The 125521-nt window shown below is 38.0% G+C and overlaps 13 protein-coding genes, 1 long non-coding RNA gene and 2 pseudogenes across 21 annotated transcripts; 9 read left to right on the top strand and 7 right to left on the bottom strand.

Moving 5' to 3' along the window:
- Nucleotides 1-1414: 1414 nt before the first annotated feature.
- LOC131309764 (uncharacterized) lies at nt 1415-5020 on the bottom strand. Of its 2 annotated transcripts, none has more exons than XM_058336365.1 (6): nt 4625-5020; nt 3871-3991; nt 2757-2842; nt 2529-2589; nt 2150-2236; nt 1415-1822 (listed from the first exon to the last, which is right to left on the bottom strand). In XM_058336365.1, exons 2-6 carry the CDS (start codon nt 3949-3951, stop codon nt 1730-1732), a joined length of 408 nt encoding a protein of 135 aa, XP_058192348.1. In that variant the 5' UTR covers nt 3952-3991; nt 4625-5020; the 3' UTR covers nt 1415-1729. The 2 variants fall into 2 exon arrangements, with proteins under 2 accessions (XP_058192348.1, XP_058192350.1); XM_058336367.1 differs by lacking the exon at nt 4625-5020 and adding an exon at nt 4420-4555.
- Nucleotides 5021-6666: 1646 nt separating this feature from the next.
- LOC131309763 (ubiquitin carboxyl-terminal hydrolase 6-like) lies at nt 6667-14267 on the top strand (annotated as a pseudogene).
- A 10519-nt stretch (nt 14268-24786) lies between these two features.
- Nucleotides 24787-25937, top strand: LOC131309683 (putative F-box protein At3g16210). Its single transcript, XM_058336282.1, has 2 exons — nt 24787-25590; nt 25734-25937. Exons 1-2 carry the CDS (start codon nt 24787-24789, stop codon nt 25935-25937), a joined length of 1008 nt encoding a protein of 335 aa, XP_058192265.1.
- Nucleotides 25938-32577: 6640 nt separating this feature from the next.
- On the bottom strand, nt 32578-35595 carry LOC131311325 (glyoxylase I 4-like). The gene is made up of 3 exons (XM_058338729.1): nt 34593-35595; nt 34287-34392; nt 32578-33032 (listed from the first exon to the last, which is right to left on the bottom strand). The coding sequence occupies exons 1-3, from the start codon at nt 34745-34747 to the stop codon at nt 32778-32780; spliced, it is 516 nt and encodes a 171-aa protein (XP_058194712.1). The 5' UTR covers nt 34748-35595; the 3' UTR covers nt 32578-32777.
- Nucleotides 35596-43018: 7423 nt separating this feature from the next.
- LOC131311222 (uncharacterized protein At2g34160-like) lies at nt 43019-46447 on the top strand. Its single transcript, XM_058338576.1, has 5 exons — nt 43019-43861; nt 44304-44352; nt 45444-45506; nt 45617-45681; nt 46150-46447. The coding sequence occupies exons 1-5, from the start codon at nt 43742-43744 to the stop codon at nt 46243-46245; spliced, it is 393 nt and encodes a 130-aa protein (XP_058194559.1). The 5' UTR covers nt 43019-43741; the 3' UTR covers nt 46246-46447.
- Nucleotides 46448-47961: 1514 nt separating this feature from the next.
- On the top strand, nt 47962-52780 carry LOC131310020 (O-fucosyltransferase 13-like). 2 transcript variants are annotated; one of them, XM_058336798.1, is made up of 6 exons: nt 47962-48420; nt 48859-48941; nt 49893-49963; nt 50068-50156; nt 51199-51420; nt 51794-52780. In XM_058336798.1, the coding sequence occupies exons 1-6, from the start codon at nt 48290-48292 to the stop codon at nt 52524-52526; spliced, it is 1329 nt and encodes a 442-aa protein (XP_058192781.1). In that variant the 5' UTR covers nt 47962-48289; the 3' UTR covers nt 52527-52780. The 2 variants fall into 2 exon arrangements, with proteins under 2 accessions (XP_058192781.1, XP_058192782.1); XM_058336799.1 differs by lacking the exon at nt 47962-48420 and having other exon boundaries at nt 48856-48941; nt 49856-49963.
- Nucleotides 52781-53422: 642 nt separating this feature from the next.
- Nucleotides 53423-59837, bottom strand: LOC131310021 (DEAD-box ATP-dependent RNA helicase 15-like). 2 transcript variants are annotated; one of them, XM_058336801.1, is made up of 12 exons: nt 59718-59837; nt 59484-59611; nt 58577-58677; nt 57205-57377; nt 56813-57044; nt 56556-56674; nt 55367-55423; nt 55102-55286; nt 54200-54344; nt 54029-54112; nt 53884-53947; nt 53423-53761 (listed from the first exon to the last, which is right to left on the bottom strand). In XM_058336801.1, exons 2-12 carry the CDS (start codon nt 59603-59605, stop codon nt 53751-53753), a joined length of 1293 nt encoding a protein of 430 aa, XP_058192784.1. In that variant the 5' UTR covers nt 59606-59611; nt 59718-59837; the 3' UTR covers nt 53423-53750. The 2 variants fall into 2 exon arrangements, with proteins under 2 accessions (XP_058192784.1, XP_058192785.1); XM_058336802.1 differs by having other exon boundaries at nt 59484-59609; nt 59714-59789.
- A 1073-nt stretch (nt 59838-60910) lies between these two features.
- LOC131312140 (uncharacterized) lies at nt 60911-63557 on the bottom strand. Its single transcript, XR_009195716.1, has 2 exons — nt 63472-63557; nt 60911-61646 (listed from the first exon to the last, which is right to left on the bottom strand). It is a non-coding gene; the product is annotated as an uncharacterized LOC131312140 (long non-coding RNA).
- A 13326-nt stretch (nt 63558-76883) lies between these two features.
- On the bottom strand, nt 76884-77913 carry LOC131312139 (ethylene-responsive transcription factor WIN1-like). 2 transcript variants are annotated; one of them, XM_058339899.1, is made up of 3 exons: nt 77759-77913; nt 76989-77492; nt 76884-76929 (listed from the first exon to the last, which is right to left on the bottom strand). In XM_058339899.1, exons 1-2 carry the CDS (start codon nt 77836-77838, stop codon nt 77030-77032), a joined length of 543 nt encoding a protein of 180 aa, XP_058195882.1. In that variant the 5' UTR covers nt 77839-77913; the 3' UTR covers nt 76884-76929; nt 76989-77029. The 2 variants fall into 2 exon arrangements, with proteins under 2 accessions (XP_058195882.1, XP_058195881.1); XM_058339898.1 differs by lacking the exon at nt 76884-76929 and having other exon boundaries at nt 76976-77492.
- An 11971-nt stretch (nt 77914-89884) lies between these two features.
- Nucleotides 89885-94265, top strand: LOC131312138 (uncharacterized). 2 transcript variants are annotated; one of them, XM_058339896.1, is made up of 6 exons: nt 89885-90092; nt 90192-90295; nt 91406-91656; nt 92214-92304; nt 93792-93858; nt 93952-94265. In XM_058339896.1, the coding sequence occupies exons 2-6, from the start codon at nt 90222-90224 to the stop codon at nt 94003-94005; spliced, it is 537 nt and encodes a 178-aa protein (XP_058195879.1). In that variant the 5' UTR covers nt 89885-90092; nt 90192-90221; the 3' UTR covers nt 94006-94265. The 2 variants fall into 2 exon arrangements, with proteins under 2 accessions (XP_058195879.1, XP_058195880.1); XM_058339897.1 differs by having other exon boundaries at nt 89906-90092; nt 91401-91656.
- Nucleotides 94266-94580: 315 nt separating this feature from the next.
- On the top strand, nt 94581-96211 carry LOC131312137 (26.5 kDa heat shock protein, mitochondrial-like). Its single transcript, XM_058339894.1, has 2 exons — nt 94581-95142; nt 95643-96211. The coding sequence occupies exons 1-2, from the start codon at nt 94839-94841 to the stop codon at nt 96032-96034; spliced, it is 696 nt and encodes a 231-aa protein (XP_058195877.1). The 5' UTR covers nt 94581-94838; the 3' UTR covers nt 96035-96211.
- Nucleotides 96212-102405: 6194 nt separating this feature from the next.
- LOC131312136 (EPIDERMAL PATTERNING FACTOR-like protein 8) lies at nt 102406-103974 on the top strand. Its single transcript, XM_058339893.1, has 2 exons — nt 102406-102672; nt 103624-103974. Exons 1-2 carry the CDS (start codon nt 102594-102596, stop codon nt 103869-103871), a joined length of 327 nt encoding a protein of 108 aa, XP_058195876.1. The 5' UTR covers nt 102406-102593; the 3' UTR covers nt 103872-103974.
- Nucleotides 103975-106689: 2715 nt separating this feature from the next.
- LOC131312135 (uncharacterized) lies at nt 106690-108742 on the top strand. 2 transcript variants are annotated; one of them, XM_058339891.1, is made up of 2 exons: nt 106690-106989; nt 108410-108742. In XM_058339891.1, the coding sequence occupies exons 1-2, from the start codon at nt 106737-106739 to the stop codon at nt 108604-108606; spliced, it is 450 nt and encodes a 149-aa protein (XP_058195874.1). In that variant the 5' UTR covers nt 106690-106736; the 3' UTR covers nt 108607-108742. The 2 variants fall into 2 exon arrangements, with proteins under 2 accessions (XP_058195874.1, XP_058195875.1); XM_058339892.1 differs by having other exon boundaries at nt 106691-106989; nt 108388-108742.
- Nucleotides 108743-109355: 613 nt separating this feature from the next.
- On the bottom strand, nt 109356-110472 carry LOC131309682 (xyloglucan O-acetyltransferase 1-like; annotated as a pseudogene).
- Nucleotides 110473-114549: 4077 nt separating this feature from the next.
- On the top strand, nt 114550-118435 carry LOC131312133 (uncharacterized). Of its 2 annotated transcripts, XM_058339889.1 has the most exons (4): nt 114703-115385; nt 117186-117358; nt 117781-117989; nt 118176-118435. In XM_058339889.1, exons 1-3 carry the CDS (start codon nt 115281-115283, stop codon nt 117938-117940), a joined length of 438 nt encoding a protein of 145 aa, XP_058195872.1. In that variant the 5' UTR covers nt 114703-115280; the 3' UTR covers nt 117941-117989; nt 118176-118435. The 2 variants fall into 2 exon arrangements, with proteins under 2 accessions (XP_058195873.1, XP_058195872.1); XM_058339890.1 differs by having other exon boundaries at nt 114550-115385; nt 117781-118435.
- A 2357-nt stretch (nt 118436-120792) lies between these two features.
- Nucleotides 120793-124283, bottom strand: LOC131312132 (G-type lectin S-receptor-like serine/threonine-protein kinase SD2-5). The gene is made up of 2 exons (XM_058339888.1): nt 124035-124283; nt 120793-123490 (listed from the first exon to the last, which is right to left on the bottom strand). The coding sequence occupies exon 2, from the start codon at nt 123442-123444 to the stop codon at nt 121006-121008; it is 2439 nt and encodes an 812-aa protein (XP_058195871.1). The 5' UTR covers nt 123445-123490; nt 124035-124283; the 3' UTR covers nt 120793-121005.
- Between the last annotated feature and the right edge of the window lie 1238 nt (nt 124284-125521).

Genomic DNA, 125521 nt, shown 5'->3' with positions numbered 1-125521 from the left:
AACACCAACCAATCCCAACCCAACTCACGAGAAACTGGTACTATCAATAAATTAAACTATTTATGTTGATTTCCTACAAATAGGTCTTATAACTTGTTCATAAGAACAAGTTTGTTCTAAAGCTGAAGGTACCCTCGTCCTATTTGGAAATCCTATGGTGCACAGCTGCACTACAGGGTTGTAATGCGGTTGATCCGGCCGTTCATTTCGCGTGGCACAGAAAGCTCAGATTACAATTGATATCTAGACTGTCCATTGCTTGGATTAAAATCCAAGTTGTCCATTGCCGAAATGGATGGCCGGATCGGCCACACTACAACTTTGTAGGGGCGTTGGAAAAGCTTCGGAATATTGTGTTGGACCTCTAAGACACAAATCACGACTATAACTGTTGGGGCGGATGGGAAAAAACACCGTTTTAGTCAAAAAAGCAGATGGAGACGGAAAGACAATGTTACTGAAAGTCTTAACGGATCCCCGGATCCTCGTGAACTTAAATTCTGACTCATACTTCTCTCATGCATATGAAAACAGCATTTTATTTTTCAAATGATGCTGAGGAAGAAATTGGTGATAATTGAACGAATAATGTTTCAAATGAGGTTCATAGCGTATGCAATCACATCAAGTCAAGGGTGTGGTTTGGGTTGAATTGGGTGGATTAGGATAGAAAGGAGGTCCCCGTTGGACAATGGCGTGCAACCACTTGTCTTTTTTCAATAATAAAGCAAACCCAATAATTCGGATAGTTTTAGTGTTTCACAACAAAGCATGGTCCCCATTTTGCATTTTTTTTTTTTATAAAAGCAATAAGGATAGGAGATTGGACTCAATTCAATTTAATTCAGAAAGTCCGAAACACAACATGGACACGCTTGTGTTCGAAATTATTTTTAGATACACAAAGTAATTTTCTTTTGGCCTCAGAAATCAACTTTTTATTAGCGAAAGTTAGTATTGTTAGAATATTTAAATTAATACCTTTTAGAGGTGTTAAACACCTCTTGACTTCCTTTCTCTTAGCACTTACGTGCACCTCTATATGCTGTTGGGCCATAAGCCTCTTGCCGCCTCGAAAATCGATAGGTGAGTTACTTAAGAAATCGATAGGTGAGTTACTTAGGAATCAACGGTAGTAGGGGAAGGGTTATGGGGAAGGTGGGACTCAAACCACACCCAACGCATGATAGTACAAGGCCGCCACACCTAATTCACTTGTAGGAAAATTAAGCTCATTAACATTGGATTCTGCGAAGGATGAGAAATGCTTGTCTTTCAAACTGTCATTTTCATATTCGAAAAACTGAAAATGAAGATGAATAACAAAATGATATCAAACAAGCCTAAAACATTTCTTTCTATATGGCAGAAGGAACTAGGATGTACTTGCGTGAACAATCATTTTCCAAATGGAAACAGTGGAAATCGTATGTTTATGCAGATCAATTTAAGGATGTAAAGAGTATTGTATGACAAAGTACATTACACTTGTCTGAACACCAAATCGGAAAGGACGCTATAATGGCTAAATCGAGTTCTTTTATGCTACAATGTTCAACGTGATAAAAGGAAATCATCTAAGGCAAAATAAGATTGATGCTGGTTCAAAAGCAAGTGAAACAAATGAAAGATCAAGTGACATACATATTGAGTGGAGAATTTGGAGAACTCCATCCAAATTAGCAGTCCTAATTCCAAGCTCCAGTGTCTGGTGGATAAAAGGATAGCCTCATAGGTATTTTCTTGCAAGGGCTCGAACTTTTGTATCAAAATGAGATGATGTGATCCGAGAGCCAGGTAGATACAGTGGATTTAGAAGAACCTGCAAATTTGCAATGGTTCATTACGTGAACACTGAACATATCATCACAAACTTCTCAGACAAACACATCATGCACACAAACTTATACTTGGTATTCATGATTTATCGGCCACTGAGATGAGCAGGTAAGAAGGAAAATAAACACAAAATGCTAAAGATTGCTTTCGAAAGTAATCTACTTTTAACCATACCCGAGCATGTATGTTTTGATATCAATATGAGCACATAAATCAGAATGAGCTGCAATACTTAGAAAAAAGAAAAATCTAAACTAATATCAATAGCGACTGAGAAATTGTTATATAAGAATGAACAAATACAACCAACCTTTATATACAGCTCATGGACCTCTTGAAAGAAGCTTTTGATTCCATCATCATTACGGGAGTCATGAAGTAGCATAAGTCGCGTATGTAAGACTTAATTGTTAAAGAAAATAGGGGAAAACAAAAACATGTCCCATATGTTAATACCGCACGGTATAATACCAATCAAATTGCTAAGATCTAAAAGAGGGGGAGATGCTTAATACAAGCATGAAACTGACTTGTGCTATCCAAAAAACCAAAGTTTACTGCACAAACTGCTGCAGCTTTCAAAAAAATGTGGCAATTTACCGCAAAACTTGATTTTGCATGGTTGGTGTTTTTCATGCATGTAGTGCCAATGGAAAATAACAGATCAATCAGGCAATATCTAGGATATGACCAGCAGTAACATATACTGACACCGCCAATTCGTTAAATCTGTCAATTGCCTTCAAGAACCTGGATAAGAATGCAGGAGGGAAACATAAAAGAAAGTAAGACAGTGAAAATAAGATACGTTGTACACATTAGAATTTTAGGGAAAAAAATACACACACAGAAACGCGCGCACGCCCGCGCACACACACAGAGAGAGAGAGACAGAGTCATTGGTGATGATATCTCACATAGCACTTGTTGTCCAAGCAAGGTCCTGGACAATATCCAACGCAGCATGTAATATGAACTGGTGCTGATGAGCGGCATCTTCTTTCTAACAAATGTTAATGATGTCAGTGTGTGTCATTGCAATAAACAACTTTAAGGAAAGTTCATCCAGACGGACACAGCACGAACCACTTCAAGAAATTGCACGCAAAATGATTTTGGAGAAAAGAGTCAAACATCAATAATCAACCCCCATCTTTTCATAGGCTCGGAAATTTTTTTTCCTTCACAAGGCTTGGGAATACTGTTTTTCTACAAAGTAATTTGAATGAACTTATGCATGACATGACAAACATAACTAGTTGGGGAAGATTGGAAATTGAAATTTCAAGGGTTACTTAACAGTACATGTTGGATAAGTAACCACAAATTACTGATATTCATGTAGTGCAAGAAGCCAATGGTAAGACTTAAGACAATGGGGAAAAACTAGGTATCATGTGAAAGCCCCTCCAGCCCCAATAATAACTCCCAATTTTATTTTTACTGATGGACGTCAAATATGGGTCTGTATGCTGTTTCTGTCTTTCGGTAAAAGCATTTCGTTAAAACTCATGCCAGTGCCCGAAGCTAAAACTGAGCAGCCTGAGGATGAGAAATCAATCTCTAAAAATATGAAGAGGCCCAACTGCCCAAGCATAAAAAAGATCTTCAGAAATGGAGTTTGAATGGAACCCACCCCTAGACTGGTTAGCAACCCATCCACAATGGTTTCTATTAAAATCTTCATTCTCACTCCTGTGACTCCTGTCCTAATAAAATGTCAAATCAACTAGACCAGTCACCAGATTACATAAAAATGATATAGAGTCAGGATTCCTGTGACTCCTATCCTATAGGGAAGTACTAGTTCTCCAGCAAAGAGGAGCTTTCTCTTGATGAGGCAATACATACTTGTTAAGTAAAGAATCTGAAACACTAACACGCGCACATGCATATATACGATGACGAAGATTGTTCCATGAAAGGAAGTCGACAAGGGTAATTATTAACTTAGAAATATATGAAACACTCAGAAAAGTTTAAACTCACAATCACAAGACAGAGAAAGTAGAACCAATGAAGAAATCATACCTTGACAGCAGTGCCAACTTCAGCTTCATATATAGGAATGTCATTCCTGCTAACTATCATGAAACAAGCTGTACTGGCCATACTAGTTTTCTAAAGCTACTCGAAAATTGATAGTTTCCACCTGCAACCATACGAGGAAAAATTCTAAGATAGAAAATCAGCAACCTTGAAAACATACAGCAACATGAAATCAACCAAGACCCATGCTGAATAACTATTAAGGGCGCAGAATCTTTTTATACGTTAGTGGTTGCCACGAATCTTATATATGTTGCGGTTTCATTCTTCTGAAGCCTCTATACCAAAGACCAATCTTTAACTCATATCCCTGTTCTTTTTCTTGGGTATCTTCTCTTCTCTCATTTTAGGCTTTTAGCTTAACTAATGAGGAGTTAAACGAGATTTTGCCCATGGGCAAAAGTTTAAAATCACAGCTCATGAAAAGGGTCTAAAAACTATGCCAACGTAATCAATTCAAAACCCTAGAAAACACTTTTATCCACATTCTCCAATTCCAAGACGAATTCAGTGAGAAACCAATCACATTACATGTTTGCATTAATCAGATCAACTCCGACAAGGATAATTTGAAAAGGGTTTTCTGGTATGATGAGTTAGAATCAGCATTTCCTATATCTCAGTGCGGAATACGAGAGATACACAGACATCCTAATACGTAAATGATTGTATGTAGTTATAAATTATGTTACAAGACTTTATGCATTGAAAACGAGATAGGGAGAGAGATCCGAACCTGGGCTCCGATCCGACTGGAGAGTGGAGATCCTGGCACAGAGAGAGAGAGAGAGAGAGAGAAATAGCTACGCTAATCCACCTTAAAACGACATCGTAGAGAATGCTCGGTTTGGTAGCCCCAAAAGGGACGACAGCAGTAGAATTTCCGCACAAACGAGTCCTAGGATGGCGATTGGTTCCGCCCCGACGCAATCCAATCCGGGTGAATTTCCGTCAAATTTTCTGGTGGCGGGGGCCGGGGCGGGGTCGGGAGAAAATTAAGGCTCTGTTTGGAACATAAAGTGAATGAAAAGAAAGAAAAATAAAAAAAAATTCTTAGGAGTTGTTTGGTTCTTATCTGAGGAAAAAGAAAAAGAAAATAGGAAGAAAAACAAAGGAAAGCTTGGAGTAGACTGTGAAGAAAACGGAGAAAACAAGATTGTCTGAATTTGAACTTAAATTTGAACCAAAATTTTCCCTTTCTTTCCATTTTCCTCTTGAAACCAAACAAGAGAAAATTATTTTCTTCATAGTTTCTTTTTCTTTTCTTTCTACAACCAAACAAGAGAAAAGAATTCACTTTCTTTCCATTTTCCCTCTCTTTTATCTTCCTTTTCTTTCCTTTCCACAAGTTCCAAACAGAACCTAACAAGACTCTGAATTGGGACCGAGTAGAGTTCGGGTTGTTTACATTGCCCCGAAATATTTTTACTATAGTAATTGCTATGCCTCAATGCTTTCTATACATAATCTAAATAAAGTATCAAATCTCATTTTTTAAAGGTTTTTTTTTATGTAGATATAATGGTTCTTTTTAACCTCATCTCTCAAGAGATAAGTTCTAGATATGCATATGGTCACATCTCATACGAGAGAAGCATTACAAATAACCATGAATTAGAAAAAAATTCCTTCTCCCAACAAAATCTAATTCTCGGAAATTTTCATTTTAAGAATAGAAAGTTTGTTCACACACACTATTAGTGCACAGATTGTGCATAGATTGTAGTGTGGGGTCCACCATAGGTTCCACACAAATGATCCGAGTCGTTAATTAAATGTAAAATATTTTTTAAGAGTCCCCGCGAAAAATCAGCTCAATCCGACATTTATAAATGCTCGATCCAATTATCCAACTTTTCATTCATATTTCAGGATAATGAAAAGTTAGACGACTGGATCGAGTATTTATAGGTATCGAATTGAGCTGCTTTCTAGCGAAAACCCTCGAAAAAATGTTTACATTTAATGAACACTTCGGATTATTTGTGTGGGACCCGTGATAGGGCCCATAATAAAATTTGTGCATATATTATCTGGACATACAAGTGTACAATGGGGGGAATAAGTTTCAAATATGGTTCATCTAATCAAATTTATAAAATAGTCTAACACAACAAATGTTACAAAATATGTTTAATTCCTTTAGTTAGTTACATTCAGGGATAACATCAGAGATATTAATAATGTATAATCATACGGGATTCCAACTTGAATTTAATTTTTTGAATGTCCTCTCACTCAAAAGTGACACTCCTATCGCACTTGTTTCCTTAACTGACCTAGAAAAATAGAAAAGCAAAATAGTTTCAAGATTACATATAAACAAGTAAGGAGTAGAGTTTGAAACTATGTCTATCCAAAAGGTTCCAACAAAAAATCTACAATCTTCAAACATATCATGAAAGTTCTTTTTGCCTATATTTATTTTGGCTTTTCTTTTGGGGTTAAAAAATTCGACAGACGTGTATATCTCTTTGTTCTGCTATTTCTTTTGCTGAAATGTTTTACATTTCAACAAATGGCACAATCATGCTGCACCTGTTTGGAGTTCTCCAGTAAGTTCTCTAGTAAAACTAACTTAATGCTTGTTGCGTAGTCTATGCCTCCTGCATATGAACAATTCTTTGAAGGCTATGGTAAAAGCATTTTGACCCTGGGATCTGCTTAGAATTTCGTACTGTTCTATTTTACCTAAGCATTTTCTTCTACACTGGCCGCTGTTCATGGATTGTGCATAGCAGGGTCTCCCTACTGCATGCGATTTCTTCCATTTTCATAAAAAAGAAGAAGCTTGGGTTTCGTTTATTTTTTTGTTCTGTTGAATTTTGCATCTCTGCAGATAAAATAATACTATCTTGGTCTTATCTCCATGCAGAACTTTGTCCATTAATTTTAAGATTGATGCTTCAACATGTGCTCCATTAATGCATCTAAATATGCCTAGGAGGAGTCATTGTAATAGTTGGATGGTTGGATTATGATGTATTTCTTGATTCTTTGTTACACATGATAAATAGGTTTCTAACAATATTTTCTTTATCCTAATTGAATTTAGACCAACGAACATGACCGAATGTGCATAGCACGCTATTAAAATCCTAGTGTACCCATAAAGGTAAAATCATGACAATAGATCCTAAAAAGAAATGTATATATATATTTTATTTTAATTTTGACTATAAATTCTGAAGTGTAATGGAGTCAAATATTGTAATGCTTAGATTTAGTTCATTGTTCATTTGTTAAACGAACTTAAAATTAAAGCTCATGTTATGCTCATTGATTCATCGAATGAACTCTTAAATTGAATTGAGTCTCAAACAGTTTGCAACGTTCCGCTTCATTTGCAACCCAAGTCCTTGTTAGAATATAGTATTAATAATATCCCACATTGCAGTTTACTTATTCAATATGTAAGTCATCTATATAAATAAAATTGTTATGTGTTAAGGTTATTAACAACGTACGCACTTTTCCTCACCCTTTATTAGGCCACTAAAACAATATTATCAAAACACAAGGCTGTTCTTACAAACGAAAGGAAAAGAAAAAGGGCAAAAAGAAGAGGGAATTTTTCTTCTCCCCCTGCGGCAACTACCAAGTACTCTCTCTCTTTCTCGCTCGCTCGCTCCTTGGTCGCAAGTGTCTTTCGCCTACCCCGCATAACCAAGTTACAAATCCACCCGGTGGGTGGATTACGAATCCGAAGTCGTCAAATCTGGGGCCAAAATGGGATAGTTATCTGGGGCCAAAACGGGAAGAGGAGGGGGGACCGGAGAAGAGGAGGGGTGGGAGATGTAGTCTGGCCGCATAGAAAATCAGGGGCCAAATTTGGCATCCAAACAGGCCGTGGAGAGGCCGTGGAGGAGTGAAAGAGGTGGATTTGATTGTCAGTTCTGTATTGCACTTGGTTTTATTCTACTTGTGGAGTCAAATTTTAATTTTTGCGTAGGGTCAGAAGTTGATGATGATGGGAACAACAGATGAGATTGTGAAGGCCCCAGAAAAGGGGCCTGTTTTCATGGAAGATCTACCAGAAGAAGAACAAGTTGTTGCCGTGGTAAGGCTTGAGTTGCCTAGTTCAGTTTAATTGTCCTTTATCTCCTTTGGCTTTTGTGGTGCTTTTGGGTTGTTAGGGCGACTGCATTTCTTTTACTGAGATTAACTGGGGTTAGGTAGGGAACTTTAGAGGTTTTTGCGCTTTTGTGTTATCTTCCACAATAGACAAATGGGTGTATTGAAATTTGCGATGAATGTACGTGTATTGAATTGGTCGTAGTAGTTTGTCATGGGTCTAGATATTCAGGTTATAAGTTTGGCAGATATTTGCAATTACTTTGTGTGTTATATCTTTAACCAATATGTCATTTTCTTCCGGGGCATACTAATCTTGGGAATACCTGTCACATGAACTCTACGTTACAATGCTTGCATTCGGTTCCAGAGCTGAAGTCAGCATTGATAGCATTGATTGAGTGAGTTCTGTTCTCTGCAGAAGGACTTCTAATGTCTAGATAAATATTGTGAGTTGTTTTCCGTGCATGTGATCTGATAGAGGTTTTGCCCGTTTTGCCCTCAGAATGCTTTGCTGATTAGGTATCCACATTCTAGAAGAGAAGAAGCAATGATTTGGATCGGTCTTCTCATCTTTTGACTGTGGCAACACGAGATTTGTTTAATGAGTTTGACGAGCTCTGTTTGATGAGCTTGATAGAAATGTCAAGGCCGTGGAGCCGATACAATTTTGGATGGTATTTCCTTTTAATTGATTCTATTTTTTATTTTATTATATTTGCATATCACTTGATAAATCCACAAAGATAAATCCACATAATTGGCACTACCTCATTCAGCCCTTACCATGCATTTCTTAATACTTTAATAGCAATTAGAAAGACAGTTGCTAATTTAATGTTTCTGACATTTTGCATTGCCAAATGTTCTTTCCTGCCTGATGAGTGGTCCTCCTTTATGGAAGTTTATCTTGGTTCAATATTAAGAGTTCTTAAAATTCCATATGAGCCATGGTGGTTCAGTGGAAAATATCGTTGATGTTAGCCACTAATGAATGATTGGCAATAGAATTAGCCTTTATGCTTTTGCTTCATTTATATTCACAGGCTTTGCAGGAAAAGTACCGTCAATTTGGCCATGACCAGCTGCATGATGGAATTTTAATGCAACAGGTTTCCCCTTTTCTTCCTCTAATAGTTTCTTCGCCATGTCATAGCTTTACACTGGCTGTAATTTTCTTTGGTGGTGAGACATAGCTTGAATTGTACACAGGATGCTGAAGAATGTTGGACACAGCTTTTGTACACTCTTTCACTGTCTCTAAGATCACCAAGTTCCAGGTAATTTTACTGGCAGTATTAAAATTCTTTGACTTCCGATGGGTAGTAATGTTCCTTCGTGCCACAAGGGAAAAATAACACTATGCGATACTGCCAGTGAACTAAGTAAATAAAATTCACTCTCTCTCCCTCTATTAAAATTCTTTGACTTCTGATGGGTGTTTTGCTTTCTAGCCATAAACTAAGTAAATAACACTATGCAATACTTGGGGTACATTGCACAATTTGTGCATCAATTTAGTAATCCCCAATACAAACTCTCTCTCTCTCTCTCTCCCCCCCCCCCCCCCCTCTCTCTCCCTCTATTAAAATACTTGGGATACATTGCACAATTTGTGCACCAATTTAGTAATCCCCAATACTCTCTCTCTCTCTCTCTCTCTCTCTCTCTCTCTCTCTCTATTAGTTTCTCTTGTCTTGCCTAATAATATGGGCATTAGATGACATCTTATTGGTCCTTGTTTTCTTTTTCATATTCCTTACCTTGTTTATTCCATGCTTTCAGCTCACATGATTTGTTATCCTGCTGTTCTATTGATTACCTTTTTCATATTGATTATGCACGTTTGGGCTCGCACACATGGTTACTTGTTGGCTCCTTTTCTCTCTCCATTTTCTTTACATTTTGGATAAGTATCATTTCTCTTTCATTCTGATGAAATCATCTCCCATGATGTCATTTTGCAGCGAAATTCGGATACCATAAAATCCCTTTTTGGTATCGAACTTGTTTGCAGGTATTGTTTACTTTGTCTTCCTTTTGTTGAAAACATGTACTTAGATGATGCAATCTGTTATTGTTGAATTGCACTTTTCGAATTTTCATATGTATCTCGTGATCTTGTTCTTCTCTGATGCTTAGCAAATGATGCTTGTGTAGGATTTATCATTTATGGCTTATTGTGTGTTTGTTTTGATTAGTCTGTTGATCTTACCTTCATAACTTGGCGAGGGCTCATATGCATTGGCTTTTCGGTCGATGCAGTTGCCAGTGGAAATGATGTGCTAGATTTTTCGGCGTTCCGTGCTCATATGTATTTTTGCGGTATTCTGTCTCTGTATTTTGGGGATGAGTTATGGAAAGAAACATTTGAGATTCACAAGTCTCAACAAGGTCTTGAAGTTTGTAGAATAACTTGACTTGTGGGAGGAAACATTTGAGAGTCGCAAGTCTCATCAAGATCTTGAAATTCTGATAGACTAACTTAGTTCAACACCCAAAGAGGAAGAGCTTCAGTAAAATCATTTTTGTATAGATTGTATTGAACTGCTCTCTGTTTCCATTTTGCTGTGAGGAGTTAGACCCTGTTCCTACACTTTTACTTTTCATCTCCTGATTGAGTTACGGGCCTTACGGCCGTGGAATGACATTCTAGTGCCTTACCTTCTGTAAATTTGCTTAGTTAGGGTAAAAAAAAAACCCTTTCATATTATCTCAGTGGCACATGGGTTGATAGTCCTACGACTCCTACCCTACCTTTATTTTGCAGAAGGGTTATCTGCTTAACAATTCAAAAGTAGCTTTCTATTTCTTACAATCTGTTGAACATGGCTTCTGCTAGTAGAGCGAGCTTAAATAAATTTTCTGTTGCTTATTATGGTTGGGGAGCAAATGTGGTGGTTTTGTTTGTTTGTATTACAATCTAGATTTTTGCTTGCCGAGTCTTCAGCAATGGTGTTGGTGCATTATGGTTTGCTATATTAGATGGACTAGTTACCGGTTTAGTGTGTGGGTTTGCATTTTAGTGCCAAATTCAGCTAATTTCCATGTCTGGAAAAACTTCTGTATTGGTTTAACATATTTTGTTTCATTGGAATTGTTTGATATACTTTATATGATTAGTGTCCCCGACTAAACCTATCTGACATGAGTACTTCATCCATTTAGAAGAGTCCAAGCAGAATTACTTGATTGTATCGTTATGGTACAACAACAGCTCTTTAGATCAATCTGTTTTATTTTTCATGTTTGCAATTTCTGGGTTGTGTGGTGAGTTTAGGATGCATTGCCAAGAAAGTGGTGAAGAAAGCTCGGAGATGGAATCTGTCTATGCACTGAAGTGTCACATATCACATGAGGTGAACCATTTGCACGAGGGGCTAAAGCATGTAAGTGTTCTTTCGACCTAATACTATTTATGCTTCTGTAAACCCTTGGTGCTTCTAATAGTATTAGCTCTTCTTACATGCATTCCCAAGTCTGGCAACAAGATTTTGCCTAGATTTATTTGGAAAAAATAACTCGATGATCAACCCTAGCATGACATGAAAAGCAACTTTTGGAAAAAGAAATGCCATCACTGTTTGAGCTACAAACAAACAAAGGAACTTTATTTGGATTAGACCTATAGTCGTTGGGAAATAAAGAAACTGACATTCTATCATACCTAATAAAGTCACGACTCATGAGTAAACTGACGGTTTCCCTGGTCCCCTTTTCCCCTCCCTTCTTTCTTAGGCAGGCATATCCATTATTTCAGACTCTCCCTTCGACTAAATAGAGATACACAGATAACCTCATGACCATTTATGGTACTCTACTCTTGAACTATACATCATCTAATATGGTATAAAACATGGTTTCTTAATGGGGATTGTCAAAATCGTTCAATGGTTATTGTGTTGAAAATATGGCCCTCAGTTATGCTGTACCAGACCCAGATGACTATAGACTTATTATTATGCCTATTTGTGTATTCCATGCAGGGTCTGAAGTCAGAATTAGAAAAGGCTTCTCCTTCTTTGGGTGGCAATGCTGTTTACTTAAAAGATTCACATATCAATGGTTTGCCAAGGTAAGTTGTGGATTTACCTATTGTCTTGTGAGCCATGGTCATTAGGTATACATACAATCATGTTGCGTAACTATGTACCTTTTATGTTGTAATAGTTTACATGCTGTTCCTGCAATATTCTCTCTCTCTGGTGCTTTGTGGCTCTACATTGCCCATTGTCGTAATGGAAGAGATAGTCATATCCATGGTGTTTTTACTTGTCCTTTTCTTGTGTTTAAATGAATAGGTACTTGACCATTCAGTTTGTCCGATATTTCTGGAACAGGGAATCAAATCAGAACGCCAAGATTTTGCATGTAAGTTCAGTTTCATCATTTCTATACTTAATAGACTGCATCCCTGCACCTTTTCTGTGGAGTGGTTAGGCGTTAGTTGTTGAAGATGGTATTGAGCTCCTAGCAGACAAAGTCACCAAGAGAAGAGTGGCTGGATAAATGCTTAGGTGGCCAATCAATCTGAGTTAAAGCAACTCTGGTCCAACACTATTTTAGTGCTTATAGTAAAACATTATGAATTATTCCTTATGTTTTGATTATCCAGTGGAGTTGGATGTTTATGATCTGTGTTCAGATGATCTCTGGAAGCTCCCCGCAAGGTATGTACTTTCCTTTTGCCTCAATGACCGAAGGCTGGAAGTTTGTGGGTTTCTTTACTGATGGTTGTTTTATTGTCTACGTGCAACCGTTAGATTTTAAGAGACGAGAAACGTAAAAAGCTTCATTTGAAAATCAATGAGGAGAAGACTCATTGGACAAGGGGAAGAGCACTACTTGCCCAAAAAAAAGAGAAGAGCACTGGTTCGATGGGCAAGGATGTCAAGATGAATGATGCAAAGGTACCTAAATGATCATGTAAACCTTGAAAAAGTTGGTGGATATGCTGTCATATTATGTTGTTTCTCTGGTGCATGCAGGGATCTTCAAACGTAAGTGGAGAATCATCCAATGCTACTTCAAAAGAAGGTAACAAACTCGTACACTGCCTATTGGGTTTGGATTGAAGGAATCTTGTATTCTGTTTCTGCTAGGGTCCTGGTGGATGTGCTTTAGCTTCTTTGGTTCGGGGCCTTCATGTACTCAGCCCCTTTCGATCATGTACATATATGCTTCATCCACCAAGAATGCCAACGGCTCTATGTCCACTGCTCACATTATCTGTATATTCTCAAATAAGGGAAAGTACACTTAAGATGCTAGGGTGTACGTAAATGCACCAACTTGCTGCAGTGTTAAATCCTTGAACACGTGGGACTAAGGCCTTTAATAATCAGGCATCACAAAACCCAACACCCTCAACTCTAGAAAACAGGCTGGTGGCAGGAAACATTGTGCCACTATTTAGGTTTCTAAGCTGTGGGTCTTCTTGTAACTCGTCGTTGTCAAAGCTTTTTAGCGACCAAACTGCTTCCTATATTTTCTAGGATGTGTCCCAATGAGTAAAGTTGGGTTTCTGTAGGTCGATACTCATCAATTCCACAAGCCTTTCCATGACTGCTTCAATGGAAATAAGATGAAGGGCTATTTGAGAAAATTACAACTCTTGACTTATTCAGAGTGATTCTTTGACTGTTTCTCAGGTGTTGTGCCTGACAAGGAAATGCACTTGACTTGAATATATGATCTGGTTGCTGTGCTGACTCACAAGGGTAGAAGTGCTGATTCAGGGCGTTATGTTGCTTGGGTCAAGCAAGAAAGTGGTTGGTTCTCGTAGAAGAAACTATTTGCTACTTTGTTAAGTGCTTCGATTTAATTATTTTTGTTTATGCTCGTATAGGAATTTGGATACAGTATGACGATCGCAACTCAATTCAACAACAGGAGGAGGACATCACCAAACTTTCGGGGGGAGGTAAGTGGTTCCCAGAGACGATCCAGAGTGTTGTTTAGATAGATCTGTAAAACATTTGTAAATGCATGCTTCGCAAGCAAGAAATTTTTCCTACAAAGAAAGGATAGACATTTTTCTTGTTTCTGATTAATGAGAACTGACATTTGTAACATCAACCATGTAAATTAAATAGAAAAGAGGCATTTTTAGATCCATGACCAAATTGGTGTAGATCCTGTCCTGTTATGAAAATTCAATTCCAAACAAGCATAAGCTATACAAAAGTTCTTAATGTTGGCAGTATTTGAATACCTGTTGTCTTGTGTATTGGCTTTATTTTGTTTCAGGTGATTGGCATATGGCTTACATGTGTATGTACAAGGCTCGTCTCGTTCCAATGTAATGTTTTTGGTATCCCTTTAATTGGAACTCTCAATTGGTTTACAGTACACTGGGTCATGCTTGATCCATAACTTGGAGTCTAGATATAGTTTTGATCTAGACGATGTATTTGTTGTACCTTTGTTGAAATACAGTTTTGTTGAAATTAGGGTCAGTAATTATCTGAATTTGGTCAGTTAGCAACAAAGTTTTAGGTTTTTGGGTTCCTATAGTGTAATTAGTTTGATGTTAACTAGGGCTTAAGGAAGACAATGGATGTGACATTTTGGTCATTTAATCACTAAAGTAATTCTTTTGGCAGGCGAATAAAATGCGAAATTCCTCTGCATTTACGTAAGTTCAATGCACGAGTAGCTGAGGTGGTGCCCATGCAAAAAGTGACAAATAGGGTCAAACAGGCTATTGGCCGCGCAGTACAGGAGGAATCAGGTTAGCGATAAACGTAAACTTGAGAAAAGAGAGTGATTTCTCTCATATTTTTTGATTCGGCACTTCAGGTAAATGGCTTTGCTTGTGAAATTAGTTTTCTGAAAGTTTCTCGTTTTGTTACCAAATACAGGTTTCGGTGCTGCCCAAAAGGAGCCAGTTGAAGCAAATAACCAGCGGATCAAAAAAAGAAAAAGAAAGAAGCAAATGACCAGGTATATTAGTCAACAAAATGTACATGATTTCGTTGTCAATTCCAACATCTACAAATATATTTTCTTTCCAGGTAGTTGACTTAAAAGAACTGTCTTACTTTTGTCAGGACGTGTGCAAATCTTGTATCATAGTGTGTAATTTCTTGATTTTCAATGTCTTAATTGATTAGAAAATTGATGAGTTATATACCTAGGTATTGCAAAGGATCCAAGACGACCGAGAAGTGCAGACTCCAGAGTTGCATTCAACAGAAGAACCTACAGAAAGACAGCAAAGAATCTCAAGGCTTGAAAAGAACAAGACTGAGGAGGTAATCACACAATTCGTTGGATTTCTGAAATGAAATAGTGAGTCTTTTGTTAGTCGAACATTGATATCTTGTGGCCCTTAGTGCAGAAGGTAGTCCAACTTTGAACAAGAGCGCAAGGCCATGAGGCTTCAAGTATCTGAACTTGAAAAGAAGCTAGAAGAGTCTAGACAAGATTTGGCTGTGATGGAGATGAATTCTGCTTTCAAAGACTTGGAAATTTCAACTTTGCAGAATAATTTAAAGGAACTAAGAGAAATGGAAGAGGTGATAGCTTGATTTGATATATGATTCTTCAATATGTTGCTAACCCATATTCCTTGTCTTATACTCCCCCGTCCCCATATTTTGGTTCCTTTTGGGACTCCCAACTTAATAAGGGAACATTGTCATTGCACTTGTCATATTTTTGTTCTCTTTTTACTCTTAAAAACATCACATTGCATTTTCTTATGTAGTAGTACTCAATATTAAAAGGTGGGTTAAAAGAGTAAGCTCGTTACTTTTTTCCCATTACTTTTACACAAAGACAACATTTTTTGGACTAAAAAAAGTGCTTACTAGGACCAAAGAAATGGGGGTAGGCTTCTTTTGTTTGTCTTTTATCAATTGAGTACAACAAGGCTTCATTAGTGTTTCCGTATTGGTTGTGGATGACATTAAAATTGAGAGCTCTAGCTGAAAGTGTTCTTGCTTTTAAGACATTGACAGAACAAACTGCTACACTTGAAGATGCAAGGGGCTCAACTAGCTAAGTTTCAAAAACTCTACAAGGAAGAACAAGTTGTGAGAAAACAATATTTTAATACCATTGAAGATGGAAAAATTCTTCTTTCTCATGGAAATTTTATTTTATAGATCTAGTTTCTGACTTCTATAGGCGATGGCAAGTTTGATTGAGGTTTTAGTTATCTTCACAATTGATGTTTCAATTAATACATTCATCGGTAAAATTTTTGGTTCATGTCAAATGTGAAAGGAAAGATTCATGTATTCTGTCAATTAAGGCCGTTGGTTTCAAGATGGATGGACGCTCCTCATTCAACGCAACTTCTCAATTTCAAAAAGCTAATACGTGGGAGTGGGTCTTGTTTCTGGTGGTGTACAGGATACATGAATCAGAAAACAGTATACCACCAGAAACAAGAGACCCATATACCACCAGAAACAAGAGACCCACTTCCGCGTATTAGCTATTTGAAATTGAGAAGTTGCGTTGAATGAGGAGCGTCCATCCATCTTGAAACCAACGGCCTTAATTGACAGGATACATGAATCTTTCCTTTCATATCTGATATGAACCAAAAATTTTACTGATGGATGTATTAATTGAAACATCAATTGTGAAGACAACAAAAGCCTCAATCAAAATTGCCATCGCCTATGGGAGTCAGAAACTAGATCTATAAAATAAAATTTCCACGAGAAAGAAGAATTTTCCCACCTTCAATGGTATTAAAATATTGTTTCCTCACAACTTGTTCTTCCTTGTAGAGTTTTTGAAACTCAGCTAGTTGAGCCCCTTGCACCTTCAGGTGTGTAGCAGTTTGTTCATTCTTTCTGTCAATGTCCTAAAAAGCAAAACACTTTTAGTTAAGGCTCTCAATTTTAATGTCATCCACAACCAATACCGAAACACTAATGAAGCCTGTTGTACTCAATTGATAAAAGACAAACAAAAGAAACCTACTTCCTCCGTCCTCATTCTTTGGTCCTAGTAAGCACTTTTTATAGTCCAAAAAATGTTGTCCCTGTGTAAAAGTAATGGGAAAAAAGTGACGAGATTACTCTTTTAACCCACCTTTTAATATATATTAAGTACTACTACATACTACCTCCGTCCCAAAATGTTTGTCTGGTTCGCAAAACGATAACATAAAAATAATTCAAGTTTTGAAAAAAAAAATTAATTTTTTTTCAACAATTTACTAGATCTCGACAAGTTCTTTTAATTTATGAAAAAAGTTAGAATTTTTTCTTAAAAGAAATGCATTATTTTTTAGTTCTCGTTTTGCGGACCGGACAAATATTTTGGGACGGAGGGAGTAAGAAAATGCAATGTGATGTTTTTAAGAGTAAAAAGAGAACAAAAATATGACAATGTTTCCTTACTAAGTTGGAGTCCTGAAAGGAACCAAAATATGGGGACGGAGCGAGTATAAGACAAGGAATATGGGTTAGCAACATATTGAAGAATCATATATCAAATCAAGCTATCACCGCTTCCATTTCTCTTAGTTCCTTTAAATTATTCCGCAAAGTTGAAATTTCCAAGTCTTTGAAAGCAGAATTCATCTCCATCACAGCCAAATCTTGTCTAGCTTCTTTTCAAGTTCAGATGAAGCCTCATGGCCTTGCACTCTTGTTCAAAGTTGGACTACCTTCTGCACTAAGGGCCACAAGATATCAATGTTCGACTAACAAAAGACTCACTATTTCATTTCAGAAATCCAACGAATTGTGTGATTACCTCCTCAGTCTTGTTCTTTTCAAGCCTTGAGATTCTTTGCTGTCTTTCTGTAGGTTGTAGGTTCTTCTGTTGCATGCAACTCTGGAGTCCGCACTTCTCAGTCGTCTTGTCTTCTACGCCATTTTTTTTTGGGGGTCAAACAAAAGGTTTCATACCCTCATCTATCTCTTGTTTCCAGTGACCGCCATTTCATACCATCTTTTGTTTGAGACTATTTAATTACGTCTGATTTGCAGTTCCCGGTGGGGCGGGTTCACCTTCTGTTGAAGGAGAGGGCGTCTGCCCATGGAAGGGTGGGAGCAACAGCTGCGGTATATACAACAACTATATTGGAGTATCTAACTGCAGAAGTGCTGGAATTGGCTGGAACGGTCGTCTTGTCTTCTACGCCGTTTTTTTTTTTTTGGGTAAAACAAAAGGTTTCATTCCCTCATCTATCTCTTGTTTCCAGTGACCACCATTTCATACCATCTTTTGTTTGAAACTATTTAATTACATATGAATTGTAGTTCCTTGTGGGGGCGGGTTCACCTTCTGTTGAAGGAGAGGGCGTCTGCCCATGGAAGGGTGGGAGCAACAGCTGCGGTATGTACAGCAGCTATATTGGAGTATCTGACTGCAGAAGTGCTGGAATTGGCTGGAAATGCGAACAGGGATCTCAAGGTAAGACGTATAACCCCGAGGCACTTGCTGCTTGCAATTTCGTGGAGATGAACTTGACACCCTAATCAAGGGGCGGGTGGTGGCGTTATCCCGCCGCATATCCACAAGTCATATGGCCCCGTTCGTTTTGGGATTTTAGATTTGGATTTGGATTTGTAGGTAATGAGTGCAGAAATAAAGTAATGATTGGAGAGAGATAAAGAGAAAAAATAAGAGTAATGATTGGAGATAATGGTAATGATTATGATTAGAATTCAAAATACTTAACCCTTAACCGAACATAGTTGTCAACATAGTTGTCCTAGTAAGTTCATATAAACCCACGGTACCCACCACGGCCATCTCAGTTTTAGTTCTAAAGCAGATGCACGCTTGCACTCCATCTCGTTTGATCATACTTTGTCATTCCTTTTCCAGGTGATGCTAGTTCTATGATATTTGTGGTTGAAACTCTGGTATATATATTCTTCTATCATACCTTGTATTTCCTACATGATGCAGGATGTTTGATAACCTACGTGGCAAAGGTTCTGGTATTTCCTTTTTCTAATGCTAGCTGTTAGATGTGTTTTACTAACAAGAAAGTTGCATCTATCATTGTAAATTTTTTGCAGTCTCAGCTTTCGATGATCTACTCTTTTTGGATTTTGGTCTGCTGTATTGGAGCTGTTTGTTGTTGTCAATGTTGCTCTATTTGCAATTTGGTTTCTTATGTTTTAGCCATGTATTGTATTAGAGCTTTCTGTATCTTAGCTTGTAGAACTTCTTGTACTGAACGCTTTCACTACTAATTAATGGATATTCTCCTTTGGTGCGAATATAGACTATGGATGTTTGAATGCTTAAAATTTGGTGCAAATATAGACTATGGATGTTTGAAGGCTTAAAATTTGGCAGTGAATTGCCATTCTGCGAGTCCTTTTTTTTTAAACTAAAAAAACCTTTTGGGGCACTTGAAATTGCCGCAATATCAAATCAATCATGGCACTTCCAATTGCCGCAATATCAAATCTATTGAGGCACTTCCAATTGCCTCATCAAATAGGCTATATCAACACTTTTAGACATCACAATAAGTTGATTATGCGGCACTTTTACCTATAGCTGCATCGATACACATTGTACTGCCCTAATAACTGAAATGCCCCATTAGTTATCCTGTTGGGGCACTTTTTATTGCCTCAAAATGTCCTTTTGGTTGTAGTGCCTTTTGTTGTGTGGTGTTGGAAAGGATGAAGCAGCAAGAGAGGATTAAGGTGTACAACAAAATTAATGTAACAGCCCAAAAATCTCAAAAAAAAGATTGTGCTTCTTCATACTATATTGTATTGATTTACTTGTACTTAGGGTCCGTTTGATTAGCGAGAAAAATAGAATGAAAAGTGAAAATGATAGAAAGTGGAATGAAAGAAAAGAAAATGAAAATATAATTTTTTTTCTCACAACTGTTTGATTAGGATGAAAATTTTGCAAGAAAATAATAGAGAAAATAAAATATCATTGTTTGGAAAGGAGGAAAGTTGCCCAAATTAGAAGAGAAAATGTGGAGGGAAGAGGATACAGGGGGGAGTTAGAGTAATTATTATTGATTTTTTTGAGAAAATAAAATTTCCTTCCACATTTTGTGAGAAAAAGTGAGGCAAGCCCTTAAGCTTTAGAGAGTTGTACGAGAAAGTTCACTTTCTAGAATATTCTTACTAAGTGAACAAAAAAAAAAAAAAAAAAGTTTTTTTTCTCCTTTTTCTTGCATTTTCTACCATGATCTCACTAGTCAAACAGACCTTTAGATTCGTTCTTTCTTCCTTCAGTACCAAGGTTCTATTCTAACTAAAGAATTCAGGAAAGTTTCCCAGAACGATCTGAACATTTGGTAACTTTGGTTATTCAAGTTTGGTTTGAAAAATACAAGATATACACAACCTGTTCTCCCATTTCCCAGCGGGTGTATGCTTTGATCTCCGACTTCTCCTAAACCCAGCGAACCACCCTAAGTATGGCCCTCTTCTTCATCAGGAAAATCGCCATCCAATTCCATTTGACGCTTCTGTCCCATACCAAGAATTTGTACAAAGCGGCCGGTTGCTGTAACTGTGTTGAAGACACGGAACGTTAACTCCTCATGCTCCTAAGGCCCTTTCACGAAACTTGCTGACGAGTTCATTTTGCTGCACGGCTCACAAAGGAACAACAACAATAGGAGAGATAGAAATCACATAGCAAGGATATAGAAATGCAAAACGTAATGCGAGAATGAAAATAGTGAACCACGAATAACACCTCCTGCGGATCCGATTAATTGGGGAAATCCAATAGTTTTTCGTTGTTTTTTTCATTGGTAAATGAAAGCAGAGTACATCTTACCGTTTTTCATGGCAGGAGAGGAGTCCAGATACAACCCTTTGATTCGTCCTCGTAGCCAGTGGGAAAAGTCATTGTCTGCCCCAAGGACTGCATTTAGGAACACGAAGCGGTGGCGGGGAAGTAAGTTCTCCCTTGATGATGGGGCCAGGAATCGATACCCTGGCTCGAGGACTGATAAGGCAACTGGATTTATTATAGTGTGGCGGGAGAGAAGTATGTACTCCAAGTAGTGGCAGTTAATTGACATCTATTTTCCAATTTTTTGTTGCTGCAGATATGCAAAGTTCTTTTTCTAGTTCAAAAGAGAATTCTTATAAGGTCCCCAATGCAGCAGTATATCAGAAGAGGTGGTGGCGTGAACGTGGGGATGGAAAAGGTTAGAGTCTCTATTGGAGGCCGAGGAAGGGTGGCTCATGGAGTGTTGCTTGGCAATGCTAGACAGGCAATGAAAGATGTTCAAGAGAAAAAGGAAAGCCAAAGGGAAAAGGAGAGAGAATGGAATAGCAGAATCATATGAATGTTGAAGTCTTTATTAGGATGTAAATTGCTGTTTCTATTGCCTTCACTTTCATCATCAGCTGCTTCTTGCTCACTGCCTCGGCTGTGTTTGATGTAATTTGGCTATCAAGTTACTGAATTGTCTTTGGATTCTAAACACTTTTCGTACCCCTCTAAGCATATATCCATGTTTTGGATGTTCTCAGAATCCTGTTTTTATGCTAGTATCTCTGTTCTAAGAATATAAGCTCTGTCTTTTTTGATTAATGGACTGTATGATGAGTCAATTTAGCTAGCCTATTGAAGTTATTTTTGTGCATTTTTGTTCCTTAAATTTATAGTCAACCTCCTCCTAATGTGTGAGTTTATAGTATCATTGGAGATGCTCTTATATTGTGTTTAGTACTATATTATGTTGGCATTACCTTTTCAGACAGGAATGGAGTTATGAATTGGGATGGACTAACTGCCTTCAAAACTTCCATTCCTGTTATCAGAATGATAATAATTGGAGTTTGAATTCCTTTGATGATTGTTGGTGCTCCACTTGCAAAGTTTGTTGCTACGTTATTAGTTGAGAGTACGACGGAAAAAAGGACACATGGTACTCCAGAAACAGTTGATAACTCACCAGAAACAGGCAAGACTTAAGTTTGAGTGTCGCTATCCAAATTGTAGGTTCTGTTTGCCCCATTCTGATTGTAGAAGAAAAATTGCATTTATATATGTTTCATACGAACTATTCTCAAAACACTCAGGTCTTGTCAGGCTTTCGGTTCTATCGGTTAAACATGCTCTCCATTTTTACCATGCTCTCTAGTTTTTACAATATGTGTGAGTAGTCGATTAGGCTTGGCATCGGAGTGATTAACGCCTCGTGACTTGAGGTTCGGTATGGAAAATGAGAAGGGTTCGCCTTTATTTAACAAAACTTGCCGATGTTAATCTACGGTGATCATGTGCTTGCTCACATGGTTCCAGAGCGATGTCTCGGTTCGTGTTTGCCAAGAGAACGAAAGAGCTCACTTGTTTTCCATACCACATTTCTAGTCTTTTATTGGTTTCATAGCTAAATCTTCCGGTTGATAGCTTATGCTGTGCGATTCAACCGTGTTTTCATTGAGAATGGTTAGATGACTTAAGTTACGGGCGTTAGTAACTCTATTGCCTTGCCATTTTTAATTCTTAGCTAAAACTCATTTCTAGCCCTTACATAAGAGTGTTTCTCCACATTTCAAAGTAAAATCAAAAGTTGGCCGTCTAAACGCTAAAAACCCTTACATCTACAAATCCTAGCAAGCTATAGAGATTCTCTTTGTGGGAACGATTCCGGACTTCCGGATATTATGTTGACAGCAACCTAGCCCTATGCTCGAGGTTTTCAACCTATTTCAACGGTTAGGTTGTAGCGAAGTATAAACTCTATTTACTTTTAATTGCTTTGTGTTAATTTAGTTTGCATAATTTTAGAAATCAAGCAATCAAATCTCTTTCCAAATTAATTTAGAAATCAATTGAAGCAACCGCAACTTAGCCTTCGTAATCTCTGAGGACGATACTCGGAGTACTTACCGCTATCTTTTTGGTAGTAGTAATTATTCTGTTTTATTATTTATTTTTGATACGTAAGCGACACGATCAACATACTAAATATCCGTTTCACACACACTAACCATTTACCTATTTACATGTAAATCTTATTCAAGCACCACTGGAAATTCACTTTGTCCAAATTTGGTACAAATCATTATCATCATACGAATCCTTTTTTTTTTGTTTCCCTTTGATAAGTAACGTCTCTCAATCTTACTGTTGAACACAAACTGTAAACGTAATCGAAGCCCAGAGTAGAATATCATCGATCCATGCACCCGGAGGCTTGTGTGTTTGGCCTAATTGCCGAGAAGTCGTTTGGTATGGCCTCAATTGGGGTGGGAGGCTTGACTCCAAGTGTTTGGCCTAGTAGGCAAGGTCTCGACTCAAGAGGTTTGCTCAATCTTAAAAGTATCAGGTTTAAATCTGTCAGGTGCGTGCTATCAATTCCTTTGGTCCAGTTCATACGGAGCTTGTTTCTGCTTTAATTGAGCTCCTCGCAAAAGGACAGCGGGATTTTTATCCCGAGATTGTTCGAGGCGTGCGCAAGCTAGTCCGAACACCTGAATTGTCAAAAGAATTAGAGTGAGAGGCTTGGTATTGGAAGCATGTATCCGAGTCCGATTCATGTTTAAGGTTTTCCGACCTTCAGTCAACATGCAATGAGCATAATGAAAATCCATTGGTGATCGGTTTGAAATGAATCTATCCAAATAGTTTTTTCAGATTTTTATGTTGAATTTATGTTGTAACGAATTTTTATCAGTATACTTGCAAAGGTTTCCGACATTAGTATACATATCATAAGGTTTGCAATCGTTTCAACATTAGTAGTTTTTCGACATTTTTTTGGTAAATTTCTGTCGTAAGAAATTCATCATAGTTTATACTTCTATTCGACACTAATAAACTAATGATAAATTAACTCCATGAGGTTTGGCCAAATGGATATGAGAAAACAAATAGTACGTAAGTGTTTATTTTTCATATGGTCACATGTTTAAATCCCATGGAAGTCAAAGATTCTGAACATTTGGATAACTAGAGGGTTTTCCCGGTCATTAACTTCATGGTTCAGAATTCATCGAGGTGCGCATAAGTTGATCTGAATAACTGGTTGCCAAAAAAAAACTAATGATAAATTTTTGTATTGGTTAACTTGAGCAATTTATCATTTGCCTTGCAATAGTTCTCCAACGCATATGTAAATTCAAGTTGCAGTGCATTTTATCATATTCGCTTGTTATGGCGAATTTATATTGTGGAATATCATCTAATAAGTACAGTATTCTGAGTTATATTTTTTGCTATAGCTTCAAAATTATTTTAGGAGTTCATATTTTCATGGAAAAATATTTCGATGCTAACTGGGTAGAAATATTTTTGTGGGATCCCAACAAGAGTATACGGTGAAGGAACAATATTCGACAGTATCCCAACTCCATTGAATAATTTTTGACTATTCAAAATTATTTTAGGAGTTAATAATTTCGTGGAAAAGTGTTTCGATGCTAATTGAGTAGAATTATTCTTGTGGGATCCCAGCAAGAGTATATGGTGAAGGAACAATATTCAACGGTATCCCAACTCTATTGAATAATTTCCCTGAGGGTCGGCTTGCTATCCCTTGACTCGAAGGCTCCATATAGAACTTAAGGAAATGAAAAAAAAAGAAAAGATAGAGAGAGAGAAAAGAAAGGAAAAGAAAAAGAGAAGAAAATTGAGAGGAAAATGAGGAAAAAAGTTTTACTATTCACTCTTTTTTTCTTCCAACCAAACAATCGAAGGAAGCGGATCAAAAAAAAAAAAAAAAACAATCGAAGGAAATTTGTTTTAATTGCCCTTTATTTTTATAGTGTTCCAAACAGAGCCTAGTCCTTGAAGAATGAGAGGGAACAGACGAATGAGTCAAAGATGGCATAGAAATCGAAGCCCAAATTCAGAGACAGCGATTACTGCTCAGTCACACCATCAAATTGAATCAAAATGGCGATTCAACAGCTTCCCGAACACCTGCTGATGGAGATTTTGTGTCGGCTTCCGGTGAAATCTCTTCTCCGATCCAAGCCCGTCTGCAAATACTGGTACTCTCTCCTCCTAACCCCCAGCTTCATTTACCTCCACCACGATCACGCCGCCTCTATCGCCGCCGATGCAAACACCGACTGCCTCCTCGTCAAGCGGTTCCTCGATGGCGGCGTCGTACTGTTCTTCGTCCCCAACGGAACCCCAATTGAAGATATAGACATATCTTCCACTGGTCTAAATATTAAACAACTGCAAATCTTGGGTCCTTGTTACGGTGTCGTTTGTCTCACCCGATTCGCTTTAAACTCCACGATTGTTATATGGAACCCTTCAATGAAAGAATTCAGTGTACTTCCTCAACCCTCTTATAACAATGACCATATAAGCAATTTGGGTTTTGGGTATGATCCTTTTACAGATGATTATAAAGTAGTTAGATTCGACATGACTGGTTTACCCATTGGGCGCATCGATGAAAAGATTGAAATATATGAATTGAGAACAGATTCTTGGAGGGAAGTTGATGCTGAGTCCCCTATCGAGTCCGGGTTGCACTGTTTATATGATTCGTATGCATCATGGAATGGGGACTGTTTCTGGTACGCCTACCCTCCACTTGGCTACCATCATCATGGTGGTCCAGTGATTATGGCATTTAGCATGTCCGACGAGGTATTTGAAGAGTTGCCCGTGCCAGAAGTTTGCTTGTTAGACGACGACAGTGAAATGAGACTTTTTGTTTTGAATGATTCCCTTGCCATGGTAATTTATCCGAAGGGGTGGACAAACCCCTCTTGGCTTCCACCTGAGGAGTTTTGTTCATGAAGTCCTTTGACATATGGGTAATGAATGAAGAGGATGTGGACGTGTCGTGAACTAAAAAGTTCACTATTGGACCCTTGTAGGGACTCGACTTGGCATTGGGATTTCGGCAAAACGGTGAGTTCCTTGTTGAGAGCAGCTATGGACAGATGATGTCGTACAACCTTAATACTCGAGAAAGAAAGGAGTATGAAGTCCATGATCAACTAGAAGTTCATCCTCGACCACCACATATTCAAGTTCTTCCATACGTGGAGAGTTTGGTTTCTGTCAAAAGACAACAATGAGCATGATGGACATGTATGAATCATAGATATAACTCCATTATGGGTTGTTGTAAACCTCAGCTGATAAAATGTACCTTTCTTGCTGCGTAATGGGCTTGCAAGTCCTTTAGGTGGTGGTTGTCATTTGCAATACTGCTAAAGGGGAAAAAAAAGAAGGTAAATGAATGGTTCCAATCAGGTCTGAGAGGTCTCCTTGGCAGTTATGTAGGGCAATTTCTTCCGTTATGCAAATAGACGCAGAGGAGGGAAAGGATTGAGTTTCATGGCTTGGACGATGGGCAGTCATGTCTATTATCTTGTGTCTTTGCAGCCATGTTTATTATCTTGTCTCCGTGTGTGTTAATTTTACTTGTCTTGACTTTGTCACTCTAAAGTCAAGAAATGACGCTTTGAAATTTCAAATTGACTTGTGTTTTCTTATATGCATTATGAAATGCAAACTGTTTGCTTCCAAATTTTTTCTTAATTGTACATCTGACTTTGTCATTCTAATGTATGGAAACAGATTTAAAAAATGTGGTTTTTGAACGAGAAGAAACAATTTGATTGTGACCATCTGACGAAATAGGAGTTGCTCATCAAACCAGTCCCTAAATTTCCTGCATTTGCAGAAGGCAGACTCCTTAGGGGATTTTATAAATGGACCAATGTGAGTATTTTTACTCTTTGGCTGAGATGGGGTTATTAAGCAACTTATTAGTTAAGTAATTTGCCACCGACGTTAGGCCTTTTATGTGGATGTCTATAACATATATGGTTACTAGAACACTATTAGTGGCAAAGATATATATTGTTCACCGTTCAGTGATATTGCACAAGATTAGAAGCTAATTGGGATGAAACAAGGTGAATCCTTTGAAACCACAGCTCATATCTTCTAATATTGTCACATCACATGTAAGACTATCAAGTGCTAGGGCCACGATGAAAAGCTTCATGTTAAGTCGTATGATTTCCTTGTGTTAAGCCGTTTTCCAAAAAACTCCGTTTGGATCTCACACAGCAACTTTGTTTTCCAAAACATTACTATTCTGATTGATAGCAGCGTCCAGTCCACAACATCATGGTAGCCAGCATGGGACCTAGAAAGAAAATGGCCGGGCAGTGAAACTATATGCAGGTTGGAAAATGACCAGGGAATCCTATACAGAACCTAAAACAGATGGGGCAGCAATGGGTAACCCAGGAATGGCCGCAGCTGGGAACCAACATGGACAATGGATTTTGGGCTTTTGCAGAAATATTGGTTACTCCACAAGCCACGCCGTGGAATTATGGGGACTGCGAGATGGTCTCCAATTAGCCCTTAACCTAGGGATTTTATCATCTCCAAGTTCAAATAGTCCTCTCCTTAAGCAGAATTTCCAACATAACTTTCCAACCAAACGCTGGCCGACCTCCTTTGCGGGGGTGGGTTTCAACGAAGAGAAGGGACTAGTCATTTTCGATTAAATGCCTTCTTGTATCACAAATCAATTGTCTGTTGACGCTCGAGAAGTTTCATATCCATGTTATGGGTACTTGACTAAGGTTATTTAATTTTAATGCATTTCCATTTCACCAAAGAAAGAGAAAAGAAACACAATATAGTAATGTACATTTACCTTAATTTTTAAATTGCTGCTTGTCTATCCTGTCTAATTCAATTGACAAGAGATTTTTTCCTTTCCTACGTATGATTGCAGAGGTAATCAGTTAGTTTTTCACTTTTACTGGTAATATGGTTTCTCGTGTGGGGGGATTCATGGCACCTCAGATTAATGCCCTACTATTTTTTTCCTCAGATTAATCCCAACTATTTTTTTGGCCATTCGTTAATCATAATCTACTTTATCCTGAGGGGCTTGGGAAGGGGGATAGGTGCTTATGAAAATCGAACTCAGCCCATGTGCATAAAAGTATAAAGGAGGCACAAACTGCACTTCACTCCACTTGCTAATGCCTTACTGTTTGATGATAGGAATTTTGCCATTAATACCTTCTTGTTCTTTTTATGTTATGCACATAGGGTTGACCTTAGTCACATGAGCCTTCAAAATGTTACGCGCTCATGCTCTCAATCCTCTCATTGCGTTCGAGCTCTCAATATCTCCGCTATTGGCGAATTTTAATAGTTTGGGATGTGTTTCAAAGATGCTCTAAAACCCACACCAGCACGCGATTCATGTGACTTAGGTTTGACTTACCACTTTCGATTTTGAAGATGATATAAACCGCACATTAGTTTTATAATGATTGCAACTCGATGCGGCCAAGTGCAACTCAATGCAGCCAAAAGTAATTCTTGGTGAGGAGTAATTCTTTGCGGCCACGAATAATTTATTGCAGCCAAATGTAATTCTTTGCGGTAATGAGTAATTCTTTGCGGCCAATAGTAATTTTTTGTGAACTTCTAATTTTTTGCGAAAACACAGGCACATGTATATTTCCGTAGGCTTTTAACTTTCAACCCGATGAAGGCAAAAATGAAACTATGACTTAAAATCAAGATGCAACAAAATCAATACATTTGTTGCCACGAACATATTGCAATAAATCAAATAACCAAATATGTAATTAATTAATTTTTTTCCCTCAATGACTCAACCAACTAAACATTTAGCAATCTGAATATATTTCAAAAAATGACAGGGCCCACATACATACATATATATATATATATATATATATATATATATATATATATAGATAGAGAGAGAGAGAGAGAGAGAGAGAGAGAGAGAGAGAGAGAGAGAGAGAGAGCTAAACGAATGTGTGTGAGAGAAAACAATTTTGGATTCAAAATTGGAATCCGTTTTGGAATTAACGTGTGAGGGAGAGAGAGAGAGACAATCCTAGATCACGGTAATCATTTTTTACTAATAACTATTAAGAAAGTAAGAAAAATTCAAAAATAAGGAATTAGAATAAGATCATGAAACATTAATTTTAGTTTTTCTTTCGTTCTTCTTCTAAAATATTCATTATTTTCAAGTATATTTTTAGTCTTACTATTCATAAATCTCAGCAATAAAAAACTATGTACAAATCTGATGATCCATAATATAGAGAATTCAAAAATCACTGCTCCATATTATATAAATGTATTTTATTCTCATATTTTTATTGTTATATTTGAAAAATTATATTTTTTCCCTAATATTTTATTATTATACTAAAAAAAGTTATAAATTTTATTCTTACATATTCACCATTGTGCTAAAATACCACATTACATGTAACTTTTTTACTGTATTTTTTTATTATGTTAAATAATTAGGTCTCAATTTTCATGGGGCAAGTAAACCTGACTCTTGATCCGGCGAAACGGGAGCACCCATGAAATACCCAGTTCGGGGTTGTGTTGTACTTTTTGGGTTGAGTCAGGAATATTGTAGAACCCGCCCCACCCAGCTCTGGTGCCATCCTCACAAACAACCTGGACGAGCCGAGAAATTTATTGTTTATGAGGTGAATCGATCTCAAATATAAACTTTTAAGTGAGTCAAACTTGAGCTGTGATAAGCCGAACAAATCAAATAGTAACACGTTCAAACTCGAGCTGTGCACCGAGTTTGTGCAGTTTTAGCGGCTCTCATTTTGAAATATTCGAAATTTCATCCGTGTGGACAAGTTCTTTGATCCAGTCTAAAAATTAGGTCTGAACCAGAAAATATTATTATATTCGAGATGCTGAAGATGGCTGCTGTTTCTCTTCATGACTTTATACATTTATTATTCTGGCGGCTCCATGTTTTTTTGGGGAAATTATAGTTACCCCCCTCAAACTAACCCTCGCATACACTTACCCCCCTGTAACTTTTATTTTTGGCACTTAACCCCCTCAAACTAACTGAAATTCAAACGGTCATAACTTCAAACGGTTATAACTTCTTCGTCCAAAATCGAAAATATGCAAATTATATATTGATTTCGAGGTCTTGAAGTCAGCTTTCTAATGACACCAAAATCACATCACGATTCAAAGCACACAGAAAGTTATGATCAAAACGGTCTTTCTGTCTACCAGCCCTTACTCTTTTGATCATAACTTTCTGTGTGCTTTGAATCGTGATGTGATTTTGGTGTCATTAGAAAGCTGACTTCAAGACCTCAAAATCGATATATAATTTGCATATTTTCAATTTTGGACGAAGAAGTTATGACCGTTTGAAGTTATGACCGTTTAAATTTCAGTTAGTTTGAGGGGGTTAAGTGCCAAAAATAAAAGTTAAAGGGGGGTAAGTGTATGCGAGGGTTAGTTCGAGGGGGGTAACTATAATTTCCCCTGTTTTTTTTGTGCTTCATTTCAAGACTTATCAATATCCGAATACTTTGATTTTTTGCAAGGATCCTTAAAGTGATGTTTGAAACAAGCTAACGACTCCTATCATTTGTTTGAGACCCCGAAATAAGTCATACGCAATCTGGTGTATGTTCGGTGAACACCAATGATATACCCATAGTAGGAAAGAAAAAAAGAAAAAGTATTGCATATTGCCCAAGAAAGCCCAATTTTGACTTTTCACAACCGCCTATTTATAAAGAGTTGCTTTGCTTCTGAGACCAAAATACATAGGACGCGGAATCACATGCCAAATTCCCCCCACTTCTCCCCTATAAATATCGAAGAAATTTGTTAATGAACTCAATCAATTGTTTGAGAGAGAGAAAGAGAGAGAGAGAATTAAAATGAAGAATTCTTCTCTGTCACCTCTCTACCACAGCAGCAGCTCCAAGGCTTCATCTAAATATGAAGAAAATCAAAGTGCCTCAACCGTAAGGTCCGATGTCACCGCTAAGGGATTGCGGGAACCAAAGAAATTAGGAGTCTTACGGAGAGAACCATCGATAGATGTAAACCAAAGTGCAGAGGCATTCATCAACAAGTTCAAGCAACAGCTTCGGATCGAACGACTTGAATCCATCAAGAATTACGAGCAGATGCTTGCAAGAGGCACATAATCATCAAAACTCCTTACCCCCATACATGATACATCCACTGTATTTTAGTATCTCTTTTTTTTTTTTCCTGCGTGTTTTCGTTAAAATGATTGATTAATTTGTTGGTTTGATTTGTGATCCTTTCTTGTATTATATTCAAGAAGAAATTAAATAGGCGTCCATCTTCGAGGCAATCGGACCATGGAACCATCCAAAAAAACGAATCAATGGTCTAGATTTACAAAAAACCTCTTCCCTAAGCGTTGATTTGTTGTCATGGACAATTTTCTATTTTTTCTTTTCTTTCCTGGACCGTACCAGGTCTCTTTTCGGTTACATACTCGGTTTTTAGAGTATTGGTTCCAATGTATTTGTCAAGTGCCATGAATGAGCAGTTTCCTCTGAACTCATTTTTGGAGCGAGCATATGTGGTTCTCTACGTATGTTCCCTTCCTATGGCTTACACGGAAGCATCTAATGCAAATTCCTTTTACCTTGCTTGGACCCTGAGCAAAATTTTAGGTATTTTCGAGTCCTTGTGGACACGAAGGAGACATCGCGTCGACATGATTTTAGATAATTTCGTACTTTTTCGTCTTTCTAACAAAATTGTAATGGCACGATGTCCTTTTGTGAGAAAAAAAATTAGACAAGTCCAATTCTAAAATATTTGTGAGAATGACTCATCTCGCTGATTAGATCCTTTTTTAAAGCCTTTGTATAAAATAGTGAGCAGACACTAGCTCATTTACACAATTCTAATCACATACGTAATTTCAATGGTACTTATTTATGTTCACAAAATAAGCACGAAATCACGAGTTTATAGATAATGATAGAAAATTGATTTTCGCGTTCCATTTTTTATTGAAGGCGCTCCAATTTTAACGTGAAGTTACTAGTAATTTTATGAACAAAGTGGAGCGCCATCCGTAAAAGTGAAACACCATCAGTAAAAGTGAAGCGCGAATATCAATTTCCATAATGATATGATATAATGGTTCCTCTCATTATATTACTGTAGTTTTGGTAGGGGGGGTACTGTAGTTTTGGTAGGGGGGTGTGGGGTTGTGTGGGAAAATTATTACTTGTTCCTTGAGCATCAGCAACTTCCTCCACCACCAAGTGTTTGACTTCTATTATTCCTTCTGTCCCATTGTCTTTGGTCTTTTTCGATTTTCGTGTCATTCTTAAAACTTTTTTATCTTCTAGTATAAATCTCTAAAAATATGCAATATAAATCTTATTTGATAGTTTTCGATTAGATTTATAATACAAAATTTTTAAAATTATGAAAAATATTATAAATTAAAAGATATAAGAGTTTAAAAAACGACGCGAAAATCGAAAAAGAATAAAGAAAATGGAAATGGAGTATAATGAAAAGACCCGTTGAGTACTACTTGATGGTGAGCGTGTGACACTTAAATTATTGAAAACCCTCTTGACAATCTGACAATGACATTCACATAAGTCCACACACCGGTTAAACACTCCCAAAGACTAATCGAACAAGCAAATGTTGTCTCAACAAGTCTATCACCACAAACACACACTTACACATACTCTCTCTGGACTGGGCATATGAAACCCCCGCACACTACACCCCTCCGGTGCGTGGAACTCACATATTCGCGAGTGTTTGTGCGTTTTACTTTGTGGTTCTAGATTTTTTGATTCTATTTACTAACAACAAATATATAGATTCAGACATGTATTTCTTCGCAATTATCGATTCGCATAAATTGCATTCAATAAATGTGAAATCATACATACATGCAGAACAGTTCTTAACGCATTTGTGTCCGAATCCATACAATAACTGCGTACAAACACTTCCAACAGGAAACAGTGGAAAAACAAAGGTTGCAAAACAGAATTACAGCTCAAACTGGGTACGGCCTTTTCTGGCTTTCCCTATGGTTGGACGACTTGTATTTGTTGCTGATGCTGAACAGCCTGAAGACTATTAAGCCGCGAGCACGCCCGAACCGTTTCTCCAGCGAGTGGGATCACGGGGAGGTTATCGCAGTTGCATATCTCGACCATGAAGCCGTCGGGATCGTGGAAGAAGAGCTGATCGACATAGATTCCACCCTCCTCTACTCGCTGCCTCATGTAATTTATTCCCATTTCAGTCAGACTCTTCTCCACCGCCGACATGCTCTCACACTGCAAAATCAGAACCACAAAATTGAGTCCCACACCAAAAGTCCTAACAGTTCAGTTTGCTGGAATTTTTTTAAAATGGAATGGAATTGTCCCTCTTTCCACGAATCAAACATCAGAACGATGTTATTTCACAGGAACGGCTCCTATACACACCCATGTATAGTATGCAAGTGATCATCGACTTTAGCTCAATTGGTTTGCACGCCTTGTTTTTCAAGGAAAATAGGTTTGGGATTCGAGCTCCTAGCTAGAAGCCTTGAAACGCCCATTTATAACCTCACTATTAACCCTAGCAACCCTAGTGATGCGGCCAAGCTACCAACTATCACTACAAGAAATTACACAATTGCCGACTAAGGATTCCATTAAAAAAAAAAGGAGGAGAAGAAAAGAAGAAGAGATAGAACTAATCACAATACGTATTGAGCTACTACTCTCATGTGTGATCCCATTCCGCCTAACGAAATGGACAGAAGAATGTAGAATTTCTACATGGTATCAGAGCGGGGCCCGTTCCACCCCACATTTTAAAAATTAACAATCCACACCCCGCGATGACAGACCAGCGAAAAGGCTGCACGATGATAGGACCCAAAAGTGGCCACACGTGACAGACCTCAAACGCGGCTGCACGTGAGGGGGGATGTTAAGGAATTGAATCCCACATTGCTTGGGAGTGGAATGGGTGATCACTTAATAACATCTGGGACCTCTCCACTCATTGCCAATTGGCTTTGAGATGGATATAAAGTTTCTACAAAGAAAAGGAAAACAAGTCATGAAACTCTTAAAATAAAATCTTATGACACTATCAAACGAATGAATTCATCCTTTTTTTTTTTTTTGTTTTTTGATCAACAATAAATTTCATTCCAAGAAGCCTAATGGTACTTACATGAAATAATCATAACAGTTGGTAAGAGCTAAATCTACTGAAAACTAGGAAACGAGCAAAACCACAAATGGGCATACAAGTTCAAAAACTCATTACTGCCAAAGCAAACCGGCGCGATACGGCGTAGGGTCCACTAATGAATTCATCCTGGAAGCTCAAATTATTGAAAGCAAGTACACCAATAGATTTGCAATAAATCATCTACAACTTCTTTCTCCAGTTGATGAGAAAGTTACTAGCTATTTCTTATTTTAGAAAACAAATTCTATTTCTTATTTCAGAAAACAAAAATGCAAAACTTGATAGGGGCACACACTTGTATGTTTAAATAACTTGTGGAGGCCGGAGGTGGAAAGTACCTGGAAAGAAATATGATTATCTTTGGGATTGATTTCTCTTTTCTCCGGCGATTTCCCTGCCTCTTCCGACTGTAATAGATGTATCCCAATTCCACAGTTGAATAGCCTACATTATCAACCAGGAAAATTAACCCACGTCAACAAATGCGATTTTAATCAAGAAAGTCTCTGATTTTATCTACTAAACGGGCAGAACGACGTTGAAATCTTGTTCTATACGTGCGTGTAAACTGGCCCTGACACGTGGTCGTACAAAAATAAACAAATGGTCAATTACGATATTTGCTTGTATGTGAAGTTATTTACCATGCTCCGTCAAAATTGAGGGATCCAGGCCTCCTCACTGGAACAAATCCAAGAATATTCTGGTAAAAATCGATGGATTCCTGAACCGATCTACAAACAAGTGAGATGTGGTTCAATGATGTCAATTGCAATGGGTTTCCCCTGTTTTCCTTCATTTTCTCAAGGAAGTTTCCGAGTTTCAAGAAGAACAAAGAAACTGATGAGAGAGAGGAAACTGAAGGAATCAAAGAATGGAAGACTGGAATTTGTTGAGAGAGAGAGAGAGGAGTTTTGTAGAGCTATATTCACGGGATTCACGAGATTGAGAATCTCAGGTCCAGGTCTTATATAGGGGATCCGAAATCCTATGGTCCCTCATGTTTGCCACGTGTCAATCTTATCCACGTGGCAGATATGCTATACTGATCATACCGTTCCGGCGGAGGATTTCATCCCATTGCTGGGAGGAATTTTTCAATGCCAATAGGTATATCTCACGTGGTATCCGCTTGACACATGGGCCGTTCAATACACTTTTGAATAGTTCGGATTGAAACTCTCTCTCTCTCCTCTCATCCCAACACTATCTCTTTTCTTTTTCTCTCTCAAAATCTGAGTAGTTCAAAAATATAATGGGCAGCTCGGATGCGCTGAGCAAGTACCACATGGTACCCACCCGGACATAAGATGAGTGGTTTTTGAGAGGCTTTAGTTGTCTCGTTTTTTCAACAATGCTACGTATAAGTCTACCAATCACTTTTTTCTCATGTATGTGTCAGCTCCCATAATTAATTAATAAACCCTACACATATATGAGAGAGAAATGGTCGATAGCGGATCTAAGAAAATTAGTGATTGGTAAAAATGTTCCCTTGTACAATCTAACTACGCACACAACAATCCGGATCAATATTGTTGTGTGGGGCCCTTATTGTTGTTTTTTCCAGTGTACCAAAAAAAAAAATGAAGATCTACTAGGTGGTGACTCGGATCAATTAATGTTGCACCTAACACTTATTGGGCACTAGACACGTCAACAACCCCACCCTTTGTCTCCTAGTTACACGTCCGTACAGAAGATTCTACGCTCACTCACCAAGGACAACTCGCGTATGGGCACCGACGGGATTGCACCGATGGTGCATGGATTTTTTTTTTGGAACAATCACTTTGCAACCACACTTATTTTTGCACACACATTAACTGTTTACGAGTATACATGCGAGTGCGTGTGATTGTAGGTGTATTATGTGGGGGTTCCGTTCCGAGTGGTTCTTGCTTTCTAAATATGGGTTCGTAATCTTCTCTTAATTCCTTCCTCTGCCCTGCAAAACAAAGCACGATTAAAGACCACACCGGAGATCCTTCGGGATGGCCCTCCGGTGCAAGAGTTAGTTTTCTTGCAGAGAGAAGTTAGGAATCAGGAGCTAGGATTTTCTTTGTGCATACCTCTTCCAAGTAGACATAATGGGATATTTATAGAAAACCTCTTAGCTTGGTCTCCAAGATTGCACCAGCGCTCGACACGCGTCGGCTGACGTCATTCTTACGTCACGTTTAGGGTTTTATAACCGTTTGTAGGATGAGTTGGAACCTTCACGTGCCACCCCTATCCTTATCCTGATAATTGCTCAGGTGACGTCACGAACGTCACCACGACCGAGGCTGCTGTTCCCATACAGGTGAGATAGAATGTTAGCTAAGCTCGTTCGGCACCGAGCGTGTCGTGCGACCTCAAGTGGTGTCCAATCTGAGCGAGTTTCCCGTTCGCGTGGGTATTGGAAACCGAGGCGATTAAGGAAGTTGTAATTAACGACACCCTCAGCTACAGAGACCTTCGGAGTTCCGAACACGGAGAGAAGGACGGATTGGAGTTGAAAGGGATACTGGACCACGTTCGGAAGCCGCACGAGCCACTTTGCTCGGCCTGCTACATATTCTTTTCGAGCGGCCTTTTTGAGATTCTTTTGTGTCTTAGCAAGTTGAAAAATACGCACTTCCGATCATGTGTGTCATATTTATCCAAAAAAATTCATGTGTGTCATCACTTTCTACTATTTACAATAGAATAGTGATCATACTTGATTCAATTCTTCAATTGCTTCAACTATTTGCAATAGAATAACCATTCTTTGTTCGATTTTCTGCAGGTAAATTGACCAATTTGTATCAATGATCTCATACAAAATTTTGAGTGTATCAACTATCAAATTTGTATGATGTAGATAGAGATACAAAACTATTTGACGTAGATATATATTTATTTCTCATGTCGCACTTTTTTGTGGTGGTGAAATGCTAAACACTCCTATGCTCTTCTTCTATGTTAAGAGTAAGATTTCCATATTGATTTAAATTTATCTCACAACCTATCGACTAGCGAGTAAGACTTAGATATTTTTCCCGTGGGGTACGGCTCCGGCTTTAAAAAATCCAATGTTAGGACCAAGAAAAACAAACAATAGTACTGTTAGCTCAAAGGCTCCTATGGAATGCCTTATTGATTTTGATGATAACAAAACATATTTTTTATGTGATTTGACACTGATTTGATTGAGCTACACAAAGAAATATTGGTACAACAAATCACTATCTTCAATAATAAGAATAAATTGAAGGGAGGAAGATTAAGGACAAATCATCTCCTAACTTAATTGGCTAGAGAATGCTTATAATATAAGGTAAAATGTTGAAGAGATCGAATTCAAGAATGAAAAATCTCTGTCATGTTGATTGAGGTAGCTCTAAAGGAGATCTGAGCCAGCTCAATTAGACTTATCTTATTTGTCATTATTTGAATATCTCTTGAATGTTACAAATTTTGAAAGTGTTATTCATTAGGAAAAGAATAAGAAATGCCGGAGATTATATCAACATATTGGGAAAAAAATTAAAATGGTCCTTATAGTTAAGTATTTGTGTCAATTTGGTTCCTGTAGTTATAATTGGCTCGATTTACATTCTATACTTTTCATTTTGTTTCAACTTGGTCCAATTACTAACCGCCGTTAGTCCTTTTAACAGCAAAATCAAATGGCCCCATTTTTGGGGGTTAAAACAGTAATTCTCTCAGTCCCCTCTTACCCTAAAATTATGGGTGTGCACGGGTCGGGTTTGCCCCCCGAACCTGACCCAACATATCGGGCAACAAATGTTTTAGGCCCGCAAACCAAACCGAAAAGGGATAAGAGCCGTCTGTGAGCCCGATTCTTTACGTCAGGTCCGACCAAAAAATTGAATTAATCTTTATGAGTCGGGTCGGGTAAGAAACACACCAACTCGGACCCTGAACCGAAATCTGATTTTTAACAGAAAATGAACCTGTACTCGTCCAAACCACATGTTCAACCCCGCCCGAGACCCTTGGGTCAAGTCGGGTCCCCATGATGACGGATTTTTTGCACAGGCCTACCTAATATACATATGAACCAAAACACAACTCATTGTTCCATTCACCATTGATAAGGAGGCACCTGAGAAGAAATTTGGTTATAGTTTTCTGCAAAAAGTTGCGCTCCAATTCAGCATTTTCATGATCAGCCATGAGGCAACATAACCACTGGTATTATTTACCTGTTCAACTTGTGGACTAAGGGTCATCATCGGGCTGGGCCGAGCTGGCCCGGCCCGCCAAGTCGCTGCCCAAGCCCGCCCACGGGCCGGGCCAACCGGGCTTTTTCTTTTTGGCGAGCCGGGCGGGCCGGGCTACCTACCATAAATTGAAGCCCAAGCCCGGCCCACGGGCAAGCCCAATTGGCGGGCCGGCGGGCCAAAAGCCGGGCGGGACAACGGGCGGGCTTAAATTTCCTTGGGTAAAATTAAATCAAGGAAAAAAAAGAGGATTTTGTGGGATTTTGGGCTAATAGGCGGGCCCGTTGGCGGGCTTTTGGGCGGGTACCATGGGCGGGCTACCAGGCGGGCTCACGGGCCGGGCCTACGGGCGGGCCGAGTAAAAATTCATAGGCCCGAGCCCGCCCATTACAAACTACGGGCCGGGCTAGCCCGCCCGTTTTACGGGCTCGGGTCGGGTAAAAGCCCGGCGGGCTCGGGCCGGGTCGCGGGCTTCGGGCTAACTGATGACCCTTATTGTGGACAAATACTAAGATACCTTATTTTTCTGTATAGTACTGAAAATACATATAGAACCATGTTCAAAAGTCACAACATGACATAGATCCAAAAGTCACAACATGATAAAGAACCATGTCCAAAAGTTAAAATATTACATAAACTCAGGGGTTGTTGGGCTAAATGAGCCAAGTGAGTTATTTTTTTGTCCTTATTCAATTTTTTTTCGCATTTGTTAGTTTTTTATTAATTTTTGGAGATTATTACTTCGTCATGACGAGAGGAACCTAAAAGGTAAAAAATTACTATCGAAATCCAAATTTTTTTCAATAAAGACGAAAAAATTGGCTTATTGGCTTATTTTTGTCTTTATTGATTTATTTTTATCTTTATTTAAAAGGACTAACTGCGGACTAACGACAGTTAGCAATTTGACCAAATTGGAACAAAATAGAAAGTATAGAGTGTAAATCGAGTTAATTACAACTATAGGGACCAAATTGACAAAAACACTTAACTGCAGGGACCATTTCGATTTTTTTCCCCAACATATTCTATTTTGTGAGAAGCTTCATTGAAGTCAAAACCAAAGAAGAAAATGGAAAGAATTGGAAAAGACAAGATTTGTGCTACATGATTATTCTCCAATGGCTATATTTTCAAGCTTGTAATAGAGAGAAGAGGCATGCACAAAAATAAAACGAAATAAATAAATACCAATCGTAGCTCTTTCGAATAACTTTCCTGGAAATTTTTTAATAGGCTAATGAGCGAGATTTTTAGTAAATGAATCATTACAAGTTTTGTTTGACGCAAAATAGTTGGTCGCATAATCTTGTTGATTACGATATTGATCAAAATCCTGTATGATATCATACAAAATTGAATAAAGATTAAATGAGGGGGTCTGGTTGAAGGTTTTAAATGAATTCTACGCAAGATATTTTTTCTCGCGAATTCTTGTTAATCACGATACTATTTTATGAATAGAATAGTGATCATACTTGATTCAATTCTTCAATTGCGTCAACTATTTGCAACAGAATAACCATTCTTTGTTCGATTTTCTGCAGGTAAATTGATCAATTTGTATCAATGATCTCATACAAAATTTTGAGTGTATCAACTATCAAATTTGTATGATGTAGATAGAGATACAAAACTATTTGACGTAAATATTTATTTCTCATGTCGCACTTTTTTTGTGGTGGTGAAATGCTAAACACTCCTATGCTCTTCTTCTATGTTAAGAGTAAGATTTCCATATTGATTTAAATTTATCTCACAACCTATCGACTAACGAGTAAGACTTAGATATTTTTCCCGTGGGGTACGGCTCCGGCTTTAAAAAATCCAATGTTAGGACCAAGAAAAACAAACAATAGTACTGTTAGCTCAAAGGCTCTTATGGAATGCCTTATTGATTTTGATGATAACAAAACAAATTTTATATGTGATTTGACACTGATTTGATTGAACTACACAAAGAAATATTGGTACAACAAATCACTATCTTCAATAATAAGAATAAATTGAAAGGAGAAAGATTAAGGACAAATCATCTCCTAACTTAATTGGCTAGAGAATGCTTATAATATAAGGTAAAATGTTGAAGAGATCGAATTCAAGAATGAAAAATCTCTCTCATGTTGATTGAGGCAGCTCTAAAGGAGATCTGAGCCAGCTCAATTAGACTTATCTTATTTGTCATTATTTGAATATCTCTTGAATGTTACAAATTTTGAAAGTGTTATTCATTAGGAAAAGAATAAGAAATGCCAGAGATTATATCAACATATTCTATTTTGTGAGAAGCTTCATTGAAGTCAAAACCAAAGAAGAAAATGGAAAGAATTGGAAAATACAAGATTTGTGCTACATGATTATTCTCCAATGGCTATATTTTCAAGCTTGTAATAGAGAGAAGAGGCATGCACAAAAATAAAACGAAATAAATAAATACCAATCGTAGCTCTTTTGAATAACTTTCCTGGAAATTTTTTAATAGGCTAATGAGCGAGATTTTTAGTAAATGAATCATTACAAGTTTTGTTTGACGCAAAATAGTTGGTCGCATAATCTTGTTGATTACGATATTGATCAAAATCCTGTATGATATCATACAAAATTGAATAAAGATTAAATGAGGGGGTCTGGTTGAAGGTTTCAAATGAATTCTACGCAAGACATTTTTTCTCGCGAATTCTTGTTAATCACGATACTATTTTATGAAATTACAATCCAATGCTTCCGCCTTCGGCCTTCCGCATGCATCATTACAAGTTTTGTTTGACGCAAAATAGTTGGTCGCATAATCTTGCTGATTACGATATTGGTCAAAATCCTGTTTGAGATCATACAAAATTGAATAGAGATTAAATGAGGGGGGTCTGGCTGAAGGTTTTAAATGAATCCTACGCAAGATTTTCTCTCGCGAATTCTTGTTAATCACGATACTATTTTATGAAATTACAATCGTCGATCCTCATTCCTCTCAATGGTACGTAATTAACCCCTTGAATGTCCTCCATCACAAGCCTTCGTACCTCACCCGAGCGAGTCTCCAAGAAAATCATGATCGTTTCCAACTTCGATCAGCTCCCATATTAGCCAGTCCGTTCACGCATTTGCTATACCTTCTCTGTAGGTTTGCGCGCAAAGCATCACTTGTATAATTCGTAACAAAAACCATATGTCACCTTTAGCTGTGCTCACGGCCGGTCACAGCCTTTCTTGATCAAGTTGACCGCAACCGCTAACTGAATCTAATCCCATGATGATCACCTCATGGAAATTGTGTGGTGTCTTGTGACTTCTAGCCCCTTCATTATTGGACGTCTCGCGTCGCTACCTCCAAAGTTGAAGCTAGCTAGCCCAGATAGTATTCCTCGTGTAGTCACAGATCCATCTGCGCGTCTTGATCGATCAGTTCTATGCTTCCAAACCTTATCGGGTCAAGATTTCTTTCCTTTAGCACACCCATCGATATTCATTTCAACGCGACGACGACCTGTAGGAGGAAAACGCCAGTGGATCAGAATGGGCTGTACGTCTACATAACGACACATACAAGTACCGATAAATTCCAAAATATTTAATGGCGACATAGACTGCCATATGAAATATAATTCTATGGGGACCATGAAATGCAGAAGAATGAGGCATAACATGATCTCTCTTTTTCTATCTTATTAACAGCATATGTAGAACAGCAATGTTACTGGTACAGCAGGAGTGGGCACAGACAGCGCGTACACCGCGCGTTTGGGCCCGTCTCGGGTTCAACAAAAATAATCAGAACTGCTCATTTTGTTCAATATATATATTTTGCTTAAGGTCTCCGTAAAAAATTAACTCCATCTGACATCGATAAAAGAGTTTACGAAGCATCCAAAATTGCTTATGAAAATTTCTAAAGCGATTTTTGACGCTTCGTTAATGCCCTTATCGATGTGGGATGGGGCTGATTTTTTACGGGGACTTTAAGCAAAATATATTGAACAAAATGAGTGCTCTAATTTTTTTTTTGGACCCGAAACGGGCCCAAACACGCGTTGTACGCGCTGTCTGTGCCACTTCTGTTGTACCAGCAACATTTCTGTATGTAGAAATTGGAGAAAATAGAGTTAATTTGGAGAAAAATTTAGGAGTTCGAGACTTGCTCCTTTGATCCGTTGTGCCTCAAGTCCCTTTTTTCTCAACAGAAATGTGTTCCAAACCGATATTGACTAATATTCGATGAAATGATTTTTGGCACAGTTAAATTCTCCTAAGTCCCTTTTTTATCAACAGAAATGTGTTCTAAACCGATATTGACCAATATCCCATGAAATGATTTTTGGCACGGTTAAATTCACGACAAGATCGATCTCCAAAGAGAACTATCCAAATCACAAAGACAAACGCAAAACAAACCAGCAATTGGATAAACTGCACACTGTAGCTAGTTTACCTCAACTGACAATAACCCATCTTCAAAATTAACTATTTCTTCGTCTTATTATGCTCTTTTATTTTTTCTTATCTCTATCCAGTAGCAACCAAACAAGAGCAGAGTTTTATTTAATTTTTTGCCTTTTTATTTGTTTCTACAACTTTCAAACCAAACAAGAGTGGGGAATTATTATTATTATTATTATTATTATTATTATTATTTTATTATTATTATTATTATTTTAACATTTTCCTACATCTTTCTACACACCATAAGTGATTGGATGGTGTTAGTTTTTTAATCCAATTCAAATAAAACTCAATAAATTAAATGATGAGCAATTAAGTAAGTTTAATAATTACATTTCAATTGCTAAAAATTTTAAGTATCTCTTAAAATGTAGACTAGAATTTGTATATAATGTTAATAGTGCTTGTTTAAATCCTGATTGAATTTATTAGTGCTTGTGTACTCCCTCCTTCCTCAACCACCACCCTCTCCACGGTTGCCCCCTCTAGTACCACCACTCTGCCACCAACACTCCACCGCCACCAGCACTACCACGTACAATCACCACTCCACCGTTGCTACTACTATTGCTGCAACCACCACTATCCCACCACCGCTATAACCATCACCCCCACTCCTCTGATGCTGCCACTTCCACCACCGCCATCACCACTGCCATAAAAACCACGAACACATCATCACTACCAGCACCAACATCACCTTAATACAACTACTATACTTCATCACTACCAGCAAATGGATCTGTTTTCTAATCGCGCGGGCCCAGTAATCAGGCCCCAGGGTCATGTTTGTGGATTTGACCCAAAATGAAAGCCCAAAACAAAAGTAGTAGTAGCATGTTTGGTTGTGTAGATAATAAATTGAGAATGGACCAAGCCAGGGTTATCTAATTCTAGTTTTCCCAAACCGACCTCTCACCGCGCACACCTCAACACTTGTTTCCAAACATCCCCCATCCCCTCAAGAGTTACTACTAATACGTCCCCAACTGTAGAAACCCTAGCCCACGAAGAAACTCAAACTGATAAATTTGCAATTACATATACGATTCATTCATATATATTCTAGCTATAAAATTGTCTCCACCTTCTGCACGATCCAAGTCCTTTGGAATTAGGGTTTGGAATTTTCACCAGCAATGGAGGAGATTACGGAGGGAGTGAACAGCATGAACATCGTCGTCGAGGGGAAGGCCAAGAATCGCATTCAAGTCTCCAACACCAAGAAACCCCTCTTCTTCTACGTCAATCTCGCCAAGGTAACCAAAGGAAAACAAAACCCTAGACTCGTTTTGCGCAATTTGCTGTTTTATTCGTGTAGTAATTGGTTTTCTAAATCCGAGCTGACGGACCTCGGTCTTCTTTTTGTTTTTTCTCTTTTCTTTTGGTTTTTATGATATCAAACGATAGGAGTATTACATTCACATAGCTATCGTGTGAGCTTCGTGATAACTAAATCAAGCCCAATACATAACAATTTAAGAAAGAGCTCGGTACGGGAACAAAATTAATAATGAAACACTGTTGCACAGGGGAACTTGTAATTAAAATTATTGACTTGGGCAAGATGCGACTTATTATTGACCTTTCAGTACAGAGTGTAACAAGGCCTACCCTAGTTGGCCACACTTGTTTTACTCGTGTCTTAGTGATGCCTTTTTTTTGGGGTATTTATTGTATTATTACTTGATGGCTTTGCAGAGATACATGCAGCAGTACAATGAGGTGGAGCTTTCAGCTCTTGGAATGGGTATTGTTCTCTGATCTGTCTCTCTTACACAAATTTTGCTCCCACAAATTGTTTTTCTCTCGATATGTATTTTATATTTTTGTATGTAACCTTGTTTATGGTTAGATTTATAGGTAATATTGTCTGTAAGCATTATCTGCTTAGAGTGATTCGTTCTTGACATAAGTAATCTTTTTGTGTATTGCAGTTGTGCATGCAAGCTGCCTCGAACACATTGTTATAAGAGAAATAAAAAAACTCACACTCTCCTCTTTTGTATAAAGATGTCTATGTTATTATTTGAAGGATTTTCACTTAATGATGGTTAAACACTTCTGCAGAAATGAAAGAATTGCATAATAAAGTTTCCTCATAATGAAAAAGATGCGTTTTTCGCACAGAAGTGATGTTGAAGCTCACTCCTCTTTATCATGATTAGTGCTTGGTTTATTTAGCACCCTACTTCAGCAAATTTATCCAGAACCTGTGCTGAACCATGTTTACTATTGTATTAGGTATACTGAATCATCTATGACCTGATGTGTGTGTGTGTCTATTGGTTTGGCATTAGTTTGAACTTTCAATGGACTTTTTCTAGAACCGGTCTACTGGCACAGCAAATATGTGCACAGATTGTGCACAGATTTCTATGTAGGGCCCACTACGGGTCCCACACAAGTGAGCCGTTCATTATGTTTAAAACATTTTTTTAAGGGCCTCCGCGAAAAATCAGCTCAATCCAATACCTATACGTGCTTGATTTAGTCATTTAACTTTTCATTCAAGTTTTTAGAGAATGAAAAGTTAGACGATTAGATCAAGTACTTATAGGTATCGGATTGAGCTGATTTTTCACGGGGCCCTTGAAAAAATATTTTAAACATAATGAACGGCTTGGATCACTTGTGTGGGACCCGTAGTGGGCCCCACAAAGAAATCTGTGCACAGATTTGCTATGCTAGTAGACTTTTTGCTATTTCTAAGTGTTGAACAAAAATGGTTGTACACGAACATAAAATTGTGTTGCTCTCTCTGCCCGTAGACTGTTGATGTCTTTCCTCTACCAACAGCGAGAATAAGCATTAATGTTGTCTTTTGATTTGCTACTACAGCAATTTCCACAGTTGTCAGCATTGCAGAGATTCTGAAAAACAATGGGTTTGCTGTTGAGAAGAGTGAGTTTCTACACATTATTTTTGCTGTCCCAACATTCCTTATCACTATAATACCTTTTTGTTGAGTTATTTGAACATTGAACTTCATTTTCTGAAATCAAAACATGCAGAGATTATGACATCTACCGTGGACATGAAAGATGAAAACCGTGGAAGACCTGTCCAAAAAGCCAAGGTATGCACTTAATGTTTTTACGAGAAAACTTCAAAGAAAGTCGCCCCCAAGTTATGAGAAAACTTTTGTTTCCTGAGGACCTGAGCTTTTGATAATACCCAAGTTTCAGTATTTTCAGTAGTGAATAGTGAGGATGGTGGTCTGGTTCCTTGTCTTTTGGATTGTGGTGTCTTCGAAAAATATTTTGATTCACCTGGCCGCCGTGAAATGTCAAAATGAAAGGTGCTTGGTCCCAGGAGAATTATATTTCTGGTGGGCTATGTTGTGGAGCTTTCTACCAATTCATATGCTCTTTGTAAATGATTTCTTAGTTGTTGTGAGTTCTTCTGATCCTCTAGTGGGAAAATGCCTTGTGAACATTTCATGGGAGATTGCTGAACCCATGTGATGGGGAGGGTTGTGCTTGTGTGGTACCTTGCCTCTCCTGTTGAGAGGAGATTTTAACGTTTGTTGTTGTCTCTGTTTCAGATTGAGATTTTACTCGGGAAAACTGCAAAATTTGACGAGTTGATGGCTGCTCAAGCAGAGGAGAGGGACAATGGAGATGGTGAGGGGCAGAGCTAAATTATGTAATGTTTCACTTTTGACATCCATTAGTCATATCTACGGATGGTAGTCAGTTCCCTTATTAATGATTTGTCTTAATTTGTAGTCCTTCGAGTGGCAATAAGACAGTTTTTACTTGCTTGCCGCCTTTGTTTGCTTTAGAATTCCTATGTAGAGACATGATCATCTTCTTCATTAACTAGTCTCGGCACTTTGTTTATTCTGTTTTGCGAACGCTGCTTTGAATCCTATATTGCATCCTCGGGTGTTTATTGTTGTTCTTGTTGTACTGTCACCTTGACATGCTTTGAATTCACTAGGTACCCTAAAGAGGAGGGGTACATTTTGATCACAGGAATCAAATGGGTTTGTCACAAAATTGATGCTAGACATTAGAATTTCATTGAGGGATTGAGTAGTTCCCCGCACGCATTTGGCCACATGAATTCAAGATTTTTATGTAAATACGTATCCAAAGCACATTCTCCAGCTTGTTTTGGGTGTTCAGTATTAGTGTTGTGGGCTTTAGTCACATAATCCTTCAAATAGCCTTCACTCCCGCTCTCAATCCTCGCCATGTGCTCGCGCTCTCAATCCTTGCACTCTTAAATTTTACTAGCTATTTAAGAGGTTTTTGAAAGACAGTTTCGTGATCCAGCTCCTGTGCCTGCATTATGTGACTGGGGACTTGTGTCCTGTGGCTGTGGGTAACCTAATCGGCAATGTGCAAAACACCACAGTAAGGCAGAGGTTCCAGGACAGCACGATGTCAGTTTGAATCTTTTAAATCTACTTAAGAACAGCTCGATGTCAATTTTTTCTAGTTGTATTCGGACCTTTTGAGTCCGTTGTAATTGTTACTCCAGTCTTTTATGAATGCCAGTACATGATTTCCGGAGTGAGACTGGAGCGGGCCCCACTTAGCAGGGAAGCACCATCCCTCTGTCTATGATTTCCTCAAAAAAATCTGCTTAAGAAAAGGGAAATTGATTTAGTTTGAAAATATGCTTCCAAGTTGGGTACCCAATTAAAAATCATATACGTACTTTTTTGCTATTCTCTTAGGAACATGAGGATCATTAGTAATTTGATGTATCTGTTTATTTCTTATTAGAATTTGAGATTGCATTCACTCGTTAAAAAACTCTTTCAAAATCATTCTGTTACTTAAACAATCAAGCGTAAACATTGTTTAAAATTCATTAAATTTTCAAACCAAAACTCAAATGAGGTACTTTGCAACTCGTTCAATTTATGATGTATGAAAAATTCAAACTCCTCGAAATTGGCTAGTGATCTCTTCTATTAAAGCTCATTTGAGATTTTTATGCTTTGTAAACAAGCCAAATCTTAAGTTAAAATAATCTTTCAAGTCAAACTAAGGCCCGGTTAGGCTAAGGGAATAAGTAATCATTTTTGAATTAAAGGTGATGTATTGTAAAAAAATGACATGTCACATAAAGCAGAAAATAAGTACTTAAAAAATAAAAATACTAGCGGAACGGGGTTATCTTGTTCGACTCGTTTATCAGTCATACCCATAGTAGAATAATGAGGAAAATAAAGGGACCATCCGTGTAATTTACGGACTGGGATATTCTGTCTGTCCCACTCATCAAACAATGATACTGACACGTGTAGGTCACACCAAAAATCAAAAGGCTAAGCCACACCCAATTTTTTCTCTAATGTGGAACCCTTGCCGACAAAACACATTTTTCAGGAGAAACCAAAATCCTTATTTTCATGAAATTGATAACCTAATCACTATAGAGAGAGAGAGGGGGGTCACCGGAAAAGTGATAGTGCTACAAGCCGACGAGATCAATTTGGCCGGAGGTTAAAGGGCAGAAGACAAAGCTGTTCAAAGAAAAGAGGGAGAAGACATAGGCGAGATTGTGTGTGGCTTATCTTTTTGGTTTGGCTTATCTTTTTGGTTTTTGGTGTGACATACACGTGTCATTGTTCGACTGTCGGTCGCTCAAGATCTACACGGGAGTAGTCCCATCCCATCTCTCATCATCAAATCGAGAAGATCAGAATACTAGTACATACTCATGAAATGGTAGTTACAAGTGCGAAAAAACCCTTACTTTTCATCATCTCGCTCTTCCCTCTCTCTATCCTCGCCGTGCTCTGGTTCTCTCCCTCTTCTCCCTTCTCCGAACCATCGCTTTCCGTTTCATCTCCAATGTACGTATGCTTTCTCTCTCTGTTTTCTTTGTTAATGCGGTGAATACTGGAGTATCTGTTTCGTTACCATAAACGAACCAAGCTACTCGAGTTAGTTCGAGCCGGTGTTTATTCGTTAAAAGGATCGATTTTTTACAGAAACAAGCTTGAACATTTTTATTTTATTTTTTCAAGTAATTATGCTTTCAAACCAGCTCGAGAATGCTACTGCTGGGTTTGTTCGGCTTATGCTACTTGAGATCGGCTCGTCTCGTAAACAAGCTAAGTCTGAACATGTTCTGAAGGTCTTTTAGCTTTCAAGCCAAGCTCGAAAGAACTAACTACTCGGCTTGCTTGGCTCGTTTATCACCTATATTGGTTATTGAGAAGAAGAGGGAAAATTATGACAGAAACAATTGAAGTTTTGTGCGAAGTCTGAGATTTTACTCTTTTTTTCAGGTCCGGGAAAAAAGATATATGGAGTGTTCGAAGAATTATGGAGTGGCGGCCTTGCAAATGGTGGCTTGATGGACATTTAACTGGTTCGTGCAATTCTGTACTAGTTTTTTTTAATAATTCAAGCGTTCGGGTTAGTTTATGTGTACATCGACTATGTCTAGGACCAATCCCACAGTCCTCTGGCGGGGCCCAATTAAAGCCGGGGAAAAGTACTTGTATAAACTAGCCCAAAGGAGTTGATCGCATCTGAGAGGTTTCGAACCTACGAACTTAGGAGGGAGCAAACCCCTAAGTTAGGCCTTGAACGCCAGGCCAACCCATTTGGTTTTTATTTTTATGTCTTAATACGGAATAAGGGCTGCAAATGAGCTGAGAAGTTGTGTTTAGGCTGTTACTAGGGTGGCAGAGTCCAGTCCAGTCACCTGGCGAGTTGTTCGAGCTTGGTTGCAAATCTCAAGGAGCTTCAAAATTTGATGAGCCATCCTCAAACTGCTCTAATTCAATCACAAGTTGAGTTTTTGAGTAGTTCAGGTTTTTCTAAGTTTATTGAGCAAATTTAATGAGCTTCAAAATGCGTTCAGGGTTGGCTTGTTTCGATAACAAGCCGATGCTGACGATCTTTTAACAAGCTGAGATCTAGTGGCTTGGATCCTTTTCAAAATGCTGGCTTTCGGGATTAGTTTTGCTATAATTCATTCTTTAGAATATGAACAAAATTATAACAATTCCAAATTTAGAAGTTGAATTGGTGATATATGTGAAGAGTACAAGGGTGTTAGTTTGTTACCATTTTGCTATTTTCTAGGATAGCTTGAGTAATTGGTTATCTGTGGGACTGTAATTTTTTTTATCATTGACCCCAACAATGACTCATAGGTTCTAATTTTCTCCATTGAAGTAGTTCTGGTAGGAGTTATTTGAGGAACTTGTTATAACATTTGAGTTATGGTCAGTTTTTAAAGCTTTGCGATTGATTTTTTTGATAAATTCAATGCAGACAATTGCATTTGGTTATTTCTGTTGAAATGCTGCAGCTCTGCCAGCAGAGAGTAATGGGTACATTCGAGTGGATTGCTATGGTGGGCTTAATCAAATGAGAAGGGATGTAAGTACTATATAAAGTCTCCTTGACCTCTTCTTTTTTGGTCTGTTTGTGCTAAATGTTGAGCTGCATTCTCTATTATTGGATGTTGTTTGTGATGATTGCAGTTTTGTGATGGTGTTGGCATAGCACGTTTGCTGAATGCAACTCTTGTTTTGCCAAAGTTCGAAGTGGCTGCATACTGGAATGAATCAAGGTAGTCAATGCTTATGAAACTGATCTTACCCTTATCTATTCTTTAGATGGGTACCTCATTATCACTTCACTATTTCTGATCTTGGATAGTTGCATTATTGGATAAATTCCTTGATTGCAATGCCGTTTTCCATTTCCTTTTTATGGAAGCAAAAGCATGAACCAGTGCTACCGTTAAACAGTAGTCTGTTGGCTTAGAAACTGAATTAATGTTAAATCTTGTGGAATCAATTTTGTTCAGGGCTTAAACAACAAATGAGTGTAGGGAGTGGAGACAGGCCATAGATCTTTCAGTAGCTTGTTGACTTACTGAGTCCTGATTCAAATTTCAGCCAGACCTTTTGCTTGACAGGGTTTGTGATTAGGAATTCCCTTGTGTGGAGAAAAACCCTGTGAGAATTTAGAACTCTGGCGCTTTGACAGAGTGGGAATCAACCATCCCGGTAGTCAGCAAGAGCGCTGCAGGTCAAAATCAAAGGCCATAAAATGCGGAATATGGGATCTCTCTTATTCATAGATCTTGAAACCGGATCAATATCCATTTATCAATAGATCTATCTTTCTACTCCATTTGTGAACTGAAAGCAGAAATAGGCACTGTAAGTCATTTGGTTCTGTTATCTGATGTCTTAAGAGTTTATAGCTGTTTCTGTGGTTAACATCAGTTTAGGACTGAAAAATATTGGAGAGCATTAATGCCAGGTTGAAAATCATTCATGGAGCAGCTTAAATGAACTGCTGAGACCAAACCTTGGCCTGAGGTAGCTTATAATTCCTGAAGGACCATGAGAAAGAGGAAGAACTTGCCAATTGAACACTGAGCCTATTCATTGAATTTGTGGTAGGAGCTCGAGGATACAAAAGTTCTATGTTGAGAATTGACTGAAGAAAGATCCAGCTTTTCTTCTTTACTCCCTATTAACTTGTAATGCCATAAAATAGTGGTGCAAAACTGTTCCCTAATCTACTGGGTTTGTACCATTTTCCTTCTGGTATATCTGTCTATGTGCAACATTCTGCTTATTCATGAGTTTTTGCTTCAGTGGTTTTGCAGATGTATTTGATGTGGATTACTTCATAAAACAGATGAATGGCTTTGTTAAAGCTGTCAAAGAATTGCCAGCAGAGATTGCATCGAAAGAACCAGTCCAGGTGGATTGCAGCAAACGTAAAGGCCAATTTGATTACGTGGAAAGTGTCCTTCCTTCTCTACTGAAGCATCATTATATTTCACTCACCCCAGCAATGAGCCAAAGGAGAGATAGGTACCCTTGTTGTCTTCATCTTCTTCTTTTCCATGTATTTTTGCTGAACAGGAGGTCTTTTTCTTGGGATTGCTTTTGTTTATGTTTGAGGATGTCCTTTTATATGATCTGAAGCTTAAATAGCAGTGTTGAATAGCTATTCCTTGAGGGACTCTCTAGGCTCCATTTTCTGGATGATATTTGGTTTAACCCCATTTACGAAAGCTCTGCTCCCCTAGTACAGCAGTTGCTGTTTCTTTTTGGTGAGCAGTTCTGCTAATATGTATACTCTTAGTTCCATGAGGGTTGTGTTCTTTGTTTTCAGCAAAATGGTAAAAAATGACAATAGGGTTCTGTGTCTTTCTAATGCCTCTCTTTCTTCTAAATCTTGTAGATATCCTCTACATGCAAAGGCTGCTCTTTGTCAAGCTTGTTACAAGGCGTTACGCCTTACCAAAGCCTTGGAAAATAAAGGCTCCAAACTCCTTCAAGCCATACCAAAGCCCTTTCTCTCACTTCACCTTCGTTTTGAGCCTGACATGGTAGCATACAGTCAATGCGAGTATTCTGGCCTTTCTTCTTCCTCCATGGAAGCCATAGAAGCTTCACGGGGAGATCGAAAACCCTGGACCGGAGAATCCGCCCGTGTTTGGCGTAACCGTGGAAAATGCCCCCTCACTCCTAAAGAGACTGCTTTCGTCCTTCAATCTCTTTCCATCCCAACAGACACAAATATTTATTTGGCAGCTGGTGATGGCCTTATGGAGCTGGAAGGGTTAACTTCTGTCTACACTAACATTTTCACAAAAGCTACCTTTCTTAGTGGCGAGGAATTTGCAAGCATGCATGGGAACACGAAAGCTGCTCTGGATTACTATATATCTATCAATAGCGATTCGTTTGTTGCTACGTACTTTGGGAATATGGATAAGATGGTTGCGGCCATGCGGGCTTTTAAGGGGTTGTTTAAGACACTTCTATTGAGCCGGAGGGCTTTTGCAGAATTCACCTCTCAGGGTTTGCAAGGGAACGAGTTGAGAGAAGCCCTTTGGAAGGTGCATAGAGATGATTTTGTGATGGGGAGAGGGTCTGCTTTGCCGGATTGCTTTTGTGAGTTCAAGTTGTGAGATTTTAGGTTTCCTTTCTGTTGAATTTACCTTTTATGGGCTAAAATATAACGCCTTTTTAGCAGTAGAAAAAGGGTCATGTTAGTTCAACATCTCAATGCAAGATCTAGAAATATTCTTTCACTTGCTTAGCTCTCTACTTCTTTTTCACCTCCTTGTTTGGTGCTAGGCAATAGGGACATGATACGAAAATTCAGTATTTGTTTTTTTCAATCCGCGGTATGAAAATTTCCAATTCGTTGTTGAGCAATCAATATTCATTGCAGTTTCAATAGAGCCAAAGTATCTACGTTCATCTTAGTAGGTTCTACGTTCATCTTAGTAGGTGATTTTTAATCGACTATATTTTGCCTACAATAGTTATTTAATGGTGCAGTAAAAGTGATTATAAATACTTAATTTTTGAAGGGATAATTACAAAAATCACTCTCTACGGGACTTCAAAAAATTTACCACAATAGTTATTTAATGGCGCAGTAAAAGTGATTATAAATACTTAATTTTTGATGGGACAACTACGAAAATCACTTTCAACAGGACTTCAAAAAATTTATCAACTCAAACCGAGATGCAGGCCAAATTTAATTTCCTATATTCACCAGGAATCTGAATGCATGCCAAAAATACTACATAACCTTTCTTACAGGAGTACATATAATCATATATATAACCAACACTAAAAGCCCATACCCAGTACAATCTAGTTCCTCTATCTCTGGATTTCTAAGTGGATTTCTCTTCATTGAGCTTAGAACAAAACATTAATACGTATAAGTAGCGATCATCCAAACATGAAATAGTGAAGGAAAACATAACACAACACACCAACCCAAGTAGTTCTGTAGGCAAAGGGACTACTTGGAAAGGTGAAGGTGAATCATGGGTTACCACAAAAATCGGCAAAATAAACCCATAAATAAAAAAGCAATTAAACAAATGAAATACTCCCTCGATGTGAAGTGTGTGCCATCACATGATAACTCAGCAAAGCCTAGTCCTAGTTTAATAACCCCTACAACAGCTTCCAGTCTAAAAAATTCAGTATTAGAGTGGCATACATGGCTGAAAAATAAAGATAACAGGCTAGCCCTACAGCTGGTTTTGTTCAATATATTCAACACTGTCACATCGAAAATGCCTCTCAAGAACCTTCCCGTGCCTCTACTCGAACTTCCAATCACACTCAGATAAGACGCTTCCGTCGCAGCCAAAAAAGAGTATCCATCAAGATGGCACTGCATAACCCAAAAAAAAAAAAAAGTAGATGACAGATCCAAATAATGTTCTGGTGTTCCCCTATGACAAACAAAAATGGACATGAAAGATAAAAAAGGAATTCACAAGAAGTGGTTCATACTGTAAGTGGAAGTATCAATTTGCTCAGGAAGTTCCTTAATATCCACCTCAAACCTTTCCTGAACCTGTACAAATAATGAAGTCCAAGAGTTGGTGGTAGCATAACAGAGCATCAAGGAAAGATGAATATATTACGCCGATATTACCTGATTGAGAACATCAGAGTCGGATGCGGATGCGACAAATGTAATTGCAAGCCCTTTGGTGCCAAACCTACCAGCTCTGCCAACCTGGCAAATATCAAATACCAAGGAAGTAAATTGCAGTTCTATTACAAAGGAATGCACACTTTTTGTTAAAAATCAAAGGGGACCTACGCGATGAAGGTAGGTGTCAGCAGAATCAGGCATGTCATAATTGATAACAATGTTGACACGCTCAATGTCAATTCCTCTACCAACTAAATCAGTGGCCACAAGGATTCTTTTATGACCCTCCTTGAAACTCTTGTAGCGTGTTAACCTGGAAAGGACAGCGTTGAAAATCAGTAAAGCAGTCGGAAAGGACAGCGTTGAAAATCAGTGAAGCAGTCGGAAATGTTTAGAGGACAACACAGCTGATATTATCGTTTTATTTTTTAAAACTTTTTTCCCAATCTCAATTGCAAGTTCTAGCAGCCAATCCCCAGGGGAAAAACACACCTTCCAATAACAATTCAACAACCATCAAGGGTTCTTCCAACCAAACAGTTGTTTGTTAGCAGATGATAAAGACGATGCCCACTCAGATAACTTCAGATGGAAAGAATTAACCAATCCATTGTTCAATACACAGTTTAGAATATTCACTGACAACAGATGAAGTATATTTATATGTAAAATAGAGTAAAAAAAAGTCACTGATTGTCAACAACCCAGTGTGCTGTCAATGGAAACTCTATTAAGGGCACTCGCATAGTACAGTTCAAAAATGATTACAATACATATGAAGGTCTGATATACTAATCTTGAGAAGAAAAAACAATTGTATCCATGTCAATGTCTAAAAATATTAATTGCACATGGTGAATGGATTCAATTGTATACTAGGCCAGAGTCGCACAAAAACTAAGATTAAAAAAGACGTAGTAAAAAGAATAAATAGAAAAAGGATTAACAAGAGGACACCAATCAATTTCTTATCATAGTCTGACAGCATGATGTTTTGATCTTTAGACATACAGGGATCCAAACAAACAAGCAAGCAGTTGAAACTACAGGCAAGAATACAGAATACATGCCTTTCTTCCTGCGACATTCCAGAATGTATACAGATAGACGGAAAGTTGCACTCTACAAGTAACTTGTTCAGCTCAGCAGCTCTATTCACACTCTTGACAAAAATGACAACTTGATTGAAGTCCAGTGCATCAAGGAGGTCATTCAGCTTGCGATTTTTCTCAAGCTCACTTAGTTTAATGTAGTGCTGACGGCAAAAGCACAACAACAGTTAGCAGGTAAGTCTGACAAAAGTCATTGCTGCTCAACTAGAAACACAAGAAATACCTGTACGAGACCGTGAAGAGTCAGTTTGGCCTCATCATCCACATAAATTTCCATTGGCTGAAAGAGACAAATATCACAAAGCGGCATGTTAGAATTAGAGAAGACGGGTTTATCCTTCATTTTTTTTTTTCACTCGAAGTGTCATTGGCTGACAGAAAGGTCTAGCCCCCACTTGCACAAACAACTCCACCAACTGAATTCATGCAAGACTTGCTCCCAAATCTTTCACACCACCAACTAATCTTGTATGGCTAAATTATCCGGAAGCTTCACTATTCATCTTCAGTTAGATGAAAACTTTCTGATTTTCTTCCAGACCTCCAGATCTAAACAGAAACTATGCTCAGTAAAAGAATTTTCAAATATTAACTTAAACTCCAAAATAATGGTCAATGCAGAAGGAATTTTATGTCATGTACATTGTTACTGTTTCGCAATGGTATACGAAGGGTAATATTAGTGACTGGCGTCCAACAATACACTTAAGAAGTGATCGGTTCCCACCAGTATCAGAACCAGAAGGCACATGTTTGATTAAATAGGTTTAAAGACATATAGCATGAATGATGCCATACTACATCTTCGTAGTTCAATTATTTAGCTTACAGAAACAGGAGAACTACAACAGTAAAAGATGGCTGATGCAAAAAGAAGTGAAACCAATCTCTGGGACATTCTTATACAAGAGAAATTGGCTCAATGCCCTGAAAGTGTCCCAAATGAATTGACAAAACCGTCTTTGCTGTTTGTAAGAAAGATGATGACAATATAGAGTTTTTGTTATGCCAGAAATTCTTACGTAAAAAAAAATACTAGAAACTGTCCTCCTTCAGCTTATCAAACCATGCTACACATACCATCTTACATGTCACGTCTCGCACTGTCGCACATATCATGAATTCTACCAGGACTGATATTCCTTAGAAATCCTTAATCTATAGCACTGTAGATGAATAGTGGCCCCATAAGTATGGTACGCAAAATTTCATAAACCACTGAAGAACACTGATGATCCTACATCCTCAGTCACACACAATCACAAAGTCAGAAAAGGAGGACATGAACCATTATCAAAGGTGTGTTACAGGACGAAAAAGAAAAATCAGTTACGTGTATACTTTCTGGATTTAGGATAGCCAAAAAGAGGCAGTTATAAAATATCAGAAGAGTGGAGAGCAAAAAATATTACATCTTGCATGAACTTCTTGCAAACTGGGCGAATCTCCTTGCTGAGTGTAGCTGAGAACATCATAACTTGTTTATCATGAGGGGTCATCTTAAAAATTTCCTGCACATCCTTCCTCATGTCTGTAGACAAGATGAGAAATTCAAATCATTTTGGTTGCTAAAAAAGTTAGAAGCCATCAAGCCACACAAAAGTAGATAAACAATACAGGCCAAAATTGTGAAACCTTCTGGACAGACCATCAACATGCGGAAGCTTACCAAGTGATTCAAGCATCTTGTCACACTCATCAAGAATAAAATGCCTCACATTTTTCAAGCCAAGGTCCTTATCTCTTGCAAGACCCAAGATTCTACCAGGTGTTCCAACAACAATATGAGGGCATTCATTCTTCAGTAAATCCTTGTGAACCTTGATATTGACACCACCATAAAAGACAGCAACTTTAATATCAGGCAAATAGGTACTGAACCTCTCAAACTCGTGGCAGATCTGTAGAAATAAAGGATTATTATTAGTCGACAAACAAAGTCGTATACAACAATACAAGTTCCAACTCTTATATATATGCATGAGCGGACAAAGGCATTTTTATCATTGCAGTATTTCCAAACTGGATGCATAGGAATGGCCTCCAATGTCCACGGCATACCTGGTAAGCCAATTCCCTTGTATGACAAAGGACAAGAGCAGCAACTTGTCCTGCAACAGGTTCAATCTGCTGCAGAGTAGAGAGAACAAACACCGCAGTTTTCCCCATCCCTGACTTTGCTTGACAGATAACATCCATTCCTAGGATAGCTTGTGGTATACACTCATGTTGCACTGGTGAAGAAGCAAAGAAAATCGGAAGGGACGAATCCTCAGTAAGTATAAATGACCTTCCAGATCCTTTTAATGGAGACGTTTACCAAACCAATTTTCGTGCCGGAATCGTGAATATGGAATTAGTGTTTACCTGCACAATGTAAGATGACAAGTTAAACAAGAAGTACAGTATTCACCGGCATGAAAGCTAAACAGAGATACAGATGAACTATGCAGGTCAATATCTTCTGGAGAAAAAATACTCAAAGGGCCAACATGTCCCACTTTCAACCAAAATGCAATGTCCACTGCCCAGGAAGGCTACGCAGTGATCTACTGCAGTTGAACATCACCATTAGAATCATTGGATATAAGCAGTGAATATCAACAAGCAAGGACAAACCGGGGGGGCGAATGAGCCCGGGCGACCACCCTACCCGTGTTTCAATTTTTTAAAATTATAGTTGTTTCTTCTCAATAATTTTGAAATAATAAGAGTTTGCCAGCCCAACATATTTTTGAACGATCCAACACCCATCCAACCAAGAGATTGGGGGGAAATAATGTTACGTTAAAACTATTTTTCTTCTTAAGATAGATAGGGATGCCAACGGTCCAACCAAGAGATTGGGGAAAAGTAATGTTATTTTTAGCCATACCTTGACTTTTGTTAAAACTATTTTGCTTCTTAAAATAGATAAGGATGCAAAAATTGCTTTTTTGTTATGACTATAGATGTCAAAATCTTAGAAGTCTACTAGGTTGTTCGAAAAAATAAATGCTAATATTTTTGGTAGTATTTTTACACTTTGTATAAGCATAATTAACAGCACCTTTCTTATGTTCCAAACTTTTTTAATGTTTTCCCACCCAACCCTGAAATCCTGCGTCTTGGACTCTTATCCGAGTCATCAGGGGAGTATCTTGAACCCTATATAGCTAAGAAACCATATTCCCACCAACTGACCAAAATATGAGCCGATGAGGACTAATGACTCAAATTATTTCCCCAGTTGGAACAAATAAACTTTTAAAAACATCATAACCCAGATAAAGAACGTTAAGTCACAAAACTGCAGAGCCACACAAACAACGTTACGCCCGACTCCACACAGTTGGATGGTAGTATCACAAAACTGCAGGGTTCCGAATTTTACACTAAAAAATTTACAAAAACAGAGATGTAAACGGGAAGATAGGTGTAAATAGAAATTTGCCTTCTGAAGGATGCTCAAATCCTGAATCTACAATTGCTCGAAGAAGCTCTGGTTTCAACAGGAAATCTCTGAACCCCGAGCTGTGGATTCCAACATAGCCCCTACACAACAATAAGAAAAAACCAAAGAAAGGTACTTTAATATGAGGTATTCAAGCCCGTTATATCACCATAATTCAAATAAGAGGCTGTAGACTTGTAACCCCTTGCTTTACGACTCGAGTAAATACACGAGCAAGGGCTGCAGATGCCCTCAAACATCTCAAATTCTAATCACAATTATCTGACATCTACTTCCTCAAACAACCAGAAGAACATAATAAACAGCTGACACACAAGAGACCAATTACATTTAAAAATGACCATACCCAAAAAAGGGTACATATATATGTCTATATGATGTCCTCACAGTAGTTCTAGCTTTCTTTACAATTACTCAACCTCTATTTCCCCAAACAACCAAAAGCCCAATTTCATAGTACAACAAGAGGAACATATTGAACAGAGAATAGCCAATAAAAAACACCTATTGAATAGAGAACAAACAAAAGCCCAATTACGTTAAAAAAAAAAAAAGTCTCTCCTTTCAAACCCAATTTTAGGGAACTTAATAAGAAAATTAGAAAAAGGAAAAATTTTAGTATTTGGGAACTCGAAAAGCTTCCAAAGTTTTAAAATAAGGAAGAAAATACTTTATAAAAATCTGAATTAAAAAAGATTACGGAAGATAACCCAAAATAGGAATCTAGCTTCTTTTTTCTCTTTCTTTTTTGCAAGGTGGAATCAAAGCTTCTATTCAGTAGCCAATAAGACCTAAAATCTTATTCCAGTTAACAAAAAAGCCTTCGAATTTTCTAGTTAACCAAACATAAATGAAAGATTGAGCGAACATGGAGATGTAATTTTACTTTTTGGCGGAGTCGCCAGTGGGTTTGCCGTTGACGGAGTCGGGGGCTTTTTCGTCTTCTTCTTCGTAGTCGAGAAGCTCCTCCTCGTAAGCCTCGTTGTCCTTTACTTCACCCATGGCCATGACGCTCTATAAAGAAAGAAGCTAGGGTAAGAAATCAGATTTGAGGGACCTGAATAATCTAGCGGAGACAATTGAAGGCTAGTAGATGAAGCCAACAGAGAACTATACGTACCTTGAGCCAAAAACTGTAAACGAGAGAGAGAGAGAGAGAGAGAGAGAGAGAGAGAGAGAGCCCTGGGATCTAGGGTTTGGGGGGAGTAGAGAGAGTGATTGGGTTTCTACTTACGTCTGTAGGAAGATATAGGAAGTCAGAAGTGGGAAATTTTATTCACATCCTTCAAAATTTTCAGTATCCGCATTCAATCCCTATTGTTTCTCAATAATTCTCAAATTACCCCTTTTTCCCAAATTATGTTCCCAATGCGCACTCTTTTTCCACAACCAACTCCTCAGCCCCTTGTGGCATCAAAGTCACATAAGTCAAGTTGTGAGTGATTGTGGGTGCAAATAAGTAAGCCAGCGGTGTTACGTCCACCGGTCTGTTTCATCGCTCAATATCTCACTGTTCGTCTCTACAATTAATAACCTAGAAGAGTTTTTCAAAACTCCTGACTGTCAAAAAGTGTTTTGAACGGTAAAATAGAGTGGTGAAAAAGCGATGAATGTTGAGCAGTGGGCATAGACTTTCTATAAGGAAGTAGTAATACTTTAGTTTAGTCTCCTCACAATTAAAATAATTTTACCTGACTAAATATATATATATATATATATACACACACACACACACACGCACGCACACAGAATTTGTTTTGAACTGTTCAATAAAAAACTGTTCGGATGAACCCTTCCAGGTCTTTTTTTTTTTGTTTTGAACCGTTTAATAAAAAACTGTCCGGATGAACCCTTCCAGGTCTTTTTTTTTTGCCGATCCGTTTTAATCACATTAAACGGTTCGGATCATCAAAATTCGATTGGAAAAATGAAGAAATAGAAAGGTCCACATTTTACTAAAATGTGAAAGCCCCTAGAAGAAAAGGACTCTATATATATACACACACACAGAGAAACATTTATAGTTTGTCAAAATAGTTGTCTTTAACAAAATCCGTGTGCAACAAACTTAATAATTAGTTTAAGGGGATAACCTGCTGATTCAAGTCTCACCGCGGTTCCGATCCCCGCGTCCACCATCTCCCTCTCAATCTCAGGTAAAAACACTCAAATATTGTCATCGTTACACACTTCAAAGAAATTGCTTTCGAAAACTAAATCCCTCATTTTTAGATATCTAATTCCAAAACAGCAAGTTCTGAAAACCATCAAACAAACAAGTTTCAAGAATGCAAATCTGCAAACCAGACAGTGTAAACAGCAACCAAACAGGGCAGTTCATAAACAATAAAGAGTAAGCTAAATTCTCCAAAGTGTTAGAAATCTGATCTAACGCGCATCATTCAAACAAAATCAAGTTAAAAATTCAACCATTTCTCGTAGTAGACACAGGTATTTGGAGAGATAATGCTATCTGGTGTGCACTGATTAATCCGGGAACATATGCCGCATGGAATTGAACCTATGGCTCCAATTTTAGCCCCTCCCATCCCACTTGCAGCTCTATAACAATCGGTTCTCATCGGAATGGAATGATATTCTCCTAATCCAGTGCTCTTAACCTCAATAATCTCATTGTCTAAAACCATAGAACTAAGTATCTCTTCGATTTGCTGGCTTGTGCAATCAGCCTTGGTGATTTTATTCCTAGTGATGAATGCATTCTATGTCAAGATCATCATCAGCATACCATGAACCACCGGTAACTTCCTTCGAGGGTTGAAACTCTGTTGCCATATAATGTTTTCTCCCCTTGCTTTTGACTTTAACGACCTCTTTTATCAATTCTTGCCTTGGAGTACCTTGAGGGCTTTATTGACCACAGGTTCAGGAAGATTCGTCTCTCATTTCATGTCTGCTTTCCAGATTCCCATATCTCGTTTACTTTTGATAAGACTTAATAGTTCACTCTCAGGTGTCTTAGTTTGTTGTGCATTTGATTCTTGTCGTTTCTGCTTAACAGACATAGTGTCCTTGGATTGGCTCATGCCTGTCGAAAGAACATACAATTAGAAGGCAAAAGTTTGGCTAAGCACATTAGCATGGTACATGAACTTTAAAGAAACTAAACATCTTGTGGTGAAATCTGATTTCAGAATTTCTAAAACTTTGAACAGAATGTAAAAGCGATCATATGCACGTGACAGATAGCAGAAAGGAGGGTGGAGAGAGAGAGAGAGAGAGAGAGAGGGACTCTTCCATGAATTATAGACTGCATCTTCAGTTAACATGGTCAAGTTACATATCCGTAAACATTTTTTGACACAATCACACGCATATAGATGGTCATACTAACAACCGTCAATTTTCATATTCTCCAACTCCTTTTGAACCTTAACCACTCACTTGCTGTGGTTAGCACTTTCCATATATACCTATAACAATATATAAACGCATGAGTAACTAGAAATAAGGATGACAGATTTTTAAAGTCATGATCTCGTTCTTTATTATGAGTGCTCTGATTAGCAGCGCCATCGGATACTGGACCTCTCCGAATTCATAAGCACAAAGTTAATTCCTGAACACTTCCATCTTTCTTTTGTAAGTATGGGTTTGGAGCCCTTGAACGAGTAGTACTGTTTTTTCTGTGCTCATTAGTGTTAGTTGATCCAACTGTCATTGCATTACTTCCAGTCTGTAGAGCTTCACAAACATGAGGTATTGATTGTATACACTCACCCGCTTGTCTTATTTCGGAGATTCGACGACACTGACGTTTGTTCACGTGAGCTTCAACCAGTCCCGAAACATGAGGTATTGATTGTATACACTCACCCACTTGTCTTATTTCGGAGATTCGACGACACTGATGTTTGTTCAGATAAGTCCTAATGAGAATGACTTGAGTGAGACTCTTTGCTCACTCAACTTTGCAAGTAGAATGAGAGGAACAGAATTGGGTCCTGGAAAGAAGCAAGGAGACAGCACTGAGCTCTTAAATCCCAAACAATTAGAGTAACCTCTGGTTACAGTTTTCATTTCTACTCCCCCAAAATCCCTCTTTATATATTGTGTCTTAGTTATGATAAAATTGTCATTTTTGTGCTTGGTAAGGCTGAGAAGACAAAGCTAGATGTAAAAAGAAAAGACGTGCAAATTAAGAAGATGGTGGAGATGAACGAAAAAGACTTCAACAACAAAAATTGTTGCAGGACAAGATGTAAGATGTTACAACACGAAATCTTCCTCGTAACTCTGGCTTAAAGAAATCACATGAATATATTTTGTAACAATATCCAGAATTGAATGACAGTAGAGCCTAAAAAACTGTCAACACAACCACCAACTCACTATAAGGAACCCCGCAAAATAGCCCCCGACTTTAGGAGAAGGGTTTCCCCTCACAAATATAAACCCGTCTCCTCAAAGTCATAAGACCCCGTATGTTTGCCCATCGCTAGAAGGTCAAGGAAGTTTTTTTTCAGTTCGAAATTTCTTTCATACAACCTAACCCCAAGGACCCAACCCTGGTCAATTATGTGACATGAGGAAAGTCGAGGAAGTTTTTTTTTTTTTTTGATCCGCAAGTCGAGGAAGTTGGTGACCTGCGGAAACGAGAGCTCAACCTCCATATCACCAAATAATTAATACATAAAAAAAATCTTGATGGTTTTTTATTATGGAAATATCCGGAGTCTAACAGTAACCTAAAAACGAGTATCCAACCGGGACATAAAGCAGAATCATAGGAATTATTTTATTAGCAAATCTACTATATGTGTGTGTCCTCATTTCTTTGATATTCAACAAGCCATGTGTACACGTGTCTAAGAATTCAATGTCGCACAGAGAGAGAGAGAGAGAGAGATTACCGGTTAAACGGAGGAGAGACACCAGCGGTGATCACAGCCAAAACCCTCGTATTAAAGGACCAGAAGAACGAGATGGAGAGTCTACCCGCAAGTAGCAATTGGGCCTCTCAGTTAAGGGGGCCAGAAGAGAAATGGGCTGTCTAGTTTGGGCCTTTTAGCATATTCAGCCCTTAACAATTGAGTTTACTCAAATTAATGAGTTTTAAATTTTTGCTCAAATATTGTAAAGCTATTTTCTCATTCTCTAAATTACAACTGCGAAATTAATGAAGTGTTTACTCAACTTTACATTTAAATTTTTGGGTTCTTACCAAATAAAATTATTACGCTATTGTTTATGCAAATTCAGATAAAAGTATAAGTAAAGGCTCCAGACACCCTAATACATTATAACAACTAAAAACAATTATGAGCTCCTTATTTGAGTTTTTTTTTTTTTTTTTTTCGGGGTTCCAGGTAGTAGTATTGGCTTGCTTTGACTATATATAGTACCATGCTCGAAATAAAAATGCGTGTACTATCAGGAAAACTACGAATGCTTGTGGTTCAAATTATGTAAGATAAAGAAAATGACCCAAGAAAAAAAAACTCTTTTGACTCTATTTTTTGAAATACTTCCACATTATTTTATACATTTCGACACATTTAGCAATGATTGAATGTATAACTTATTAGACACAGATGCTTTTCACAAGGCAGTGATATAGCGATTGAATGTAAAAAGTACGATATGGCAGAACCCATAACCTACGTACAGATCAAGATCCTATATATAAACTCAAGCTCGAAAATAATAATTTTACAGGCCTAATATAAGTTGTTCTTGTTTTTCTTGTTGGAGGACGTACAGGCCTAAGTTTAGGAACAGAAGAAAGGGATCGGTCCCGAGTTTGAGCTTTCATGGAAGAAATGCTCGACTCGCACGGTAAGTGTAACAACTAACAACTACTCCATTTCTAACCTTTAATATGCATGGCAAAAAAAGAAGAAGAAAGAATGCATATGATAATTCTTTCTCCCCATCAAGTCTAAAATACTAGCTGGTAGGAATGAACGGTTCAACAGGATTTTCACTTCTTTAACTTCTTAAAGCTCTAATTTAGCACCAAACTCGTTAATTCAGCTCTGGTGATTTTTATTTTCATTTAAACTGTAAGAAAATACAAGTACATATCAATTACGTTAAATTGATCGAACATAAGTTCACGTACAATCACAATTGTTTGGCGGTTCTGGTCTGGGCGGTGATGATTTCGGTGTTTTGTGCGGCGGTGGTTAGGTTACGGGTTAGGGTTTTGTGCGGCGGGTCTTTTTGGGCCTGTTTGTTTTTTGGGCTTTATTGTATGTTTGGATATCGGGTGTGCTATATTGTATTACTAGTGAATGCCCGTGCCTGAAGGCACGGCGCAACGCATTTTGAATATAATTAAAATGAATTATGAAACTATTGACCACTCTTGCCAACGAAGCTGATTTATACGAGAAGATTTGTTTTCTTAAATTAGGTCCATGCACGTGCCTAAAGCTACGGCTCAAACGATCGCACACACAAATAGACATTGGACTCACGTGCAATATATCAACCCTTGTCCAACGAACCCAACTAGGCAAAAAAAAAAACAAACAAAAAAAACCAAGCATATTCGTAGGAATTCCCCGTGCTTAAAGCCACAACGCGACGTAATAGCAAGTTTGCAACTATCCAAAATTACAAATGGGCCAGACACAGACAAACCACAACAAAGTAAAAAAATGGTCCCGCCGCCTCAGACATGAACAACAACAAAAAAAAATGGTCCTTCCGCCTAAGATATGAACATCGAGAAAAAAACCAGTCCCATCGCCTGAGATGATCGAAATAGATACCTCAGAACCGATAATACGATATTGTTGTGGCTTTCCTACATTCACCCAATATGACTCCCTAGCAACCCCTGGCTCTTGGAAAGCACCTTAGTGCCAAATGTGATTGCTCTGTCCAAAATGAAATAGATTAATTTGCTCATCAACTGAAAATTAACACAAATACAATTGCATAGTCACGTTGAACACCTTAAATAGTAAAAGAGTTCAAATATCACAATTTTCGTTAGGATTTCTAAGGAGCAAGCAAACAAATAATTTAGGAGATAAGCAATATATACCAACCGATACATGACAAAGCAACACATACTTAAATGAGAAAAAGGTCCAACCTTGCAACTTTGCATAACTAACACAAAATAGAAGCCAAGATCACTGACCCTCTTTTCCCTTGCCAAAGTCATTGAGAGTCCACCTTCTGAAAGGCTTTTAATGTCAGTCATTGAGAGTCCACCTTCCTAGTGCATGCCCGTGCCTGAAGGCATGGCTCGAATGATCAGCACACGCAAATAAATACTGGACTCACGCGCAATATTTCAACCACTGTCCAACAAATTCAACTATGCAAAAAACAATGACCCAAGCATATTCATGAAATCGCCCGTGCCTAAAGGCATGACGGGGATATATTCTTGTAATTCATAAGTATAGGCTAATACTTAACTCCCGGAAACAATGCCAAATTTAAAGCCATCTAATTCATGAGTGTAGTACTAAAAGGATGTAAAGATTCAACTTGGCACATTGATCACGATGACGCCTCACAATTTTGTACATAAATCAACCAACCTAAGATAGTTTCAATTCACGATTGAAGAAAGATAAACGACTAACATGTAACACCTACAAATTCCAATAGAGGACATAATTAAATGAAAGGGTCAACTTGACAAAGCTACAAAAGGGACAATAAGCAAACACCAAATATTATATTGTGACTGAAGCCTCAAGGTACATCTCCTATCCATTTTGAAGCCAACAATTGAACCTACACGATTCTAGCTTTAAGTAACAAATAGATCCCTGAGGAACAATCTTGATAAGTTAACTACATCATGTAGCCACAATGATACCCAAAAACACTTGCTCGTATAGGAGAAACTCACACCATAAAGGTGACAATCATACCTTTTCTGCAAAGTATGTTGTTAAGTGTGAAGTTCATTTGTTGTGGTTTGTCACTGTTGTGTTGTTGCTCTTGTTACTCTTTGGTCTCAAATTTGGCCGTCACTTTTGCTGCTAATGAACTTTCATATGGTGTCACTTTCTGCTACTATTGGGCTCTTTCATGCTCATTTCTACTACTATTATTGCCTTCTTTGGTGGCAAGTTCTGATGTTGTTCTTATTGCCTTAACAGGTGTTTTAAGGTGCAGTTTGAAGGTGTCAAATAGTTTTCTTCAACTGCTGAAATTTCCATGAAAGGAATCTAACCAATGAGGTGGTTTACAAACAAAGGGACAAAAGGATTAAAAAATCATCAATATCTGAAAAAACTCATGCATAACCGAGAAAGTCAATCATAATTCAAAATACATAGGAGCAAACCCAAAATAATACATATTTTCCCAGTCTCCGCGTGTTACTAAAACGTAGAATGCTTGGCACAATTCTACGTCTTAAACCAATGAAGTATTTTGACACATGGTACATATTTCGTTTGGCAACCATATTGTTTCAAGTTAATTGTTAAAAAATGCTACCAGATTAAAGGCAATAGATGAGAATCCAGACTCAACCTTGAAAGGAGAATTCGGACCCCTAAATTCTTGTTCCATCTTCCTCCAGATCTTCTTCGATAGAAACCAGTTTATTATTAGATCAAAATGTGCCAAACAATCAGCTTGAATCGCAACAAAATGAACCGACTGACTTAATGGCACTATTTGATTGGTGATCATAGAGAATAGAATCATTTATCGATGTGTACTCAAAGCTAAGAACCAGATGCACTCAAAGCTAAAAAAAATAAAGTAATGATCAATTGTATATAAAAGTCAATGTGACACTCGATTCCCATCCACAGCTTCGGGAATTATGTTCAATGGTGTCAATCTGCACTTATGAGTAATAAGGCAATAGAGAAATTTAAGAGGAAAACCAATGGTAATAGCATGAGGTAAAAGAAACCAAAGCAAATTACCAAAAATTAAAAGTAAACTTCACATCTAAAACCTCTCAAACAAATGAAATGACAGACTTACCAATACAATGGTGTCCACACCATTTCTTTCTCCATTTCCTAAAACACAAGGATTCCAATTCCCATTGTCTTTGCTAATAGAAGAAAACTGTAGGCACAAATTGGTTAGAATAACCTAACCAAAGTACACAAACGAAGAAACTTGTAGCCAACGAACAAACATTAATACTCGAGGACAATACTCTAGTTTACAATTTACTAATCACAGTAAATTGTAGAAAACAAAATAGAATGACTATAGCTTCCCACAACCAATTCTACTTAGGCTCCAAATAACATTCTGCCTTGCTTGTGCCTTCATGAGAGTATTGGCACAATTATGGATTTTTCTAAGGAACTTTTTTTTTTGTCGGCAATATTCTAAGAAACTTTAAAGTCTTCTTTATAATCTTGTTTATTGCTTGTAGAGAGATAATGGGGCTACAAGTACATGTATGGATTAAATTTGGCCCTTGACTGAAAGCCACAATCCAGATTACCTTCAATTTCAAAATTTTCGGGTGCAAAAAAATATAACCACCATGTGGTCATATAAACTCTCTATGTTCATCAACTTCTAACCACCGTGTGGTCAATTTCAGGAATTGCTTCCATTGTGGACTTTTGCCGAACATGTGTTGAGCAAATAACAATAAAATTCTAAGACCCAAAATCGTTTAAACATTCAGTAGATCCAAACGTTGAGATACGGAGATAGGTATTATATTACCTCAATTGTCGCCGGTTTGGACCCTAGAATTAGGGCTTGGATCGTCGGAGAAGCAAGCAGCGGATGACAGTGGTGAGGCGAGGACAAAAAAGAACACGCGTGAGGGAGAGAGGGAACACTGTTCAAAATAAATCATTACGAACAGATTTGTTAGTTGGTAATCACAAAATCCACACACACAGAGAACACTGAGAGCCTCGAACGGTGATAGTTCCAGTGGTGACTCGTCGCGCTGGTCGGTGGTGCTAAGAGAGCGATCGAAGGGACAGAGTCAATAGAGGGAGAGGGGGTCTAAGGGAGACTGGAAGCGTGAGGTTATGAGGTATGAGAGTAATGGTACAGGCGTACAGCTAGGGTTTCAAAAAGTCTACGTTTCAAAGTTTGAAAATCAAATTAAAATTTTATCAAAATTCAATTTATGATAGCCCTTGGATGGATTAGGTATTTACCAAAATGCCTTTGGTAGGATGAATGGTAGAGATTTATGTAGGTATGAGGATAAATCTAGAGCGTTGGTTGTCTTCTGGATTCAAACACAGCTTTGTTTTATTATATAGATTTTTTGGCTCCCATGTTAGACCTTAGGGGTTGGGCTTTGCCTATGTGATGTATTGTCAAACTTTTTGTTCGATTTCCCTCCTCTCTCCCCGTTTTTTAATAAAATTTTTGCCTATAAAAAAAATCAACAAAATCAACTGTTGAGTAGTACTCCTTTAAGAAAGACAAGTACATAAATAAAGAACTTCCATTCTGGAAATTATAGAAAGAACTAATCTCTCTTGATCTCCCATTTGAAACGATTCAAAGGGGGTCAATTGAGCTAATCTTGTCGGATTGGTTGACTCTAGTGATCATTTTTTTATTTATTATTAAACTGGAATTAAAGAAACAACAAAAACTAATATATAGTCCTAGGGAGTTTAACTCCCCTACCATCATCAAGGATGATTTGATTCAAACAGTTTAGAATCGAATGAATAATAAAGAAATTATGATCAATACTATTAAGGTTAGCTCTTGCACTAGCATACGCACTTCGGTTCTCCTTTGACTCTAGTGATCATTTTCGAGTATGGAAATAGCTCAAAAAAACATCAAAGTAGTTATGCCAAAGCATTTAACAAATGTACTTTAAAGGATTCAAGAGCATAATTTGTTAAGGTTAGTGTCAGCCCTGATCGACATTTGGAAAGCCTAAAGCGAACTTTAAAAAGTTGGGCCCTTAATGTGCATCACAAGCAAATCGATAAAGAGATAAATCGACTTCAAAAACAATCATAGTCAACAAGATAATTAAAACTCAAGTACATCATGACAAATTTTCGAACAATTCCAAATCTCTATGCCTTATTTCAAACGTCTGATAGTATCACTTAAATATCACCATTCTCCCACTTTAAGAAGCACTAGCAAAAGTACTAATTACACTAGTATAATTTGAAACCACCACTTAAAGGTGACTTGATTATTTGGACTGTATTTCCAACTTATACAAAACTAATTAAGTTCACCTTGTAACAATCCGGATTTTTGACCCAATTTTTTTTAATACAAATTTATATTGTTAAATTTCTAATTCAATAATTAATTAGATTGAATAATTAAAATATATTATTATATGTACAATTGATATTATTTGCACTATTGTATAAGATATATATTTAAATTTTAGATATACAGGGAATTAGAGATTCATATTCATCCATTATCTTTCCTATCTAAATCCTAACTAGAACTCTATTCAAACTAACTCTCCACTTCTCTCTTTCATCCTATACATACACGCGTCCAGATACATTCTCACCCTGTACATACATGCGTCCACATACATTAGAATTGAACCCCCCCCCCCCCCCCCAAATGTGGCACTTGTCCCCTATCCTTTTATTATTATCAGTATCTCTTTCTTTCACTCTCCTTCCCCATTCTACCACTTCAACACTTATCCTCTCACATTCTCATTACATTATTCTCTCTCATTATACATACCCATATAAATTCAAAAATTGAACACCAGTATATTATTTCACTTCCAATTCTATTATTGAGTCTAGAAGAGAGAGAGAGAGAGAGAGAGAGAGAGAGAGAGAGAGACGGATTATTACATAAAATTCCTCCGTACATCATATTCAGGTTCCCAATCAATCACTACATCACTAAGCATCCACACACCACCTTCCAATTAGCCCCGAGTCCCCCGCTACCGCCGCCATCTTTTTCATTTTACCGAAATCGTCCGCAAACTAGTATCCGCTTTTTCGGTCGGATTTAAGGTAGAATAATCACTGCCCTACTTTCTCCTAAGTATATTCGTATGTAGTTGTTCATTGCGAAATTCGATTATTGCGTATCACTTTTCTTTTCCATCGGAATAAATAGCGTGGAGCGAAGCATGTTGCGATCGAGTATATTATGAACTAATTTGTGAAGTATAATTGCTAACTGGAGATTTGTTTAATGGGAACTCTACTGTACGTGATAGTGAACTAATTATGAACTGTACTATATAATTAGTGAAGTATATTTTGCATTATAAACTTTGATAATATATTGGCACATAAATGGTGTCACCCCGTCCACTAACTAGTAATAAGGTAATTTGGTAATTATTAATAGTGGTTTTAGTTTTCCTAAAGTAAAAAGGTTACCTAAGAAGCTTGTAGTTAATAATAAGAATTTAACAAATGCTAGTCTATAATGATGAAATCCCTGAACTGTTGGTTCAGGTTAAAACTTTCTTTGTATTAATACAATTTACTCATGGAAGTAGGTAATGTGCATCGAGACCACGCAGAAGCCTAATTAAGGTATAAAACAAAATGTACAGTGATCATTATATATTTTATTGTAATATTATAAATAAACCTAAAGTCTATTTTCTCACACATAAAATCTTTAGATATAGTTTGAATCATAAAGTTATCAAATTATCTTGAGGTGTACAAAATTTCTACTGAACAACCTAAATTAATAAAATTTCAAATGAACTGAATTGTTGGATGAAAATTATAACTAACCCCAAAAGGCATTGGCCCAATCCAAATCTCTTATGTGTTTAATTATTTGCACATATCAATTGTTATATTGTTGTCTCACTGAAATGTATCATGTTTGAGCTGTTGATTGATTGTATCATGTTGAACGTGCTGGAATGGACTTGGGTTCATGGGTGGTTTCGAGTAGTGAACACGTAGACGTGGTTAAGTAAATGATAAAATGGTAAAGTTGATTAAGGATGTTGGGTGCCGGTAAAGGACCCTGGTGCGGTAAAGTACCTTTAGTTGAGTTGGGGAAAGGTAAAGGACCCCAAGTACGGTAAAGTACTCAGAGTGTGTGGAGGATGATAAAGAACTCCGGGTACAGTATTTGGAATACGGTAAAGGATCCTAAATACGGTACAGTACCCAATGTGTGTGTGGAGGAAGGTAAAGGACTCCGGGGTACAGTATTTGGGATACGGTAAAGGATTCTAAATACGGTACAGTACCCAGTGTGTATGTGGAGAACGGTAAAAGACTTCGGGTACAGTATTTTGGGAAACGGTAAAGGATCCTTGAATACGGTATAGTACCCAGTGTGTAGATTAGGGGTATGGTAAAGTACCCAATGTGTAGAGTTGGGAGACGGTAAATGATCCTAACAATGAGATAGTGCGACCTCTAATGCTGAGTTGTCATGGTGAGCTGTTCCTTTATTATGGTTGTAAGCGAATCCAGACTGGATACATAATTTAGTAGTATTCGCTTAGAACTCTGGTGCAGGACAAATAAATGGAGAGTTATTCCATGGGACGGTCAAAGTTGGTGGATATGGGAGGAAATGACCTTTTGGAGAAGATCCTTAGATTTTATGTACGATAATGGATAGTAAAGGAAAGGGCGATGTGTTATTATGTTGTATCTCTTGTGAATTGATATATTGTTGATCTGCTAAATGTAAAGTAAGGGGTTGGTAGGATTTGGATTATTCTACTGGGTGAATTATCACTCACGGATATGTTTGTATCCTGGTAAATCGTTTGCTTCAGCGATCAATTTGCCAGAGGGTGCAGGGTTCAATGGTGGAGTTACTTGACGCAAGAGGAATACCAAGAGCGAAGACCGAATATACTTGAGATCTGAATCAAGACTAGAGTTGCTCTGAAGATATTTAAATAAAATGTTAGATTTTTTTTTTTGTATTTTTTTATGTACATTTTGTATAACGACAAATAGGGGCCTAGTAATTTATAAAATTCAGTGTATTTTAGCATTCATACTTTCGAAATTCCTTGAAAAATCGGGGCGTTACACACCTACTCATATTCTCCATCTAAAAGACATATTATTGTCCTTGTTCTGCCATATCCCTCTTCTTATATCTTCATATCCATTCTTAAATTTCGATTGCTCAATAAACATGCTTTAAATGTGAAAAAAAAAAAATTTCAAGGGTTTTACTTCTTCTTCTTTTTTTTTCGATCAAACGGAAATTCAAGAAATTTTACTTGTGACTATGACTCCGTCTGCCAAATATTTTCAGTTTCTTGTTAATATTTAGACTTCTACCACAAGGATTTAATCCCATGTCCATTCCACAAATTCTATCTCTCTCTCTCACACACACACACACTCGAATAACAACAAAGAAATACTGTAGTATTTAGTGGTGATGGAGTTGTTCAGCCAAAACACCTTTCAATTTGTTGGACCCATAGCTAGTTAGACAATATTAATATTGGTCCCAGCATAATTGGCCCATTATTAAAAGTGATAATTAATTGCCCAACATAAGTACAAAATTGACCTCTTCAAACCCTTCTAAATTATGAAAGAGATAAAGCTACCTAATTCTGTAACTCCAGTACCATAGCTAACTAAATTTTCCAGCCAAGTACCACAATTTCTCTCACCTAACCACTAAAAATAATAATGATAATCATAGTATAAAGTTGGAAATCTTGAGAGAGATCATCTAATTAACTAATTGAGATAGAGTAGTTATATTGATCAACCTATCAATTTCGGTTGTCCCCATTTCAAGTCATTTTTGTCATTATTATGATCTTGATAGATACATATATATAATTCAAAATAATGCCTTGAGCTCATTGAATCTACACCACGAGAGATCTTTTTTTTCCGACAACTCTAGAATATTTAGATTATCTTATTCATGGCAGTGAATAAGACATTCACGGAGAAGCGCAATCTGGGCTGTCTGTTTCGGCTTTGAACAGTCCGGATTTAAATGATATTTTTCCGGGAAAGAGTTTTACCCCCGTACCACTGAAGCTCCGTTAAAAATATTTTTCCCTCTGGAATTTCTAGTGCTTGAAACTCCAAATTTATAGATTCCTGAACAATATTAAGTCCGGAATAAACGATGGGATTCCATCTCTGCGTAAACAAATCAAAATGTTATGTGTTTTTTCCCTTTAGAAACTAACATAAATTAAATAAACAAAAAAAAAATACCACAGAAATATTGTTGATTAATTTAAAGATGATACTATGATGCATTCGTGTTATCTGAACATATTATATGGTATAATGAACAAAAGTATATCTTACTATAGGCAAAGATTTTCTTTTTATATCTTTGTGATATATTTACTTAATTTGTCGTTACTTATATTTAATTGGAAGTGACGAATAATAACAAGAACATGCCCTTCGCATCACCCCTTAGAACTCATTTCATAACCCATGCTTTTTAGATTGTTCTGTTGAATTACTTATTCTGCATCTTAATTCAGACTAATTAAAAAAAATAAACAAAAGTCACTCCGTTCCGCTAAGATAATTAAAAAAATAAGTATAGCTTATTTGCAATTTTTAAACTTAAAAATAATGTATCTACAAAAATAATTTGCATCGTTCAAAAGATCTCATCGAGATCCATCAAACAATATTCATATTGCACAAAAAATTATTTCAGTAAGCTCATTATTTTTAAGCTTGAAAATTGTAAATAAGCTATATTTATTTTTTAAGTACTTATTTCCCATTTTAAGGGACAAGTCATTCTCTTACAATACATCACCTTCAATTCAAAAAATAAAAATAAGTACTTATTTTTCTTAGCCAAACGGGGCCAAACATAGACGGAGCCACCATGAGAGCTTATGGGGGCCACAGCCCCTGCGTTGTTTCGAGCTTTTATTTTATTTTAAATTTTAATATTATTTTTAGTAATTTTTTGTTTGTTAAGAATTACTATATTTTTTATTGAGTATTATTTAAAAATTTAAATGCTTTAAGAATGTGTTTGTTTTGGGTTCCAAAACCCAATTCTACCCTCTGCTCATGGTCTCCTATAAGTTTTTTCTTTAATTATTAATCTTTTTTCTCTTTCTATCTCTCTCCCCCACCCAAAAAAAACCTTTCTCAAAATCTAAACCAAACAAATTTTGAAATTTCAAAACCTTGTTGTTGGAGTCCGACCCCGTGTTTACAAAATTCTGGTTCCGTCCCTGGGGCGAAACAAGAAAGGACTAAAAGACAGAGTATCTTATTAATATATGCTCGTAATTAATATTACTTTGTTTTCCCTTATTGAAAGTTTGAAACAATTGCCTGTTGGTCTTAGCAGAAGTTGCTTTCCTTAATTAACGAACAGGATTAAGCAGTCTTTATCAATCTAATCATTAGTATATGTTTCATTAATGCCTTCATTGTCCATATCAAATTAAGTAGTAGTAATGTGTGCAGTTAGCAATCTTATCCTCTCACTTAATTGGTTAATAATCTTGATGACATGAAAGCAACCGTTTCGTTTTAATTATTAAGGCATGCAATCTAGTATGTGCATATATTCGTATAATGACATTTGATTTGTCCATAAAGTGTACTACTACAAGACTAAAATGCAAGCTCACAACATCAACTTCATTTTTCCTTTTTCTTTTTTTAATTCAGGTTGTCTCGGACTAGTTTGTATGGACAAATCCCTGTAATTCCTCTCATAGTTCTCTCCATGCTTATACGTGAAGTGAGATGGCCTCGAGATTTACTGACAAGTAAAAATCAAACCTACCGATCAAAAAGAAGAGAAATCAAACCTTGAGAGAGTAAACCCCTATATAGAGGGGACGACCGGGTATCTCATTGAGATTCCCTATTATACATGTTGGTAGTTAGAGGCAGTATTATTGCTTTCCTCGAGTGATCTCATGAGTCACGACTCTTACCTAAAGTACAATGTTGTATGGTTGCCTAGTTAATTAAGCTCGCAAGATATTTTTCTGAAAACAAAAAATCTTGGATGTGAGATTTTTTTTTTAAATTTTGGATTCATAAAAATTCTGTAAAATTACATTTCTAATGCATTTCTACCTCATATCAAAAGGAATGCAAAATAATAATAATAAAAAGGGATTATTTTCACTACATTCTGGTACAACTAACAAAATATCAAAACAAAATGTTGGTGAGAGAGAGAGAGAGAGAGAGAGAGAGAGAGAGAGAGTAAATAACGTAGACACGTTTTTGAAGGCAATTCAATTATTTCTTTGTTGCCCACATGATCAGCACATGCAAACACAGATTTATGTATTCGAATAGAGGTCACGATTGCTATTTTTTTTAAACATCCTACGTACCTAAGAAATCCTACCAATAAGTCCATTCTCTGCAATGTTGAATTACATAGATCAAGAGGGCAAGATTTGTTGCATTGGAGCTCTAAATCCAACATTCGATCATACATTCATGTAAATATACTCCATTCGTCCCAAAATGTTTGTTCGGTCCGCAAAAACGATGACTTAAAAATAATACATTTCTTTCAAGAAAAAAATCAAAACTTTTTCATAAATTTAAAGAACTCATCGATATCTAGTAAATTGTTTAAAAAAATTGGAGTTTTTCTTACAAAAATTGTATTATTTTTACGTCACCGTTTTGCGGACCGGACAAACATTTTGGGATGAAGGGAGTAACATATTTATATTTATAAGTAAGGGTATGTATATGTGGAAAAATATATACTGAATAGGATACGACTTGTATGTCAGTTTCATTCTTGTTAACCTACCCATGCTTCACAAACCCATAAACAGAAAACATTTTAAATATTGCTTGAGAGTGAAATGAGATATTCTACTTAATAACATTTGGAATCTCTCCACTCATTGTCAATTGGCCTTGAGTTGGTTATAAGGTCTCCACAAATCAAGCAGTCTCACTGCGTTTTTGAAATGGATGGAGTGCGTTTGGAATCAAATATCTTTAAAAGCCACTCTTTTTTCCAGTTTTTTTTTTTTTCCTTTTTACTGAATATTTCTCCTTCTTGTCAATTCCAATTTATTTGCTTTTTTTGGTTCAATCTTTAAGCCAATAATTGCAAAATTCCAACATGTTAGTTTCTTTATAACACTCTGGAGATTACTCTATTCCCAGATGAAATCATGTGGCATTTAAACAAAAATCAAAACAAGTACGGAAAAACTATTATTACAAGAAACAAGTCGAACCTTAAATTAAAGGATGCTGATTTTGACGCTCCACTCTAATAACTTCATGTACATAGTAGAGCGCTTGGGTACAAATGTGAAGCGCAAAAATCAATTTCCTAAATTAAAATACATAACAGTTCAAAAAAAAATTTAAATACATAACACGTTAATCTTAAATTCCTAACTATAAATTATTGTAACTTTTCCATGAATCTGTATGCATAACTTTATTTTTTAACCAAACATATGACATTATTACGGAACAAATTATGAGTACCATAGATTTCTCTCCATTAAAAAAACAGAAAAGGGCTGGCTTTTTAATTAGAGACCAAACAGGGCCTTAGTCAATTCCCATTGAGGAGTTCCTCTATCATTTGGAGCGCCATCCTTTCCTCCTCATCCAACCCATCCCCCACCTCCTCTGCCGCATTACCCGGCGGCGCCGTCGCCTCGGCGACCTCCTTTTCGCTCACATCCTCTTTCTTCTTCCCAAGTTCAACCATCATGACCCACTTCGAATCCGACCGGGCACCCGCCCGCTTCTGCCAGACTCCGATGTGAGAGTTCTCCGGGTCGAGCCTGAGGCACGTGAGAGACGGCGACGGGGTTTTACAGCATTTCCGGAGCTTCTCACTCAGGGCGGACGAAAGCGCGGCAGAAGACGATGCGGTTACCGGTGGAGAACTACTGGCAGTGTTTGGGAAGTTGGTTTTGGCGTTGCGGCCGCTCATTAGCCTCGCCGCCTCGTCATAGGCCCGCGCCGCCTCTTCCGCCTTTTCGAAAGTTCCTAGCCACACCCTCCTCTTTCTGCATTACGAAAAACCAGTGAATTCTTTATGCATAAATACGTACGTGTACAATATCAATTATTCGTAGAGTGTATGTATTAGAAGTATTATTCGCAATACTATCAACACAACCGTGTTTCGAGGCGTTCAATAACATTGGTCTACATGCATTCAACGGCTTCGAACACAGTTGTAGTCGGAAATGCCGAATACATTTTGAAATTGTACGTGTTGGTAGACTTTTTTGTGTTGGGATAGAGAGACGAGAGAGTGGAGAATATATACAGAAGGGGGTGGCGGATTTCGGCGACCCAAGAGCCCCAGTGGCGTTGCCTGACACCTCTGAACTTCTGTGAATGTACCATGCTACTTAATTTCTCAGAGAGAGAGAGATGAAAATGAGGGAGTTTTTTTTTCCTGAGTGCAAGTAATGTGGGTTAGGAAACGCAATATAAATAAGAGGGGGAAGCTAAGGGAAAAAATTTCAATCCCGGGTGGGTATTACGTGGTGCCTGCTCAGTGCATTTAAATTGTCTATTGTGTTTTTGAACGGCTCGAATTTGGAGAGATAAAAGAAAGAGGGAAAGTATTAGGGTGAGAGGAGGGAGAGAGTTTCAATTCGAACCGTCCAAAAATGTATTGGACGATTCGAATGTACCGAGCAAATATCACATAGGATATATCCACCCAGCACCGAAAAAAATTCTCCACGTGTGTACCAACAGCAGACAAGTTTGGGGACCATAGAGCGGGAAATATACTGCTCAAACTGTCACATCCATGCCAGAGATGAAATGCCCAACAGTGACGGAGTGGAAAATCCTGTAGTGCGGGTTTTTTGTAGGATGCATTCGAATCGTCCATCTCGACAATTAATTGTTTAGATATCTTTGACTTCGAATCGTCCATCTCGGCACTTAATTGTTTAGATATCTTTGACATAATTATTACTGGTCAAAAATAACAAATATATATAAACTATTAATTGTCAAGAAAAACGGTACAAATGCATTCTACGGACCCTGTTAGGCAGCCTGCTTTACAGGATGCCCGGATGCTGCTGTTTACGTCTATATAGGAGTCATACTCAGCTTTCTTTACCTAACACATTTAATTACGATCGAGTACCATAAAGTGTAGTGCTTCCTGTGGATGTGTAGTTGCAGAGTGTTAAGCTGCTTGGCACAACGTGACAGTGCCCGAGAATTATCGAACCACAACTTGCTTTCATCGAACTGGTGTCGGCGTGCTCAATGGGCTAATTAATTTGGTGGATTAAGAGTCCTACTTTGAATTAATCGATTCTGACCCAACTAATAAATAGGTTAAGTTTGTTCTCCGTATTAGTGGTGGGTTTGAGTTTATTATCAGATTTGAGTCCAATTTATCACCCCTAAGAGTCTAAGACGCTTAACATAATGAGTGTACTCACTTTTCGAATAGCTCACACACTTGCATATATACAACTAACATATATAGTTATATACTTTCCTGTTGGTTATTAAAAACCACCATTCTTTTTTTAACGCAGAAGGATAAGAGAGTAATTTCACTTACCACTTTCACTAGAGAATTGCTGCAAAAACCTCCATTCAAAACCCTAAAAGATGGAGAGAGAGAGAGAGCTATTTCCAGTGGAAATAATGAGAAATCAGCCGCCAAAATCGAAACAATTAGCTTTGTGAGTTAAATTCCATTTTGTGATATGAGAACCAAGAAAAAGTGCTCCTAGGTCCTAAGCAATTAAATTGTGTGCATCAATTTATTCTGAATAATATTCACAGCATATACTAATTTGGAACTTAATTACATCCAATTGAGGGACGGTGCTGTATAGTGGTGTGCGCAGCACGAAGCACCAACCCGAAGTCCAATTACTATATCATACTCTCTCTTTTTTGGCATGACAATGAAATTAATTTAGATTCCCCACAAGAAGGGGATGTATTATTATTTAATCATTATATCGCACTCCAAAATTCAAAAGCTCTCCCCACAATTCGTAATTAAATTCCCCAATGAATTGAACTAATTTCATTGAAGCCTTTGAAGGTTTTTGTCGGTGAGCTTCGCAGGCTCCAAGCTTTAAGCCGCCATGCATGTGGTGATCATATTGAACCATGCACACACATTCAGTACCAAACACTAGGGGCCTACATGCACTAGCATCCCAATTTTACCCCATGATAAAGGAAAAATTATTAATTTGTGTGGGCTTGGGGTACCGCATGGCGGTACCCCAACACCTTTAATAAATAACCATATATTTCTGTGGGACCTAGTACCAAATGCAGTCTCAAATGCAGTCTGAAGCGAATTTGTGATATAGGGCTGTATATGTTAATATTATAACATGTCATTGATATGACCACTGAACTGAAGTACTCAATCATGTTTTCATTCCCATTGCAGTGGGTTAAAGGTCCACTGAAATCACCTCCATACTATTTTAGTCTGAAGAAAGCAACATGCCACATGAAGGGTTTCATCTCTGCATGCACATTGAACTGGTACGTACGTACTGTTCATAAATCAACTAGGGCCAAGGCTAATTTTTTTTTTTTTATCGGTAATAAAATTTTATTAAAGAAAACTTGACAAAAGATACATCAAATTGGAAGAGAGGAGAGGGGAAGGCCAAAACTCGGACAAGTGGGTTTCATCTTTAATAATAGCTCTAAATGTGTTCAGACGAGCTAGGTGGTGATCAATACGTACGTCCAAGAATATTATTTTGTGGACTAACGAACTTAAAAGGGGTAATCAAGCTTTGTTTGTTTACCGATCGAGCCAACCTCGGATCGACCCAGGTAACATGCCGGGTTTGATTGGATATTCTATTTACGGATGATCAAAATAGTTGTACGTGCGCGCGTGATGTGAAAAGCGCTTAAAAAAAATGTGTTTGTTCAAGTTTGATTTGGTAAGGTACAAAATTAATTAATTTCCAAAAAGATTTTAACGAGCTGAAGATACACGAGCCAATCAAACATTATGCAACATTACTTGATTGCCTAATTAATGGTAGAAGTTGATAAGTGAACTATTGGTTTTTTTTTTTTTGTTTTTTAATTTATACGTATATTCTCATTGGGTACCTGCCATACAACCCAAAAAGTAGAGTGGAAGTTCCTAGAAGTTTTTGGGTGTAAATTAGGTACCGCCACGTGGTATCCAGCGCACATCTGAGCAATCCAAACGTGTGTTTGGATGATCCAAATCCGAACACTCTCTCTCCTCTTTCTTTTTCTCTAAAATCATGGCCGTCCAAAACACGTTTGGACAGCTCGGACGCGTGCTCGGATACCACGTGGACTATACCCTATTTGCACCCAAAAACTTCTCGGAAGTTCCACCGTAGACCATTAATGTTGATGGTTGTAATTTTACTAGTATTGGTAGTTAGGTTGCTTAATTTGGGTCTTTGTTTGTTAGGTAGGATAAGGTGAAGAAACCAAAGAAATAGTAGTAACTATCACCAAATAAAACCAAACATCATTCTTACAAGCAATAAAACAGCACATGGTGGAGGCCTTATTTTCTAAACCAAATTGCAGGTGAAACCAATGGCTGTTAATAATTGTGATGGGAAAATATCGGGCCTTAAAATAGCGGCATTAGTTTAGAACATGCATGACACCTCAAAATCACCACATTAAATTCATTTGTTTTAATTGCACTTGTTAGGAAATGACAACTCAAGTGATAGTAACGTGGGGAGGGTACGTACGTGTGGAGTTTGGTATTGTGATGTGAAAATAACAAGTCAAGGATGTAATTAACAACAACAACAACAACAAATTATTGGTGTAGAACAATGGGGAGCAACCTAAACAGGGAAAATTGGCCATAAGTACGGTAAAATAGTTTTTATTTAGGGAAAAGACGCTAGCCAAATAGTTTTCAATAGAGGTCCTTCAAGTTTTTGAATTGTTGAATTATAAGGCCAAAACATGTTTTCACAGGCAAAACTACCCTAGGGTAGGGTACCCTATGGTTGTTGGGAACCCTAAGGTTTAAGCACATTTATAGAATTTTAGAGTGCACTTTCCTATTATATATCAATTTTCATGTTTTATGCACTTTCATAGGGTACCCTAGGATTTTAGGCATTTTCACTAATTTTCAGTTATTAGTGAACTTTCACTAGTTTTGCAAAAAGTGTTTGTCTTTATATTTGATTGCAAAATGTTTATGTCCTTGAACTCAAAAAATATAAATATGAATTTTTTTTTTTTTTGGCCAAGTCTCCCAACAAACAAAGTGTTTTAATAAGGAGGACAGGACAACAACGAGAATGATCACAACGAAGCCATGATCTTTACCTGAGAAGAACCGAATTCATAGAGAGAAAAATACGGAGCACTTATTGAATGATTTGTATTCTCAATCCGGTTATTAATAAATTTTGGAATATCTATAAAAAAAAAATTTGCAATTAGGGTGCTTAAACTTTTGCCCAACGGTGTGCCTCAGAGGCAGCACCCTTTAGAAGTGTAGAAAATAATTGTGAAAAGTGATGCTAGTCATAAACACAACTCATAGATTTATGTCTATTAATTGCACCTCAGTTATTGCTCAAAGGGCACCTGTTAGCCGGACCGATATTATTTTAGCAGGAAATTCCTGGCCGGTCCTCTTTTTTACATAGAGTTTCATGCAAACTCCTTTTTGTAAAGCTATCCCATCCAGCCCCTTTTTTAAAGATGTTTTTACTATTTTACCCTTGTCACTATTTCAATACTCTCAGAATTCACACTCCACCCACAGAATTCACACCCCAAGAATTCACACCTTCAAAAATTCACACCCCACAGAATTCACACCTCCACGAATTCACACCCTCCAAAATTCACACCCCACCCACAGATTTCACACCTCACAGAATTCACACTTTCCAAAATTCACACCCCAAGAATTCACACCTCCACGAATTCACACCCTCCAAAATTCACACCCACCCACAGAATTCACACCCCAAGAATTCACACCTTCAAGAATTCACACCTCTTTTAAGAATTCACACTTCTACGAATTCACACCTTCCAAAATTCACATCCCTTTTAAGAATTCACACTCTTTTGTACTATTCACACCTTTAGAATTCGTGCCCATTCAAATTACACAAATTCACAACCCTAAATTCAGAATTCACACCCCTCTAAAATAATTCACAAACAAACACTTAATCTGGATAAAAACAAAAACACAGGTAGTTCTCAACTTCTTACATCAACGCCTCCATTCACAATATTCTTAAATTACTCCAACATATGAAAAAATTCGAGAGGAGGTGTCACATGCTTGGTGTGAAGTCTGGGTTTAAATTCTTGGTGTGAAGTCTGGCTGTGAAGTCCAAATGAAGTCTTGGTGTGAATTCTTTGGAGAGGACCCTTTACAAAATTCACGCCCATTTTCAGAATTCATACTCTTAAAATTTGTATTTCACACCCCTTTGCACTATCTTAATTGTCATAATTCACACGCCTTTCATTCTTTATTGGGAGGGAGTGAATTCTTGTGGGTGTGCAGGTGTGAATTCTTGTGGCTGTGAATTCGGGAAGACCCTTTACAGAATTCACACCCCATTCACACCCTTAAAATTCAGAATTTCACACCCCTTTGCACTACCTTAATTGTCTAAGCTCAGCAATAATTGGAAACAAAAATCCCGTGAAATGCACATAAAACAAACGTACAGTATTTAGTATTTTTCTTGTATTTTCTGTGGGAAAGAAAACTCAAATTGAGAGGCCAGGGACAAAAAAATGAGATCAGAACTAGATCCACGAGGAAACCAGATGAAGATCCACCAAAGCAATTCGCAATGAGATCCAGTAGGACTTCGCGATTCCCACATCCACGACGACTTGATACAAGATGCATGGACTTGGCGACGAGAGGAGTAGGGATGGCATTCGGTACATTCGGGGCGGATATTGGGGTTTCCGCCCCCGATCCCCGAAACCGATATACCACCCATATCCGCCCCGATAACCGAACGGGGAGGGAAAAAGGAAACCATAACCGAACCATTCGGTTTTCGGGTAATCCCCGAACCGAATGGGTAACCGAACCAGATCAAAAAAAGAGAAAAAAAAAACTCAACATTCAGTCATTTTCGAACATAGATCTCAGAGAACCAGAGACGAACACACACACAGAAGTCAAAGTTTTGGTAAAAATAAAAATCTTTTTGGTGGTTTTGAGAGAAGTCACCACCGTCCCCGGAACAAAACCCAAGTTCCAAGGATTGTTTAACAAATCTCCTAATTTGTAGTTCCTATTATTTTAACCTGGGATTAGTGATTTACCATTGGTGCGTTGAATTCAAGGCCTCGAGCTTTTTGCCTCGGTGACGGAGGGTGTCGGTGGGTTTGATGTTTACGATTTGGGGATATTTTAGAGAGAGAGAGGTGTGGAGAGGGAGAGAGAGAGAGAGGGGGGAAGGTGGAGAGAGAGGATCCGGATAGGGGATCGAGTATGGAAGGTGGTCGGAGGTGGACAGCGGTGAAGCAAGTGGGGGGAGGACCTGGCGTTGGTGAAGAGAGGATACGGAGGTAATCACGATGAGAGAGAGAGAGATCGCCGCGCTCGGCGTCTGCTGTAACCTGATGTGGGGAAACGAAGATAACCCTAACATATAAGCAGAAATCCTATTGGTACCGACGGGTACCATAGGGAAAATGTACCGACGGCCGCCGGACGGCCGTCTCCGGCCACCGGACGGCCGATCCGAGCCGTCCAAAAATTTTAAAAAATAAAATCGAGTGGGCTTACGCGAGAATCAATGGCATCCGAGGTGTGTAGGGTACTTGATCCGAGCACCCATTTTTCGTGTATATTTGTATATACGTGTATATACACGAAAAAGGGGTGCTCGGATCAAGTACTCTACACACCTCGGATGCCATTGATTCCCGCGTAGGCCCACTCGATTTTATTTTTTAAAATTTTTGGACGGCTCGGATCGGCCGTCCGGTGGCCGGAGACGGCCGTCCGGTGGCCGTCGGTACATTTTCCCTATGGTACCGTCGGTACCAATAGCACTACTCACATATAAGTGCATATATATTGGGGTATTTTTGTAAATAAATGGTTATCACAATCTAGGTCCTTAGACCTTAACACATGCAACAAGCTGGTCCCTAAAATTTTTGGAAGTTTGCACTTCCACCCTTGGTCACTTTTATTATACATATTTATACATATATGTGTATGTATATATGTATATATATGTATAAATAAATATATATTATGGTTTTGGTTCGGTTCGGTTCGGGGATCGGTTCGGGGATCTGCTAAACCATACCCGCACCAATACGCGTTCGGTTATCCAGGGCCTCAACCATACCCATACCCACGGGGAATTTTTCGGTTATGGTTCGGGGAAAATTTTCGGTTACGGTTCGGGTACCCATCGGTTCGGTTCACTTTGCCATCCCTAGAGAGGAGCTCCCTCACCCCGTCCTCATCCCCAATTCTTAGAGTCCTCTGTCTCGCGCGCTCGCGGTGGTTTTGGGACAGCGGTATTCTCCGCCATGATTGACGCAGATGGCAACGGAGAACCTATCGAGATCGGCGTCGTTCCGATTGGAGAGCGGCGCTGCAGTGGGCGGCCCTCGAACAACTTACAGTTGGACACAAGAGGGAAACGGCGGCGGCGGCGTGCAAGAGCCGGGGAAGAGCAAAGGACGTGAAGATGAGTGATGAACAGTTAGAGACCATGAGCGGGGGTTATTTTGGACACATCACTTAAAACTGGGCCTGGACAGCTATGGGTTGACGCGTGCTGGGCCTAAATGAGTAGGAATTGACAAAATAGGGCCGGCCAGTCAGAACCCCTTATTTTAGTGACTAATTGTTTGATTTTACAATTTCTTAAATAGACTGGTTTTCTGCACTTTTCATAGTATGGGCTTTGTAATATAGGCCCATTAATTGTATGGGCTCTGTCGAGTATATATAGGCCCATTAATTGTGTCACTGACCATAGCCCAATATTAACTATATATAAACACCAGCTCAGCCCAGCTGCTCTGTACAGCCTCAATCACAATCAACTGTATATAGTATCAGATTCAATCGAGTCTTGTCAGATTCAATCCGAATCTGGTTCATTGACAGACCTAATCGAAACCCCGTTGGCCATGCTCATGGGGTAAGCTACACTGGTCGCCCCTTTCCATTCTTCTGCCTAAGAAAAAAAAAAGGGGTTCTAATATCTCAACATCAACAGCACCATTAAAAAGGCTTTTACATCAATTTTTTTTTTGGGAATCATTTATTAAGAAGAATACATTGTGTCATGTATAAGAAGATCATAAAGTACACTAATTTCCCAAATAATAAAAAAAATAAACTGATGGATTAGAGAAACCGAATTTATGTTTGTCTCTCAAATAAAAACAAACCCATTACAATACACTTTAACGGATCACCAGAATTGTGGAGGACCTGTCAATGGCTAGTTGGCAACTAATTAAGTAAGTAATAAGCTAATTCAAGTTGTATTTACAATTCTTTTATGTTAAAGAGGTTAGGTTCAAAAAAATTCGCAACATTGTATACATCGGTGGACCGTGGCGGAATTAATGGGTTAACAACCAAGAAAGATTAGACGTCTCTCCATAGAATCAAACCCGAATTAACCTCGCTTTTGAAAGATGATGTGGTGACTTATCCCTTCCTTATTTAGTTATTTTTAGTCCGACTATTGAAAAGGTTCATCTTTTTGGCTTGATTATTAATTCACCACCTAATCCCATGTTTCTCCTCCCTTCTACATTACTTTTACTCATGTGGTCATGATAGCTTTTGCTTGTGGGCATAGGTTCACTATCAGGCAATTGCAGCAAGCCAACATTAAGCATGGTTGGAATTTGGGGTCGGGGCCGGGAACAAATCGGGTTTCCCGTATGTGACATGACTTGGTGACTCATTATTTTGGAGATATGAAAAAGGTTGAAGCAATCCTAATCTCTTCGAATTACAAAACTTCTAATGCATCTTGGATGTTCCCTCTATTTAATTCCTTCAGGAAATCCATCAAGAGAAGACAACAAACGAGTAATATTATTGATATCAAGAATACTCTCTACCTTCCTCTTTATAGCGACTCAAGCTTTTACAGTGTGAAATAGTGGATGATACTCATATCCGGGTATCACTCCATCCCTACGAGCAAGATTGTTGCGGTTCGTAGATTCGTGCTTGAATTTCGTGATCCATCTAAAAATCGCCTCGGACTCTTGTTTTCCTTTCCTTTTCTTTGGGCAAATTTCACTGACCTCCCTTGAGTTTTCTGACACAATCAGAAACCTCCCCTGAGATTTCTGAAATATCACTGCCCTCCCCTACTTTTTCTGACATTACCAAGACTCCCCCTTCTGTTAACTTGTTCACAAACGGTGTTAGCTTTTGTGGAAAAATGACAAAAAAACCTTGCAATTCCATCTCTCTGTCATGTAAACCCAGCAAGAATCCTAATACCATTATACCAAATTACCAATGAGCATCACAGTTCCAACTTGGACATGGCTTGGCTCGTGCCTTCTTTTTTTTCCCCCCCTTCATGGGTCTGTTCTTCTAAAGATAAGAACAATAGAAAATTTTTGCTCAAGCACATCAAATTCTTATGCTGTAATCGGTAATTTAAAGTCACTAATAACTAGCGAAAAAAATTCCAACTGCTAATGTTTGATTAACTTAGGCTTACTTTCCCAAAAAAAGCTTGGGCTTTTTTTTTTTTTTGGCCTTTTTCAAATTTTTATCTCATTTTTCAGTTTTGTATCATTTTTTTTGTGTGTGTGTGTAGATTATTGGTTCATCTTGACGAAAGCAATCCAAAAACTAAAAATTATGACTTTTACCCAATTTACTTTAAAAATATCCAAGATTTACACTTTTAGAGCTAAAAGTAAGTGCTAAAATTTGTACAAGTCATAATTTTTCGCTTTTTTGATTCCTCTAGTCGAGACAAACTAATATTCCACAAAAGTTTGACACAAAACTAACAAATGTGAAAAAATTTGAATAAAGACAAAATAAAACATGCTCTTTTTTTTGGGAAACTATTCCTTACAACAACGTTAATACACAAGAATAATGTCTCTTATGTCTGCAATACACAACATGTGTTGTGCACTCAGGCCCGTCCAACGTTTGATTATTTGACCCTTTTTTTGTTTACGTCGGGGGGGTTAATAAGTTAATCCACAAGGAGTTCAGATGTTGTCCATAACCCTAAACCTCCAAACTCCTACGATGGGACTTGAACCTTGGTCTCCCAAGGGAATCGGGAGATGCCAACTGAGTTACAAGCTTTAATCGTTTTGCCAACGTTTGATTATTTGACCCTTTATTCAAATTTTTTTTCACATTTGTTAGTTTTGTGTCAAACTTTTGTGAAATATTAGTTTGTCTCCACAAGAGGAATCAAAAAAGCAAAAATTTTTGACTTTAACACATTTTAGCACTTACTTTTAGCTCTAAAAGTGTAAATCTTAGATATTTCTAAATAAATTGGGTAAAAGTCATAATTTTTAGTTTTTAGATTGCTTTCGTCAAGATGAACTAATAATCTAAAAAGAAATAAAATATATTGATGAAAAACTAAAAAATGCGATAAAAAAAAAACCAGGCTTTTTTTTTGGGAAAAGTAGGCCTAAGTTAATCAAACATTAGCAGTTGGAATTTTTTCCACTAGCTAGTTATTAGTGACTTTAAATTACCGATTACAACATAAGAATTTGATGTGTTTGAGCAAAATTTTTCTATTGTTCTTATCTTTAGAAGAACAGACCCACGAAGGGAAAAAAAAAAAAAAAAAAAAGGGCACAAGCCAAGCCATGTCCAAGTTGGAACTGTGATGCACATTGGTAATTTGGTATAATGGTATTAGGATTCTTGCTGGGTTTACGCGATAGAGAGATGGAATAGCAAGGATATCTTTGTCATTTTTCCACAAAAGCTAACACCGTTTGTGAACAAGTTAACAGAAGGGGGAGTCTTGGTAATGTTATAAAAAATAGGAGAGGGCACTAGGGCAGTGATATTTCAAAAATCTCAGACAAGGTTTCTGATTGTGTCCGAAACCTCAAGGGAGGTCAGTGAAATTTTCCCTTTTCTTGTACTACTTTGGTCTTGTGAGATTAGCACCGAGTTAGAACATCACATCACAGTCAAACATACCTGTGCTGGTTAGCACTGAACCACTGTAGCGTAAAACACTATTATACAATCAATTTCTAGCCGTCCATTGCTGTAATAAATGGTTAGAATTCGCTCAAACTCTTCGCCGGAAAAGTCAAAATTTTCCCTGTAAAAGTTTTTTTAAAATCTGAACGGTTAGAATTAGACACATAACCGTTGTGTTAGTTGTACTCATAATAGAAATAACCTTCCGACAACATGTCTTATATGTCCTCCAACGTCACTGTACTGGAGTAATTATTTGACTTGGTCTTTCTTGCTTTCTTTTTTTTTTTTTTAACGTTTGTTCGGCGAATTATTATATATTTCAAAAAAGATTGAGACATGTTTTGTGAAAGTTATTTGTGATAAGACCTTGCAAGTTGACTGATCATTTTGTCAAGTGCTTGACTTAAAGGGATATTTTAACCGATCTAAGAGTTGTGGACTAAATTTTTTTTAATTTTTTATCCTTATTTAGATTTTATTTTTGCGATTGTTAGTTTTGCATTAAATTTTTATATAATACTAGTTCGTCTCGACGATTTAAATTGAAAAAATAAAAAATTATGACTTTTATACAAATATTTTGAAAATAATTTTAGACTTTTTATTGGATATTTCTCAAAAAATTTAACTCTTAGATCATCCCTAATCGATCTCTCTAACTTTCTAACATAAAATGGTACAAATTTCTTGTATTTTCTATTGAAAAAAGTTCAATATTTGATATCCAACTACCCTATATATAGAATAAGTTAAAACTCTCAAACTGTATTTGCCCAACTAAAAATAAACAGTATTTCCGCAATATTTTTCTTCAGAATATGAAATAAAAAAAAAACCAAAATGAGAAAAATAATAAACTGATAGTAGTACTAATTTTTTTTCCATATTTCTTATCGTGAAAATTATTACAATATCTCCATCACACTTTGTATATTGTCTAAAAAAACCAATCAGATCGACACAAGAGAAAGTAATTAAATGGTTTGCTTTTCAAAAGATTGTAAGTTCGAAATCCGCGAAGAACAAACATTCCAAACATTTGGGCCCTTAGAGGTATGCCCGAGTATTAGCTTTAGAACGCCGAAAATTAATCGAGGTGCGGACAAGTTGGCCGGACATTTGATTCTAATGAAGGAAAAAAAAAAACATTCTTCCCAAAATGCTGACATGGTATTAAAATATACCTTGCTTGCTCAGGCCACATGTACCTCCCACACTTTTCCATTTATTATCATTTCTTTCTCTGTCTCTATATATACTCTTTCCAATCTACCGTCCGTTCCTCTTTTCATTGCCCCCATAACAAGTACAGTATTTTCCAGAGAAGAAGAAGAAGAAACGAAAGAAGCCCAATCGGATTCAGAAGGCGATCATCGGTTTCGGGAAGGAGAGATTCAGCAATGGCTGCGTCTCTCAGGTCTCTCTCTCTCTCTAAACATAAATACGTGTATATATTTGTATAATTTTTTGAGGTGGGATTTATTTTTATTTTTTCAATTTGATTGTTGGATAACAGAGATCTGTGATCTTTCCTTCCCGGACGCCCATGTTTAAGGTGGGATCGCTGCTACGTTTGGGATCTATAATTGTTTGGATTGCTCATTTAGTCGCATGCATGGGGTAAGTGTTTTGATTCCTGTTGTGGGTTTACTCAGCATTTAAAAAATATTCAATTTGGCATGATTGTTTGCGGAAGATTTGGATATTGTGTTTAATTGAGCTTTTTTGTTTCAATTGAATTGGAAAATGGATTGGTTGATTTGATTCAACCCTCTTTAGTACCAGGCTATAATTGGGCTCTGTCGGGGCTTTAATTGGGCCCCCAAACTAGTGGTCGACGGATTAATTTTTTTTTTTTTGATCGGCAGTAGACTGCGGGATTAGTCACACAGGATTAATTGGGCCCCCAGCTAGTGGATGGGGGAATTTTTTTTTTTTTTTGATCAGCAGTGGACGGTGGGATTAGTCTTATTCAAGGTGCACGTAAGTTGGCCCGGAGACCTGAGTTATCAAAAATCTTTTGTTTTCTTCGGTGGAAGGTCATAATCTGAATATAAGGAATTGAGGCACAGTCGGATCTATAAAGATGAGATTTTTATCCGGAGGTGGGGGTGGGGGAAATCTTATCTGGAATGATACAAGTTGTGAGGTTGTGAGATGTGGGGTCGACAGCAGCTCAGGAAAGAGGCAATGATGGGGTCACAAGAGAGTGTTAGAAAGAGAAGGGTGAGAAGAAATTTGAAGGGAATAGAGGGGGAGAGAGGAGCTGAATAAAAATGAGAGGATGGAGGGAGATATGGAAACCGAGAGGAAGTGAGAGATCGAAAATATGGGCAAATGTATGCTAAGGTTTTACAGTAAACAAGTAAAAGGATGAGGGGTAAATCGCAAAAGAACAAACATATAAACTCGTAGGTAAGATTAGCATTTTGTTTTTTTGGAAATTTTATTGCAGTTAGAAGGCGAAAAATCTTATAAGTCTTAGGTACAAGCACAAATGTCAGGATGTCAGTGGGGAAGATGGCCCCCAATCGTCCCTTGGTAGTTCCACCGTTGGGCTATGGTTTGAACTTCAATTTGTAAAGGAAAAAGAAAGTAAAGTAAATAAGGAAACATGTCGAAAAATCAGCTATTGAAAGGATCAGATGTATAACAGGAATATGAATACTTTTGCTGCATCAATTGTTTAAATTTGATTCCTTACAGAACCAGGTTTTTGTAACAGAGCAGTGGTTGTCTGGGAAGCCTTTGTAAACCGGAACTGATTAACTCAAACGAGCCACCAAAAGGACCAAAGCTTCAAGGTCGAAGAGTATCAAAACCGAGCATATCAGAGGATTTCTGGACTACCAGCGCATGTGATATGGACAACAGTGCAGTGCTGTCACGAGGAAGCATCTCCTCAATAAGCACATCAACCCTGCCGATTGATCCCCATGGAACTAGCAGTGGAAACACCCCTTCTGAATTTGTAAATCATGGCAAGTTCTTGTTGTCTTTCATGTTACCGACCTTATTTGGTTTAGGTGGCGCATGCACTAATCTTCACAATATCTCCTTACATGCTAAGAAGCATGGACGACACGGGACAAAGACAAGACGGGAGACAGCAAAAAATCGAAAATATATACAATGATACATATGAATGCTGTGTTTAATTATATGGTACTTGTTATTAATATGAATGCTGTACACACTACACACAAACAGCCAGACTAACTAAAACTAACTCTAATATAGCAGAAAAAAAATGAAAGCTAATTGTATTACTACATTTTTGGTACATAATTCATGAGAAAGACAAATCACAAGGCAGAAGTGACAATTTTGTCAAACATCATTATCTGGCCCTTGGTGTGGCCCATACATGTCTCAGGTGAGACACACGTATCCCAATGTTTTCCATAGGTGTCCCTTGCTTACAACTAAATTCATAATTTGAATCTGCCGCCTTGTCCTCGTATGTATTCTCTGGATTACTCTAAAGTTCTTCTGCTTCAGCATGTCTCCAATTTGATGCTGAATATGGTGGGTGTAGGCCTTCTTCTTTGGAACCAGACTAGGCAACAGTGGATTGGAACTAAAAAGCCTAATATTCATACGCAACAGCTTCGTGAACCGAAAATAAGGTTTGTTTCTTTTAAGGGTTTGAATTTGTTATTTCATTCATTCTTCAGGATAGGAGGTAATCTATATCCATCTACATGCCCTTTTTGGGGGGAAAACCAAGTCCTTTTCCATTAGTTTATTTTACCGTATGTGAGGCACCTTGTAGGTTCTGTTTTGAGAGCTGGTTTGGAAACGTGTTAACAATTCTCTTTGGTCTTCTGAAGTTCTAAGTGATATTCCCTTCAATATTTTTATTTGCACTCAACTAATATTCCCAGTATTGTAGGATATCCCCATCATACGTGAGTTGCTCTAAATGTTTTAGCCACTCTTCTTTTTGAATTTTCCGGGGTTGGTTATTGTTGCTTTAAATGGATAGTGCGGGTGGAATGTGTGCTGGTTCGGTGAAAAGTGAAAATATCCACCAAGTAGTTGCGAGTATGGCCACCAGGTGAAGAGTAAGGCAAGAAAGAGAATGAGAGGAAAATTGGCAGTTATTGGTAGGTACTTGGCAGAATCTTGCCCTCTCAAAGCCCTACTGAGTGGTGGTGCCCTGGTGGTCTCTCCACATTGATGGAGGGATGATCTATTAATGGGCGTAGTTGACCTGTCTTGTGGACCAAGGTACAATGAGATAATTTCATGTCTCTAGGATCACTTGTGCAGGTTCTCTCTGAAACTGTGTGGCTGAGACAGAAAAATTGATTCCCTCGAATGATTACTGTTTGTTTATTCTTTCCAATTTGTGGTGAAGGGTACTCCTTTTCTGTTCTTTTGTATTATCTTCCAAAAGTGTTTCATAATTGTGATGGCCAAATATGTGTTGTACATAAAAAAAAAAATGGTAACTGAAGAAGTTTTTTTAAAAAGCAACTAACAAGAGGAGGGAACCTTAGAATACTACATATACCAAGACAAAGAGCCTAAACAAGGGAAAAGAGATCTATACAGTAAAGAATCAGCCTAAGTAGAGAAAGTAGAGTGTGAAATCTCCCAGGTATTACAGAGTAAAGAGGATAGAGCTGTAGATTTGGCATTCCTACTTTGGTTAGCCTTAATCCTCACTTCAAACTTAACCTGACAGCTGACGACAGAGGAAGGTGGCCTTTGAATGCCTCTGAAAATTCTGTTGTAATTGCCCAAGGAAATAAACCGCAGCAGCTATAGAGCAAGTCCCCTTGGAGTATTAGGGAACCCTTTCCCTTGGAAGTAACACAAAAGCCAAGTATGTTACAGTTTAGTTGCTTGCAGTTTTTGTTTACACAGTTGCCTATCATTGCACAAAGAATGCAGGGTTGATGCATTAATATATTGGATTGGTTCAAAGTTTTTCCTTTCTGATGTTGGGGATATTCTATCATTGGTATGCTAGAACACTTACATTTTGAGGTGTTTATATTCAGAAATATGTTTTATGCTCTCTGATGAAGTAAGCATGGTAATTCATGAACATTTTATCTGCACGTTCTGCCTATCCCTGATAAAAAAAAAATTCTGGCTTTTGCAGTTGGAATGCAACCTACGAAAGCTTGCTCGGAAGCAACAAGCCCTTCTCCCAGCCGATACCTCTTTCTGTAAGTTTCTTCCTTTTTGGGGAAGAATTCTTTCAATCTGGTCTGATAACATTGCTTGGTAACGAGCTCTGCATTTTTGGCTGTAATGAACAGGAAATGATAGATTTTCTTACCGACATCTGGGAGCAGGAAGGGTTGTATGATTGAAAAAGCACAAGCAGGACAATGTTTCGTAAGATACTTGACCTACAAACGCTGTTGACGAATTTAAATTGTAATGCAAACCAAAAGTTACGGAAACCCCACAAAAGCATGTATATTAACTGTAGCATTATCATAGCATGCCCGGACGAATATTTCCCTCGCATGATTTTGGTATGTAGAATTACATTTATAGTAAGTGTACTAATATAGCATAATTAAAAGCGGCTGCGTCAGCTATTCTTGGCAGCAGAGTTTACTTTAAATTTCTGGAATTACTCAGTTTGGTTGGTGAACTTGGTGTTATGTGTTTTCCCCCCCTTCAACCAGGCTTCAATTTTAGGCGGATTCAAACGCGAAAACTATTCAGTGTTCTCCGGGGCATTGCCCTACCACTACTTGTAACCACAGGTCTGTGTTGTGTGGAGTCTATCATAAAGTCTATCGGAAATAAAATGTGATTAAAAAGAGGCGTTAAGGTGTGACCACCGCACTTGAGGTTTGAAAGTAACAAAAAAAATTTTGTTCTAAAATATAATGTAAGGATGTCTATTGTTCATTTATTATTCTATGTAAAAAAAAAAAAAACTAATACCCATCCTTGTAAATATGAAACCTTTTATTGCGTCATACATTCCCCTGTGGAATACTCTTGTAGTAATTCACTAGCATGTTTGAGAAGCAGCAGCTCATGTGGGTGGTGACGTGTAATTTGAACTCCTCTCTTCCACCGTCTCTCTCTCTCTTTCTCTCTCTCTCTCTCACACACACACACACACACGAAACACAGCGACTATAATTGATAGGAAGTGAGGGGGGAAAAAATTAACAAGAGTCGTATGGCTTTGGGGCGTTTGGGTTTGAAGTATATTATGGGCAAGTGGTGGATGGTAGTTTCTTCTCCTTCGTTTGTGTGTAAAAGTTTAGGTGAGAGAATTAGTAGTACTACTCTGAGTCTGAGGAGGCTGTCTACAGTAGTACCAGCTGCTGTTGGTGAAAAATCAGAGGGTGGAGGAGAGGTGGTTGTATGTAATGGTGAAAAGAAACTTGGGTTGTTCCCCAAAAGGCGGCGTCCTAGTGGTTTCTGGACGAGCCACCACCTCCACCGTGACGACGAAGACTCTGTTCCTGCTGACCTCTATTGTACTCTCTCTCTCTCTCTCTACGCCGTGCCTATTTTGAAATGAAAAAGTCTGCAACACAACTCCTTACACAATTCGTTAGATGTACGTGGGTCATGTACATCCGACGGCTTTGGACACAATTTTGTCAAGAGTTGTGTTTTAAAGGTACCTCTACTACTCAATCGGATATCTCAATCGGTACGTGCTTTTTCAATTCGTCCAATTTTCGGAGAGAACTATGAACAAAAAAATTGGACGAATTGATTAAACATTCTATCGTTATCTGATTGAGTTGTTTTTTGTACAACAATTAGAAATCCATTCTCTACAAAATGAACGTCTTCGATCATGTGTGGGACCCGATGGGAGCTCCATGAAGTTGGTACATTTTCTGTACCCGCCCCATCGGAACCCGTACAATTACTCAATATCGTTTTCTGTCGTAACAGTCAGTCTTTTGATGAAGTTATTTGGTTTCGGGTTCGGTGACAAATATCATTTTCCTCTTTGTTTCTCCAGTATTATTTCCCTCAGGGCTAGGGGATGCGCTAATGCAAGCAAGCAAGAACGTCAACAAGCTGCTGGAGAAATTGCCACCTTCCGAATTAATAGGCCGAGTTAACGAACAGGACGATCGCTACGAGCTCCGGTACGAAGTTCCCCCGAGGATGTTCCAAGACGATATGAAGATCGAGATCGATTATGATTGTATTTTGACATTAAAAGCAGAGCACAAAAAGGGGGAAGAAGAAGAACAAGGGTGTTGCAGTGTTAGACTAGTGCTGCCTGAAGATGCACAAGTTGACGAAATTAAGGCACAAATGGAAAATGGGGTGCTGGTTATTACTATACCTAGGAGTGGTGGAGGACCCAAGCTTGGGGATGTTAAGGAGGTCCAAACTGATCACTAGCTTTGGTGGTTTTGTGAAGCTTTGTGACTTCTGGTGTTTTCTTTGTGGGTGATGGCTTAGAGCCTTTACACTCTGTTTTTTTTTCGGCGAAAGTCAGTATATTTAGCTTTTATCTAAACTCAAAATTACTTAGAACATATGAATAAGCCAAGCTAAATAAGTTTTGAGTTCGTGTGTTCAATCACAAAGCTTTTTCAGGATCGGAATGTTCATGGATAAATCCAACTTGAAACTAGCTAACTCAATAAACTTTGAAACCAAGTTTGAAGAAGCTACTAGTATATTTTGTTCGCTTAGCTTATGAAAATTTTAATATTTAGGGGGCGTTTCCACCAACCAATAAGTTACGGATAATTTCTTGTTGTTCAAAAATGTTAAGTTGTTTTCATTAACCCATAATTTTTAGATTGTATATGAGGGGGTTAAAGGGAAAATTAGAGGAGAATAATAGAAGGAAAAATGAAGAGGAAGAAATCGTGGGTTATTGTGAACATGATGATAAAATGTACTAGTATTAACTTGTAGTCTAAAAATTTCAGTGAAAACGCCCCCTTAAATTACTCGAGACCAGCTCTCGATTGACTGGATTAAAGCTCCTTTGAGATTGATCCACGTGATAAATAAGTCAAGCTTAAACGCAATAAAAGAGGGGATGGTTCTGGCCTGGGAAATCAAAACGAACAAACCCGAATCCGTGACTCTTGTGCAAAACCCCAGGCAGAACCCGTGCACTATCGTGGGCACCCATGCATCATCACCTTCGTCCAAATTAAGATAGTGGGCCCAAAACCTTGTTTCCTTTCTTCCTTTCCTTTCGCTGGCCGAATGCTCCTACGATGGTTGTTTCCAAAACAAAACTAATATACATATTTCGGTAATTAACTGTTAAACTAGAGTATTACAAAACTAATATACATATTTTCGGTAATTGACTGCTAAAATTATATATATATATATATAAGCTTTTAATGCGGACTTTCGCATCCAAGCAAAGTGCGGACCACCCTATTTCTCCCTTTTTTCAATTGAATTTTGATGATCCGAGCTGTTCAATATGTTCAGAACGTGATTTTAAGGGTAGTTGCGAGAAATTGGCAAAAAAAATGACCGGGAAGGGCTTGATTTGAGCAGTTTTTATTTGAACCGTTCAATAAAAAATAAACAAAAATTGCTCGGATGAAGCCTTTTCCGGTTTTTTTTTTTGGCTGATTTCTCTCGGGGTACCTTTAAAATCACGTTCTGAACACATTGAGCGGCTCGGATCATTGAAATTCGATCGGGAAAGGGGAGGTCCGCACTTTGCTTGGATGCGGAGGTCCGCATTAGAAGCTTACTCATATATATATATATATATTACGGTAACTAACTATCGAGGATGGTAATGTTTTACAGTAGTTAATTATCGAAATTACACAACTTTTTCGGACCTGAAGCACCAAAAAATTAGTAAAATTTTTTGTAAATTCTGGGCGAAGTTGGCTTTTTTTTCCGTAGCATCTTTGTTCTCCTCACCCATCATACCGTTGCCGATAGAATTTGATTCTATTTCAATATCAAAATCAAAACCTAGAAAGTGGGTCAACTTTTTTTTCAATGGAAGGAGTGGAACCTTCCATTGATATAATATTTGGCTCTTGCTCCTTCATTGAGATTGAAATGATAAACAAGCTTGAGAGAGAGAAAAAGAGAGAAGATGCAGATTGAAAAAAGAGAGAGATGGGTTTTGGTTGTGTGGAGGAACCACTCGACTAGTTCCTCAGTCGATTTTTTTTTTTTAAAACCGTGGCTGGTTAATTTGAGGGGGAAGGGGAGAAAGATGATGTTGGGGTTATTGTTGTGTTTTTGATGAATTTGAGGGGGAAGAAGAGGAATTTCATAAGGGTATGTAGGTCATTTCATGTATAAGGGCAAATAAATCATTTTTGCATGAGAGGTCATCTGGTAATTAGTTGAGAAATTTTAAAGGATTACGTAGATAAGATAGAGAGCGGCCCCCAAAGAAATAGAAAACGACGTCAACATCTGTTGTTTGAACAGTCACTATAAGCAGAGTCGCACGTGAGATGCAGAGAGGTCTTATCAGGTGTGGTTTGAAGCACACATGATGCAGAGGAGGTAGGATTCTCCGTACTGAAAACCCGTGTGCCGAGGTGTTTTTCGGCTTTTAAAATCACACAACTCAACGGGCGAAAAATCTCTCGGTACAGAGGTGTGGAGGTTTTCAGGACAAAGGAGATCGGACCCTGATGCAAAGAGGCACCATGATCAGTTTATTTACTGGCGTCAGATTTAATGATGCGTATTGTGCACAATCTAGGTCGTCAATTCAGTCATCCGACGGTTCAGATCTCATTTCGGCAATGATCAATTCTCAATCGTTCATTATTGAGATGAAATCTGGATTGTCGAAAGGCCAAACAGCTAGCCAAGATGGTGCTCAACACGCATGCTGTGTACTTGTGCACTGCAGGCCCCATTTGTGGATCATGATGTATGATAAAGGGTCCGCATCCAACGATTTAAAGTTCTGATCGGCCCTGATCATGGTACGTCGAATCTAATCTACTACAGTATAACTCAAAGAGTATATATCCGGATGATGGGATTTTCGCTACCGTCCATTGCGGGCCTTGCCGAATATTCAATGTAGTAATTTGAACCATTAATTTTGTAGCGCTTAAAAATTAATATATTCACGTCAAAAATCAATTTGATCGAACATCAATAGTTATATCAAAAATTGAATGTTTTATAAAATGGACAGTCTGATTCTGTCATTAGTTTTTTTAATTTAAACCATCTATTTTATAAATCAAAATTTAATTTTGATATAGTCATTGATGTCTGATTAAGCTGATTTTTTGTGTAAATATATTATTTTACGGATCCTACAAAATGAACAGTTCAAATTTTTATGATAAGCACACAATAAGACCAACAATAAGTGGCGGAAACCATGGGGCTTCCACCTCATCCGGAAAGAATTACCGTAAACTCTTGTCTCATGCAAACGAAAGACCACCAATAATGGTTTACAAGGTCTGGGACCACCCAACGTGGATGTTGCAATCATTGGAATCTCATTCCGATGGCCAGATTATCGAAGGCCGCAACCAAACCCCAACATTGGCTACTAATAATGAACGGTTCGAGACTCGACTTGTTACAGATTTGTTGGTTTGATTCGTTGATTAAACAAGCCGAGATTGACTAGAATTTTGACTCATTTAGTAAATAAGCTTAACTCAGGGTTGTTGTAGCTCGGTTTTTATGAAAATAAAAACGGTACTTATGTCTAGTTTTGTTTATACATACTCATCCAATACTCAAATTGAGTTTGAGCTCAAAGAATTTCAATGAGCTGAGCTTGAACGTTCAAAATCTTGGCTCACCTCTGCTCATTTGCACCCTTTCCAGATCCCAGTAAGGGCTTGTTACTTGAAATTGATTTATTGTAAATTATATGATAGTAATTGAGTGCTTAATTTCATAAAAGAAAATCAACTATTTATTGTGCCTTTCCGGAAAATAAATTGATGAGCTAATATAAAAAAAAATGCAAATGAATTATTAATTTTATGGTTCAACTCAACCTATTTATATAGTCTTTTCAAAGTTTGTCATTCTGCGTTCTTTTATTTGAAAACCTATTGTGATTGGTAGATATAATAAGAAGTACTGCATTGATCATAAAACTGTTAATTTTATTAAGTATGGATACGTACTAGAAACAAGAGATGAGATCCATTAACTAATTTAAAACTAATAGAAATTCATTAGGTTAAGGCCTCAAGACGGGTTCTCTAAATTGCGAAGATACCAATTTCGTAAGATTTCGTTGGACATCCTTAAAAACACATGTTCATTTAGAGTATCCAGCATAATTAAGGCGAAACCTGAGAAATGCCATGAGTCGATTACATCATACAATTCAAGTTGTAAGGCACCGATTATGTCGCGGGTAAATTTCCGTCACTGCTCAAGTCCCGTAACACACAATTTCCTCGAATCCCGAATCCGAATTACCCAAGAACTTTGACTTACCGGTCTAATATTTCATTCAATACGTCTTCACGTGGAATGAAGATTTTCTTGAATGCTTCACATAAATTGGGTTTTTGAGGTTCCCTTGGATGAGACCACCCATTCTTACCTCCCAAGTCCATGACAAACAAAAAGTCTAGGCTTCTTAGTTTCGTCCCTACGAATTTAAAAACAATACTTAACGATATTCATTGGAGCTGATTTTTTTACAAAGCCCAATAAAAAAATATTTTTAAATTTATGAAATTTTCTTGTATTTTTGTGAGATTCGGAATGAGCTTCACATGCGTGCAGTAAAACTTGTGCGATGACTGTAGCACTGGTGCGTGACAAAACGAAGGAAAACAAAAAACTTGGAAATGTGTCTTTGAATTGGGGAGAAAATAGATGCAGTTCCCAAGGAGGTGGCTAGTTTTCCACCTCTTTGAAACAGAGCTAAATGTCTAGAAAACTACAAAGTCCACAAGAAAGACTTGCAAAAGTTCACAAAACCCTTCCCCCTTCTGTTATATTTGTGTTATATTTTTTGGATTAATCCGTCTCAACAAGAGGAATTTAAAAAGTACAAAATTATTACGGAAAGTAGAAAAAAGTTCACTAAAGACGAAAAAAGTACTAAACAGCTATCTTATTTGTCTAAAGTGCCGTTTTATTTAAATTTGGGAAATAATTTTGCCACTTCCAAATTGTTAATGGCACTCTCCCCAGCAGGGATGGAACCAGAATTTTGTAAACGCGGGGACCGAACTATGGACAAGATTTTGAAATTTCAAGGTTCAGAAATCTAATAGTTTGTTTGGTTTAGATTTTGAAGGAGGTTTTTTGAGTAGTAAGTAGAGAGGGATAGAAAGAGGAATGAGATAAATAATTGAGGGAAAAACTTGCGAGAGACCGTGACGCAGAAAGAAAAATTGGGTTTTGGATCCAAAACGAACACATTTTTAAAGAATTTAAATGTCTAAATAGCATTTAATACAAAATACAATATTTAGGTGTTATTAACAAAAAAAAATGCTAATATTAATATTAAAATTAAAAAAAAAAACTCACCCGAAAGGACGCTGGGGCCGTGGCCCCCATATGCATAGATCCGTCATTGCTCCCCAGAAGAGTGCCAAAATTAATGTGGGTTGATTTTGCCACTCCCCAAATTATTTACGGCACTCCCCGTTAACAATTTGGGGAGTGGTAAAATCACTCTCCTTAAATTTTTTTCAACATCGGTCTATATTTTTTATACTTTTTCGATTCATCTTGTCGAGACGAACGATTAACCCCAAAAATTACGATAGAAAACTAAACAAAACAATTACGAAAATTAAAAAAATATCGAAATAAGTCTCAGACTTATAATTTTAAAAGAACGCAGCCTACAATAGTCCAAAATCTTATCTCCTCATTGAATTCGCAATCCTCCACCTAACACTTATACAAATTTCACTGCGAGACAGGAGTGATTTTTAGTGCCGAGCAGGTATATCCTACGTGGTATTCACTCGGCGCATCCGAGCCGTCCAATACACTTTTGGACAGTTCGGATTGAAACCCTCTCTTTCCTCTCACCCCAACACTTTCTTTCTCCTTTTTCTCTCTCCAAATCTGAGCTGTTCAAACACGCAATAGACGGCTCGAATGCACAAGCGGACACCACGTGATACCCGCTCGACACTGAAAAAATTTCCGCGAGACAGAGAGTGGTAAATAGTACTCTACTATTGAACACTGTTTAAACACCAGCACTCCCATTCCTTTTGCCCTATACGTATGCTGTCGCCTGCATTTTTTTTCAGGAAATGCAAGAATTGTTTTAGGAGTACAAAAAGTGGTGGTAATGAGAGTTCATGAACCTCTAATCTACATAAACTTTAGCCAAGCACTCAGTTAACTGGTAGCCTGTAAGCTCATACTTGTTGCACGCTCGAATGCGATAAAATATTTCTTAATCGGGAATGATGATTAAGGAAAGAAAAATGAAGTGTAATATTATTCATTTACACGACGATGCAAAATGGTGAAAGACTAATTGGGTGATAGGTTATACATTATGTTTTTCAATTACAATCGAAGGTCGAACCAATTTAGAGTGCGTTTGCGATACGAATTATTAAGAATTTGAGATTGAATGCCATTGCTTGAACACATCAACAAATGCCCACATTTTGCAGTTGAAAACAAGAAAGCCTAACAAGTCAGAGCAAAATTTTCCCAAAAACAAGAATGGAATATACAAATACAGATATCGAATTCAATTACTCCTATGCTTGAAGTTGAGAGCATTTAATAAATGGTCAAGATGTCTTGGCATCTGGAGCTGTCTCCCCTGATGGAACACAGTATATAACTTTGGCCATGTGAACAAAAAGTGTCCAAAACACACAACCCAATCCCTTGACAAAGAAATCCTCTTCTTTCTTTCTTCTTCTTCTTTCTTCTCTCTCAAAACATCCCTTTGTTACTGCTACCACATTTCTTGCACACCAAAATTCCCATTGCATATCTAAGGTCTCCATAGCCAATGATGGCTCCATGCGGCCTGAAATTCGCAGTCACTCTGATTTTGATATTTTCTCTCTCATTTCTGCCATCCAAATCAGGTAAAAGGCCTCTTCCGCACTCATACAAGTGTTAGCTTATGTATTTTTCTCCACCTTTTAGGATGCGAAGATTAAAGGGTTGACATGGACTCTTTTGTGTGGATAGGGTGTAAATATAAGACCTGTACTTTTGTTGTAGATATTGAAGCTCTACTTTAGAGACTTGTTTGTTTGTAGTTGAATCTTGTAAGATATGTGGAAGGCACAGCTCTGAGTGGTTGACAAGGAAAACCATGTATATAACCTGTGATGTTCGATATGGTAATATATGTTTTGTTTCCGCTGAATATATATTTTGTTCCTTTGTCATTGCTTATAAGGTTTGTTACTTGATACGGCTTTGGTGGGATTTCCATCCGCGCTTTGTTTTGGCTTAACCCCTAGGATCGGGTTAGGGTTGTTACAAAGTTTTGTGCTCTCAAAATCAATCATTAGCTGCTAAACTAAAACACATGATTAACTCTTCTTTTCTTGTATGATTCTTGAACTAAAGCCAAGGCCCCGTGTATCAATCTAGTTTTTGGAGCTGCCACTTTGCGTATGCATACAGTTTTGCTACGTACCGTACCCAGAGCAAATAGCCATGATTTGATCAAGAATTGAAGCAAGCTCACTCTTTGCAACCCGTTTGGATTGTGAGAAATGGTAGGAAAAGAAAAGGAAGGAAAAACCAACCCTCCTGTTTGGATAACTAAGTAGGTGAGAAAGGATGAGAATTTAAGAAAAAAAATATTGATCTTCATAGGTCCATTTTTCTTTCTCACCAAATCTAACTTTCTCCCCTTTCTTTCTCTAATTTTCTCTCAATCCAAAGGGCCTGTTAGTATACCATCGATTGCACCAAGTTTAAAATTCTTTGCAATTCTCTAAACGTATTAACACATACTGATACACGTGTATATTTATCCATATACATGTATGTGTTGTGCTTATGGTTTTCAAAATTGGCAGCGGGGTTGCAATGGTCAAGTCTGAAGCAGAGGAAAATGCTGATAGGATCAAGACCACCTGGGTGTGTGAACAAGTGCATGAGTTGCAGGCCTTGCATGGCTACTCTGGTGATTATTCATCCTCATGACAACAACAAAAGAGGCGAATTCGCAAAGATATCGGATTCAGTATCTCGCAGAGAAGATGACGACCCTTACTATCTCCTCTCATGGAAATGCAAATGTGGAGACAAGCTTTACCAGCCTTGATTCTCATACATTTGTGGTACAATGTATTTTGTTTTATTATTTGTACGAACTATGATATGTTTGTATGTACAGTTGGTTTTAATGGTATAAATGATTCCCCGAATTTGGTGGCTCTGTTGTGAGTACGTTGGAGGCACAACAAGGTGTTGTGCTCTTCTGTTGAGATCCATTGCAGACCCATTAATACGATCAAAATTGTACTCACGAAACAATTCTAGCTAGTCACATTAATGAATGAGCCCGGGATGGATCTCATCGGAAGATCGATACAGTATACCACGCGGCAATGAGGTCTAAATTAATCTCTTAGCGGAGGAATAATATACTGTAATTGTTTTACGTTTATGTGTGTATTGTAAGGTGCTATATCGCTCTATTCATGAAATATATTGCATTAATTTCCAAAATTCAAGGACCCTTTTTTCTGTTTTCTTTGCCTTTTTTTTTTTAATTCTTTCTGTCTCGATGGAATATATGCTATCTTGTATACAACAAATGGATCGATCCAAAGACGAATATGTCAATTGTCATGTCTCTCTGGTAACACTATAACAATGTCTCAGCTTGTAAAATCAACTACAGTACTGATCCTTTTTGGAAGGGCTCTAAAAAAGCTGTAGACCCAAGGTCAAAACGTTACAGTATTTTGTGCCAGGTAGTAGAAGAGAAGCACAACAAATGTAGTGCTCCCTCAGTCAAAGTATAATAAGGCCATACTAGCTAGCTTGCTTTTAGGGTTTGTGTTACAAATCTCCATACCTCACCTTTGTTCTCCTTTGTCTCGAGGAGGATAGAAACACTTCTAGGAAGCCTAGATCGGAAGAGTTTGTGATGCGTTTGGTCATCCTCTCGCACCCATTCTAATTTTCTGCCGGGAAAAACTATGTTTTGTAATGTGATTTTTAACCACCGGTAAAGGTTCTTTTGTGTTATTTCTTTCTTCTGGTCCCTTTATAAATATCTACACCACGTGAGTAGCTACTACATACAAACGGAGGTAGTGGTTGGGAAGGGGGTTCATGACCCTCCAAACCTTTATTATTATTATTATTATTGATTTATTGATAATTGAGGAATATCTATGAGTTAGCTTATAGCCTTATACGCATTTTTAGTTTATTCCTAACGGGGGCTCAATTTAAAGGTTTTTCTACATATAGATTGACTCCAAGAAAATTTATTAACACCTAGAACGTTTCGAACATGAAGTCTAGAAGGGGGGAAAATTAGAGAACTTTCTAAGTTTCGGGTATTAACCAACCCACCAGGCACCAATCCCTTGAGGATGATCCTCTTACCTTCGCAGACTGGAACTCCTGTTAATGTACTATTGCAATTTTTATGCATTCTCAACTATATTGTTAATATGAATTTCTGATCTACCAAAACAAAAAACTACAGTATATTGTTAATAGTCCTTCCACAGAGATTAATTTCCCTGTCCAATGGTCACTCGAAGATGAAACTTTAGTTCCTTTAGCGTGCACAATGGTGCATAAGTACTTGCAAACTTAGTCACATGATTTTTGATAGGGCACTAACACTCAATTTCTACTTTGCGTTCGAACTTTCGACCCTCATCTCACGAATTAGAGTAGGTTTGTGATGCTTTTGAACGACGTTTTCATAACCGCGCTCATGTTTACTCATGCTGAGACGCTCTATTAGAGCATATATGGAACTGCCATCTCTTTCGGCAAACTGTTTTCAACAACTCTTACATCACTGGAGAGGAAAAGAGAGGAGGTAAGAAGGGAAAAAAAGGAATAATTGTTTGAGATGATGATTTACTGTGGCGGATGTTAGCAATTGGGTCCACACCCATGTGGAAGGAAGGAAGCAAATCCCATCAGCTGACTACCTGTCCTGGACCTGCCGAAAGTTTGTCTCCCAATTTGAATATCCCCCCGTCTTATTCACGCGAAGCCGGAATTGTTGACAGAAACGGGTATGTATGGTGATCAATCAACTCACTAAAAATATTACTGCTAGATTCCCTCAGGCGTGGGTGTTTTGGGTATGAGATCGCGAGTTCGATCACTGGCCCCTTTAAATTTTTAAGGCAACAATTTTGGAACCCGTCAAAAAAAGGTTTTGAAATTATGCTTTCGAGGCTTGAACTCACTACCTGAGGTACTAAAGGGGTCGTACAACCACTCTGCCACCAAACAATAAGGATATCTTGTACGTATCTCAAATCCCGCTTAGAGCCTCGAAAAATCTCAACTTCAGGCCTGACTATGTGAGCTATCTATGTGAACTGTGTATTTTTGCTTTGTTCTCTTTGCAACTTAAAAAGAATTTTTCAAAAAATTCTCCCTACTTTTAACATTTCTCTCTTTAACTCTCTCCACTTATTACCCCTACTATTTTTCAAAAAAAAATTCAAATTCCAATCCAAACAAAGCAAATTAGTGTGTGTAGAGGCTATGTAAACTGTGTGGTGGGCTATGTAAAGTGTATGTTGAGAATATGTGAACTGTTTATTTTAGTGTGTGGTGAAGCTATGTGAACTATACTGTGTAAACTACATATGTGAACTGCATTATTTGAACTGCTCTATGTGAACTGTGTTATGTGAATCGAGGAGTATTTCTGTCCAAAATAATGAGTCAGGACTATATTGGGCAGCACCGTAGCAATAATATGGAAAATAACTATTTTAAAGACAAAGCTTAAAAAAATAAAAATGGTTGGCCTCTAAAAACCCCTTTATAGAAAGCCCAATTAGATCCGAGTACAACGTTGCCCATTTAAAATCCAGAAAGCCCAACTAGATCTAGCCCGGCCCACTTAACCAGCCGAATAAAATACAACCAGAACTGAGAACTGGAAATCTTGCTACAGTTCGCACCTTCTTCCCCAATGGCTCTCACTCTCTCTCCTCGGACTCCTCCCACAACCATGTACGTACAGTCAACACACCAGCACCACGCGGCGTTTCCAAATAGGAACACCACCAATTCTAACAATCGTAACTTTCTTCCCCCAATTCATCTCCACCGTTCAACTCCGCCGTCCGCCTCCAACCCCTGCCGCTGCCGGGCTGTTAGTCCCGGCCGCCAGCCGCCGCCAGAATCTGAACCACCCAACGGAAAGGATCCTTCCCCCTCCGAAGGTACTCTGTTTCTCATAGTGTTACTCTGTAGCAATTTATTTAATATCTTTTCTGGGAGGTATTTGAATTCTTGAATGGTAGGTACTACTTACCAATAAAACAGGAATTTGTATTTCTCGTTTTACTTTTTTTCGGGTTCAACTAAGACTGCAAGCGAGCCGAGCCAAGGTTTCAAGCCTTCAAGCTCGGTTTGTTCAAAATAATCGAGCTTTGAATTGTTCGAGCTCCGCTCGTTCAAAACTAGCTGAGCTCGAGTCCAGCTGAAATAATCGAGCTTCGAAGTGTTTGAGCTTGGTTCTTTCAAAACTAGCAGAGCTCGAGTTGAGCCGATATAATTGAGCTTGAAGTGTTCAAGGTCGGCTGGTTCAAACTAACCGAGCTTTTACAAAGGAGTCAAGTTGGCTCTGTCGTTCGATTGCTAAACGAGCTTAAACCTCAAGCTCAAGATCGACTCGTTTACTAACGAGCCGAGTCTTGAACTGCTCGCAAACAGCTCGGTTTGTTTGCAACCCTATTTGATGGTGGAGGTATAGGGGTGCTATTTGAGTGGTGGACTTTTTCCAAGAGCTGCCACTTTATGCCTTTTTGCCTAAAGGTTAGGTTTATCTTTAGCCCTTCCCGTCCATACCCTATCGATTGGGATTACTTGGATACTGTAATTATTGTTGTTGTTGCACCTTTTGTGGAGGAATAACTTCTGTTGTTGTGAGAATTATCAATGGATGTAAGGTTGTAGTATTTAAACTTTTGATTGGCTTTGCAATTTTGCTGTGGGGACTTGCTAGATAATGCACAAATGTCATGTAAAATGCGGTAAGAAGGCTCATAGGGTTGTTTAGTTGACCATTGAAGTCATCCAACATATTTGTGGATGAGAGTTGTCAGGCCTCAGGGGGTCAGTTTAGTCATTCTTTAGTAAGACTTATTGGGCGCTAGAGTTAGTTTTGTTTCATAATTTATTGGAGGGAGTGTGAACTAATCAATTGTAGAAGAATTCTGAAACTGCATGCTTCCTGGAAGAAGTCTTCGGCTCCCTAAAATATAACACTAGAGATTTTGGGATTTTTCAAATAGTGAAGAACATGTTAAATTGCTTCTTCATTTTTTCGAGTCTTGGGCCAGTGTTGCTTTAACACTGTACGAGAAGCGATATATTGGTGATATCAAAATTTTTTTCTGCTTGATTCTGTACGATGAGATGTTTGAGAAATTCTATGGGATTCCATCATGTAGTACACAATAAAATTTGTCGTTTCCTACCAGACTGATTGCAGCTATTATATTCTTCAATTCACGACTCCATTTCTTAAGTATGCATGGTCTTCATGTGTTTTGTATCAGTTCTATTTAAGTGCTTTGAAGTTTAGCTTTCACTAGCCTCTGTTGTTTCTGTAACAGGCCTCACGGCAACTTTTGCTAGGTTGCAAGACACCGTACAGATCTTCTTTGCAGTTCTTTTTTGGATGTCTCTGTTCTTCTGGTCTTCAGTATGGGATGGAAGGAATAACAATGGGCCGGGCAAGGGATCTCGATTTCGAAGATGAGTTAGTAAGAACTTATAGTTTCCTACTTTTTTATAAAGAGTTAGGGGGACAGTGTGATAGTATATGTACATGAGCAAAAGTTTATATAGTTCGGTAAATTTGGGATATGCACTTGCCTTTATTAACTCTTACTTGTTCAAATATTCTGGACCCATTTGATAATGTAGATTGCCTATAAGTAGCATAAATCAAGTAAATCATTCAGATTAGACCTGGATGGTAGGCTGACTTTCTCATCGATTTGAATTTAGTCACAAGTAACTTTTTGAAAGCTCAATTTTACCTATTGACGTTGCAAGTATCAATAGGCGGGCAGCATTGGTTACTAAATGAAACTATGGCAGACATGTCAAGACGGCAAAGTACGGATTTCCTATGGGTTATAATATAGTAGCTACGAAGTTAAGGATTATTCCCTCTTTGAAGTTGGAAATGGGGTATATCTTGGGAGGAGTTGGGAGTGGTGAAGTTGAAATGGCATTGGTAAACGACTAACATTAGCAAGTGTTTTACATTCGTTCACATTCAGTCCAGGTGATGTATTTTGAGTGTGGAGAAGCAATTCATGCTGTGTAAACTAGACAAGTATATCGAAGTCTTTTGCTCTGTCTTTCCATCGTGCCTTACAATCATCAAGTCTAGAAGGCCATAATATTGTAATCCTTTCTTTAAAGGGATGTGTGTTGTTGAGTATATGAAGCCTCATAGGTGTCTTTCATTGATGCTAGTTTTGCTATGGCTTGTAACCTGAACCACCGTAGTCACAGTGGATGTAGCTCAACAACCCTAGTTGGGTGAAGTTAGGCCAAACTCGACCAAAAATTAGAATCCGCTATTCTCCCATCTGTTCATTATATCTAACAATATCTCATTCCATGTATCCACAGGACCCAGTATGCACCAATGGGTACAATCATTTTTAATCCTATCTTTAACTCCATTAGCAAATGGATTAGACCAGGGTGCCCATCTCCTCTCATCAATGATAATTTTGTCACATCCAAAACCCCCAACCTTATTATTTTTCCAAATTCCTTAGTCTTCATCTTCGCGGCCTCCACTTCTGCTACCGCGATTCTTCTCATCTCCGCTTCCATCCCTTCGAGCCGCTTCTCTCCCTCCTTAAAAGGCTGAGTCCTAGAACAAGCGCCAAACTTGTCCCACTTGCCTTCAAAATGGTGGGGCGAAAAAGTAGTCACAATTACATCAATGCCCTTGCCATTTCCTCCTCCCGGCCTGTCAATCATTTAATCAATGGTAGTCTTAAGTATTTTTTGAAAAACGCCATAAATTCCAACCTCAGTGTAATTTAGGCCTGTGCACTTATGGCAACCTTGTACTGAATCACCAAAGAAATAAAGGCTCGGTTGGGGTAACCAATGCCCAAATGATATCTCTATCATATCCATCTGATCCAAATCAGGCGCCCATTGCTCATCCAAAGAATCCAAATAGAGTCTACAGTAATCCTTAAACCGTCTTCTTTCGATTCCATGTACAAGAAACGGTGACCAGTAAATTGACACGTTGAGATTGTGAGAAGGGAAATGCCAGCGACGGAACTTGTCACGAATCTTTTGTCACCGGTGTTGTAACTATATACAAGGTGAGGAGTAGAGACAGTGGCTAGCATACAAAAAAGTGATTCCACCTGGTTTCTAGCGAAGGAGTCGCCCACGAAAACCAAGTGTTTGTTCCTGAGGATTTGGAGGAAAACTTTGGGTTCAAACCTTGGAATGTTGCGTTGATTTGGCTTCCACTTCCAATGGAGGTAAGTTAGGTAACCTAGGTCAGGCCTCCCATTAGTTGTGCAATCCTGGTAATCTGTTACTATACCACAGCTTGTGCCATTGTAGATGGGGCCCAACTTATCTGGGATCCATTTGCCGTTGTTGTAGTCGCATGCAATCTTGACCTTAGCCCTCTCTTCTTCTACCAAAAAAGGAGGACAGTATGAAAGATTTTGTTAGTTTTGTCACTTATCCTACGTGATAAATCTGCACCAGTCACCGTATTTGATTTTGTCGGCAAAAAGAAAAGTTTATTAATGAACTCGAAGAAGGATACATCGAGGACGGGATGGTGACAAATAGCATGACTCTGGTAAAGGAATATCCTAACTAATAGTCGCCGTATTACAGTTACTGTGTTACAGGTGACTAATCAACCAGGTTGAACTATGTACTCCATTTTTTTTGAACGGCAAACTATGAACTCCATAATATGGTGTATTTGCACTTATCATTTTTGAAGTATGAGGTCTACAAAACATATATATTATGTGTATTCGCAAGGGAAGTGCTACAGTGCACCCTGTTGGCATGTGTAGATATTCATCCCCTTGAGTTCACTTCATAATCACAACTATTGTATAGAAGCACTTCATATATGTGTATAAAAGTTCATAATATCTGTGCGGTATGTATAGCACTTGCATAAAATATCAAGACCAATATTCCTTACAGATAAATGCTATAAGTTCAAGGTTGATGTTAATTATGACTTTTTGCGCAAAATATGATGAACTTTAATACGATATATTCAAGATTGAATGTTAGGAATTTCTATAAAAATGAAGGGGTGCATATCATACACAGTACACGGGTAAACGTACTAAACATAATGTATGTGTTGTAAATACCTTTTGAAGAGGAGGAGGTGGTGGTGGTGGTACTGACTACTGGCTTATTTCGAAGAAGCTGTTCAGTTGAAGAGAAAGAAAAGGGTGAGGCGGAGAAATGGAATTGAATAAGAGCTATGGAAAGGAGACAACAAAAAGTAAAGGATATGAGCTTCTTTGAGAGGCATATAGGTTTCTCTTCTGATGGGTTGGTTAAACCCATCTTAGACCTTGTATTTCCTCAGCTTTTGGTTCTTTTGTTTCTGTTAAGATTCATGAATTGGAGAAACTTGAGAATAGGAACTGCTTTGGTTCGAAACACTGACACACACACACATCCGAGAGAGAGAGAGAGAGAGAGAGAGAGAGAGTGTCACTAATCTAGCTGGTTTAGTAGTTCACAATATAGGGTTTGTTTTATAATTCAGTCTCGACTAATTTCCGATTGGATCAAACCCACCATCAGCCCATTTGAAGTCAGAACAAAACAAAACTCTGTACAGAAACCTAAGAGAGAACAAGTCTCTAAGTTCTGGGCTTTGACCACCTTGTAACACTCTTTTTTTTGTCTTTACTTAATGTGAATTTACTTTATTGCCCAATACCCCTTCATTTGTGGAAAAGGGAACTTATGAAAGGTAACAAAATAAATTCACATGAATAAGGACAAAAAAAAAAGAGTGCGGATGCTAAAAAAGGGTGTGTGAAAATCACTACCCCGTATTTTATGTGATGATATCAAGACTTGCATGAGACTTAGGACTTAGGGGTTGCAAGGTCTCAAATTCGAAATCTCTTAGGTGTTATGAACTTCTTTGGGACTAGTACTTCATACAAAGTTTTACTCTGGCTTTAATTGGGACCCCCGCATGTGAGCGGTAGAATTGGTCCTCTGGGATTAATTGAGGTGCGCATAAACTAGCCCAGATAGTTGGGTTATAAAAAAACTGTCTGGGTACGATGATATCTGGGTATGAGGATGTTTGGGTGGGTCCTCATCACTTTGAGTGTAAATATGCATGCCTCAAATTGAAAAAAGATTATACAAAGTATCCGTATCCCCCACCAAACACGTTTCCATTATTTAGAAAAAATACTAATCTCACAAATCTTCTGGTCTATTGAATATGAAGGCGTGAAGGAGAAGTTTTTGTTTTCTCATATATTCCATGTTCTTGCAAAAACGTGATGCATGCATTGCTCTGATCGAGAAACGGTGACCAATAAACCGACTCGTTGAGATTGTGAGAAGGTAAGTGCCACCAACGGAACTTGCCCTGAACCGGTCCGATAAGCATGCGATTTTCTCTCCCACGGGTATATCGAGGTGTAACAGTTTCATACGACCCAAAAACCATTACTGGGACCTATTTGCACTGTAGCCGCAATCAATTTGGGGCTGTAGTCGCAATGAATTTGGGCCTTCTCTCTCTCTCTCTCTCTCTCTCTCTCTCTCTCTCTCTCTTCGCAATCAATTTGGGCTCTCTCTCTCTCTCTCCTCTTCTTCAAAAATGAGGGCAACATGAAAGATTTTGTTAATTATGCATCATTTTCCTGCAAAGTCATTGTAACTTACAGTCATTAACAAGAAAACTTTCATTAATGACTCGAAGAAAGGTATATCGAGGACGAGATAATGACAAATAAAATCACTGCTGAATTTTCGTTTGACCAAAAAAAATAATAATAATAAAATAAAATCACTGCTGAAGATACATATCCCAATTCACCAACGACCTTATTACAGGTCATGACTGACCAGCTTCAACCATGTGTATGGTTGATGTGCATGTAGTATCATTTTTTTATGTATGAGGTCTAGAAACGTAATTTGTTATCTAGATGTTGTGTGAATATTCGCAAGGGAAGTGCTACATTGGACACCCCTATTTGGATGTGCCATGCACGTACACCTCCTTAATTCTACCTCAAAGTCATGACATTTGCATACAAGTTTGTAATAAGAGCAAGTAATTTTCAGCATAACATTTGCACACTCGGAACATATAAATGATATGAATTCTTGTGCGAATGTTATGAATTTTCATACGACTAGGAGGGCATATTTTACACATCCAAATAGGGACTGTTCAGACCCGTCTACTTTTCTTGTTTCTTTTTGAAGCCCTCAGTTTAGATTTCTAATGATCGTTTAAGATTCACGAGTTTAACAAACTGGAGAATAGGCACTGCCTTGGTTCGAAACAGAGAGAAGACAGCCTTTCGGAGTGACTTGGCAATGCCCACTTATCTAGCTGGTTTAGCGTTTCATAATACGGATTCTTCTTTAAGCTCAGTTTTTTTTTTTGGGTCAGCTAATTAATGGGTACCTTTATTAAATTACGTGGCACCAATTACATCGTTCATTACAGACTGTACATGAGCCTATTTAAAGTCGGAGTAAATCGAACGAAGCACCATACAGAAGGATTCCGTAAGAATTAATAGGGTCTATGAGGTTTCGAACCTGAGATCAATGTTGTCAATCTCATACCGATACCGGCCATAAATGGTACACATACCTTGGTGTTTTGTACCAGCCAAATATCAGCCTATGTCGGTTGATAACGGGTGTATAGATCTGTACCAGCTTGTACCAAGATCTAGGTCGGTACACAAAAACTAGCAGGTTTTTTTTTTGATAAAATACATGAATTTTTTTGGTATTTTAACTAAATTCGGAGTCCATTTTACATTATTCATGTTAAAACTTATCGTTAGAACTAGCATTGAGGTGTATCAAAATAGTAGAATTTTATTATATTTCTCTATTTTAAGTTTTGCAATTATACAAAGTAAATGGGACAGAGGAAGTATAAAAAAAAGTTCACAAACTGCCAGGGCACCCGGTTACACAAAAAAAGAGAAGCATATCACATCTCTGTTCTGACCTGGGACGAATCCATGAATGTAGACAAGTGGGAGCACCTAGTTAAATATAATGGCGAAAGTTTATTTTTTTTAGTAAACCATAGTAAGATCGTACAAAATTAAAGTATGCATTATTAACAACAAAAGTTTTATAATGCGTACTTTTAGTTAAATTAGATAAACAAAAAATTTCGAGTTACTTAGTTGTAAATGAGTATCGACAAGTTTTAGAACGATCGAGCTAGTTCTGTTAATAACTTTATTTTAAGATATTTCTTCTAAATGGTTAAAAATAAAGAAAATAAAGATAAAATAGCTTCAAATAAACAAACAGTTTGTAAAGTAACAAGTATAAATGCACCATATGATGAAATTCAAGCATAAAACTAATTATATGTGTGTATTTTTGAGACATATACAAGTGTGTATGTTTATATATTAGCAACCTTTCATAATTATGCTAATATAGTACTACAAAATATAACAAAATTATTTTAGTCTCGAGTGGGGGCATGACACTTGACCATCTCAAAGTTCGGCTTGATTCAACTCCTTTAGAAACCTAGCTGAGCTCGAATTCGAATTTTAAGCTCGTATGGTAAATTGAGTCGAGCTCTAACACTAAAAAAAACTCTACTCCTTTATAACGAACCAAACTTGCCTCATTTATAACGGAAACTAGCTCAAGTCTTTCAAAGCTGAGCTCTGCTTGCTTGCATCCCCACTCTTATATATCACCAGTTGATATTTTCAGCTCCGACAAGGGAGATCTCTCTCCCCTCTCTCTCTCTCTCTCTCTCTCTAAAGACAACTCACTCTCACTCCAATCATTTTTTTTCACACAACCATGCTACTGAGGAGCTCGTCAAGTCCGATTCTAAACTCATGGGCAAGGCTTCCCAAACGGGCCAAACCGGTAGTAGAATCCTCGCCGGAGCCCGACCTCTCTCTCCCACCGAAAAGAAGCAAGTCCTTGTCCCTAACGCGGTCGTGTTCCTCTGCTCTGATAACATCACCTGACCCGCCGAGGAACCTGACCAGGTCCTTCTCGGAGCTCAAGGCCACGAGCGGAAGACCCCCTGTCCCGACCCTTAGTAGAACAACGTCGTTGTCGTCTGTGATGGCCGCGGAAGGGAAAGAGAAGGAGGTGGGACCCGGTTCAAGTTCAGTTGATTTGCTTTTGTTAGCTGTAGAAGGTGGGGGTGGTGGTGGGACTTGCGGTGGCGGTGGTGGAGGGAGAGGATCGGACGGTGGAGATGGGGGTAATGATTTTGGGAGGGGATGTGATGGTACGGATGCTTATTAAGGCGAATCCTGGGAATGGTCTTTTACTTGGGAACTACGCCAAATTCTTGAAAGAGGTAAAAAAACAAAACATGGCTTCTTCTTTTTTGTAATCTCAGTAAGGCTGTGTTCCACAACTCAAATAAGAACTTATTTTTTGTTGAATAAGAAGGCTTGTTTTCCAAAAAATAAGGAGGAGGTGCTTATTTTTCAGAATTTATATAGGAACCAATGGGCGCCAGAGAGGGAAATCGTATCAGCGGCAGTGCCGGGCCATCTCCGGCCACCGGACGGCTGATCCGAGCCGTCCAAAAATTCTATAAAAAAAAATCTGGGGGGCTTTCACGGGAATCAACTGCATCCGAGGTGTGTAAGGTGCTTGATCTGAGCACCCATTTTCCATGTATATATGATCATCACATATACACCCATTATCATAGCAACAGTCTTATTTTTTGTATAAGGCAACTTCAAGCTCAAAAATCATGTGTTTACGCAAATAATTTTTTTATCACTATGGATCTTGTTTGATAGATCTCATTGAGATCTTTAATACGGTGCAAAAAAAATTAATTTTTTTTTTCATTTACATGATTTTTGAGTTTGAAAATGTGAAATGAACTTTTTATTTGGGTTTTGTGGAATGACCCTTCTTATTTTTGAATGAGAAGTTGCAAAATAAGTACTTATTTTTTAAGAAGGTTTCCGGAACGGGACCTAAGTATTTTTAATGGTTAATTAGATGACTCTTCGTGGAAAGATTAGTTTATCCCCACAAAAAGACATTTTAAAATTTGAACCATTAATTGCTAAAATGAACGGACGGGATGAGATTGAATATAATTAAATTGCAGAAGGGCCGGATTCAAAGAAAAAAGAAGAAGTTCTTGATTCTGTTTGGTTGCCTAGAAAGTGTGTTTACAAAGAAAAGAATTTGGGTTCTTTCTTACCAAGCAAGAATGACAATCAAATAAAAGTAGACCGACCAAGCCTTTTTGAGAATAACTTCTATGCAATGGTTATGGTATCATTGGTTTATTCTGTTTTTCTTCTTTGTATTCGTCAATGAAGAGATGTTGCCATGTTGGTCCGATCATGAATGAAATTGGTTCGTCACGTAAATAAATTACCAAGCTTCTCCGTGTTATGATGCTTGTTAAATTAAACAAGTAACTACTTGGCCTTGTCTAAAGAATTCAAGCTGCTCAAGATCGTTGCTAAATGGCTCGATTAAAGCTCGTTCGATATTGCCCTAGTAGACAGGCTAACTTAAAGATATTTGTGAAGGTCGTTAAATTCTCAAATGAAACTAAGACAATCTATTGCTCGGCTCATCCTAGTTGTTTAACAAGCTTAGTATAGGTCGTTTTTCCAGGTTTAATTGTCATGTTCCTCATGGTCATATGATCGTGCATGTAAACGCGATTCTTGGCAAATTGTGAGCGTGATTCGAATATTAGACCGGTAGTCATAATAATCTGTTGGGCTCAACCTCTGATTCTTGGCGGGGGAGATATCGTATCAGAACTATGCACATGTTTTAATTTGTCTTCGTGTACATTTTTGGGACCTTGAGGAAGTGATTACCATGTATATGTACCCTGTTTCAGCACTTTGTTATTGTTGTATCTATTTTCTGATCTTCTTCCCAAGCAAAGGGCCTTTGCAGGGTGGTCATAGATCAGGAAGATTACGTACAATGTATACGAATTAGAGAAAAAATACTTCATTTGTTCCTGCATCCTACCCGTTTTAGCGCAACATGGTATAATTTGCTAGTGAGTCAGTGACCATGTAGTTAAAAGACCGAAAAAGATTCTGAATTTGTTACTCTCCTCTTCTTCATTAGATAACATATTTTGGTCATTGGCATTCAGGTTCGAGGAGATCTTGCAAAGGCTGAAGAGTACTGTGGGAGGGCAATTTTAGCAAACCCAAATGACGGGAATCTTCTATCGCTCTATGCTGATCTGATATGGGAAGCCAAAAGGGATGCTGATAGAGCAGAAACTTACTTTGACCAAGCTGTGAAAACCGACCCCGATGACTGGTAAGGCTACACATTTGTGGTGTCCACGTCTTGTGTTACTAGACCTTTTTCGGTTCAAAATTTGCTTGAACACTAGCTGTGAAATCACATCTTTGGAACTAAAACCGTCTTCTGTTCCATCTATATGGTGACTTGGATATGTAAGTGGCTGGAAGCAAAACTGTCTAACCTGAGTTTCAATGAGGTTGTGGCTTGTAAATAGATTCTCTCAACTCTATTATTTAGTTTTCCGATCAGTTTTCCTTCTCTTAGTAAATCCCTTGCAAATTCATGATCTGATTTTAGTCTTGGCTAAAAATTCAGTCATTTTTCTTTGGAGCTTTTGTCTATATTTGTTTCTTACACTCAGTCACTATGTAAGTTACTTCTGAAATTATGCAAGTTACTTCATGAGAAATCTATGTGTTGACGTATTGGTGCAGTTATGTGATGGCTTCATATGCTCGATTCCTTTGGGATGCCAAAGAGGAAGAGGAAGACGATGAAGAAGGGGGGCATGGTGGAACTGAAAGCGGCCGTACAATGTCACCAGAATTTTTCAAAGGGGCGTCTCATCACCAGCCTTTAACTGCAGCTTCTTAAATCAAACACTCATCTTTCTGTGGCCTTCACTATGGTTGTCATGAACTAGGTTAGTGAACTAATTGTTAACATATTAATATATAGTAGCTATGCGGTTCTCTTTTCCTTTTTCTTTTCTTCTTTTATTTTCCATTTTTTCCCTCCTATTATGTTGAGTAGAGCGTAGTGTAACCTTTAAGTGTAAGATAGTGTAAATTTCTCACACTAATGAATAAATGTTTTGGAAATCCTTCAGCATTGGTGACGTGAAGGAACATGTAGAGTATTCCCCTCTCTCTCTCTCTCTCTCTCCGAAGACATGTTTGTTACTGCCATTCTGAAAGACACTCGATCCATGAAAAGAAATGTTAGGATACATGACATCACTTTGACGTGTATCACTTTCACATGTATTGTGATTATTTCAAACCAAGAATATGTATTTTCATTTTTTTTTCATTTGAAGCGAGGTTGATAATAAGGGAAATGGCTGCACCGCCAGTGAATTTTACTCGATTTCTGTTGTGACTTTCGCGGTTTAGGATACGATGAACCCAGCTTCTCCAATTTGAACATATTGGAAGACCGTGAATTTTCATTTTCTTGGTTTTCCAAATTTAGAAATCAGTTCTTTTGACTCCTTGGGTCACAACTCACCACTCGTTTTAGACTCTCCGAACAGATTGAGGGCCACATATCCAACGGCTTGTGCTTGATTTTTTGCTAAGTATCTCACAGGAAAGAATATTGTTGCACACTGTCATTATAATGCTTTGCTTCTGTGGTTAAGGTTTTTTCCCACACTATCAAACTGACCCATGACAATTTATCGCCACATGGAAAAAAAAAAAATTCCCAGATGTTGAGATGAACGGCACAGATTGTGCTAAAGTTTAAACAAATCTGATTTGTTTGTGTATCAATCGAGGTCCGTAAGTCCTGATTCTGACCCTGATATTTTTCTTGTGGCTCGAAATGGTTGATGCGGCCCTTAACCTTTGTGTGAGACACCTTCCCGTACTCTCTTGTGTCCCTATTACATCCCAGGACTTTTCTCTCTGTTTGTCCATATAATAAGTTGGCTGTCGTTATGATGGGGTATGGAGGCATCAAAGAACTGGGTTGTCCATGTCCTTTCTGTACGTAATAGGTTGGAAAGGATCATCAGGACTACAAGGAAACTCAACCGTTAAACTCAAGCTAACACTACTAACTTTTTCCGATAAAAAAAAAAACCCTTCAAAATATGTTGTCAAAGCTTATAAGCATAAAGGGTCTGTTCTGTTGATTGATTGATTGACAAAATTAAACATGAGATTAGGGCATGAGTTGCATTTTAGGGTACCCAAATAACCGGCGTTATGAAAAGAACCAGAAAGCAAGCCCTATGTGTAACTAGGCACCACGTGTTGTTTACTTTTGCGTGGGGTTCCGGGTTGTTGTTTTGGGGATGTATTATTGAACAGGTCATACCTACCTTTTTCCCTTGGTTGATATGCAGTTTCGGGTGGGGTTCCAGATTGTTGTTTTGGAGATGTATCATAGCAAAGGTAGTACCTGTCTTTTTCCCTTGGTTGATGCTCCACTGCATATTGCACGGTTAGTTCCAAGAAAGAGCAGCTGGGTTGTACATTAGAGTTGGTCAGGCCATATCTTCTTGGACGAAAATTTCGGTCTTGTATGCGCATCTTCTTTAAACAGGTCGTGGCAAACTAAGTGTCTTGATGATGCATGGGCATCCCCTCCCTTGGCGTGTCAAAGCCAAGGTTCGGGATTGTCTTGTTTCAACTTGGGTATGCCCACGCCATAGCCCATAAGCGCTAGTATACGGTCTCCTGGCAAAGCGATACCATTGGCTGCACCCACTACCCAGGAGACTCGTGTAATCACGAACATTCCTGAGTCCCTCCTATTCCACTAGTTCCCTTCAAAAGAACATGTGCATACCCTGTGCATCTCATTTTCTGCCCCTTTAATTTGCACAAATAATATACACAAGTTGAATGCGGACCAGTAAAATCAAGGGGCACAGAAAAAGAGGAAGTTGTTACATACAACGTTTATGTTTTTATAGCGTTACCTTGTTAGAAATACACCGTCCTTCTATACCACATATCCAAGTACTAGTATTTTGTACGAGTATTTTGTCACTGTGCTTGTGTGATTTTAGATGAGAACTCTAGATAGAATCACACGCTTAGACACACTCACTCACATCTGGTACCGTACTCAAATGTCCATATCAGACCCTGGAAGCATTCAAATGCATAGGAGGATGGTAACAACAGCATCCCTACCCAATGACACTGAAGATGGGCACCCACATCTATCTCGTGATCAATGCCATTCTTGCAAACTATCCACAGCAATCTCTCGGACGAGTTGCCGGGTGATTTGACAATACCAGCAGCCGAGAATCATATCTTAGCCAATCTTTGTAGTTTGTCTATAATTGTCTGCAACACTGGGAAGCAATATCCCTGTGGCTGTGGGTGTTCCCTGTGGTAAGTTTTGATTGCTGCTCTCAGGATCCCAATGGGTATCCATTAAATGTCCTCACAATCCTCCTCGCCCCAATATCACAGTCCTGGTGGTGGAATCAATAACAGTTACTGATTCAGTTCTTAGCTGGTTGTGGAACATATGAAACAATTGTAAGAGGAACCAAACATACGAGACTTGCAACAGCTGAAAAGTTAGAGATGGTATTTGACATCTGACGTAGATCTAAAATGATAATATTCGCACGCCTTTCAATGCATTGCCACAGTATGTTTTACCTCTCAGGTGATGAATATTTTCCTAGTAGGATTCAGATAGTGCTAAAAATACTATTAACAACTCATCATTCAGAAAAGAAAAAACAAAAACGATAGGGCAGAAACCAAGATCAATTATTCATTGTCAAATAAATCATCTAATCGACATTCTGAAATTTTCTATAGTGGCAACTATCACGGAGCTTGAGACTCGAGCTCAAAACATAGAAGTACACGTAGGCATAAAAAGTTGACATATCTCATGGCTCGAAGGTATGTGGAGACAACAGACGACGTCCAAAAGAACATCTTCAACAATGGCTTCAATCATCGTGGCCCAGATAGTTCAACATCTGGGAGTAGCGCAACACTATCCATAACCGATAACCCCGAGGAAGTGCCCTCTTCGCTACTAGATTTGAAGAAACTTGAATAAAGGCGAGAACTCATTTGAACTAAGGCAGGGGGCTCAGGCACTGCGCAAAGACCTTCGAGCATTTGGACCACTTTACTCATCGGTGGTCTCATATGCATGTCATCCTGTATACACCACAAAGCAACCTTCATTGCAGCAATAATCCTTTCATCATTCTTGTCAATATCAAGATTCGGATCAATGATGTCTTCCAGTTTTCCTTCTTCCATCATTTTTAAGGCATAAGACGGAAAATGGGCTTTCTCTGAAATCTCACCTGGGTTGTAGTTCTTTCTTCCCCCAATGATCTCCAAAAGAACCATACCAAAACTGTAGACATCACTCTTTTCTGATATGGCATGGTTTGTTATCCACTCTGGTGCTAAGTACCCTCTTGTGCCCCTAACTACCGTGTATACATGGCTTTGTTCCCTTCCCATTAGCTTCGCCAAACCAAAATCTGAAACTTTTGCGAGGAAATTATCATCAAGGAGAACATTTTCAGGTTTGATATCACAGTGGACAATCTTGACATCGCATTCTTCATGGAGATAGGCCAATCCTTTTGCAGTCCCCAAAGCAATATTGAATCTCTTCTCCCAATCCAATATATTACCGTCTCGTATCTTCGTGAAGATCCATTTATCTAAAGACCCTTTACCCATGTATTCGTAAACAAGAAGCCGGTGGCTCCCCTCAGCGCAAAAGCCTTTGAGCTTGACCAGATGGACGTGATGGATATTTCCTATGATGCTTACTTCAGCTCTAAACTCTTTCTTCCCTTGCCCAATGCCCTCCAGTTTTTTCACTGCCACTTTGGTCCCATCTCTAAGCAATCCTTGGTACACTGAACCAAATCCTCCTTGGCCAAGCTTCTCAGAGAAGTCTTTTGTTGCACTACAAAGATCATTGTAACTGAAGCGTACAGGCATTCCGGAGACATTGTCTAAGAAATTATCCTCTTCGGAGGTCTCTTGAGAGGGTTCAGGTAGTTTATCCTTTCTGAGGACTAATCGGAATCCTATGTAGAGTAGAACTACAATAGCTATTACCGTCAAAACCGATATAATCACAATAGATGCAACATGCTTCTTCCCTTTCGTCCCATTTCCAATCTGAACCTTGATATATGCAGTGAAACCAGAAGAACCAGAGTCAGCGCGTTGTAAACTTCCTATCTGATCGAACAGAAAGCAATTGCCCGATGTGTTCTCAAAGAATAGCACCCGGCATGAGCAGTTTCTAATGCAGGCTTCTTTACAACCATTCAAATGAGTTTTCAAAACGGGTACAACAAATCCAAGTGCAAAATAATGAAGTTTTTCGCCAATATATAACATCTCAACCACACTTTGTGAGCTATTACATGAGATGTCAAGCTGGGGCATGCAATTAGGATGAGATCTGAGAGCTGAAGGGCACTGGCATCGGATGTCAAAACTACACACAACAAATGGATTACAAGGCTCAGGAGTGCCACAGGAATTTTTTGGAATTTTCAATGGCGGAGGTCCAGGCATTGCTCCCCTCTCAAGATTTATGAAAGAGACTGACCCCTCTGTGCCCAGAACAGCAGCCCAAGTTGCATTCACATCATTGAATGGTGAGAATCTAAACTGCCAAACAAGGGTTTTGTTTCGATCATAGAAATTCCATGAGTTGGCAACTATGGAAGCAGAAAATATTGTTCCATTGGCTTCTTTGATGGCTGTCCCATTATCATTCGCCATAGACCAGTAAACTTGTGGAGTTCGATATCCTGCATACAGGATCACGTCATTTGACTTGATCTCAAGATAATGATTCAAATTATGTTGGGAAGGGAAACTCTTCAGCCTCATCCCTTCAACAAATTCCTGACCAGATAAAAGGGTATCGGTGGGATGACTAAAGCTCTGCCAAAGGATTTTCTTATTATCCCCAACCAAAACCAAATTCCCCGTGTCCAGCAATTCCATGGACGTAACTCCTTTCCCTTTCGTATCCGTAGACCAAACTACACTTGTCGCATTTTCCAAGTAAACATTCCCATTCTTATCAAACACGAATTTATCAGTGTTTCTAACCAGCAACCCTCTATTGGCAGTCCAAACTATTTTGGAACTTCCCATGTGGATGACAACCAAAACAAAGGAAGCTACATCCAAACCATTGTAGAATCTTAAAGCGAATATAGAGTTGTTGGACAGGAGAAACAGACCGTTGTGATCGACCCAATTCATTTGAGACCCTTCAAACCCTGGATAAATCTTGCCAATGTACGGAGATGTGGCAGAAGAAAGATCAAGCCCAAGGAGGGCACAGAAACACAAGGACTTAATAATGCAATTGAAGAAACCATTAGTTTCCATGGTTGCATCCCCAGACTGGAATGGCCTAAATGATACCCCACATTGCCTCTAACCAAGAAATTGAACCCAAAATTCAGTTCAGAAAACAAAACGAAAAGGGGGCCTAAAAAAGAAAGGGAAAGAACTTAAATATATCCAAATACAAAGTCGCATGACTAGACCTAACAAAAAGTAGTCAGAATTGAAGAAGAAAAACAGCACATTAATGCAAAGAAATTCAAGAAAGGACTATCACCTGTACTACAAACAAAAAGGGGGAAGTACCCACACACAAAGTTCTCCTCATTTGGGCAATTAGTTGTGGAAGGGAAGCAATGATTATTTCAAGAGAAATTACATTGATGAAGACCTAGCTGAGAGTTGTAAAATTTGAAGAAAAACAGCACAGCAATTGAAGATAATTCAAGAAAAGACTATCACTTGTAGCTAACAAAATGCCAGGAGAGAAATCCTACCGGTGAATTTGATGGGTTTATGAATGAATAGTTTTGCTGCCGGAAATTGACGAAAAGACAGGTGGGTTTGCAGTTTGAAGAGATGAAGGGCAATTGAGGACACTTAAAAAAAAAGACTAAACAGATTTGACAGACCTCCTTTGGTTGAAATTGATCCAGAAAGAAGTGGGTGTGCACAATCCAGAGATGGGTTCTCGGCTGTTTCCTCAGATATAGAAAGAAAGAAAGAGAGTGAATCGGATGGATTTCTTCTCTTTTGCTATACGCCACCACTTTCTCTCCTCGGAGAAAGAGAGAGAGAGAGAGTGGAGAGAGGTGGACTTCAGGTAGACTGATGTTGGAGGATTGATAAAACAGGAGGGTAGAAACAACGAGAGAGAGAGAGAGAGAGAGAGAGAGAGAGAGAGAACCCCAGAATAGCACTGAAAGTAACAAACTATAAACAATTGAATCCAAAAAGAGAGAAACTTCTTTCCGGCTTTGCCGTAAAGAGATCCTTTGCAGCCGGGCAAAAAAACCCAAAAACGCCGCCGTTTTGAGCATGAAACAGTCACTTTTCCACACAACTTATATATTAAAAAATATGATTAAAAAATTATGTTTTCCAATTTTCAATCCGTTTAAACCAGTGAGAAAATCTTATTTATATGATCATTTTATCCTAAGGGTCATAGTTAATTTTTTGCTTTATGGCTCTCAAACTATTCATTTAGTTCTAAAGCTTTCTTAGGGCTCTCATATGAAAGCCTTAAAGTTAAAAATTAATTATGATCATTTAGCATAAAATGATAAAAAAAAATAAAATTTTCGTATTGGTTCAAACAGGTTTATAATTGGAGTACTTAATTTTTTTAATTATATTTTTAAATATATAAATGTCTAAAAAATTAAATTTTTTGATTTTCAATATATTTGAACCGATACAAAGATCTTATTTTTCTAATCATTTTATCTTAAAGGATTATAATTAATTTTTAACTTTATAACTCTTGTATAAGAGCTCTTCTCTTTGCTATTTGAAAAGAATTTTTCAAAAAATTCCTCCTAGATTCCCTCTACTTCTAACATTTCTCTCTCTATCTCTCTCCACTTATTACCCCTACTATTTTTCAAAAAACTTTTCAAAACACAAACCAAACACAGCTAAATGAATAGCAGATACTTTAGAGCTCTCATATGAGTGCTTTAAAGACCAAAAATTAACTATGATCCTTTAAAATAAAATAATCATATAAATAAGATTTTCGCACTAATACAAATGAATTAAAAATTAAAAGACTAATTTTTTAATCATATTTTTTAATATATAAGTTGAGGGAAAAAGTGTCTGTTCCATGCTCATAAAGCTTCATTTTGGAGTTTCTTTGCCCTGCTGCAAAGGTCCTCTTTACGGCAGAGCCGGATAGAATTTATCTCTTGAAAAAAAATTACTCCATGTGTTACATGTGTTTGGGGAAGGTTTTTTTTTTAGAACACGAAACATGACATATATTCCAGGAGTTTTCACTTAACAAAAAAAAAAGGAGTTTTATACTTCTCCAACCTTTTTTCTGATGGGCAACTTCCCCTCACAAACTTTTTTTTTTCCCCGGAAACTTCCCCTCACAAACTTGAAACTCAAA

Source organism: Rhododendron vialii, chromosome 12a (genome assembly GCF_030253575.1).
Source record: "Rhododendron vialii isolate Sample 1 chromosome 12a, ASM3025357v1".
Taxonomy (NCBI): domain Eukaryota; kingdom Viridiplantae; phylum Streptophyta; class Magnoliopsida; order Ericales; family Ericaceae; genus Rhododendron; species Rhododendron vialii.
The sequence above is the reverse complement of the archived record's forward strand: the minus strand, read 5'-3'. Positions and strand labels throughout refer to the sequence as shown.

Coding starts and splice junctions, on each gene's coding strand:
- LOC131309764 (XM_058336365.1), bottom strand. CDS start 3,951: ATGGCCAGTACAGCTTGTTTCATGATAGTTAGCAGGAATGACATTCCT. Junction 2,590..2,756: donor GCTTGGACAACAAGTGCTAT/GTGAGATATCAT, acceptor ATTCTTATCCAG/GTTCTTGAAGGCAATTGACA. Junction 1,823..2,149: donor TCCATGAGCTGTATATAAAG/GTTGGTTGTATT, acceptor GCAAATTTGCAG/GTTCTTCTAAATCCACTGTA.
- LOC131309683 (XM_058336282.1), top strand. CDS start 24,787: ATGGCGATTCAACAGCTTCCCGAACACCTGCTGATGGAGATTTTGTGT. Junction 25,591..25,733: donor TGAATGATTCCCTTGCCATG/GTAATTTATCCG, acceptor GGACCCTTGTAG/GGACTCGACTTGGCATTGGG.
- LOC131311325 (XM_058338729.1), bottom strand. CDS start 34,747: ATGAAGGAAAACAGGGGAAACCCATTGCAATTGACATCATTGAACCAC. Junction 34,393..34,592: donor CTCAATTTTGACGGAGCATG/GTAAATAACTTC, acceptor TTGATAATGTAG/GCTATTCAACTGTGGAATTG. Junction 33,033..34,286: donor ATAATCATATTTCTTTCCAG/GTACTTTCCACC, acceptor CTGATTTTGCAG/TGTGAGAGCATGTCGGCGGT.
- LOC131311222 (XM_058338576.1), top strand. CDS start 43,742: ATGGAGGAGATTACGGAGGGAGTGAACAGCATGAACATCGTCGTCGAG. Junction 43,862..44,303: donor TCTACGTCAATCTCGCCAAG/GTAACCAAAGGA, acceptor ATGGCTTTGCAG/AGATACATGCAGCAGTACAA. Junction 45,507..45,616: donor TGGGTTTGCTGTTGAGAAGA/GTGAGTTTCTAC, acceptor CAAAACATGCAG/AGATTATGACATCTACCGTG.
- LOC131310020 (XM_058336798.1), top strand. CDS start 48,290: ATGGTAGTTACAAGTGCGAAAAAACCCTTACTTTTCATCATCTCGCTC. Junction 50,157..51,198: donor GCATACTGGAATGAATCAAG/GTAGTCAATGCT, acceptor TTTTTGCTTCAG/TGGTTTTGCAGATGTATTTG. Junction 51,421..51,793: donor ATGAGCCAAAGGAGAGATAG/GTACCCTTGTTG, acceptor TAAATCTTGTAG/ATATCCTCTACATGCAAAGG.
- LOC131310021 (XM_058336801.1), bottom strand. CDS start 59,605: ATGGCCATGGGTGAAGTAAAGGACAACGAGGCTTACGAGGAGGAGCTT. Junction 57,378..58,576: donor ATTTGAGCATCCTTCAGAAG/GCAAATTTCTAT, acceptor CTTCTTCACCAG/TGCAACATGAGTGTATACCA. Junction 53,948..54,028: donor ACTCTGATGTTCTCAATCAG/GTAATATCGGCG, acceptor TTATTTGTACAG/GTTCAGGAAAGGTTTGAGGT.
- LOC131312139 (XM_058339899.1), bottom strand. CDS start 77,838: ATGGTACATTCACAGAAGTTCAGAGGTGTCAGGCAACGCCACTGGGGC. Junction 77,493..77,758: donor GAAATCCGCCACCCCCTTCT/GTATATATTCTC, acceptor TTCGTAATGCAG/AAAGAGGAGGGTGTGGCTAG.
- LOC131312138 (XM_058339896.1), top strand. CDS start 90,222: ATGTTTAAGGTGGGATCGCTGCTACGTTTGGGATCTATAATTGTTTGG. Junction 91,657..92,213: donor TTCTGAATTTGTAAATCATG/GCAAGTTCTTGT, acceptor TGGTGGGTGTAG/GCCTTCTTCTTTGGAACCAG. Junction 93,859..93,951: donor CCCAGCCGATACCTCTTTCT/GTAAGTTTCTTC, acceptor TGTAATGAACAG/GAAATGATAGATTTTCTTAC.
- LOC131312137 (XM_058339894.1), top strand. CDS start 94,839: ATGGCTTTGGGGCGTTTGGGTTTGAAGTATATTATGGGCAAGTGGTGG. Junction 95,143..95,642: donor TGTTCCTGCTGACCTCTATT/GTACTCTCTCTC, acceptor TTGTTTCTCCAG/TATTATTTCCCTCAGGGCTA.
- LOC131312136 (XM_058339893.1), top strand. CDS start 102,594: ATGATGGCTCCATGCGGCCTGAAATTCGCAGTCACTCTGATTTTGATA. Junction 102,673..103,623: donor ATTTCTGCCATCCAAATCAG/GTAAAAGGCCTC, acceptor CAAAATTGGCAG/CGGGGTTGCAATGGTCAAGT.
- LOC131312135 (XM_058339891.1), top strand. CDS start 106,737: ATGGCTCTCACTCTCTCTCCTCGGACTCCTCCCACAACCATGTACGTA. Junction 106,990..108,409: donor GGATCCTTCCCCCTCCGAAG/GTACTCTGTTTC, acceptor AACTTTTGCTAG/GTTGCAAGACACCGTACAGA.
- LOC131312133 (XM_058339890.1), top strand. CDS start 115,281: ATGGGGGTAATGATTTTGGGAGGGGATGTGATGGTACGGATGCTTATT. Junction 115,386..117,185: donor ACGCCAAATTCTTGAAAGAG/GTAAAAAAACAA, acceptor ATTGGCATTCAG/GTTCGAGGAGATCTTGCAAA. Junction 117,359..117,780: donor AAAACCGACCCCGATGACTG/GTAAGGCTACAC, acceptor GTATTGGTGCAG/TTATGTGATGGCTTCATATG.
- LOC131312132 (XM_058339888.1), bottom strand. CDS start 123,444: ATGGAAACTAATGGTTTCTTCAATTGCATTATTAAGTCCTTGTGTTTC.